This window comes from Pinus tabuliformis, chromosome 1_2 (genome assembly GCF_031772625.1).
Source record: "Pinus tabuliformis cultivar Carrire ecotype Pingquan chromosome 1_2, CPIR1, whole genome shotgun sequence".
NCBI lineage: Eukaryota > Viridiplantae > Streptophyta > Pinopsida > Pinales > Pinaceae > Pinus > Pinus tabuliformis.
Genome location: NC_142298.1, coordinates 951,221,979 through 951,366,157, shown reverse-complemented (window position 1 = coordinate 951,366,157; position 144,179 = coordinate 951,221,979).

Here is a 144,179-nt window from a genome sequence, read left to right as displayed (position 1 = left end):
GTAGGACAACTACAATCGGGATAAGTATGAGGCTCCTAGAAAATTGACGAGTAATAGGGAACAAAGCTCTCAACTGTTCATAGGTGACCTTTTATGTTGGTTTAGTATTATCATGGGATACTTCTCCTGTAGGTGGTTCCTGAACAGGAGGGGTAGGGGAATGGGAACGATATTGATTACTGGCTTATTGAGAATGCTTAGGGAAAGAATGAGGATTTGTACTAGCCATACAACAAAGACCCTCCTTCTAGCACCAAAAATATGTTGATGGAACGAAATGTAAAAGCAATAGCAAGGGGATTTCCCTGGTGTAGAATCCCAAATAGGCTCTACACCATTTGGTTTGGGAGTCCCATTTGGTATGTAGGCCCAGCAACCATCATGTTTCTTAAAGTTTTCTTTGGAGGAAACAAACAACAATCATTAGAGAATGATAAACCCTTCAACAAATGCAAATGAGAAACTTATGGAAATTAAACAGGTAGAATGTTATGCATATAACAATGACTAAGTAACATGACATGAATATTAAGAGAAGCAATGTTAGAAAAACTTCAAATAAAACCCATGTATTCAGTAAAGATTAGTTTGTCTATCATAAGCAATTTCATAATCAACAACATCATGAAAGCATATAGAAGCATACAATCCTACAGATATATGCTTAGATCAATAAAATAATTCATTAACATAAGCATAAAATAAGAACAACATATACCAATTGATCACCATAGGAGAAATCTCATAATGATTGATGACACATGAAATAATCACACACTTAGGCTCAAAGAGCTTTAAACAATATTGTTGGGTAGCACAAGCCCCGCAGAATGAGTATGGGGTGCGAAGCCCAGAATTTTGGGTAATAATAGGGTAAAAGACTCCATGGAAAGCGCAGAGCGTGAACTATAGTAGGTTGAGTCAAAGGGTAGTCCACCCAAAAATAATGTAAAGAAATAGTAATAGAGTCAGCTTGCGGAGGGATCGCAGGCTAAGGGAAAGTATAAATAGAGTAGGGATCTATGAGGGAAAGTAGCTCTTTTGGAAGATGGAATGTAATGGGTTCTGAAAGGAAATAGCTAGAAAGCGTCTGTAAGTTTGAGTCGAGGGAGTAGGGTATAAGGTAGAGGCTTTGCAGCTGTGTAAGAAGAGGCCTAGAAAGTCTGCAGCTATGTGTGCGGACCCCTACAACTGAGTGCGCAGGGTGGATCTGGATGTATTGTTGAACATTGATAATAAAGATAAGTTTCTTCTGAATTCTGTGTTGATTGCGACTTTACTCTTTTATGATAAATGAACTACTATGGTTTCTGCAATTGCTACAGTTGAATACATGTGAACTTGGTTAATCTTGATGTGAAAAGTAATCAAAAGTAATAAATGTTTGCTTAAAGACCGTTTTAACTAGATCAAACTAGTAATAAGTGATTCCATCTGTAATAAGCGTGATAAGGGTATTCCAATCTGCGCAGATCTGGCGTAGCGCGAGGTTGCAGAATAGTGCGCAAGCCCCAAACCACATCCAAGACATCCCTAGGGTGTAGAAACCTGGTTCCAGCACCCTCCCCTACTACCTCGGGTGAGACCTCAGTCCGCGCTTCGCAGGCTGTTGCCAAAAGGGCCAGTAGCTGCAGGATTTGTTTGGCTAAATAATTCTTCCAAACCTGGGTCAAGCCCATATAAGACAACAAATGGTTCCGTTGCCGGGACCGGGATTTGCCTAAGGGGTGTCTAGTGTGAAAGGTGGGGATGCTAGAGGAAAAAGTGATGAAGGATAGGGACGGTAGTAATGGCGAGCGCCATCTAGTTACCAATATTAAAGGGAGCAGGAAGTGAAGATCCAGAAAAGTTTTGGTTTGTATTGAATTCAGTATGGAACGCGCAGCAGATCACGAATGATGATATCAAGAAAGTCGTCTTAGTCAGCACACTGCAGGACTGAGCGCTAACATGGTATATGAAGTATTTGGGCATCAACCCAACAGCGGGGATAGCAAACATCTACAAGGAGTTAAAAAAGGAGTTCAGCCGGCCAAAATCGAAGTCGCAGTCAGTCATATGATTCAAAGAAATCACGATGATGCCTGGTGAGACCTTGTGGGATCTGGATTAGAGGTTAAAAAGCACTATTCACAAAGCCAACATGACCCTAACGGATGCACAGCACCACGCTTGGTTTATCGCATCATTAACACCATATCTGAAATCGTCTTTGTCACAACAAAAGGTCTCAACCCAAGCAAAAGCGCTGGAGGCAACAATGTGGCTACACGAAACCCTGGTATAGGACCCAGGGTTGGGAGTTCAACAAATCCAAGTTTTTAAAGAGAGATTTAAACAATATGTTGAAATATCCATTGCATCATCACATGAAAAGTCCATGAAATCCATCAGTGGAAATGAAAAGTTACCACTTGTATTCCCAAAAGATCTATTAGCTCTCAAACAATATGCACCAATTCAATCCAAATCTAAAAGTCCCTTACATTAAGCCATGAGGGTATATTTAAAGAAGGTAAGGTGACCTTTCACCTTCCATGATCATTAATCTACCCTGAATGACTCTTCATATTCCGCATAACTTTTACTATTCTATGGTCTAATGTATTCTCAACAAAAATACAATTTATATTGATATTAATAAAATAAATAATGTTCATCAACTAATCTATTATTAGAGAGGTTTGGAACATTGATTTGGAACTCTCAAACCAAATATGACTGTCATAGCTCGTACTCTCATGCAACAGTTAGAATCTGGTGTTGTATCTTGTCCCCATGCCTTTGTAGGCACTCTAGTGCATTTGGTATTAGGGTGGGCTTCACGCCTTGTATCTAGTTTGATAGGGTCATAATCTTAGTGTATAGCCTTACAGGCTCAACCACATACTGAGTAATCGCCTCCTTTGTAACTTCCAAGTCATCCTTTTTCATTGCTCGTTTGATAGGCCCTAAGAATTCTTGAATCTCTTGTTTGACTTCCTCTTTTGTTCTTGTTTTCCTAATGTTCCAATAGAAGGAACCTTGTGTAATTCGACAAGAGACTCTAGTGGGCCATGCAAGTGTCTATATGATTCCATGACCTTGTCCATATCTCTGGCCAATTTTTCATGTGACTACATTTTGACACACACGAACACTTTATCATTTTCTGTTGTGATCCAATTTTCCTTGGAAGTTCCTCAGGGGTATTAGGATATTGACCATATGATTCGTGTATATGCTCAACTTCTATAATGGCTACTTTGATAATCAATCCCCAATATTTTGAATCTGTGTGCATCTTCGAGAATGAACCCATGACTTGATGTAAGGTCATCATTTCATCATAAACCAAGTCCATTTCATCTCCTAGTATTTATGATTCATTTGAAATAGATCATGCATATAACTCTTACCTTGACAGCAAGAGGCAAGCAAGGCTTGGCTCTCACCTTGTACTTGTACAATATTTTTTTTCGAGGAAACAAGCTTTTCTTTTAGATCACAAATATGCTTGTTCAATTGATTTATATTTAGCTTTGATGTTATCACAAAATTCCAACCAATGTTATCATCTCAGGGTTCATAGTGGTGTTTACAACAATTTCCTTCTTTGTAACCACTGATATAGGCTTCGTTGGGTTTTTAGCATAACACTTGCTCCCTTTTTGCATAATTTTGCATTGGACTTGATCAAAGGTGAGCCTAGAAATTTCCAATATGTATTCTTCTTCTTCCTCTAGAAAGTACAATTCCTGTAGTGAAAAATGTCCACTGGTGATAGGAGTGGATGGCTGAATGTTCAAGGTAGTAAATTACGGTTGTATCTTTGAAACCTATAGTTGTTGATCATTTGTTGCTTTGTTCTCCTATTCTCTTAGTGGATCCTCCTCAATTTGTTTGGCTAGAGATTATTGTTGTTGTTTGGCTTCTTCTTCCTCTTTTTGTCTTCTTTCCTCCTCTTCTCTCTTTCTTAGTTCTTCTTCAACTTTTCTTTTGATTTCTTCCTCTTCCAGCTTCTTCCTTATTTCCTCCTCTTTTTTCTTCTTTGCTACCTCCTTTCTCTTATTTTTCTCTTCCTCTTTCCTTGGGTTATCCTCTTCCTCTTGCTTCCTTTTCAATTCCGCTTCTTGTTTCTATCAAGCTTCTTCTTCTTCCCTCTTTTTTTTCCTCCTCTACTTGATCGGCCTTTTGTTCCTTTGTATTTTCCTTATTTCGTACCTACCTCTTATTCCTCTTAAGAATGGATTCCCTAGCTTCAAGACTCATTCTCTCTTGGTTATCATTATTTGATTGTTCTCCCACTTTTTCTTATTTCACATTTGGTCCTACTACCCTAGAAGCATTATAAAATTTCTTGATATTTTCTTCTTCATCATCAATGAAGTGTGCATATGCCCAACCAAATCCAATTGCTTTACAATGTGTGCATGCAATACCTTTTGGGTCATATTTTCGGAACCTTAAATCAATGAAATGGAAACAACTTTAATCTTCGGCTTCCACTTTGACCTCCTTAAATTTTTGGATTGTATATGTTTCAATTTTCAAAGGTAACACAGGCCATGGTCCCTTTTTACCTTTTTCTAATGTCTTGGATAATCATGTAGTTAATTGATAGGCAACCTCCTGTAAAACCACTTTTTATGTCACTAGCATGGGGAGAGCATGAGGAGGTTTGTATTCACTGAAAATCCTAATATAGGTTTCTTCTCTAATTGGGAACCAATCTACAAGATCAGGGAGGGAGTTCATGGCCCTTTCAGACATGTATGGAGGGTATTCTCCAAAGAATGTGCTAGAAAAAGGAGCAATGAAATATTTTGCAATTGTTTTGTACATGCCTTTGTAACCTATGATCCAAAATATTTTATAATGAATATGCATAGGCTCTTGCACTTCTGGATTCCATTTTAAACTCAATACTTCAAAGTCACATTTTGTGAAAATTGCATCAAGGAGATAGGAAGTCGTATACAACTCTGATTGTTGACCTTTTGTGGAGTTCTTGGTTGCTTGAATATTTGACTTGAGAGAGAATGCAAGAATGCTTTCCCAATTGAATATCTTTTCTTTTGTGGCAACCATGTGCATCATAGGGACCCATTATCCTAGAAAATTATCAATGTTCACCTTCCCATACATCCTACTCATCATGGCAACCATTAAGTAATATACCTTCCTGAGGCATTTTGTTTTATAGACCCCATCCGCCTTGATTCTGAATTTGGTTGGATCCTACCACAATGATTTCAATATGTACTTGATAAATTCATTAAAGGTTTATAACCATTTAGTGTTAAAGGCTTATTCATGTTTGTCAGGCCAGGGAGGTAACTCCTCAAATTTAATTGTATTATTCATTCAGGTTGTTCATTATTATATACAAGAGGGAGTGACTGTCCAGTTCATCTCCCGATGGCTCTCTATTTTCTCTATTACTTATTTACACTAATTACAGTTGTTCACCCAATCCCTATGATTAGGTGTCAACATTCCCCCCCTTAATCTGAAGGGATGTTGGTGAGTCCAAGCATCATTCTAAATCTTTCAAGCTTTTCTCTTCCAAGCGCTTTGGTGAAGATGTCTGCAATTTTCTCATTAGTTGAACAATTTGCTCATTAGTGGAACAATGGCGAAGATGGATTGTTTTGCCCTCAACATGATGTCGAATCAGATGATATTTTGTATTGATGTGCTTCGTTCGATCATGGAACTTTGGGTTCTTGGCCAACTTTATTGCCAAGGTATTGTCAATCATGAGTGGAGTCGATTGTACTTGTTTTACTTGCAAATCTTCAAGAATTTTCCTGAGCCACACAATTTCTTTTGTTGCCTCAGCTGTTGCCACATATTCTACCTCTGTTGTGGAATCTACTGGAACTGATTGTTTGCGTGATCTCTAGGAGATAGCTCCTGATCCAAGACTCATAGCATAACCTGAAGTAGATACCTCAGTTTCTTTATCTCCATCAAAGTCTGAATCAGAGTATCCAATCAAGTTGAATTCGCCCACCTATGTATACTTGATTCCAAAGTCTTGAGTTCCCTTCAAGTACTTTAGAACCCTTTTTGCAGCAAACCAATGTCCCTCACAAGGCTTTTGCATAAACTTGGAGAGGATTTCAACAGCAAACAAAATGTCTGGTCTGGTAGTATTTAAGTAGTTGAGACTTCCTACAAGTTGTCTATACTTTGTTGCATCGTCAAATTCTTTTCCTTCAATGGATGTAAGATTTAAGTTTTGTTCCATTGGAGTAGTCAGAGGATTGCACTCAGTCATGCCAAACTTGTTCAACAAATCTCCAATGTACTTCTTTTGAGAAATGAATATGGACTTCGGATGTTTAGTTACTTCAATACCAAGATAGTAATGAACGTAGCCCAAATCAGTCATTTCAAAACCTTTCCTCAATTCCTTCTTTATGGATGCAATGTAGCTCTCATTGTTCCCTATCATCAAAAGATCATCTACATATCCCACAAGATATACAAATCTTTTTCCAACCTTCTTGATAAACAAAGTTGCATCATCAAGATCATAACGTTTGAAATTGAGTTTCAAAAGATGCTCAGTTAGTTTTCCATACCAGGCTCGCGGTGCTTGTTTAAGGCCATACAAGGATTTCACAAGTTTGCATACTTTATGTTCATGTCCTTTCACAGCAAATCCTTCAGGTTGGGACATAAAAACATTCTCTTTTATATCTCCATTCAAGAAAGTAGTTTTTACATCCATTTGATGGACTTTCCAACCATTCTGAGCTGCTAGGGAAAAGAGTGTCTGGATGGTAGCCCATTTTGCTGTGGGGCCAAAAGTCTCCTCATAATCGACCCCTTTCTTCTGTGCAAAACCTTTTGCCACAAGCCTGCCTTTGTGCTTTTCAAGTGAGCCATCAGCTTTATACTTGTTCTTGTAGACCCACTTGCAGCCAATTGGTTTGGTTCCCAATGGAGGATCAACTAGCTTCCAAGTGCCATTCTTTATTAAGGCATCATACTCCTTTTGCATTGCTTCTTTCCATTCATCATGAGAAGAAGCTTCTTTGAAGGAATTTGGTTCTGTAGACAAATTCAATTCACAATCATAAGAAACATCCATATCAATAGGTGAATCGGAGTCATCTACATCACCTCCATTTTGCCCGTTTGAATTTCTAGTTTATGTCTTTCCAACCTCATGAGGATGAACACTTTCAAGTGTCTTTGTCAGCCACTTTGGGGGACCTTTCTCAGATGATCCAGGCTGCTCCGTTGATTGATTTGGGACTGAATCAAGATTGAGTCTCCCAATTCTGTCAATCACATCACTCAAAGTATCATTCGTTGTTGGAGTTTCATGCGGGGGAGAGAGTGCTTTAGAAGAAGATTCCACAGGTTGATCTAGTATAGGAATCCCCCCTTCAAGATGTGGAATCTGATTATCAAATTCTTGAAATGATTTTGCATTTGCGAATCTATCCAAGCGATCAAGTTGCCGCTCAACAACATTGTCAGTTTTGGATGATTCAAGAAAGATTACATCTCTAGATACAAAAAACTTTTTATTGACTTCATCATAGAGACGGTATTCTTTGGAGGTGTTTGAATACCCCAGGAAGATACACTTATGACTTCTTGCACCAAGTTTGTTTCTATGTACCTTTGGTATCAAGGCATAACATGTGGAACCAAAGACCCTAAGATGCTTTACCGAAGGAATGTGCCCATACCACATTTCATAAGGAGTCTTGTTTCTAATAGCATTAGATGGACATATATTCTTTACATATACAACACATAGAACTGCATCAGCCCAAAACATCAATTTTACATTTTTGAAAAACATCATGGAGCGCACCATATTTAAGATTGTCCTATTCATTATTTTAGCTACTCCGTTCTGTTGGGGATTATAAGGCACAGTTGTTTAATTTTTGATCCCATGTTGGCGAAGATAGTTTTCAAATTCATTTGAAGCGTATTCTTTTCCATTATCGGTGAGAATAGAGCCAATATGAGATTGTGCATCATTTTCAATCCATGTATGAAAGTTCTTGAATGTTTGAAAAACATCAGATTTGTTCTTCAATAAATAAACCCAACACATTCTAGTGTAGTCATCAATAAATGTCATCATATATTTATTTCCACTTGTAGAAGGAACAGGCATTGGACCACATAAATCTGAATGAATGAGTTCAAGAATTCTATGTGCTCTGGAATGTGAATCATGAAAACACTATTTGCTATGCTTTCCTAGAATGCAAGCATCACATTGCTTAATTTTCCTAGGAATTGTAGGCAAACCAGTAACACTATTTTTCTTCAACAAGCAGAGGCTATCATAGTTCAAGTGTCCAAATCTAGCATGCCATAATAAACTTGATGGAAATGTACCTTCTTCATAATGAGAATTGTATGAGAGCTTTTGTGCACGAGCAGAGGTACCCTGCAGCTTGAGAAGCCTTCCTTCTTCTATCCCCGTCATGACAAGTGAGTGGTCTGATGATTTTCTCACGTCAATCTTGCCATCAAACATATGAATGGAGTTTCCTTGCTGGCAGATGTGGACCAAGGACAACAAGTTTCTCCTCATCTGTGGGAGATATAGAACATGATGCAGAAGAAAGTCTGGAAGACCAGGCAATTTAAGCTTGATTGTGCCAAGCACTAATGGCTTGAGTTTTGATTTGTCTGCAAAGTATACTGCTCCATCAACATTGTTAGTAAATTCTTCAAAAAAATCTCTTCTAAAGGTCATGTGGCAATTTTCTCCTAAATCAAGCAACCAATCATTTTTCCAAGAAGCAAGTGAAGCATTAAATAAGCCTTCATTTACTCCAATATTACAGTGTGCCACAACATAGTGAGCGGATTCAGGTGCTTTACCTTTCTCTTTGTCATTAGTTTTACTTTTGGGTTGGTTTCTTTCTTGCTCAATTCTATCCCAAGGAAACTTGCATGTGGATGCATCATGTGATCCATCTCTTTTGCAGCGTATGCAATGCAAATCTGACTTTTCTCCTTGAGAGTGTCTGCCCCCCTGCCTCTGAAATTTCTTCCTCTTCCTCTTCGACCACCTCTTCCTCTGGAAGAATCTTGAGCAATATTCTTTTCTCTATGAGCAAGGCACACAACCTCTTCAGAAGACTGAGGAGCTGTCTTCTTCCCAAAAGCTTTCTCTCTTTCAACAATTTTTTTCACAAGGGAGTCAAAGGTAATATCTTTGAGGTTTCCATTTGCTTGCAATGACTCAAGATAATTTGAGTAAGTGGGATAAAGTGCCTTGAGAAAAGCTATCAGAGGAATATCCAGTTCAACATTAGTGACTTTGATATCATGCATAATAGATTTTACTTCTGATGCAAGAGCAAGAGGATCATCATTTTGTAATTCAAGGGTGAACAGTTTAATCATGAGTTGAACAACTTCAAGTGCAGAGTGTGAGTCATAGAGTTCCTTCAGTTTTTGTAAGGCTTCGAAAGCATTTGAAAATGGTGAAATATGGCGACTCACCTCTTCATTTACTGATGTTGCAATCAATGCATAAGCCTTGTTGTTCTTATTTTCCCAAATGGTGAATTCCTTGTCTGAGGTAGGTTGTTTTGGCTCTTTGTCTCCGTTTCCAACACACACTCCTTTCCACAACTCATTAAAAATGAGAGTGTGTTTGATTTTTTGTGACCATTTTGGATAGTTTTCCTTGCCGGTGAGAACCACTCCCACAATAGATATCAATGAATGCATTTTAAAAACTGTGTACTGTAAAAAAATATACTTCTGTTGCCAATACTCTATAAGAAATTGCACTTCTAGTTTTAAAAAAAAATTAATATATATAACAGAGGTATATATATAAGAGGGAGGGGTTATGTGGTGGAGGCGCAATGCGATATTAAAAAAAATTGTGATATTGGGCATTCACTAGACGCTGGAGCAGTATGGAGGAAAATGAGGTTGCAGATTTTTTTTATTTTTGTTTTTAACATGACAGCCAACTATTCCTTGATATTCTCCCTACCGATTACCAATGCTCTACTTGTAAACAATTCGGTGGCCCTGACTTAAGATACAGATGTTGTCTCGATGAATGTAACTTCAATCTCGAAGACTACTGCGCAAGGGCTCTAGCTGTGGTTAATGCACTTCGCGTACTGGAGCAGCTCTTTCAACTAGCGTATTGATGTAAGGGACCAGGTCTTTCAACCAGCGTATTGATGTGAGGGAGAAGAATTTTTTATTTTTTTTTAACCAGCATATTGATGCAAGGGAGCAGCTCTTTCAAGCAGCGCATTGATGTGAGGGACCATCTCTTTCAACCAGCATATTGGAGGCAGCGTGGAGAGGTATGGAGAGCAGCTTTTATAGGCAGCAGCGTTTCAAATCTGGATGTTCTACAGTGTTGGGTCACAAGATATTAGTGATGCAACAAGACATTTTTAGGGCAACGGGACTGCCCAACAAAGGCCGCACGGTGGGTTATTGGTTTGAAAACATCAACAGAATTGGAAAGGAGGCTTGGAACTCAAAGCATGAGATGAGATTGAAACAATTGTGTGGAGTTGAGACGAATTTCAAGCGTTACACCAAATTATTATGCAGAGGGCAGAGAACTGAAGAATATGGCAAACTACAAATTTCTGAAAAATGGAAGAAGGGAGTTACAATGGCAGACTGCAATGCCAAAAATAGAGTTGGCTCTGATACCATGTCAGGCCAGGAGGTAACTCCTCAAATGTAATTGTATTATTCATTTAAGTTGTTCATTATTATATACAAGAGGGAGTGACTGTTCAGTTCATCTCCCGATGACTCTCTATTTTCTCTATTATTTATTTACACTAATTACAGTTGTTCACCCAATCCCTATGATTAGGTGTCAACAATGTTCAAGTAGTTAATAATAGCTAGCAATATCAGTAGCGGTGAAGGATGTTATAAGTTATCCATCGTGTCCCCTTATTACCCAATGATCTTCATTTGTGTGGTACAATATACGTTCTATTGTTTCAGCACATGGGAAAACTAGTGGGTGAGCTACCACTTTATGCAACCAGGATTTCTTGATGTTGATATACACTTTGAAATCTTCTTGATTCTGTGGGATGTCCTTGTTTGGAAATTCTGAGTAGATGTCCCACTAAGCGAGTTTTTTTGTTTTCCAAGTGATATCTCCATATATGGGAAACTTTGGTGGATTGCCTATAACCCCTTATATGTTTCTCTTAACTCTACTAGAACTCTTTCCATTACCTCGGTTCATAGGTGGAACAATCTATATACAATACGATGGTATACTGATGCATTCCAGGTTGATGGTACCTTAGATTTCAAAAATATTGTTCAGCCACATAAATGTTAGTATAAATGATGATAATTATCAATGATATGAGAATAAGAGTGTCAGTCTGTGGCTTCAGGGTGTTAGGGTAAATGCAATTAGCAGGAAGAAATTCTTTGGCTAGGTCACAAGTTTAATTTATAGGACAGGTCACATTCTTGAGAAATAGGACAAGTCACAGATTTTATAGTCGAGGAAGGTTGCATAGTGTTAATGTATTTCTAAGGTTCATAATTGTGATTTGCAACCTGTTGAAGCCCCGAAAATCGGGTCTACAACAAGGGGGATACCCATCCGGTCCGGACCTTGGTTGGCAGCTCCTTTTCCGTTTGGTATAGCGGGTCTAACTGGGGATATGGGACCAGTGTCCCAATTTAAGTGTGTGTGTGAGATTGATTGATATTTCTGGTCTAACAGTTCCTAATTAAGATGCTCTAATTCTAACTTTTAATCTAATGACATGCAATTGTATTCTAATAAAATAGAAACATCTAAATCTACACTAACCTGGGGTGTAATCTTTCTGTTTATGCGATCTAAAATGATTTCATATAAAAATTGTTAATAAAGATCATTCAACTATTATAAGAGAAGAATTCAATAAAGATGAACCACTTCGTATAAAAAGTTAGACGAAACAGTTGTGAAAGACATATCGCATAATGAGCTACTCATACATTAAGCATAAATAAATAGCTATCACCGTACAAAAGTGCCAAATGATAACTCAGGCATTCACACATTAATATATAAACAACTGAACTTGAATATCACTTTAACACAAAAGATAGAAATAGTTAAGAGATAGAAGTACCATTTATAACTAGTCCTACTCATGAGCTTCAAGCGATAATGATTTATCTCTTCTTGATCTAACATCCACTAAGAGTACAGAAGTGCAACATCAGTAGCAGATATTAAATGCAAATATCAATAAATCCTGTTCCATTCATTCATCAAAACCTCCTCAGAGGGTACAAAAGTTCATGTTCTAGGGATAAGTTTTTGATAAATTTCTGGACCCTTCTCTAAATGCATGAGAAGGGTTTAAATACTACTAACTAAATCTAAAAATAACTTATTACAAAAATGTAGGATACAGTTTAAATGACCATCCTCATTTCAGGCAAAAATAAAACAAAATTAAAACTAAAATTGAATCTAAAATTAACAACTAACTATTTATGTATCTGCTCCTTGAAATCGCAAGCATTCAACATTTGCTTGAGTAGAGTCAGCTGACCAACTTCCGATTTTCGCTGAGCTGAGAAAACAGAATCGGCAAGAGTTGGCGCCATCTTCTCGGCAGAATTGATGATACACTTGAGAGTCATCCACTACTATGTGGCTTTACCAAGTATGCCCAGTAATGATCCCAGTTCAACTTGGTTAATCCTTGGATTGCTTCTGGCTTTTCTTGAACTTTCTGTTTCCAGTTTGTTTCTATCGTTGCTTTCTTGGAATTTTCGGGGCTTACAGGTGACTGAGCAATTAGAAGCTTTCCTTTTTGAGAAGTTTTTCCCACCGATGCGCGATTAGCGCTAGGAAATAATCACGCATCAGAAACTGGCTCGTTTCTTGATCCGGGCTTCCTTGATGCGTTTTTTTCCTTTTGTGCTTCTTTCTTTTATCGGGTATAAAGCTCAAAATTTGTAAAAATAACGATTTCGTGAGCTCTTGACCCTGAGCCTTAAACTATCTGTTTCTGATATCAACATCATCCAGTACCCGTTTAACCATGGCTATGTATGGGAAACTTTTGAGCCTTGCGACTATCTGGTGTAAGAATGAACAAGCTAGCTCTGTGATGGATGCCTCAAAAGAAATCTGTGAGCCTGCAGTAGCCGTAAACTCCATTACCTTGGGATTCTTTTCCTCAAGTAGATTATGCATGCTTTCCCAAGTGGAAATACCCGCGTCTCTGTTGCATGAGGTGTCTGTATGAGGGCGCCATTTCTTTATCTTCAGACATCGGAGCCTTGCCTTTCTTCCCCATATTTTCCTGTATACTGCTTTGTATAACTTTTTGTTCTTCATTCCTATAGTTTACAAGTGAGGTGAGAGTAATGATAAGGAACAGTGACGGGAAAGCTTTAAATGCCAAAGACGCATAAGATGTACCACCTTACGTGAAATGGCTCTTCGATAAACACAAAACCATATTTCATTAACAACTGGAAACTACCTCATTAATTAGCATTAAATCACATAACCAGGTCTCGTTTTATGGAAAAAGCTTTTCTTAAATAATGAGCCCGAAAAATCTGCGATGGCGCGATTTTGTGATTTACTTTGCAATATCGCAGATCGCTGCATCCCATTATCGTTCTGCTATTGTATTGCAATATCGCTTTGCTGCTCTATCGCAATATCGCGATATCGCAATATCGCATGGTCGCAATATCGCATAATCATAGTATATGCCCATTTGTATTAATGTGTTTCCTGCAAGGTGTGATTTTGCGATATGTGTCATCGCATATCGACGTTTTCTGCGGTTTTCTAGTGTAAGTGTGTTTTAAGGCATGCGATGCGATATTTGTTTATTCTTATGCAATTTCGCATCGCAATCTCGCAATCTTAGAGTTTAGCTTGTAAGGAGGTATCCTATCTTTTTGCGATGCGATATTTCCGAAGGAACTTCTACTTTATCATAAAACTTAGGCTTTTTTAGATTTTTCAAGAGATTTCCCTAAGTTTACGATGGTAAATTTTATCAAAAAGGAAATATAAGCACTAATTGATTTTTTAAAATTTTTGACTAAGGGTCCCCACCTATTTAGTATCAGTAATAACACTAAATAGGAAGGGGGGTTGTTGGTGGCCACAACAATTGGCGATTCACTTGGAAGAACCAGTTATCTCTGTGTTTCTTTTAAATTTTCTAAACTTCCGAAACAGAAAATTTTCCAGAAAGTTAAACTTTATTATAGAAAGATAAAGTACATTATGCTTTAACCTGTCAATGATATTTTGTTTCATCTATTTTCAACTTTGATTATTTACTCCCTCAAGCTAGTCCTTGTATTTACATCAGTCATTACATGGTTTATAAAGATAAAACAAAACCTTCTCTGTAAATCAGTTTTAAATATGCTCATTTGTCGTAGGTAGAGCCTCTATTGCCAGCAAGCGTTTATAGCTTCGACATGGTTGCCATGTTACCCAACAATGATCATGTATCCTACTTAGAGAAACATACAATTTTCAAAGAGGAATCCATATCCACACTTATTGCTTTCATTTTCTTTTTTACCCTTTAAGAACAATGTCTTGGTTTGATAGCAAATTTATGACACAGTCATTCACTTGATTTATAACTTTGCTGAACAAGCTGGCTCGTGATGAGACCCCTTGCCTTTTGATTGCAACAATCTTGAGTCATTGCCCTGTTGTGGTATGTAGTATTGGCAAAGTTAGCAAGCTATAATATCTATGATCATGATAAGTCGGCTCGTGATGAGACCTCTCACTCTTTAAGATAAAGTGTATCCTTGGATTATTTCTCTGAAAGTTGTAATTTCCTAAGTAGGTAGGAAGCCATTGTTTCCTTAAGATAGCTCTGGACGACAATAGTAGAGCTTTTGGAAAGGGCTGTTCTACAGAGAATCTTTGTTTTGTTATTGATACCTTTCATTGCACTGATATAAAACAATTTCTCACTAAAGGTCGTTTTCATCAAATTTTACAAAGTTGAGACTAGTATCATTTCTAGGCTAGAGTCTTTAACTGTATCTTTCAATAATAAAGATCAATTTTCTAAAAGATTTTCTATTTATACAAGTGAAAACAAAATCTGAAAGAGAATTGGTGTCTTTTTCATAAATCTCTTGCGTATCCAACCACAACTGGTTTTATTATAAAAATAAAAATCTAATCTACAAAATGGGAGAATGATCTCCTATGGAAAATATTTCTTGAGAATTTGTCCATTAACAGGCAAAGAGTCTCTTTTACCTATTAAATCCTGTAACATGAAAGTAGACGGACCTATAACTTCTATGATTTGAAAAGGACCTAGCCACATTCTTTGAAATTTTATATGTTTTCCCTTTTCCTCATGAGCTTTGTCCCATTTTAAAACTAGATCTCCCATCTGAAAATCTTTTTTGGTCATTATGTTTGAATCAAAAGAGGATTTTACTAATGCTTGATGATGAGCGTGAGTTCTTTTAGCCTGTTCTCGATGTTCTTCTAACTTAATTAATTCCAACTGCCTTAGTTGTAAGGAAGAAGTTGGTGCTTCATCTATATATTGAATCAAGGCTAAAGAGGGAATTGCTAAATGAGTCGGAAGAACCACTTCTTTTCCATAGACTAAATTGAATGGAGAAGTGCCGATGGAGGCTTTTTGCGTTATTCGATCTGCCCATAAAGCATATATTAAAGACTTATACCAATTTTTATGATTTTGGTCAACTATTTGTTTGATAATCTTGATTAGGTTTTTATTTGTAGATTCAGCTAACCCATTCCCTTGTGGGTAATAATTGGCAGAGTATTTAAGTTTGAATCCTCTTTTAAGTGAAAATTCAGTCACTGCATTTCCAGAAAAGTATGATGCATTATCAAACATTAAAGCGGAAGGCAACCCAAACCTGGTGACTATGAACTGGTCTATGAACTCAATGATATTTTCAGCATTAGCCGTTTTGAGTGGAACTGCTTCTACCCATTTAGTAAAATAATCTGTTGCTATAACGATATATCTATGTTGCTTAGAAGAGTGAGGAACGATCTCACCTATTACGTCCAATCCCCATTGATCGAAAGGCTGCTCAATGTTAATTGGCTGTAGTGGCAAGGACGGTTTCTTTTGTCTCCCAGCAGCGATTTGACAGATTTGACATTTCCTCACGTAGTTGTGCGAGTCTTTGAATAATGTGGGCCAGTAATAGCCTGTGCATAAGATTTTGTGTGCAGTAGCATCTCCAGCATAGTTTCCGCCTGCTGGCCCATCGTGGAGTTCCTGCAAAACCTTTTCAGGTTCAGATTTCTCAAGACATCTAAGGAGAACAGAGTCATAATTTATTCTAAAAAGAACATTATTCACGAGCTGATATTGTTTGGCTTTCAACCTTAGAGCTCTTTTCTTGGTATGATCGAGGTGTGAAGGAGCATATCCATTCTTTAGATAATAAATAATATCAGCGTATAATGACTCAACATCGTTTAGGCTTACCTCGTACACTTGTACCTCTGCAGATGGACTTTCAAATATTAGCGATGCTCCGGCCAGCATTTTGCAAAAGCCTTGACCTTTTACAATGCTTGCTGGTTTGATTTCTACGTCATATTCCTGTAAGGCAGTAACCCAATTGGCTCTTTTCTCACCCACCTCTTTTTGTACTAAAATATTTCTTACCACTAGAAACGATACAATGATTTTTGTATGGGTTTTGAGTAGAAAGGGTCTGAAATATTTGATTGCTTTGAAAACGGCGTAAGCCTGTTTCTCCACATCTGAATAATTTAACTCAGCACCCTGTAAATTGGAACTGAAAAAAGCAATTGGGGCTTCCACCTTTTCTTGATTAGCTTGAGTGAGAATCGCAGCATATGATCTATCTGAGGCAAATGTATACAAAATAAAAGGGTCGGAAAAATTTGGAGTTGCTAAAGATGGAGCATTAATAACTGCTTGTTTGATCAGATTGAATGCTTCATGTTCGTCTTGTCCCCATTTAAGATTTGAGTTCTTTTTTATCATTGCTTGTAAAGGAGACACAATTCTTGAAAAATATGGAACGAACCTCTTTACAAAGTTGATCTGGCCAAGAAAATATTGCATGGCTTTCTTGTTGTGAGGTAGGGGTACTGTGGAAATTTCTTTGATTCTGTCTGGATCAATGTGAATACCAAATTTTGACACTATGAATCCAAGAAGTTTTCCTTCACTTAATGCGAAAAAGGATTTTTTCGGGTTAAGTGAAATCTCGTACTTCAGACAACGTTGGAAGATTTGTTTTAGATCCCTGAGATGATTGTTTCGTTTCTTGGAATAGACCGTTATATCATCCAAATAGATTACTACAGATTTATTAACTAAAACTTTGAATGTGATGTCCATGGCTCTTTGAAATGTGGCACCCGCGTTAATCAAACCAAATGGCATCTTTTGATATGCGTATGTGCCCCATTTGGTTCTGAATGTAGTTTTTAATTGATCATAGGGATGTACCAACACTTGATTTTATCCTGAGAATCCATCTAAGAATGACATTAATTCTGAGCTCGCAACTGCCTGCAGTATTTGTTCCATAGGGGGTAAAGGAAAATTATCCTTTTGGCAGGCCTTATTAAGATTTCGAAAGTCAATGCAGATTCTAATATCTTCGTTTTTCTTTCTAACAGGTACCATATTGGAGACCCATTTAGAATGTCTAACGGGAAAAATTATTTTGGCTTTCAATAGCTTGTTGAGTTCAGATTTGATCTGGTTTTCTAAATTGGGATGGATCTTTCTCAACTTTTGTTGGACAGGTTTTTCATTATCGATCATTGGAATAGTATGTTGGATGATGGAAGTGTCATAGGTTTTGAGTTCATCGTAATTCCAAGCAAAGACATTTTTATATTGTCTCAAGAGACGAATGTACGCTAATTTTTCTTCAGGGGCTAGGCCAAGGCCTAGATTGATGTTCTGCGGTTTGGTATCAGTTCCTAGATTTACTAATTCGTAGTTCAAAGTTGAACTTTGGAGTTTCGAATTGGTAGATCTTTTAAACCGATCTTTCAAATCATAAAGGTCTTCTAACTTGAATACCGACTTAGGTATAGCATTGTTAGTGCTATCTTGTTGCAATTGTCGGTCATGTTGGTCTTCATCAATTATTTGATTGGTGTAGGATCCTTCAGATGTGAGAAAAATCACGATGTCAGGATCATCGTTAAAAATTATCCAATTTTTATGTTATTAGGAATAGATGGTCTAAAAATTAACTCAATTGAAAATCGGTCAAGGCTAAAATCTTCTGAAGGGATAAGTTTGGAAGCTACGTTAGCTAAAAGGTCTGCACTTGCATTCTGGAGTTTGGGAATTGATGAAATATTAAATGCTATAAAGTGTTCAGTCAGATCTTGCACTAAATATTGGTAATGTTTTAAATGACCTGATAAACAATGTATAGTATTACGTACCTGTCTGATTACAATTTCAGAATCTCCGAAAACTTGAAGGTATTTGATGTCTAATCCAATTGCTTTGTATAACCCTTGGACTGCAGCCTCGTATTCGGTAGTATTGTTGGTGCAATTGAATTCGAGTCTGCAAGTTAACATAATTTTATCTCCTTCTGGACTAACTAGCACGCATCCTGCTCCTGCTCCTTCGTTAGATTTAGAACCATCAAAAAATAATTTCCAAAATAAAGATTTATTTACAGGACTATCTAAAAAATTAATACATTTAGAACTATCCATTTGTGAAAAAATTTCGACTTGGGATAAAACAGAATGTTCTAAATAAGGTGACGTGTGAGCATTAAAATTTCCTAGGAAAGAATCTACCGAGTAATTGCCAATGATGCTAGAATTATATGCTACTGGTTCATTTTCTCCCTCTAGTTCTGTTACTATGTACTTCTGATGTCGTTCGCGCTCAACTTTTATTTTGTTTGGTTTACCATTGTAAGGGAGCCACATGTGGGACCAATCAGTTGCGAAGTATCCTTGAATTTTTTCTGACCAATCTCTGCTAAGAATTAAGCCATAAAATTCTGGAATATCAGCAACTAAAATGTCGATAACTTGACATACCTTTGGGTTGGATGACAACCTTATGGTAACCTGATTTAATTCGCCAATCACTTCAACTTGCGATCGATCTAGTTGAACTATGCGCACAGTAGATTTCTTCGGTTGAACGTTCAATTTTGTGCATATTGACTTTGGTAAAATATTCGATGAAGCTCCAGAATCTACTAAGCAATTATGCACGTTTTTATTGAAAATTTCATAAGTAAGGAGAAATGGGGGAATATGAGATCTCGATCTTCCTCCAATCAAGGCGATATCGTTTGGATCAACCTTATTCATTGTACTAGTTGGAGGTCTTCCCATGTCATGGGAAGCTTTAGAGATTACAGCAGCAGGCAAAGGTGCAACTGGGACAGCATGTAATTCTTTCAAAAGTACTTTTTGTTGGTGTTTTAACTTGCTCAATTCGTAAAAAGTGATATTGCCCCTAGTCTTTTTCATGTCTTCTATGATATTATACTCCATTTCATCCGAAACAATCAGCGTTTTAGATGGATTTGATGAATCGGTTTGGATTGGGCTGGTTTGAGTCGCTTTAGGTGTTGTCTTCTTAGCTGCGACTTTATCCTTAGTCATCGGGCTTGCGCTCTTTGGCTTAGGTGTAGTTTGAGGAGGATAAATCTGATTTCTACTTCGTGTACTAACCGGGGATGCTTCTTGATCCTCTTCTTGTGGGAGGATGAAATCCCACATTCCTTGTAACTCTACTACTTTTTCTTCATCAGTTTTCTCTTCAGTAGCGATTTCCTCTTCTTCTTCTTCGAATTCAGCGCTTGTGGCAGCATTAGGGGGCTTTGAATCAGTCGAAGGGTTTCTTTTAAAAGGCTTGTATGACTTTTTTGAAGAAGTTTCTGCCACTTGTTTCTTGATGTCGACCATCTCATTAGACATGGTCTTCAAAACTTTTTGCAATCCTTCTAAATCGAATGGATCTTTCGATTGTTTTTTCTTGGGATCTTCCTTGAAAGAGACCTTCTTAGATTTTCGTTCTTCTATCGCATTTTTCTTTTCTAGGGCCATAATACGTTTCTCTACTGCTATTGCTTCTTTCATATTTTCAACTAAGGTTGTTTTGTTAGCCCTATCAACAAATATTGCTATGTTTGATGGTAAAGCAGTGATGTACCATTCACTTCGCACTTCTTCGCTAGGCTGGGAAGCAGTAGGAATTTTGTTTAAGATTTTATTGAAACGTAAATTGAAATCTTTGATAGGTTCTCTTGACTCAGCCCTAAGGTTAGACAAGTCATTGATCAGTGTCGCTGTAGACTTGTCATCACTGAACTTGGTCAGGAATTGTTCTTGGAAGATGTCCCAACTAGTGATAGATCCAGATGGTAATGAGAAATACCATGATCCGGTTGTTCCTTGCAGAGTATAAGGAAACAGTCGAACAACGGCATCCTCATTGGTAACTCCATTGAGATTTATGGATAGCATAAAGTTATTTATATGCTCTTCCACTAGCATGCTTGCCTCAGGATTAAACTTAGGCAGCCATTTTTCAGGATGGGCTGGTAGCTGACTCAAGGGTGCAGGCATTAATACTGCCCCTGGGTTGTTCCATGGAGATTGGGCCATTGCTGAACTACTAACAGAGGGAAGTGTAGAAGATGATCCCTGTGGTTGGGAAGATGAGGATATTATGACTCCAGATGGTTGAGAAGGATTTGAGGAAGTTGCAGTAGGCTGATGGACAATGATCTGAAGTGGAGGGGTGGATGGTTGACTTCGCGGTGAAGAGGTTGAGATGGATGATGATGATGAAAGAGTCTCGCTATCGAATTCTTTAGGAGACTTCCTTGCTTTCTTCCTTGTAGGTAGAGGTAATTCGGTTGGATGAACACCAAACCTTTCGCTCTTTAATCTGGTAAGAGGATGAGCAGGGTTATATTGCGAAGTCTCGCTGCCTTCAGATTTATCAGATTTTTGAGGAGATATAGAAAATCACTGAAGTTTGTGAATCAAAGATTCGACTTCATGAGGTTCAATATTAGATTGTTCTGAAATGTCAGGGTTTGTAGTAGCGACTGTTGATCCAGCGACTTCTGGCTCTAGATTTAAAGATTCTAAATGCAATGGAGAAGTCAGGGGAGATGGTGAGGGCGATTTACTCTCAAAATGGTATTTAGATTTAGATTTTCTTGCCATTCACAGTTCAGGCCCTCCTTCTAGCGCCAAATATGTTGAAGCCCTGAAAATCGGGTCTACAACAAGGGGGATACCCGCCCGGTCCGGACCTTGGTTGGCAGCTCCTTTTCCATTTGGTATAGCGGGTCCGACTGGGGATATGGGACCGGTTTCCCAATTTAAGTATGTGTGTGTGAGATTGATTGATATTTCTGGTCTAACAGTTCCTAATTAAGATGCTCTAATTCTAACTTTTAATCTAATGACATGCAATTGTATTCTAATAAAACAGAAACATCTAAATCTACACTAACCCGGGGTGTAATCTTTCTGTTTATGCAATCTAAAATGATTTCAAATAACAATCGGTAATAAAGATCATTCAACTGTTATAAGAGAAGAATTCAATAAAGATGAACCACTTCGTATAAAAAGTTAGACGAAACAGTTCTGAAAGACATATCGCATAATGAGCTACTCATACATTAAGCATAAATAAATAGCTATCACTGTACAAAAGTGCCAAATGATAACTCAGGCATTCACGCATTAATATATAAACAACTGAACTTGAATACCACTTTAACACAAAAGATAGAAATAGTTAAGAGATAGAAGTACCATTTATAACCAGTCCTACTCATGAGCTTCAAGCGATAATGATTTATCTCTTCTTGATCTAACATCCACTAAGAGTACAGAAGTGCAACATCAGTAGCAGATATTAAATGCAAATATCAATAAATCTTGTTCCATTCATTCATCAAAACCTCCTCAGAGGGTACAAAAGTGCATGTTCTGGGGATAAGTTTTTGATAAATTTCTGGACCCTTCTCTAAATGCATGAGAAGGGTTTAAATACTACTAACTAAATCTAAAAATAACTTATTACAAAAATGTAGGATACGGTTTAAATGACCGCCCTCATTTCAGGCAAAAATAAAACAAAATTAAAACTAAAATTGAATCTAAAATTAACAACTAACTATTTTTGTATCTGCTCCTTGAAATCGCAAGCATTCAGCATTTGCTTGAGTAGAGTCGGCTGACCGACTTCCGATTTTAGCTGAGCTGAGAAAACAGAATCGGCAAGAGCTGGTGCCATCTTCTCAGCAGAATTGATGATACACTTGAGAGTCATCCACTGACTATGTGGCTTTACCAAGTATGCCTAGTAATGATCCTAGTTAAACTTGGTTAATCCTTGGATTGCTTCTGCCTTTTATTGAACTTTCTGTTTCCAGTTTGTTTCTATCATTGCTTTCTTGGAGTTTTCGGGGCTTACAGGTGACTGAGCAATTAGAAGCTTTCCTTTTTGAGAAGTTTTTCCCAGCGATGCACGTTTAGCGCTAGGTGCTAATCGCGCATCGGAAACTGCCTCGTTTCTTGATCCGGGCTTCCTTGATGCGTTTTTTGCCTTTTGTGCTTCTTTCTTTTATCGGGTATAAAGCTCAAAATTTGTAAAAATAACGATTTCGTGAGCTCTTAACCCCGAGCCTTAAACTGTCTGTTTCTGATATTAGCATCGTCCAGTACCCATTTAACCATGGCTGTGTATGGCAAAATTTTGAGCCTTGCAACTATCTGGTGTAAGAATGAACAAGCTAGCTCTGTGATGGATGCCTCAGAAGAACTCTGTGAGCCTGCAGTAGCCGTAAACTCCATTACCTTGGGATTCTTTTCCTCAAGTAGATTATGCATGCTTTCCCAAGTGGAAATACCCGCATCTCTGTTGCGTGAGGTGTCTGTGTATGAGGGCGCCATTTATATATCTTCAGACATCGGAGCCCTGCCTTTCTTCCCCATATTTTCCTGTATACTACTTTGTATAACTTTTTGTTCTTCGTTCCTGCAGTTTACAAGTGAGGTGAGAGTAATGATAAGGAACAGTGACGGGAAAGCTTTAAATGCCGAAGACGCATAAAATGTACCACCTTACGTGAAATGGCTCTTCGATAAACACAAAACCATATTTCATTAACAACTGGCAACTACCTCATTAATTAGCATTAAAGCGCATAACCAGGTCTCGTTTTATGGAAAAAGCTTTTCTTGAATAATGAGCCCGAAAAATCTGCGATGGTGCGATTTTGCGATTTACTTTGCAATATCACAGATCGCTGCATCGCATTATCGTTCTGTTATTGTATCGCAATATCGCTTTGCCGCTCTATCGCAATATTGCATGGTCGCAATATCACATAATCGTAGTATGTGCCCATTTGCATTAATGTGTTTCCTACGAGGTGCAATTTTACAATATGAATCATCGCGTATCGGCGTTTTCTGCGGTTTTCCAATGTAAGTGTGTTTTAAGGCATGCGATGTGATATTTGTTTATTCTTATGCAATTTCGCATTGCAATCTCGTAATCTTAGAGTTTAGCTTGTAAGGAGGTATCCTATCTTTTTGCGATGCGATATTTCCGAAGGAACTTCTACTTTATCATAAAACTTAGGCTTTTTTAGATTTTTCAAGAGATTTCCCTAAGTTTACGATGGTAAATTTTATCAAAAAAGAAATATAAGCACTAATTGATTTTTTTAAATTTTTGACTAAGGGTCCCCACCTATTTAGTATTAGTAATAACACTAAATAGGAAGGGGGGTTGTTGGTGGCCACAACACAACCTAAAGTGTTAGTGTGATGGTCCAGTCACAAAACGAGATCACAGATAGGGTTGCACTTCTTCAGATAAAAGCAAGTCATACTAAGAAAGGTCATAGAATTGACTTATCAAGGAGGTCACATATAATACAAGGCTAATTACATCTTCCATTGTGATTTGCAACCTAGTCGCAAGTCATGTGGAGTTGTGACCAAGTGAGTTTGCAACCTCGCACAAGTCGTGATTTGCAACTGCAACTAAGTCGTAACCCTGGATGGGGTTTAGAGAAGGGAGGAGTAACTCAAAGGCACGAATTGTGTGCTATTTTATTATTGGGTGAGGCCTTTGGATCTTGTAGCACTTATAGTCAAGCGATGGGGTTTCATGTAGTTGTGAATACAGTGAGAGGTTATAGTTATGAGTCTGGGTAATGGAACTATGCCCCCCGCACACATAAAACCCATTTTAATCAACTTCAAATGGTTTGAATACAACTCCTTTTTATTATTGAATGATGTAGCTTGGGTTTCATCCCTTAGACTAGGTGTAGCATTATGGTCTTTGAACCGAAAACCCACAAAATCCTATCAATGAATGAATGCAATTAAGTAGGGATTAACCAACAACTCGATGTTTGCAATTCCATTTGATATCCATGAACAAATTCATGAGATTGAACACAAGCTTATGATAAGATCGTTCGATATCAATAGACTTGAGTTCGAAGCAAATAAAAAATCACGATCCAATGGGTGAGTGCAAGAGTAATGGGTTAGGAAGGGTCAAATCTAGGATTATTAGTGTGTGGGGGAAAGAGGGATGAACACTTGAGATGAGGAATATGTAGGGTTATTTCGTTGGAGTATCAACACCTATCAACAAGAACAATAAGTAATGATTATAGCTCAAGGCATGCATAAATTTCAGGAGGGTCACACTCGTCGATGGCTATCAGAAGAGGTCACTTGTTTGCTCAATTTCTGGGAAGCAGGGGTGAGAAGTTATGAGGGAGTGAAGGATTTTTATATGAGATGAATGTGTGTGCGAAGGAGGTCACAAATTGAGTCAGCGTGATGATTTTATCACATGCAACTAGCCTAGGAGGGAGTTCACATATGGAGGTTGCGCGGTAATATTATTAGATGTGGCAAAAGAAATGGATGTAGGTTGCAAACTTAGTATCCAAACAAAGGTCACAAATGAGAGTGGTGAGGTATTCCTATCACATGCCACCGGCACAAGGAGGTCACAAATAACACATTCAGATCGCAGTGAGACATGACTAAGGGACAATAATGTGACTTTACAACTTGGAGAAAGAGTATTTAAATAAGTTCACAAGTGATAATTCTTACTCCCAGTATGATTTCCTCTACAAGTTATGGGTGAGACTAGTGACTAAGAGAAATGATCACAAGTTTCAACTTTAATGGTTAGTGAAACTACCAATATAAACCATAGTCGCAACTTGTGACTTGGTGAGGAAGAATTTAAGTATCACGTCTTTAGGTTTTAGGTTGCTAGGTTTAGGGTTTTCTAGGTTTTAGGGAAAACCTTATATAGGTCGTAGAGAAATGAAACCCTAGGAGACCATAGGAAAAGGATGATAGAAAGTTCACTATGGGAGTGCGCCAAAATTTGAAAGAGTAGAATTTTTGGGGTTTTTGTAGCGGCTACAATAATATGGTATTGCTACCCCTTTTCCCTTGGAAAATCACTATTTCTTCATTCCAAACACTCATTTCCTATATTCATTTTCCAATTGTTTCTATGACAACCATCAAGAAGCATACATGTTTTGGTCATTATTATACAACAATTATACCATAATCAAGGGTTCTTAGTTTCACAATAATTATATTATTGACATGACTTCCCAACTCCACACTATAAATATGTATTTAAAGCAAAGTATGCAATCTCAATTCAATATCTATCTATGTGATCATTCTCTTCTCCATCGATTAACCAAGGGAAATAATTATCTCATTAAAGTTTTAGACAAGCCCTTTTTATTTTTAACTATCTTACCACATATATTTTTTGCAACAATTCTCTTTTATGTGAGTTGTCTCTTCCTTGCATCAGTCACCCTTTCAAGCTTAAGCATCCCCTTCACTGCTAAAAAATCCCTTGGGTGATCCATCTTTCCAAGTTTTTAACATGTAAGGAAAGTGCCAACTTATTACTTTCCAACATATTCCTTGCCAAACTTACTAGTAGATACCTCATATATTCCTTTGTCAAATGTTTTCTGAATATTGTTTTTCTGCAAATTATGGTTTCGAATTCCATTCCTTTAAATCAATGAGTGTTATTTTTCATTTATTGCAAGTAGCATAGATGTGTGTGCCATTCAACAAGTGTGCTTTTTCATTGCAAGTAGAATAGATGTGTGTGTCATTTCCTTTTCTACAGATCATGTATGCAAGCCGATTTTCTTGTAGCATTTCTTAGTTAGCTTGGTCTTTGAGCATCTAAACCTTCATTTATATACTTCCCACATGCATAGAAATCAATAAGAGAAGAAGATAGTTCCTACTACACATATATTGTTGACCCATCTAAATTTTGTACAAAGCCTAGGTTGATAACTAAAGTTGAGACCCTTAGGAGTTGCAACTTTGTTGTTGTAATACTAAGGGCCATCAGTCTTATCTATCTCTAGATCTTATGAAGTTTCCACTTCTTGGTCTTCCTAGTTTTTGTAGAATAATTTCTTCTCACTGGATTTATGCCCCTTACTATACTCACTGTAACAATTGAAACATGGTATCCTTGCTCTTTTCTCATCCATTTTCTAAGGACTAGTCAACCTTGTTGGTTTGGGATATGGAGCATGATTTTCTCCATAGTTATTATTGACCAATTTTCTAGTGGCCATATTTTTACTTTCAACTTTCCTTGTTGACTGAAAGCATGAACTAGATATTTAGGTTCAAAGAATCACACCTTATGTTGGATGTTTTCCTTTAAAGTTCCCATAAATAGGTCTAATAAATTTTCCTTTGAAATATTCTTTAATCTGAGAATCACTTTTGGAATTATTGAATTTTTGTGGAAGATTTATCAATTGACTAAAGAATAAATTGCTCTTAATATCCCCATAATGTGTTATCAATTCCTTTATAAAAATGGACCAAGATATAACATAACCATTTTTCCTTTCAAAAATTCATTGATACCATACATGTTGGTCTTGTTCTAAAAACATTGATGCAACACTTACCTTTTATACAAATTTCACGTATTGTAGATCAAAGTATTTCTCCATCTAAAATATTCATGTTATAGGATCATTACAATCAAACTTACTCATATTGATCTTTGGAATATACTAGGTTCCTTAGTGTTGACTTGAAGTAATGATAATGTGGATCTTGGATTGAAGATTCATGATTATGGTTTTGTGGTTCAATTTTTGTGCTCTCCAATTGTACTAACATACTCCCAATATGAGTTATTTTTAACACCATGCTTCTCTGTATGTTCAAGTTTTCCTTGTATCTCCACATCACTTTTGGGAAGATCTTTTAATAGAATGTTTTGTAATTTTTTTTATTTCTTCCCTAATTGATTTTTGCATTTCTTCTTTGTTTTCTTTCATCTTCTTTTCTACTTCTCCTTTATTTTCATTCATCTTCTTTTATATTTCTTCTTTATTTTCATTCATTTTATAAATTGTGTTCCTTCCTTATTTTCATTCATCTTATTTTCCATTTATCTTTTAATTTTCTCTTGAGAACCTAATAATTCCACCTTTCATCATACTACCATTCATTCATCAACTTTCTTATCTAAATTAGATATCTAAATTCTAAGTCTTCACTTTATTAATGAGTCCACGATGAACATTATTTATATTTAATTGTAGTGGCTTTCTATGGAGGCATGTTGGAAAATAATAATAGTACTCCTCTTTATCACAAATTGTAATCACCAAAAAAATGGGTCTTCTGGTTAACAATGTCACTTGTAAGTTATGTACTTAATTTAGAGAATATTTGAATGACTGGAGTTTTTCTTGATATATCTTTTAGATTTGAATCCTTATGGCTCCAAAAATTTGGGTTGTAATACTTTGATATGTCTTTTCTGCAATTCCACACATGTGAAAAATATTTGATGTTCAAGTGAACGTTACTGTAACTTTCCAAAAACTTGTTGATTTTTGGCCTCTTCCCACGAGAAAACTTGTGTAGTGTGAGACTTATCCAATTCTTCAAATATTATTATGAAATTTTCATCTGAGGTACTTCTATATGTATCTTGGAATCGTTGAAGATTTCATAAGACATAACAAAAACACCAAGCTGATTTGTTTAAAATTTATTTTGGGATTGTTCAAAAACCCTAACTTTCGAGAGTTATAAATTTGGAATTATATTGAACCACATATTAAAATTTGAACCAAATGTTCACCAATATTTTTCCTTCATATGATCCAAGTTTCACTATCTGAAACCTCCTAGGAAAAAATTTATTGGGAAAATGCCAAACTAACCTATTTGAAATTGATTCCAGGAACCCGAAATTCCTTAGAGCATATATATGAAATTATGGGGAACCAAGATCTGAAATATGAATAAAATTTTCACCAAGATTTCAACTCAATGTGCTCCAAGTTTCACAATCTGAAACCTCATAAAAATAAGTTATAGTGAAAATTCTAAATTGACCGATTTGACACTGATTTCAAGAGCATTCAAGAACCCTAACTTCCTTGGAGCATATCTCTGAAAATATAACGAACTAAGATGTAAAATTTGAACTAAATATTATGCATGATTTCTCCTCAATATTCTCTAAGGTTCACTGTATGAATGCTCTCAGAAAAAAATTATAGTGTAAATGTCATAATGACTTGTTTGAAGTAGCAAAACCCTTCTAAGATCATGTGCTTTGATAACAAATGTTATGAAATTTGCGTCTTAAAATGATAAGAAACCAATCATTATAATTTTCTTCTCCCTCTTTTTATAATTAACACAATGTATAAAACAATATTTGATGATTCCAAGACTAGGTCTCCTTAGTGTATATATAGGAGACAAATGGTACAATTATAATAAATTGAGACTGTGACAATATAACAATATAACAACAAAAAAGTAATCATAAAAATATAAAAATATAAAAATATAAATGTAATCATAAGTAATTAGAGATTAATAAGGGGTTTTAGGGATAATATGGAGCTTATATATGGCTTAACAAAACTTCATGCTTAGTTAGAAAAATATTAGATCTCTGTGATAAAGCATGATGTTTGTGTCCACCCTTATGCAAAGGAAAAAAAATTGTCGATTTCGACAATGTCAAAGATAGAGATTTGATCATGAACTTTAGTCATGGTTTTCAGGCAATGCATGCTTGTTCTTGAAGCCCTAGTCTCCCTCTTTCAATCCTTTGATGGAGTTTTTGACCATAACTCTTGTTTGGGTGCAACACCAAAATTTATCGCTACATCTTTAGGGTTTGTCCTCTCTTCAGGCCATTAGGTATACTCTCGCCATTTTGTTTCTTGTAAAACTAAAATGTGAAGTATTGTGACAGATGTTAGAATCTGTGTGGAAATCGACTTCAACTTAGTGTTCCCAATTGAAATTGTTTTGACTGGAAAAGGCTCTTCTGAGGCTCATAAATTAGACTATGAGTGAGTCTCCTTGCAATGTAAAGCTTGTTTTGAAATAGGTCGTATAGATTCTCAATGTCCAAATGGGTTTAAGAAAAATAAGAACTAGTAGCAAAAATAAACTTGGTGGATTAGTTCTTTAGAGGATCACTAGCTAGTCCTTTGGGATAAATCTCCATCAGTCACTTCTCCACCTCAAGATACTACAATTTACCAAGAGAAACAACAATAATAGGTTTCCCAAAGCCCAAAAATAGAAAATCTTATCCCACGTTACTCAAGACAATAATTCCATGGAAAGTTTGGCCCTCTTCTATTAGCAAGCTAGGCAAATGAAGCTAATGAATTTGAATCTTTAGCTCAAGAAGAATCCCCAATCCAAGATCTTCTAGGCTTGGAAGAATTTGCAATACTGCATCTACATCAAAATAATTTTGGATAAAGGTAGGGAAGAATAAGAAGACATATCTTATTGAATCCCAATCAATGGTTAATTTCAAGTTGGGCAAATGAAGCTAATGAATTTGAGTCTTTAGCTCAAGAAGAATTCCCAATCCAAGATCCTCTAGCCTATTTGGAAGAACTTGCAAGTACTACATCTACATCAAAATAAGTTTGGATAAAAGTAGGGAAGAATAAGAATACATATCTTATTGAATCCCAAACAATGGTGACAAGAAATCAGCCCCAAAAACCAGTTTAATTATGTATTGCTTTGTCTATTGTTGTATAATGAATTCATGAGAATCTACTCATGTAAGAAATATGTAGCTCTTTTGAGCATTTGGAAAAATAAGTCAATCAAGATTTTCTTGGGTGTTTTGGAAGAGTTTGAATTAGAATTTCCTATCTTAGAACTTTAGCAAATTAATAATTTTTAATGTAATCAATTGTGTGTCTCTAAACTACATATGTTGTTTAATATAAATTTCCTAGTTACATACATACATATATAATCAAAGACATAAAAGTATTATAACATTTTTTTGGAAGAGAACTATTTTTTCTAATTTAGTTTGTCCAACGTTTCAGGTGGACACTCCATCCATCATCACTGACATAAAAGCTTTGAGATGATGTGAATAAATACTCCTAAAAGAATAAATAAAATGGGGATGAAATTAGCCATTACTAAAAAAATTGAATAAATTATTAAAAATATTAAACATGAATCAAATTTATTGAGAATAAAGAGACAAATTCAAAGCCGAAAAAAAATTCGTGAAAAGTTATAAGTGAAAAAAATATTAAAAAACCTTAAAATTCTAATATTAAAAAATAAACTTTTTAATTTAATTTAAAAAAAAAATATACAAATTAAAATTTTAAATTAATTTAAAAATATATATATATAATAATAATAAATTAAAAATATATTTAAATAAAATTACAATTCATAATTATAAATTAATTATTAAAAGTATTAAAAATAATTAATTTTTTTAAAATATCCATATTATTGAAATATGTAAGCTATAAATCTTATATTTATAAATTATTGAATATAATTTGAAACATTTTTTATTTTTTAATTAAGTTTTCACGATTTATTCAAACCTTTTTATAAATAAGAATGAAACAAAACTTATTTTTTAATTGTAATTTATTTACATCTTAAACGAAATATGGATCGCTAGTTCTTGCTTCTGCAATTAGGCAGAAGCTAGTCATTTTTCATGTCAAATCCAACTTACAAGTCACTGAAAGTAAAATGCATTGTGCGTTGCACAATAAATGACATGGGTTGGGAACCTCTTTGTATAAATAGGTTGAATTTATTTTGTAGTTTAAGGTGATAATGTAAAGAAGATTTGGTCTTCTTTAGATAGGTCTTGTATGTAAATAAATAGGAGTAAAAATGATTTAATTCTATGTAAATTAATTAAAAATGTGAATATCATTATTTTTTATGAATTTGGTTAAAATTATTTCATATTTTTTATTATATCATATGTATAACACATACTCAAAAGGATTAAATAATTTTTATTTTTTTTCAAATAAATTTAAATTAAAGAATAATTTAATTTTAGTACATTAATCATAAATTTAGTATATTTATATAGTTTTTATAATTATAATAATAATTTGTTTTTAAAGCAACAATCAAATCAAAAATCAAATTGGTGTATGAGATTTTTTTATTTAAGACTTGTATTTAGTTAATGATTTGACTATTAAAGTTATAAAAGTGTACATACTCTATCTCTTTTTAAAATTGAACTTGTAACTTCTTCCACATGTTCTTAATCATTATGCCTACTCAAATTGTACCTTTTGTCTACCAATTTGTCAGGACAACAAAAAATAACTCGAATTTGGCAATTATTATTATTATTATTATTATTATTAATCTGGAAGTAGGAGTGTTTTAATCTTATTTTTGATGGTGGAAATGGATTCAACGCCATCCAAAACCCCTAGGGCACACAAAATCTTGAAATTTGAGAGTTGTAACTTGGATTTACAAAACATTTTGCCAAATTTTTATTAAACTCTTACCTAAATTTCCTGATTTTCCTGGCAAATTTAAACGTTGATTAGATTACCACCTAATCATAAAATAAAATACAATTCACATTTTTAACTTTTATGCTTTTATCTAAAACTAATTCATCACATAACATACAAAAGCACTATGTGTTCTATTAGTTGTTTTTTTTCTCTTTAACAATAAGATTAGGCAAAATTCCTCAATAACATAAAAAACACTTTGTGTTTTATAGTTAATTTTTCTTTCTCTTTAACAATAAAGTTAGTCATAAGTTCGTTTATCAAAAAAATTAGAAACATGGTGAAAGTTGGAAAGAGCTAAAGGAAGTAAACATTATGTTCTTCATGAGTAGGTGGGTAAATAGTAAATGAAGAATATTCTGATGTTAAATAAAGATATAAAAATCGTGAAAAATTAGAAACATGGTGAAAGTTGGAAAAAGCTAAAGGAGGTAAACATTATGTTCTTCATGAATAGATAGGTAAATAGTACATGAAGAGCCTTTTGATATTAAATAAAGATATAAAAATGGTGAAAAGTTAAAAACATGGTGAAAGTTGAAAAGATCTAAAGAAGATAAACATTATATTTTCATGAGTAAGTAGGTAAATAGTACATGAAGAGCATTTTGTTGTTAAATAAAGATATAAAAATCGTGAAACTACAACCGCACCGGAATTTTAGCTTTTAACCATGAGAGAGTTAAAAAAAATTCCATGCACATTAAAAGCGAGATTTTAAATAATTAAAAGCGTAGGAAGCAGCATCTTGCAAGAAATGATGTGGAAAATAAATTAATAAAAGCGTAATAACTCGAATTCTCGGGAAAATTGAAGTGGAAAATAATTAAAATATTAGCAAGCGGAATGGTCGGAGGAAATGAGGTGGAAACCATGAGGAATGTCGGAGGAAATTAGAAGCTTTGTAAGCGGAATGGTCGGAGAAAATAATGAAAAGCGGGATGGTTGGAAGGATAATTAAAAGCGTGGGAAGCGGGATGGTCCCAGGAAATTCACCTCTGACATTATAATTTATCTTCGTTTATTCATTTATAACGTAATCTTTACCTGACTTACAGCTAGTGTGTTCTTGAATTAATATTTATGCTTCATTTTCCTTACACCTTATGTTTCATTTTCCTTACACCTTGGTATTAGGTTTTAATCCTTGTTTCACAGCTCTATGTTTTAATTTTTGTTTCATAATTTTTTACAAATATTTTTTATTTATTTACCATGGTGAATTATTAATTTGTTGGAGTAATTTTTCCCACTTTCAAGATCAAACTTAGCATTTGCCACTATAACACAAAGAGTATATTCAACATCTTATAAGCTAAATATTTTATGAGAGGGAGCCTAATTTTTAAAAGGAGGGCATGGTGGTGGAATTTTATCACAACTTCTTACAAATAATAATAATAACTTTTATTTGACCCTTGGCCTCATCTTTCACATTGAATCACTTATTCCCTTAGTTTGGATCACCATAGCCTTGTCATAGTCCAAGTCGGATTGCAAATCAAACTTAAATCACATCACCTAAGACATTATTGTAGCCCCTAGAGTACTATGGAAAAAGGCCCTCAGTCAAAGTGTAGGTGAGAGAACCAGGTCATGTTTCATCTTCACTGTAATAATTTAACTCTTCATCAAAATCATTGGGCTCAATGTTATTATATTTTCGCATACCGAAGCCTTAAGTCACCTTTTATCACTTTGAATACCTTTCAAAGTCAAAATTCATGAATTTCACATTTTATCATGTTGTTGGCCTTTTATATCTCACACTTAATAAAAATTAGGGCTTGGTGCATTTATCTCCATATTTACACACATATGACCTTCCCCTGCCAACCCCATTGGGCTAGGCCGAATGATGCACATCCTCCACTAGAACGCGTTTGTCAACCAGCTCTGGTTCAAAACTTGATTTCCCTGTCTAGCAAGGCTTGTGGGTAGTTTCGCCAAGCTCAAGAGTGTACTGGCAGTCCCACTAACTCGATCCCATGTCTCCTCAATGACAAGTGACATGTCTACTAATTCCCCTGATTAAAAAAGGAAAAGGAAACTCTTCACCAAAACCTTCACCATCATAATTTAACTCTTCATCAAAATCTTAAGGCTCTACATTATTATAATTTCACATACCCAAGCCCTATGTCACCTTTTATCACTTTGAATATCTTTCAAAGTAAAAATTAATGAATTTTACATTTTATCATGTTGTTGGCCTTTTATATCTCACACTTAATAAAATTAGGGATTGGTGCATTTATCTCCATATTTACACACATATAATGTTACCCTACCAAGCCTATTGGCTAGGTTGAACGTTGGAAATCCCACATCGGAAGGAGATTGTCAACCAATATAGGGGCTCTACCCAGGTTTGAAACTTGGTTTACCTATCTAGTGAGGCTTGTGGGCAGTTGCAGTAGGCTCATGAGTATAGTGGTAGTCCCACTAACTTGATCCCATATCTCCTCAGTGACAGGTGGTAGATCTACTAATTCTCTTGATTAACAACTAAAAAAGAACTTACCCTACCACATCATCAACTATGTCGCAATCTCAAATGAAGCCACAAATGTGAATGTACAAGCCAAGCCCATTTGGAGGAACCAAGCGCAAGCAACAAGTTCATTATGCATTGAAATGCATGGGGGCCAATCTCCTATATTAACACTTCCTAGTAAATATATTTGATGAATGTGAGGCATGGGCTTGTGGAGAAATCAAAGGGTGTTAAATTCCATGAAAAACTTGTTAGAACCTCCATTTGAGGAGTGAGATGGAAGGATTGAGTGCATGTCATTAATGATAGATTAGTAGATCATCTCAATAAACAATCCCTTAGGAACATTGTTGATTTGCTCACCAATTTAGTGCATGAAGTGTTGGTCACAAATGTTAACTAATAAAGAGACATTATGGAGATCATCATGAGAGTGTCATTATTAATCATATCGTGGTAAAATCGATTTAAGAATCAAAACCACATGATTTGTGTTCAATAATGAAATGACCTCCAGTTAACATTAATTCAAGTTGGAGTAAGTTCATACACTTGAAAGTGATAGAAAATGTGGTTTGAGTGCATATCTTAAACTTTGTAATTGTAATAGTATTGACAAAAGATTCATAATAAGGGATCTCAACATTACCTTTGGTATTAGAGAATAACTTCAATGATAAGTGTGAATTTTCATCCTCGCTTGAACCAATCCAAAGAATTGTACATGATGGATCTATAGAATTAACAAATGGAAATCACATAACCTACTATTCGAGAGGATTTAGTGCAATATATCATGTCCAAGTCCCTTTTCCCTAGAGAGGTTCGATAAAGAAGCACATAAGCAACAACATCACATCAAATTATAGGAAAACTAGAGGTTGAAGATACACCTAAAGGAACCATAGATTAGGGTTTTATGCCTTGCAAGAAACTAGACTCAAGCATATTCTAGGAACAATTCCTATCCTTTTCTTATTTTGTTCCATATTTTTAATAACCCAATTTTCAAACAAAGGATTGCTAGAAACCAAGTAATCTAGTAGCTTGGTGTATCAATAGAACTTTGGGGAACTATATTCTTCCAAGGAAGAGATAATTTTCTTCTTTGAAGACTTGAATTGTTTTAATTAAAGGGAAACTATTCTACTTGAGTTTCTTGGGATATTTATCAATCAAACTCTTCATAGCCTTGTTATATTATGAATATTAAGGTCCACACCTATTAAAACTCTATTTGATGTAGCATGTGACTGAATCCCCCTTAAAATAGAATGATGTAAGAGATGAGGATTTTAAATAAGTAGCTAGAGAATACCTTCAATGAGGATCAAACTCCTTATATGCTCAAAATCTCTTGGCTATACTTTTGGATCTATGATGATCTGAGTTTGAAACTACTTGTAAATTGTTTGCAAGGTATTCAATTCAGAAATATACATGTTTAAAAGATTTCCATGTCTTGCAGAAAGAAAACAAATGAAAATTTCAGTTGTTCATGACCCATTTAAGCATAGAAGATTTCTTTCCTTTTACTGTTTAACACACTAAAATGAATTTGTTCTGCAAAATAAATCAACCACAGATGCAAAAGAAGTTGATAAAGCAGTTCACCCCTCCTGGGCTGCGTCTGCTGGGTCCAAAGCTCCCAAATGGGCTTGTCGTTGTTTTCATTAAATGCTCAAATTGAATATACATCCTAATTGAAGCATCTACAGGTGAAATAGATGGTAAAAATGGATTCAGGACACTTGAATCCTTCAGGATTGACTATTGGGTCACCTCCAATGGATACCTGCAACCCTATACAGTCTTCACAATACTGGGCCCTGGTGGCTCCTAGAACTTTCACGGCTCCAAAACCTCTGTAAATGACCTCATATGGCTGTAAGACCTGCACCAATGGCTTCATAAGGTTGAAAATACCGAAAATCAAAAAAAAATTCGTCCAAAACCGCCTTTCCTAGCCAAAGTTATGGCCATTTAATGATCCCCTCCAGTTTAGCCTAAAAGAACTCCAGCTAACTTTAGTTAATGTCCAGTTAGCTCCGCCAATTTTGGGCGTCCACCAAATTTGGTGCCACCACCAAAAAATCTGCCAGTCTAACTATTACTTAACTGCCCACAAATTCCACATGTGACCACGTTGCAGTTATTCTTGGATTGCGCGCTGGTGGTTGGGTTTGGCCCACGGTTCTCGGCCCAAGGTCATATGGTATGGGAGGGGCTGGCCCCTTTCCTTTCTAGCCAACGAAAATTTAAAGTTTTTAAACACATAAATCCGCCACATGACAAACACCGCCTCCATAGCCTAACGGTAAGGCGGAGGGCTTGTGGCAGGCAGGTCATGAGTTCGAACCTTGCCCATGCCAACCAAAATTTTTTACAACGCGCCCATATGTCTGCTGATGTCATCTGAGGGCCATGTGGCGGCCTCCGGGCCTGCCACGTGGCAGATTTATATTGGCTGTGCGAAGGGAATATTCCTTGGAATATTCCTTTTTAAAAATTTTTTGAAAAATTTCAAAATTCCAATGTTATTGACAAATTCTTCTTTTTGCCATAACTTCCTCATACGGCGACCGTTTTTTGAACCATTTTTGGAGACGGAATCAGGAAGACGAGCACTTTCCATTCATTCAACTTTGAACCAGTTCTGAGCATTTTAAATTTTGAGCATTTTACGACACTTAGGACATGAGCACCTGATCATATGATGTCTCAAGGTATCTTAAAGGCCCGGCCCTTACCTTAGCTTGGGAAATATATCATAGTTAATATTATGAAATAAGATCCATAGGGTCTTTGTTTTTAGGTTTAATTTTAAAGCCTCTAATAATGTTTCTTAGTATGAAGCCCTAGTCCTCAATCTTTCACTCCCCTCAACCTTGGCATTTTTTAATGAAGGCATTCTTCAACTTAAAATAACATCACAACTCTTCAAATTTCTTTATGAAGACTACACCAATCATGTATAGCTAAATTGCACATATCAACAAACAAGAATACAATGATGTTCTCATTCCTTAATTTATAGTTCACATGTACTATTTCATTAAATTTCTTAGATTTTCTTAATTAGTAGAGTAATATGAATTAATGTAGAGTTAGATAGGGTTCAGGTTAGGGTTTTCTAAAAACCACCTATTAGTTCCATAATTGAATTGGCCTTCTCCCAGGTGCCTTTAACTACCATCCTACACAACAAAACAAAAGAGGAAATAGAGAGAAGGTAGAGAGAGAGGTACACTAAGAGCTTCATTCATTTCTTTAATTTCCATTTAATTTATTTCTCTATGACTTAACAACAATTTTTGATAGCAAGATGTCTTCCAAGGGTGTAATAAATGTGAGGGATTGGGCCTTCCTTTTGATTTGAAGGTATAAATTGTTTTTTTTATAGTTATTTGTTAACAATTAGTTATTTGGGTTTTACTAAGCACTAACAAGTAAAAAAATTATGGAGGTGATGCAACTTTTAGATCAAATGTATCAATCCACTTGAAGTCAAGAGTTTGGTGTTCCTAGTATTTCTTTCTATACCATCCATAGCATGTTCTTTTATGGTCCCTAAAAACATCAGGACAATTTAAAAAAATTATATTTCAACCATTTGTAGGGCGCTAAAAGATACATGTTATGATATAGAATGTATTGTGTGGCATATCTATTTAGATGTTGATATTTTGGTCATGTTTTTCTTTGTTCTATTTTTCCACATTCAATCATCTTGCTTTCATTTTCTTTGTTCTTTAAAAAAATGTTTTCATGCAACAATTAAAAAAGAAAAATATTAGTATTTCTTTATTTTATTTTTAAGGTTTAAGTTGTCATTTTGCTTTAGTTTTAGATTTGCTTCTAGGATCTCTAGTTTTATTTATTTCTTAGTTAAATTTGATTATTGTTCTTCTCTCTCTTATGTTTTACATGTTACCATAAAGATAAGATTCATAGCTCTTTTTTTTTAGTTTAGTATTTTGTTTACTTTTAAGTACACATATAAAATAAAGAAAATCCTTACTAAAGAGCCCAATATTAATAAGGTTGGATGCACATTTTTTTTTCTATTTCACTAGTTTCTAATTTTATTTAGGTTGCACATTAGTTGATCCAAAATGGATCCAAAATAACCTCCACCCAAACTTTGTAATATAAATTAATTTTGACATGGTTTGAATAAACAATTAGATTGAACACAAAAGGAAAAAGGCTTCATGATAGTGAAATGAGTCATCTTTGATGGTTAATCTTTTAAGAAAGCATGTTAGTAAGTACGAATATATTAAAATCTCATTCGAAAATGCATAACTCACCCTTTATATTAATTTCCTTAGCAAGAATCACATCACATTGAATATTGGTTTTCCCATTTGAGTTCCAAGGTAGAAATATCTATCTTTGTGTGTGATTGAGTACTTTACATGCTTAATTTGTTTTAGTGGAAATTCCTTTAAACACCTCCCAAAATTAGATCAATTTCTTCTTAGCAGTTTCTTGTAATACCACACTTGTAGAATGTTATGTAACAACCTCTAGCGTTAACATATGTCCATTCTCTGCAACATTTGAATTAATTGCTTATTGGATCATTGTTTTTATACTTCACAATGTATTACCTTTAATGAATTTGCTAGGGAGTTGTAACATTTGGTATATGACATTTGTCAGCTTTGTTTTTTGTCATGCCACATTTGTATAATGCTATGTAACAACCTCCAACATTAACATATGTCCATTTTCTACAACACTATTACTGATTGCTTATTGCATCATCGATCTTGTACTCTTCAATGTATTACCTTTAATTATTTTGCTAGAGAGTTGTTGGGGAAGGCATTTACCATCAACAATAATGGTTGAAAAAAGGAGAAAATCATGATAGATAAGTTTCCCTCCCATTAATGTCAAAATTCACTCCAAAAATAATAAATTTACTTAAGTAACTTAGGGAATTCCATCTATCCACAAAATGTTCTCAACCTTGGAGGCAAGGATCACCTAAGTGTTGTGAGAAATTCAAGGGTTGTGAAACATAATGATGATATAATGTTACACTTTTAAAAAAGAAAACAACATGAAATCTTTGTTTTGCTTTTAGTAGATGTCATTAATAAAAGCTAAAATCCAAAGGTGAGATCAAAAGTGCCCATTCAAGGCCAATGCAAATTGGTTAATATAATAGGATAATTGTAATTGGTTTAATGGTGAGTAGAAAGATGGGAAGGGAAGCATGCATCCAAAGCCTCCTCCTTCCACTCATTTAAGAAGTATACAGAAATAATAGTTAGATGTTATATTCGAAAGGTAATATAATAAGAATAATTATATTAAGCATAGTAAAATAATAATTAGATATGATATTAGAAAAGTAATATAATATACATAATTGTATTTTGGTTGACTAATCTAAGTTGATAAGGCCTTCACCATAAAGAATAAGTCTTTGTTGCTAAATAAATAGTGTAGCAACAACTAATGAAATAAGGATATGCTTAACCAATGAGTATTAATGTGTATGAAATTAATGGTTATACACTCCATCACGTCAATAACAATGGAAATGTGGGAGGAAATGAAATGAAAAATTAAATGTAGTTTAGCACTTTTATCAAGAAGGTGGAAAATAAGTTTCAACGTCACAATAAGTAAGTATTCCACTCCATTTTTCCAAACTTTATTGGATGCTAAATTTGGTGATATGATGTTTTATTTACCAATTTTCCCAACTTCCTTGGATAGTAAGAATTTGGATGTTAAATAATTGATAAAACAAGAAGGTGCCACACTCCACATTTTAGCAATTGGATGAGGAAAACACCTTCTCCCACAATGTTCGATATATAATTAAAAGCGTAGAAATGCTACTAGGCTTCTATGCTCTAACTTGTACAATGATATTTGTTTTCTCTATTCTTTCTTCTAATGGATGTAAGTTCTTTGTTTTCATTGTATCCCAAACACAATAATTGACTAGCAATGATAATATCAATATGGTAAATAACCAACAAGGCTCAACAAATACCATGAATCCACTAACCTTCATAAATTTCCAAATAAATATTGCAAATATTGGGTCACTAATTCAATGGAAGTGTTGGTAGAAAATTTTAACCAATGAAGGGACATGATGGAGATCAAGATGTGAGTGCCACTATTAATGACACTATAATAAATTTAATTCAATAAATAAAGAGATTTGGTTCTATTCAACATTGTGATGATCTCCAATTAACATTAATTTGATTTGGAGTGAGTTCACGAACTCAAAGGTGATGTGAAAGGTGATGCTTAAGTATGTATAATCCTAAACTTGAAATTGTAATAATATCGACACAATATTCAGAAGAGGAGATCTTTATGGTACCTTCAATACTAGAGAATAGCTTTTATGATAAATGTGGTTCATTATCCTTAGATGAATCAACCCAAATCATTATACATTGTGGCTTTGTAAGCTCCATGAATGGAAATCACATGACTTACTATTAAAGAGGATTTAGTGCAATTTGTCATGTCGAAGTCCCTTTCCCCTTACTGTAGTTCAATTAAGGTATTCAGAAGTGACAAGATTTCCATAAATAGCAACATATCAATTTCCAAGAAAACCAGAGGTTAAAGATACAACCAAAGGAATCAAATATTGGGTGTAGTTTTCCTTGCAAAAAAACCAAACCTAGGCTCAATATAGAAATAATTTCAATCGCTTTCCTATTGTTTTTTTCTGTTCTTAATAGTCTTGTCTTCACACAGAGGATTGCTATTAGCCAACGATTACAATAACTTTCTCTAGACATAGAATTTTTGGGGACTATAACCTTGTTTGGGATAGTTGATTTTCTTCTCTACACACTTGAATGGGTTGAGCAAGAACTGAAGATTCTACTTGAATTATCTAGGATATTTATAAATCAAAATTTTCCTAGTTTTGGTATCTTGTATAGATGAAGGCACACACTTCTTAAAAATCTTAAATCAATCCCCAAAGAATACATTCAATGAGTGTCAAGTTCCTTGTATTCTCAAAATGTCTTAGTTATACTTTCTAATATGAAATGAATAATGATTTTAGTTATACTTCAACTTAAAATAGTGTCACATCTCTTCAAATTTATTCATGAAGAATTCATCCATTGATGCAAAATGTAGTTGTACATATAGACAAAAAGGAAAGAATAATGATGTGCTCGGGCCTTAGTTTATAATTTACAAGTCGTATTTCATTAAAGTTATTATATCTTTTTAAGTTGGTGGAGCAACTTGAGTTGATCTAGAATTAGTTAGGGTTGGGATTAAGGTTTTCTAGAAACCATCTATAAAATTCATAACTAAATTAACCTTTTCCCAAGTGGATTTAATTACTAATTAATAGAAAAAATAAAAAATGACAAAGAAAATAAGGAAGCCAGCAAAAAAAAAAAGTATATCAAAAATTAGAAATTAGTTTAGTCACTACTTTTATTTTTATGATTTTTATAAATATTATAAACTTCAATGTATTATATCATCTAAATTTCAATATAATTTATGAAAAACATATTATCATCACATAATAAAACTTTTAAAACAAAAATTTTCAAAAATTTCATAAATAATACCAACCCAAAGAAACATCCCATGTTTAATTCTTAAAGATTCCATTAATAAGGACCTAAACGTGAGATGGAAAAAAGTCACTAAAGGTATACACAAACCGGACAATTGTACTTATCCAACTCACTGCACCTCCAAATAGGTTAAACACATACCCACTTGTAGATATTTTATGATTCACATCTCCAGCCCAATATGCATCAACAAAGCCATGGATGTCCAAAAATCTATCCAATCCTGGTCTTCCTTGGTAGCACATACCATAATCACTAGTGCCATGCAAATACCTAAAAACCCGCTTTAGTGTTGTCCAATGCTCCTTCCCTGGTTTTGAAATAAACATGCTCAATAGTCCCACTGCATGTGCAATGTCTAGTCTAGTAGAGACCATTGCATACATCATGCTATCAACTTCACTTGCGTATGGAATACGAGACATGTCCTATTCCTCTTCTTGTGTCTTAGGATGTTGTTCAACAAATAACTTTACACCTACATGAATAGGAAACTTCACCGATTTACTATCCTGCATATTAAACTTATATAGTATTGTCTCAACAGATTCCTCTGGTTTAACCAGAGCTTCCTCTTTGCCTGATCTCGTTTAATTTCCATTCCAAAAAAATATAGTTTGCAACACCAAGATCTTTCATGTCAAATTTGGAGGACAATTGGGTCTTCAAATCTTGGATAATTGCTTTGTTATTTCCAATCAACAACATATCATCCACATACAAGACTAAATAAATAACATGGTTACCAGTTAATTTAAAATACACATAGTGATCTGTTTTATTTCTAATGAAGGCAAGTCCCAGTATAAATGTATAAAATTTTTGATACCACATCCTTTGTGACTGTTTTAACTCATACAAATACTTTTTTAACCTACAAACAAGTTCTTTCTTTCCCTTGACCGCAAAGCCTTTAGGTTTTTCATGTATATCTCTTCTTCCAGATCCTCATGAAGAAATTTTGTCTTCACATCCATCTATTCTACCTCAAAATCAAAAGCAGCAGCAATAGATAAAAATCTAATAGAAGCTACCTTAGCAATAGAAGAAAAAATATCACCAAAACCAATTCCCGAAACCTGGAAATAACCTTTTGCTACCAACCGAGATTTATATTTCTCCACCTTACCTTCTGCATTTACCTTCTTCTTAAAAACCCATTTTCTTCCAATGGGTTTCCTTCCAGCCGGAAAATCCACCAGATCCCAAGCCTCATTTTTCTCCAAAGTTGCCATTTCATCAACCATGGCCTCTTTCCAGAGTTTACCATCCTCTGAATATATTTTCTCAGTGATAGTTATGGCATCATCATCAGTAGCCGATAAAGTAAAATTTGAACAAAAAGTAGATGGACTATACCTTTCTGGCTTCCTTTTTTCTCAAGCTGGTCTTCTCACAACTGGAGTTTGTGGCTCTTCATCTTCTAATTCCTCTTCTGTTGTAGAGTCTGATTCTTCCTCCTTTAGCTTAAAATCTATCTTCTCAGGTTCCTTTGGTAAGAATTCATGTTTAATAACATCTTTCACCTCTCTAAATACCACATCTCGGCTGTACACAACCTTCCTTATTTATGGGTTCCAAATATTATAACCTTTTAAACCATCCTTATACCTAATAAAGATGCACCTTTCATATTTACTATCCAACTTGGTTATTTTCTCCTTTGGAACATGTACATATGCATCACAGTCAAATACCCTCGGATGTGAAAGAGAGGGTTTCTTATCAATCCATACCTCACATGGAGACTTATCCTCCAACTTTGATGAAGGCGATCTATTAACCAGGTAACATGCTGTCTCTATTGGGTTGTGTTATATTCTTTCAACAACTAGTCCGCCTACTTAACCGGGGGGTTAGAGTGGGGGTGGAGCCCCTCCTTCGTTGTGCTCAGGCCTGGAATTTCAAATCCTTTTTTCCCGTCAAACAAAAATTTCATGATGTTTTTACATTTTCGATGCCCTTCATTTTACATTCTAAGTAAATTTAGAAATGTCAACCTCCCTAACTAGACAACCACTTTCCAAACTGTTTCATAGAGTGTAGGATGCCAACTAAAAATTGCAACTTCTAACCTTTACTCAGTTAAGAGAAATACCTAGTTTTCACAAATGTTGAGTGCATTGAATATTCCCCCTGCACACACATTGGAGAAATTAAATAAATGGATACAAACGAGTTATCAATTTCTATTGCTTTGAAACTCCAATATAAGTCTATTTGAGTTTTAGGGTAAGGAAAGCCTCGAGTTTTGGAGTAAGGAAAGCCTTGTTCGAAAACCATTGGAACTCAACCCAATGACTACATAATTATCAATTGCCAAATGTTTATTTCAGTTCTGAAGTATCATCAATATAAAACTTTACGAGAATGAGAAATAATAATGAGAGAAATCAAACATTCAGTGTAGGGAAATACACATTAATAGTCTAGCAAATAAAAGGGAAGTCAAACATTCCAAAGAATTATGTAGAATAGAAATCTAATAGTTAGGGAAAATACTCATCAAACACACATGGGATTGGTGAATTCTTATAACTTCCATGTTGAGGAGAAAATTAGAAGTCCCACTTTAGCATCACAAGCACCGAGAGCTCATAAGCTTTCTTCAGCAGCCCATTCCTGTGCAAGGAGGCAAGGATGCATAGAAGGATGGAACTGTGAACTTACTATTTCCGTGCACATTCCAAATCTAATGGAAACCCAATATTTGTTGATGATAACTAAACAAGCTCGTGAACCCCAAAAGTTCAAAATGAGAATCTGATAACAAAAAGGGAAAAATAATACTAATTACAAACTTATACCAACCATCTTCCGTTCATAGGGGTTTGGTATCCTAATAAATAGGAGCATAAATACAGTGTTAAAATTCTCACCAATCTATTGACATAAAGTTAATGTAATGTACTATAATTTGTACATATAGTTGAATGAGGTATTATAATATTCATAATATTCTACTATAGGCTATCTTTACTTGCGCTTAAGGTATTAGAGATTTTGACGGTTTAACTTTAAAATTGGAAGTCATTTTGACAGTTTACTTATTATAACACACGTCAAATTTGACGGTGAAAAATTTTCAACAACTGTCAAATACGTTTTGAAATCCAAAATACGTCCTGTGGGACATCAAATTCCAGGACTGGTTGCATTGATTGCACAGCGGGGGGGTCACAGGGGGTTTGAGGGGGGCGGGTAGCCCCCCTCTACGGGGTCTGGAGCAGCGCCTCGAGGAAATTATTTTTGGACCCTATATTACGTCGAGCGAACCTACTTATGGTTTTGTGCATGGTTTTTGCACATGGTTTTGAGCGTGATGGTTTTCAGTCCATGGTATTGGATGTTTCGGCATGTATATATATGTATTGTAACGTTAAAAGGAACACAATGAAAAATCAAGCTAGTAGTCCCGGTTTTTGGATCTAGGGGAAAATCTTTGTGTATATGTGTTTTATGTGTTATGTTCTTACATTGTTTATTTTCTGTGTTTTAGAATTTGTATGCAGGTAATTTCTGTATGGGGTTAAAACCTACATTTGGTATCAGAGTTGTTTTGGCTTCAAGAGGATGCCTTTATTGCTGAGGGGTTTCGTTCGGGCCTATGGTAGACCCTGTTCAGTGGGAGATCTGTGGGATCGATTCTGGTGGTGAAAGATGATGGCGAGCAGTGGAAATATATAGATTGAGAAATTTAATGGTCAGAGTTTTGAGTTGTAAAAACTCAAGATGGAGGATCTACTAATGGAAAAATATCTGAGTGGATCGCGGTAGATCTAGGTACTAAACCAACGGGAGTGTCCGATGAAGAATGGAAGAAGTTGGATCAGAAGGCAAAGAGCACAATATGATTGTGTGTCTCAGATTCAATATTGTTGAACGTATCGGGGGAAGCTACAACAAAGGTTTTGTGGGACAAGTTAGGGACTTTGTACCAATCTAAGTCTCTGGTGAATAAATTGTTCCTACGGAAAAATTTGTATAACCTAAGGATGAAAGATGGAGACTCGGTGACAAAGCATCTAAATGCATTTAATATTGTGGTAATTTAGTTATTGTATGTTGATATTAAATTTTTAGATGAAGATAATTACATTAGCTTTTTGTGTTCTCTACCAAATTCGTGGGATAATCTGGTTATTGCAATAGGTAGCAATGCAACTGCCTTGCAGTTTGATGAAATAGTCTCATCCTTGTTGACGTAAGAGATGAGATGGAAAAATATGGAGAGCCAGAATGGTGATGCCTTGTCTGTACAAGGACGGTCCCAGAATAGAAATAAAAAAAATTCATCGAGTGGGAGATCTAAATCTAGAGGGAGATCTAAACCTCCAGGAAAAATTGTAAAGGTGGTGTGCTGGAAATGTGGAAAGGAAGGACACTACCAAAGGGACTTTAAATATAAAGCTCCTGACAAAGGAAATGGATCTGATGATGCTCCTTCTACAAAGTTGAAAACCACCTCAGATGAAGGTGGGGATGTGTACTTGGCTTGTTCAAGTACACATGTAGATCATGAGGTATGGTTGATTGACTCAGGTGCATACTTTCACATCACTCCCCATAGAGAGTGGTTCTTCAAGTATGAGAAATATGATGGTGGTAATGTCTTCTTGGGAGATGACAGGAAGGCTAGAATCGCTGGTCATGGAAAAATCAACTTGAAGTTGCAAGGTGGAAGGATTAGAACACTTCCGGGTGTTTTTCATATTCCTGCATTAGCCAGAAATCAGATTTTTGTAAGCAAGTTGGATGATGCAGGTGTAAAAACAATGTTCGAGAAAGATACTTGCAAGATGGTTCAGGTAACACTAGTATTGATGCAGGGAGTTCAGATTTGAACTATGTACAAGCTGCAAGGTAGCACTGTTATTAATGGGTGCAACAGTTCTGTGGTTCCTGAAAGTGGAGCAGAAAATTTAGTGGTCTCTGGAGAAATTACCATGCTATGGCATCAAAGGCTTGGACATATTGGAGAGAAGGGCCTTTGAATACTTCATGGTAAGGGTATGGTAGAAGGTATGACTAATAGCTCTGTGGATTTTGATTTTTGTGAAAATTGTGTATATGGGAAGCAGAATTGGGTGAGTTTCCCGTCTGGTGGTAAGAGGGTGAAAGAGATATTAGAGATTGTGCATAGTGATGTGTGTGGACCTGTGAAGGTTACATCACTAGGTAAGTCTGTGTACTATGTATCATTTATAGATGACTTCTCAAGGAATACATGGATATATTTCCTCAAGAAGAAATCTAAAGCCTTTGATAGGTTTAAAGAATTTAAGGCTCTGGTGGAAAACCAAAGAGAGAAGAAGATAAAGGTGCTAAGGACAGATAACGGTGGAGAGTTTTGCAGCAAGGAATTTGAAGAATTTTGTAAGAAGTGTGGTATAGCACGACAGAAGACTACTCCATACACACCTGAGAAAAATGGAGTTGCAGAAAGAATGAACAAGATGTTGATGGAAAGGGCAAGAAGCATGCTCAGTGGTGCCGAGTTAGGACAAGAATTTTGGGCAGAGGCAGTGGAGACAACATGTTACCTGGTCAATAGATCACCTTCATCAACATTGGAGGATAAGACTCCACAAGAGGTATAGACTCATAAGAAACCCTCTCTTTCACATCTGAGGGTATTTGGATGTGACGCATATGTAAATGTTCCAAAGGAGAAAAGAACAAAGTTGGATAGTAAATCTGAAAAGTGCATCTTTATTGGGTATAAGGATGGTTTAAAGGGTTATAAGCTTTGGACCTATTAACAAGGAAGGTTGTGTATAGCCGAGATGTGGTGTTCAGAGAGGTGAAAAATGTTATTAAACATGAAGTCCCATCAATGGAACCTGAGAAGATAGAGTTTGAGCTAAAGGAGGAAGAATCAGAATCTACAGTAGAAGATGGATCAGAATATGAAGAGCCACAAACTCCGGTTGTGAGAAGATCAATTCGAGAAAGAAGGTAGCCAGAAAGGTATAGTCCATCTGCTTTCTATTCAAATTTTGCTTTATCTATTACTAATGATGATCCCAGAACTGTGAAGGAAGCAGTAGATTTAGAGGATGGAAAACTATGGAAAGAGGCCATGGTTTATGAAATGGCATCTTTGCACAAAAATGAAGCTTGGGATCTGGTGGAGTTGCCGGTTGGAAGGAAACCCATTGGCAACAAATGGGTGTTCAAGAAGAAGACAAATGCAGAAGGAAAGGTGGAGAAATACAAAACTCGGTTGGTAGCAAAAGATTATTCCCAGGTGCTGGGAATTGATTTTGGTGATATTTTTTCTCCTCATGCCAAGGTAGCTTCTATTAGATTACTTTTATCTGTTGCTATTGCTTTTTATTTTGAGGTAGAATAGATGGATGTGAAGACAACATTTCTTCCTGGGGATCTAGAAGAGGAGATCTACATGAAGCAAACTGAAGGCTTTACCGTGAAGGGTAAGAAAGAACTGGTATGCAAGTTAAAGAAGTCTCTATATGGGCTAAAATAGTCACCAAGGATGTGGTATCATAAATTTGATACATTTATATGGGGACTTGGCTTCACCAGAAGAAAAGCAGATCACTGTGTGTATTTTAAATTAATTGGTGACCGTTTTATTTTTCTGGTCTTGTATGTGGATGATATGTTATTGGTTGGAAATGACAAAGAAATTATCCAGGATTTGAAGACCCAATTGTCCTCCAAATTCAACATGAAAGATCTTGGTGCTGCAAACTATATTTTGGTCATGGAAATTAAGAGAGATCAGACAAATATGAAGCTCTGGTTAAACTAGAGGAAGTATGTTGAGATAATATTGTAGAGGTTTAATATGCATCATAGTAAACCGATGAAGGTTCTTATTCATGTAGGTGTGAAGTTATCTGTTGAACAGTGTCCCAAGACACAAGAAGAGGAAGAGGACATGTCCCGTGTTCCATATGCAAGTGCAGTCAGTAACATGATGTATGCAATGGTTTGTATTAGACCAGACATTGCACGTGCAGTGGGAGTATTGAGCAAGTTTATATCAAAAGCAGGGAAGAAGCACTAGACAACAGTGAAGAGGGTTTTCATGTATTTGCGTGGCATTATTGATTATGGTTTGTGCTACCAAGGAAGACAAGGATTGGACAGAGTGTTGGATATTCGTGGCTTTGTTGATACAGATTGGGCTAGAGATCTGGATCAGAGAAGATCTACAAGTGGGTATGTGTTTAACCTATTTGGAGGTGTTGTCAGTTGGATGAGTAAGAAACAATCTATAGTGGCACTATCAACTATAGAGGCAAAATACATGGCAGCCACTCATGCAAGCAAGGAAGCAGTTTGGTTGCAGAGATTGTGTTGAAGTATGGGGTTAGTACAGGGAGCTATAAGGATAAACTGTGACAGCCAAAGTGCAATTTTCTTAGCAAAGAACCCTGCTTACCATTTGATGAGCCTAGGTATTTCAGCAAGAATGATGCAACTCCCAGGGCTACCAGCTTTACTTATCAACCCAGGGTTCATACAAACTTGGAGGTGACTATGCTATATACACAAGTAGAAGTGAAAGTACTTCTTGTTGTCACTGCTCATTTGGAAAGAGACCCCAGGGGTTCCAAGCCAGACTTCTATAGGGTCAAAAGAAGCTTGATTTTGATGGAAGGAGAGCAAACGTATTCTAGGGGAGAGCTAGTCTACTATAGAAATGAAGAAAGAAATCATGTAATGCTAATTTCCTAAGTTGCAGAAGTAAAAACATCAAAACTTAGACTAAGGGTTAAACAATGGAAACTAGGCTAGGTATGTGTCTAAGCGGAAGAATGGTCGGAGATCAAAATGGTGGAAAGGGGACATAATGAGCAACAGTGCATAAGAACTGTTGGATCAGGTGGGTGGAAAGTGAATGAACGGCTGAGATTGGATCACAGGAGGGTACATAGGCAGATGGCTAAACATGGTCAGCTAACGAGATGGATGGTTGAGATTATATCAGGTAATCAATCGGCAGATGGACGGTGGAAATCGTGGGCAAAAGGAACGTGCGAAAATGGGAGGGCGGGTTTAGAGGGCAGTGTTGTGCTAAAAACACAACCCCCCCATTTTTGACTTGTTCACTTCAAATAATGGGGACCCTTTCTATAAAATTTTGGCTAAACACCTTTTAGGATTTTTATTTTTATCCTTATTTTTATTTAGCGATTGTTAATTTTTCTTTTTCTTTGGATTCTTTTTTTATTGCCTTGTTAAGATCAATTTTTTATAAGCTTCTTATTGATGCTTGTTTCATCTCATTTCATCAACTGGTTTGAAAATGGTACTCCTTTGAAGTCTCATCATTTATCTGGCCTGGGTTAAAAATGCATAAAATGTACAATATTGCATTTTGTAAATAAATTAGCTCAATAATTGGCTGTAGTTTATTTTATTTTCTATTTTCACAGTGGCTGTAGTTTATTTTAGTGGCTGTAGTTTAAATAATAACATAACTAAATAAAAAAACCTCATAAAAATAAAATAAAACTTATTTCGCGATCGGAGGATCGCATCGGGACTTTCATAAGGAAGCATCTCTTAAATCCCCGATACCCCTCCCAACACCGATTGCGAAAAAGCATACATGGAAAACAGAGGACGCAGACAGCCATTAGAGCAACAGAGGAGTAGACAGAGCATCAGAGGAAGCAGATTACGCAATCGGGAGCTATCGGAGGCAAAACCCATCTATATATGTATTAACAGCTATTAGAGCAACAATCCAAAGGAAGACCGATCAAAGGAGCATAGAGGAAGAGCAGAGGACGCAGACAGCCGATAGAGCAAACATAGGAGCAAACAGAGCCATGGGACGCAGCAGACACAGCTATTGGGAGCCTATCGGGAGCCATATATCCACGAGTACTCTATCGGAGGCAGAAATGTTAACGCTATCGGGCCGTAGAACCCATATAGCATCGCCTCTGTGTATTTACTTGTTTATCACCGAATGCTTTTTACACAGAGAAATCACGCTAAACACTTAGCTGATTCGGAAAGCGGACTTGAAAATATATGCACGGGAGATTTGGGATCCTATCAGGTCCAGCACACAATGTCGCATCGGAACTTCGGGATCGAAGTCATACAGTGGTAAGTGGCCCCTTTGCGATCGCCGATAGCGATGAACGTTGCGGACCCGATGCACATTATGAAACAGTTTATATAATATCGCGTCCGTAGGAGGATCGGCCATCGGCCATCGGCGATGCCATGGGCTCGATGTTTAAACAACCCCGACACTTCCCCGATACCGATTGCCGATTTCCCCATCATAAAAGTCAAAGGGCGTAAGGCATAAGTTTTAAATTTTAATGGTTTGTTTTGTTTATATTAATGAGGTTGGATTGATTCTAATGGATTTCGTTTTGATTGATTCCAATGGTTTGTGAATTAATTTTGTATATATATTTCTTATTATAATAATTATATTATAATTATAATATTCATTATAATTTTAATATAATTTGAATTATAATAATAATTATATTTAAATTAATTTTTTTTAAATCATTTGTAGATTAGTTTAATTTTATAACTTAATTAATTTCTAATTAGATGATAATAATTAGAATTAATTGTATATATTAGTTAGTTAATAATTAATAATTAGAATTCTAACTTAAGATTAAAATTTTAAATAAAAATTTTGAATTTTAGCCCAGCAACAGAATTTCCAGATTTATGCTAGATTTGACTTATCAACTTTGGAAGCTCATAGAATGAGTTTTACTTGGCCAAATGAGGCCCAGGATAGCTCATTGGAAAGATAAAATCAAGGAGAACATTTCTAAGAAGGTTTCATCAATAGATTCGGTCACTAATTGGGTCAAAAATCATGTAGAAGATCAAGCTTTGATTTTCTAAAATAAAATCAATTTTTTGAGTTATTTTCTGCATTTTCATTTGTCCAAGCCTCTTCAAATTGCAGATCCATTCGTCAATAATATCCTTGGCCAATTAAAGTATCCCAGGCATCAATAGAGAGCTTATATTTTATTTTCAATTATTTATTTAATTATATTTGATTGGATTTGTTTTAAATGCCAGAAATGATATTTTGATTTTATTGTTGCATCTTAATTCATTTTTGATTTCTTTTTATAGGAAAACAGTAGAAGAGATATGGAAAAAAGGATCTCAATCAATGAGAATGCTCCTACAATTAAAGATTGGAATTTTGAACAAATAAAATTGGATTTGGCAGATTTCTCTTCACCAAACTTTCCTCTCAAGAATTCCTTTGCAAATATTATAAATAGCAGATTGTAGAATGTAATGAAGGGATACTCTCCTCTGAAATTTTAGACTTCTAAAAGCACTACTGTAATATGAATTTAGAGTTGTAGGAGGGAGGAGAGAAAATCTCAGATCTGGGGATTATTGAGGATTTTCCCTTTGTATCTTGAATCATGCATGAAGGGCAAAGTTTGCACTATTGTGGCTTTAGCTTTGAAAGTAGAAGTTCAAGCAATGTAAAGCATTGTTGGAGACCAAGGATAGAGAAATGAATGCAATAAATTGGTATTTCTAATACCACTGTTTCAAATATCAGTTTCATTTTTATGGTAACAGGAATGTCTCATTTTATTCATGTTTGTACACTATTGCCAATATGGGTAATTTGTCTCAATGTTGTTATTATGTATCTCTATTCTTATGGATTAAATTCTGATTTCTGAATAACTACTTACTCAGAAATATGTCTTATAAAACTAATTTATTAAATAGTAATGTGTTGTGAACTATTTCCACATATTATTGTTTAATTATTAGATTTACTGATTTGATAATCAATATCATTTTAGTGAACTACTTCCTGAGTGATTGTTGGTTTATTATTTCAGTTAAGAGGTCTCAATAGGATGTGTTTTGGTATCCATAATGTAAGCTAATTGAACTACTTCATTAACTGGATATTCATTATAAACAAGACATATTTAAAATCCCAATATTTTAAAATATCTTGTTCTTGGTTGGGTTAGATCTATATCTGCCTAATTAAGATAGGATTAAGATTAGTTTCTTTTTCTTGCATCTTAGAATAAGTTTTCATTTAGAGTAATTTCTACATTCTTTTAAGTCCTCTTCTCAAAGAGGCAAAATTTTAGTTGTGGCTTGGCTGAACCCAAATCAGCTTAAGGGTCATTCTCTTGCCTGATCAGCAAGAAGAAGTGATCTGATATCCCTGTCTATTGGTAGTTAAAGATACATCATAAACCAATAGCGATAGGGAGAAGGTAACTGGACCTAGTTAAACCAGTCGGAGCCACCACACCAAATGGAAAAGGAGTTGCTTTAAGGTCCAGACTGGGTGGTTTTCCCCGATGTTGATGCAACAATTTTCGAGGCATCAACATTTTTGGCACTAGAAGGAGGGCCTGAGATTTTTTGTCTATTGGAGTCTTTTCAATTTAACACTTTATTTAATTACGATGACTCCTCTTAAACTTCCAATTTGGAGTTGTATCCATGGACGTGCATCTTCTAATACTCCACCCGAAGTGGTAAGACTCTTGTCTCAGGTAAAGTTCAATGGTAAGAGAAATTCTTCTGCTTTTAATCATGTCTTTCAATTTATTCAAAATGTTTCAAATTATGATTTTCAAGGAATTGATGAAGGCATCTTATGCAGAATTTTTACTCTCACATTTGCGGCAAAAGCCAGAAACTGGTGTAGAATTCTTCCGGTTGCTTCAATTCATAGCTGGGATCAATTTGTTACAATTTTCATTTCCAAATTTGACGGTTACGATTATGAATAGGTATGTGATGAAATTGAATATCTACGAAGATTTGAAAATGAGTCTGTTAGAGATTTTAATATTCGATTTCATTTGAATTGCTTAAGATTTAAAGTCGAAGATAAACCTACAGAAGAAGAATCATTAGATTGGTTTGAATATATCTGTTCTCTTCCTCCCATTCCCAATCCATATGAAATTAGTTCAAGCTTTGTCCCATCCCCTTCTAACATAAATGAGAATTCTAATATGGATGTGCAAATAAATTGTGACGAAGTGGTTTCACAAGGCTTGGAAAACATTTCTAATCAAATGCAAGAAGACAATATCAGCAATTTTGGAGAAAGAACTGCCACCAAATCTGAAAGTTACTCTGCATTAAATTCAGAAAATTAGATCGCAAATCAACAAGTACAAGCAACAATCAAGGTAAATAATAAAAGGCAAACTGCTGTACAAATTTCTGAATTTTTCCATGATGAGCAAATGCTGAATCAAAGCAGCAAAGCAGCCTCCTTCAAGAAAGCATGAGTACGCAAAGGAATGATCTGCAATCTGAAATTTACAATGAGCATAATGCACAAGAGTTCTCAAACAGAGACAGTTTTAAATGCATTGTTTCAGGTTCACATTTTTCCCTTTATCCTGATATTTTTAATGATGGTAATTTTCCCCCTCTTGGTATTAATGATATTTCAGAAATTAAAGAGGATGATTTAAATGAATTACCAATAAATTTTTATCAAAATAGAGAAATAATATTTGATCATTCTTTTGCCATTAATAAACATGAAATTCTTATTCCTCCTTGTTTGGATATATTGGATGAGATTGAAGGGAATTCTAGAGAATCTTGTGAAGTCATTTATGATAATTACTCTGACATTGAGGATGTTGATTTCTATTCCTCTCAAGAGAATCCTCATGAGAAAATTCAAATAACATCTGTGAATGAGGAACGTTTCAATTTAGAAATTATCCCAACCAATCCTCATTTTAGAGCAGCAAATTATCTTCATGATTTCACTATTCGAAAAAACATTCCAATTTATGATTCATATCATGATGAAACTCTCATTCCTACTCATAATCATAATTCGTTTTCTAGTTCACAAGTTGGAATTCGAAATTACTCAAATTCCATAATTCTGGCCAATCCTTGTGAAAAAGAAATCATTTCAAAACAATCCCAATTGTGTTGTAACATTAGTTGTAAAAATAGTGATTTCATTTTATTTTTGTTTCCTCACTTATTTTGTTTAAATTTAGATTTATTTTTTGATTTTATTTTTCAGAATTTTAACACTTTATGCTGCCATATTGAGCACTTTATTATCAAACACTCAATTGATGAATTGTCTTATTGGGAAATTGAAGTTTCTTGTTATAACCATGAACATCAAAAGCTGTTAACATGTCAATGTCAATCGATGTTCATTTCTCATCAAAAGCTTCTATCTTTTCAAAGGAAATATCAACAAGAGAATGTATTTTTACAAATTTACCAGCAAACTAATTTATTTAATAATTTTCCATTTCATTTGAAAGATTTCCATCCATTTTTCATTAATTCATTTGAAAAATATTGGGAAAATTTTCCTTCATGGAAGATTGTTAATAGCCAAACATTTACACATAACACTAACAATTTCTTCCAGGCCTTTGAATCTAAAAGCTCATATCCACAATCTGACCTGTTATCTCTTCCTTTGAATATTTCCCAATCTTTAGTAGAAATCCATCCAGATTTCTATGATCCAATTGGTATTCAATTGGAAAGGAAATTTCAAGAGAAAGAAATTAAGTTACTAACAATAACTGTACATTCTGATTTTAGATTTATTTTCCTCAGTTTAGTTAGGTTTCTATTTTTATTACTAACATTTGAACTGTACATACATGCAGGAATTAAAATGAGAGAATGGTTACACTGGAAATATGACTATACCTAGTCATTTTCATATATATGGTTAGAATAGGAGTAGAATTAATTTAGTTAGTTTGTTTTATGTAGTGAATTTATTTTCAACAGTTCTGCAGATATAAATAAAGCAAGCAATCAACCCTTTTCATATCATATACATTTTCAGTGAAACATTTTCTTCCTATCAGAAAGTTTTAATTCTTGTTTTCCTTTTTAAAATTTCTTGCAGCAATACCTCTACCCATGAATACATCTCTACCTATTTCGAATAATGTATTGACAGAATTTAATTGAGTATGCACCTGGCACACATTCAAATCTGTGTTGATATTCTTCCACAAATTAGTGGCTTAATCTCATTCTAATCTTTAGTTTATTATCTGATGCTGCAAAACGCATCATATTTATTTACTGAAGGCATTATTGAACAGTCACTATAACAATACAGATTTTTCTCAAGATTAATTCGGAATGAGCAGAGGTAATAAATTGTTGTTGCAATTCAAAAGGGAAGCATAGTTTCATATTTATTTCTGGAAAATTTTATATTTCCTGAACATGAATAAGCAGATTTTTTTTAGGCTGATTGCACACTCCGATTTAAAATAAATAATGATTTTGGGTTACAGGATTTTGGTTAGTTTGACTTCTTCATGTTTTTAATGTTAATTAAAATAAGGAGTCAGCTAGTTTGGAGAAATTGATACCTTTCAGGTAAGATCAAATGCAATTATCCAATGGTAAGATCCATATTCCCACTTTCATTAATTTCCATTTCATTACTTTAGTTTGTTTTTAAATTACGCTAATATAAAACTTTGTTTTGCAGCGCTTCATAAAAGCTTCCAATCCTCTGCCAGATCATATTTTCGAAGTCCTATACTTTTCTCCTGGCTTTATTTCAATAAGCAGCGATAATATTCATCGAAACAGCTACACTAGGAAGTTTCTGAACCTTTAGTTTGTTTCTTTAAGTGTTCCTTTTATTAGAAAATGATTAAGATGATGCTTTGAAACAAGAAGAATGATATCAGACAGAAAGTTTTCATTGTGGCTAAATTTTATCGTCACTGATATCCAAAAAGCCTAAAACACTTACAACCCTGCAAGGTATGATTTTTCTAAATCTCGACATAAGAAGAAATGATTATACAATTATTTTCTTTTTCTTCATATTTGGTATAAACATTCTTGTTTGAGTTTATCTTTTGAAACTTGGATTTTCCTTTCATTTTTCGAATCTCTTCATTTTTATTTTTGTTTGTTGATTTCTTTCTCATTTTAGCATAAGAATTTATTTTTTTTAGTTTTCAATTTTGATTTTGGTGACTTTGCCATGATTTATATGGAAGGCCTACTTGTTACCTAACAATGGTCAACATACATGGAGAAAAATAGTTAATAGTCACCTATTAGCTTTTTCTTAAATCTCTTGGTAAAGTTTGATTTTCTTATTATAAAGGTAGACATACTTAAGGAAGAGATTACCAATTTAGAAAAGTTGACAAAGTATCATGAAATCTGAAAAATTCTTTTTCATCAAAATTGTAATCATTTTGAGATTTCAATATTTTATTAAGATCTTTCAAAGTTCTATTATCAGTCAAGAAAAGTTATTTTTAACCAAGTAAAGACACTTTACAGCAAAGCACCTTTAACTCTGAAATTGTCATTCTTAACTCTTAAGGAGTCAATGATTCTCCCCGTCTCGAAGAGTCTTTTTTTTCTAGAGTGTGATCCAGAAATATATTAAACTTAAAAGATAAGAGGTCTCATCATGAGCCTACTTACCATGATCATAGGGGAAAAATACACTGACATTACCAACACTGCTAAACAAACCAGGGTAATGGCTTATGATTGCAAATAATTATAAGACAATGGGTCTCATCACGAGCTAGCTTATTCAGTCCAATTATAACCAGTGAATGCAATTGTCAACTATCTGGCCACCAAACCAGGACAATGGCTTTTAAGAACTAAAAAATAAAAATAATAAATATATATAATGGATTTATCTCTAGATCAATAATTCTTAAATAGGTGGGATTCTGAATCATTTATGATTAAAAGGTAACCCTGTCGAGACTATAGATGTTTGCTGGCAGCAGTGGCTCTATCTGTGACAAATGAGTATATTTTAAAAGCTAAGCTGTAAAGTGACCCCTACTTTATCTATACAACTAATTAAGGACTGATATAGAGTTTTGAAATATTTTAATTTATGAGGAATTTTAAGAAAAATTATAGTTAGATGATTCTTGCTTTTATTCAGACTAATGAACCTAGTCAAGCATTTGAAGCATAATTTTCTCTTCTTTAATTATTTTTACTTTGATTTTAGGAAAATCCTGTTCATATTAAACAGAGATAACTGATTCTTCTCCCGTGTGTCACCATTGTTGTGGTAAAAACACAACCCCCCCATTTTTGACTTGTTCACTTCAAATAATGGGAACCCTTTCTAAAAAAATTTAGCTAAACACCTTTTAGGATTTTTATTTTTATCCTTATTTTTATTTAGCGATTGTTAATTTTTCTTTTTCTTTGGATTCTTGTTTTATTGCCTTGTTAAGATCAATTTTTTATAAGCTTTTTATTGATGCTTGTTTCGTCTCATTTCGTCAACTGGTTTGAAAATGGTACTCCTTTGAAGTCTCATCATTTATCTGGCCTGGGTTAAAAATGCATAAAATGTACAATATTGCATTTTGTAAATAAATTAGCTCAGTAATTGGCTGTAGTTTATTTGATTTTCTATTTTCACAGTGGCCGTAGTTTATTTTAGTGGCTGTAGTTTAAATAATAACATAACTAAATCAAAAAACTTCATAAAAATAAAATAAAACTTATTTCGCGATCGGAGGATCGCATCGGGACTTTCATAAGGAAGCATCTCTTAAATCCCTGATACCCTTCCCAACACCGATTGCGAAAAAGCATACATGGTAAACAGAGGACGTAGACAACCATTAGAGCAACAGAGGAGTAGACAGAGCATCACAGGAAGAAGATTACGCAATCGAGAGCTATCGGAGGAAAAACCCATCTATATATGTATTAACAGCTATCAGAGCAACAATCTAAAGGAAGACCGATGAAAGGAGCATAGAGGAAGAGCAGAGGACGAAAACAGCCGATAGAGTAAACAGAGGAGCAAACAGAGCCATGGGATGCAGCAGACATAGCTATCAAGAGCCTATCGAGAGCCATCTATCCATGAGTACTCTATTGGAGGAAGAAATGTTAACGCTATCGGGTCGTACAATCCATATAGCGTCGCCTCTGTGTATTTACTTGTTTATCACTGAATGCTTTTTACATAGAGAAATCATGCTAAACACTTAGCTGATTCGGAAAGCGGACTTGAAAATATATGCATGGGATATTTGAGATCCTATCGGGTCCGACACACAATGTCGCATCGGAACTTCGGGATCGAAGTCATACAGTGGTAAGCGGCCCCTTTGCGATCGCCGATAGCGATGAACGTTGCGGACCCTGTTAACACCCAGGTTGTTCCCTTTGACTCCTGAGGGAATACGGCCGGGGTAACCACTAACCAAGCTTTGGATTGCAGGTTCTAGCCCACCTGCAATTAGAGAGGGCTCTCTCTTTCAGTTTTAGCTTTATTTTTGTGATCTTAGGCTAGTTATGAGGTGAGGATTTTGTTTGCAATTTTGGTTGAATGATGTCTTCCAGTAGCTGAGATGAGGTCTTCAGAGGGTTTTCAGTCCATTGGGCAATGGAGTCTGTGATTATGGGTTGTTTGAGATATTGAGTAGGATTTGCTGAAACTGCAGGGCCTTATAGATATATCATGAAACAAACTTAAAATTGTGAAGATGAAATATGTCTAGCCAGTGAAAGGCAACTAAGAGTTTTTCACTAAGCTGGTGATGTGAGAAAGAGATATATCACTCAGGAGTAGATTTGAATTCCTGAATAATACTCACTGGGAAGTTTTAGTCTGAAGGTGAAGCAATTAAGAATTACACTTTCATAACTAATACTAGAGGAAAACATTCATAACAGCATAGATTGAGTTCAGGGTATTCAGTGAACAAATCCTAAAACTATTCTTTTTCTATGCTATTAAACTATGAAATATAGAGCATGAGTGGATTACGAAAGTATGAAATACATAACAAGAAAGTTCGAGAAACTTATTGTGCCATGAAATATGTAGGAATCCTGCAGCAGTAAGCAATCACACCAGAACAAAACAACTCAGAACTTCTAGAAATTCCATCAGCTCCCTGTATTAAAAGTCTGAAATTTACAGCATAAGTTCTCTAGAAGAGAAAATCAACAACCCCAGCAAGCTTATGTGAGGGGATATATATACAATCTGTTTTTACAAAAACATCTGAACGCTGAGTCATTTGCTCAATAACTGCATTCACCAACTTTCAGAAATAGCAGATAAGAAAGTTATTGCTATTCTAAATATACAATGAATACCCTTCGGTTCTGTCAGAAGCCTTTTTTGACTTTTGGAGGCCACTGAGTCGGTTGAGCGCTCTGCATTTATTCTGCATGATATGCCTTTAATGTTTTGTCGCACTGTAGCTTTCTCGGCCCTGTCAGTGTTGCTTTGGTGGCCAAATTGCTTTGCTGAGTTGGCTCAGCCCACTCTTTTACAATCATAGTGGATGTATCACTTGTCTGAACATGATGATCTGTATTTTGATGTAAAAATTTGATGAAAACCTGTTTGTTCACAGCAATGTCTGTATCATGCTGGTCCACCATTCCTGTGTAGGCAACTGATGTCTCAAATTTGTGCCTAGTGTTTCATCTGCCTCAGTATATTTGTAGTAATTAGGAGGCACTTCAAACAGATGTCTGATTTCATTCATGATAAAAAATAAATTTTCTATTTTCTCATAGAGGCTCTGCCCAGATGCAGGCCCTGTTTCCTCTGGGATACTTGATTCTGCAGTGATCTAATTTGTGGCAAATGTATTCACCCTTTTAGCATAATTTTCATGGGACAGCAATCTGCCTACACTGTTTAGTAGGCTGGGAAGGCCTCTGTTGTGCAATGCTGTGAATTTCTCAGTGAACTTGTTCACCTCTGTTTGCATTTCCTGGCACCTTCTATCCAATGTTTCTACCAGACTCCTCAATGTGAGGACCCTCTTTATCAGTAAGATGGTGTCAGTTCTATTGGTGATTCCTATTGCTGCCAACTGAGGGCCTGTGCGGTTGTTCAGGACATTGATCATCCTATTGGCTATCTCAGGCATAGTGCCTAGAGATGCCCTTGCTCTCTGACTTTCCTTGTGTGCCCTGCCTATGAGGTCCATGTGCTCATGAATGGTTTCTATGTATTGCCATTGGTCTGTTATGGATTGACCAATATTGGCCCACAAGACCTTCTTGATCTCAGCCACCACTTTTTCAAGAGAGAGCTCTTTCTCCAACTCTTTTATCTTCTTCTCCAGGGCTCTTACTTCCCTTGTTCTTTCAGCTACAGTTTGCTTAGATTTATCATATTTTTCATTAACTGTGGCCAATTTTTCCTTGGCCTCATTTAGCTTTGCCATCTGGGCCTCTAGAACTTGAATCTCCTTCATCATCTTCTGCATATCAAGGCTTGGAGCTTGTTCTGATGTTGTTGCTGGTGCTGATGTTGGTGGACCTGTTTCAGCTGTCTGTCCTGTGGGAGGAGTGATAATTTGAGGGGGCTCCTCAAGGTTGATCACTGGCTGAGGGGGCTGAGATGTCTGGCCTCCCTCTTTCTGCTGCAGGGCTGCCTGTAGTGCAACCTTTGTTTCTACCAATTTCCCTTCTGTTTGCACCAACTGTTTGTGTAGTGTTAGCAGCATGGTTGCTACATCTTGGTCCTTCCTCTGCTGAGAAACCTCTTCTGTTTGAGGGTGAAGGGTTGCTGGAATTTTTACCATTTTCCTCAAAGCCGCTATATCTGCATCTCTTTCCTTTAGTAGTGCCTGTACAGCTTTGGGATCCTTTGGGTCATGCCCAAGCTCTATAATAATATCTTCCAAAGACCTGATCCTGTTGTCTTTGGCCTGAGAGGATGCCTTCTCTAACTCAAGTTGGGCAGTTGTATTATGCAGACTGTTTTGCAATTTGTGTGCAAGGAAGGTCTTGTCTGCAAGAGTTGAATAAACTATCTCACATGTTTGCTTGTGAAGCTCTATCTGGTCCATTGGGTGGATGTCCTTTGCAAGTACCTCAAGGTTGGTCCTTATATAATCTGCAGTTGACTGTGGCTACAGCATAGTAGGCATGAAATGACTCATAGTCATTTTCCCCTCTGTTATGTCATATGCTGACATAAGCCTCTTCTGGTTTGTGGGAGCCATTTTAAGCAAGTGATTGTACAGCTGGAGCCTGACTGGCTCATTTCTCTTCTTGATGTCAATAAATTGCTGCTTTATCCCTGATTCAGCTCTCCTTTGCTAGCTTGAGGAGCTGACCTCTCCTCCAATTGTTCTTTCTTGTTCCTGCTGGAAGGAACTGGCAGATGCCTCCATACTAGGGGGGCCCATACCCAAGGATTGCCCAATAGGCATCTCTTCATCAGAAAGGGGATTTAATCTTTGCCTTTTCTCCCCTTGTTGATTTGTTGATGTGGTGAGGGGAGTTTCCTGCTCTCTATCCCTCTTCCTGGTTCTCTCTTCATTTAGTGGAGTTTGGAGCACCGAGGCCTCCACTACTGTTTCTTGCCTTGGAGGCACACTTTCTTGAGCCTGCTGCTCTGTAGATATGGGAGCTTCAGCCATTTCTTCTTGCTGTTTGGGCTGCTCCTTCTGTTGTTCTGCTGTAGAGGGCGGCTGCTCTTGTTCCATCTCTTTTTCTTTACCTTTGCTGGCAGCCTGAGGAGTAGTTTGAGCTGCATGCTGGGGGGTTGTAGAGGATGAGGCAGCTGCTCCCAGTTGCACTTGATAAGAAGAGGAAACCTGCCCACAAGTTTCCAAGTCAGCTTCTTTCTCAAGATTCTTTGCTTCTTTATGTAGTATTTCCTCTCTAGGACTTGCTTCCTCTAATGTGCCCTCTTTCCATCTTAACAAATTGGCATATTTTTTAATGTGGGGCAGCCTGACATGATCATAGCTAGCAAATTTATACTTGACCCTTCTAAGGCTAATGAAGTGATTTGGGTCATAGGGTATCCAGAGGAAACTAGTTTGCAGTCCAAGGCGTTGCAGGATCTTGTCTGCTTCTTGCCATGCCTCTTCTCTTTTGTTATAAATAAATGGGCCTAGCTGATTTCTGACTTTCAGTTGCACCTTCTTGTTTTTTCTGTGGAAATGGACCATGTCTGCATTTCCAAACTACCTGAAATACTCTAAGGCAAAGAGTCTCATAGGGACATATCTTGGCAGCCTATATGGGGCTAATTCACAGCCATATATTCTGATCACTGTATGGTTTTGGTAAAAGTACCAATCCCCAATGATGTAGGCCTTTGAGAGCTGGAGGATCCTTTGCATCTCGTCTGTTAATCTTGGAGGAGGGGCACTCAGCAGCAAGGACATGGCTGGATGGATAAACAGGTCTATGAATTCACAGTAGTTGTATGGTGAATAAGATATATGATGGAAAACTGAAGACCAAAACACTGCAGACCTTTGGTTCCCTTGGGCATCAAGCCTATTGAGAGTAATAGGGAAGCTATCAGGCTGATAGAATAGGAATAAGTGATAGATGTAAGATGTATATCTAAATATCCTTTCCCTCTCTAGATTCATCAATTGCTCATGAATCTTATCGGCAATGTAGGCAGTATAATCATAGTGAACATCAGGGGGCTTCCCAGGGGAGAAGATGGACAGCATGGCCAGGATGGTTTCATCGACATCCTCAGATGACCTATAACCTAGGACATAACTAATCAGATCCACAAGCATTTTCCCATTTCATTTAGATACACATTTCCAATAGGGGGAGTCCTCACAGTTTCAGAGCCTGATTGAATGAATAATTGATTGATTTTTACAATTTGGGTGCTGGACAGCTTGCCTCCTTTCTTTAGTAAATCCATCATGGAGAGAGGAGTCAATGGCCTTGAAGTTTGAAAGTGTAGCATTTCATTTATGGCCTCAGGGGTGACATGGAACAAAACTGAGCCTGAGGAATTGAGGACAGCTCTCTGACAGGGGTCATAGTTGGCACTGCATCTGTGTATCAAGTCTGGGAGGATATTGACTTGAGGGAGATTGAAAATGGGCAAATTGGAGTCCCAAATCCCTAGGATATCATTACCACAGAGATGTTTGGCTTTAAGGTCATTGAGTACATGGATGTTATATTTGGTGTCCATTGAGAGTACTTCTGCCATCTGGTAATCTCTGTCAGCCAGGGCCTGCCACTCTAGCTCTCTTTGTGGGGCATTTAGAGGTGTCACATTCAACGCAACTGGTGTCTCCATGGTTTTTTGCTACTTTGAATTGTATTTGAACTTGTTTTTCTGGGCTTAGCAACACAGAGCAATTAATCTTGCAGGAACAGGGCAATTTGCAGGGAAAACAGGGTGAATTATGGTGAAAACAAGTTGGAATACTCCCGAGAAGGTCCAATGAGCAAATCTTGGGACTTAACAGTTGTTTTCTCGGTGGAGCTGTGTAGCAGAGCTTTTAGTTTGCGACTGCGCAAACAGACTGTATATTCCTGGAAATTGGACACAATGGGGAGTTTTGCAGGTGAAATTGGGCTTACAGTGTGGAGGAAAAGCACTGGTTCATGAGAATTTCTGGAATTTACTGTGTTTTTCTCCTCGTCCTAGTTTGTTTTGGTGAATTATGCACAAAACCAGGTGCGGAGGGGAGATTTTGGTAAATACCTGGTAAACTCTGGCAATGGCGGCAATGCAGGCAAATTGAGGGCGCCCACGGTCTTTAAGTCAATTTGTTGCAGGTTGGCGGCGAGGACGTCGTAAAATACATGCAGAGAGCACAGTAGACTTTTGGTGCGAAATGAGAAAAAACGTGAATTTTGGCGAAAATATGGACATTTTGGGCCTTTGGCGCGTTTTTTTGGATGACGTCAGCATGACGTCATTGGGTGGGGTCAGGTACGGAAGGGTGACGTGGCGGCCTGTGAGTGGTCTGCGTGGATGGGGGACGTGGCGGACAGGTCAGAGCGATGGCGGGCCGGGCGCTGATGCGACGCTGACTTGGCATGATGTGGGCGTGGCGTGGGCATGATGTGGTGAGCGGAATTGGCAGAGCGGTAAACGGTAATTTCGGACCGCTTATTGTACGGGGGCGGTATTGGCAGGTGGCCTCCCGATATAATTTGGGAGCGATGCATGGCACTGCCCTGACGTCACCCTCTGACATTTTTCGGGTGCTATCGTCTAGACATCGGGGGCGGCCCGATATTGATATGGGCCGTCGGATGGGAAAGCCCAGATCCGACGGTTGACGGGTTGCAAACATGGTAGGAGAATACGATGGCATTATTTTAATAATTTCTCTTGTTTTTTGTGAAATGCGCATTGTAACCAAAACGTTTGGATAGGCGGCATAAGTGGGTTTTACAATGTTTCTGCTGGTGGAAATGGGTTTTTGATATTTTTTGCAAACGAGGGGTTAGGGTTATAAACCAAGCGGATCTTGATTTAATCCCAAGACACTATATTAGCGCAGTCTTGCCTTAGCGCTTTGATTTCTTTGTATTTCAACCCTTTAGGACTATTAGGCTATATTGCCTAGGGGAAGGGAATATACTTATTTTTGGGGGTTTTTATGCACAATAGTGATATAGCAATAGGGAAAGGGGAACATAGGGAGTTAAGTATAGATAGAGTTAGTAGTTAGTATTGGAGGGGAATAGGAATAGGAGGAGGCAAAGACTAAGTTGTTAGGGAACAAACTTAGTTAGGAGAGTAGATCAAAATGAAAATATTTTTACACAGGAAATGTGGCTCTTTATGCAACAAGGATCAATCAATAAGTTTGATTTCTCTTATGACTAAAGGTGGTATTGGGATGCTAGCAAGGAATGTGATGGGGGATGATTGGGAAGTTAGACATGCTTCATCTTGCTGCCACAAAACTGCTGAATAGGAGGATCTGCACTGGCCATGTATTAGCTTTGCTTAGGGCAGTGATATGAAAGAAATCATGCTTCTGCAACCCCATCTACCTACCCATTCTATTGCCTAGCATTTTTTGTTACTTCAAGGAGGGTGCACTTAGACTAGCAAACCCTCATGTGCCTTTTCTTTTCCTTTGGCTTTTCCTTTTGATTTTCTATCTAAGGCTAGCCTTATTACTTCCAAGGCCCCAGATTAAGCAGTTGGGAACCTTCATTCTCTACCTAACTACTTTATCTGCTAAGATTGAACAGTTTGGACAGATTTCTTTCTCTAATCTACAACAAAAAATTGAAACATGGCATGACCCAGCTTAGACTGTTGGATCACCCATTCAGAAGTAGGACAGCATCAACCAACTGTAGATATATGTCTTCCACAAGAATATGAGATCTTTGCATCACCAAAGTAGATCATATTGGCACTTCCTCTGCCAATCATGAAAAATGAAACCTATTGGTATAGGTAGCTAACAGTGGCTCCACTTGGGGATGGTTTTTCTACTTGAAAGACCAAGAACAGCAGGTCAGAATGCCTTGGCTTTTGACTTCTTCTCAAAACTTGCAAGCTTTCTCTTTGGACCTCAAAACTGGAATCTGTTACCATTGTGGAACTTCTGAAATAAAAGCCTTTTCTGCTCATTTACAAAATTTCTTAGACTAAAGTAGTTATATGCTAGAAGAAAAAACTATATACAACTGATTATGTACAGGGGGAAAGCCATGCTATATACATGGGAAGTAATCAAAATAGTGCTTTAACATCCGGCCATTTACAGGGCCCTCTTCAGCTTCAGTGCCATCCAAATTTTTCAAGAAATATGTGTTATTTCCTTGTACTGCTTGAATAACAAAATGCCCCCTCCAAAGGGAGTCAAATTTGCCATGCTTACCCTTGTCTTCTCTTCTTGAATCCCATTTAAGCACTTTATCCCCAATGAAGAAATCTTCAGCCTTGGTTCTTCTATCAAAGGCTTTCTTTAGTTTCTCTTGTAGGACTTGGACTCTACTATACACTTGATCTCTGGTTTGCTGCAAACAGATAATCTGATTGATTCTTCTTAACATGTCATTTGGTTCAGCTTGACTTTCTTGAAGTAGCTTCATGACAGGGACCCCCAATGATGAAGGGAATTTGGCTTCCATTCCATAAACCAACTCATATGGGCTGACCCCAATAGATCTTTTGGTTGTTAGCCTGTCTGCCCACAAGGCATTTACAAGCTTCTTGTGCCAATTTTTCTTATTCTCTTCTAGTACCTTCTTAATGATGTTGATAAGACTTTTGTTAGATGATTCAGCTAACCCATTTCCTTGAGGATAGTATGCAGTAGAATGGCCCAAAGTAATGTGGAATTTGTGACAAAAGTTCACCATCTTCTTGGATCTAAAAGCAGCAGCATTGTCTGTTATAATCTTGTCAGGACAACCAAATCTAGAAAGGATATTAGTCTCAAGGAACTGAATGATAGTAGAATCATTTGCTTGTCTACATGGAACAGCCTCAATCCATTTAGTAAAGTAATCTGTGGCTGTTAGAATCCATCTATGTTGGCCTGAGGATGAAGGATGAATTTCCCCAATGAAGTCCAAGCCCCATTGCTGAAAGGGCCTTTCTGTTGCAATAGGCTTTAAGGGAAGTGGTAGTAACTTTCTTTTTCCCTCAAACACTTGACATTTGTGACATGAAGTGGTAAATTTTTTAACATCAGAGAAGACAGTGGGCCAATAGTATCCTGCCCTTAATATCTTGTCCACAGTGGACTTCTAGTACAAATGTCCACCACAATCACCTGCATGAAATTCTTTTATAACATTGTTAGTCTCATCCATATTCAAACAGTTCAGCAGTATACCTTCATGATTTTTCCATAGTAAATTACCATTTATAACACAAAATATTGAAGCTTTCATTTTTAAAAATCTAGATTTGGTTCTGGACAATCCTAGGGGAGCACACAGGTTTTGCAATATATAACAGATATCAGAATACCACAAGGATTGTTCAAAGGCTGCATTGATCTTTGGAGTCGCCAGCTCCGATTCATTGTCCAGTTGGTTAATATCCAAGGCTTGGAAGTTTTCTTCTGACATCAATTTAGCCAAACCTTGCCCTTTTATCAGTTTTGTAAGTCTTATTTCAATGTCAAATTCCAATATGTTAGCTATCCATTTTCTTCTTCTGCCTTCTAAGTTTTCTTGAGTTAGTATGTCTTTCACAATGGGATTTGGTACATAAGTAATAACATGGGAGTATAGGATGTAGATCCTAAAGTCTTTGATGGCTTTGACCAAAGCATAAGCTTGCTTTTCCATGATCTGATATTTTAGAGGTGCATCTCTAAGGGCTCTACTAAAGAAAGCAATAGGTTTTTCATTCCCTTGATCATCTTTCTGCAATAAGACAGCAGCAATGGTATGCTGGGAGGCAAAAGAGAAAATGATAAATTCTCTGTCAAATTGAGGATTTGTTAAGACTGGGGTTTGGGTAAGGGCTAATTTAATACCTTCAAAAGCTTGATTTGCTTCTACTGTCCACTTCACTTTTGAATCGTTCTTTAGCATGTTGTTTAGTAATCTGATCAATTCTGTTAAGTTTGGGATAAATCTCCTTTAAAAGTTGATCTTTCCTAAGAAGGCTTGTAATTCTTTGATGTTTCTTGGATGGGGCATTTGCAAGATGGCCTATATTCTGTCTGGGTCAATTCTAATGCCATCCTTTGAAATGATGTGACCTAATAGCTTACCCTCTTCCAAACCAAATAGAGATTTCTTGGGATTTAAGGAAATTCCATATTTCCTACATGTTATGAATATTTGTCTCAAGTGTTTTAGATGTTCTTGGTCAGATTTTGAGAAAGGTGTGAGGTCATCTAAGTAAATAACAAGGAACTCATGAATCACCTTAGCAAAAGCAATATCCATTGCTCTCTGAAATGTAGCTCCTGCATTTTTCAATCCAAAAGGCATTTTAACATATTTGAAAGTTCCCCATGGGGTTGTGAAAGCTGTTTTATCTTGATCATCCGGGTGGACTAGGATCTGATTAAAGCCTGAGAACCCATCAAGTAATGAGATTCTTGAAGCCCCCACCACTCTTTGGAGAATGTGATCCATTTTTGGTAAGGGATAATTGTCTTTAAGGGATACTTGATTTAAATTCCTTAGATCAACACAAAGCCTAATCTCCCCAGTTTTCTTTCTTGTGGGGACCAAGTTTGAAATCCAGTCTGAAAACCTGAATGGTGCTATGATACCAGCTTTAAACATTTTTTGTACCTCTTTCTCAATTGAAGGGAGAAGCATAGGATTGATTCTTCTCAATTTTTTCTTGAATGGCTTTTGATTGGGCTTGAGAGGGATAGTGTGTTGAATAACAGAGGTGTCATAGGATTTCAAATCCTCATAACTCCATGCAAACACATCTTGGAACTGTTTAAAGAGGTCAATGTATTTAGGCTTCTGGTCAGGAGATAAAGAGGCAGACAATTTTATTACCTTGGATTTTTCAATAGTTCCAATGTTGCATTCTTCAATGGCAGCATTAAGGGGTTGTATTTTTCGTTTTCTAGGAACATCATTTGAGTCAAAAATGTCCTCCAATGGAGTTAGGCCTGTTGGTAGAAAGTTGTCTTTTAGCTCTATGATTTCAGCCTCTATACTAGCTACTTCATCAAAATGCAATTGTTCAAGTTCTTGTATTTTTTCCTTGTCAAAGTTTGTTGGACAGTGTATTTGATTTGCTGCTTTGAGTGATATTGCTGTTTGGTCCTGTTCACTCAATGGCTGTGTGTCTTTCACAGAATCAACATCAATGTTCAAGCCTGAAAATTCATGCTGCAAGGTTAAGAAACTGTTTATTTGTGTGTCATCCTCAAACACTTGCCAATCTTTGACATTGTTTGGGAAAGAAGGTCTGTGTTTTATCTCAGCTGTAAAATAATGGTTGGGTTCAAAAGGCAATTTGCATGTACTGGCAAATGTAGCCAAACTGTGTGCATGAAGATTGTGGGTCCTCGGTATTTTGGTCATCTGAAATTCGGTGAAATCCTTGAGTATTTCAATAGTAGCAGACCTGTATGATCTTAGTCTTTTGTCATTTGTGACAAAATTGCCTTTCACTTGTTGGATAATAAGGTCTGAATCTCCCATGATTGAAACTTTTGTGGCCTGAAATGATTTTACCAGTTTGAGGCCTAGCAGAAGAGCCTCATATTCTGCCATATTATTAGTACATCTAAAATTAAGCCTATAGGCTCGACCTTCTGCATGATTGCTTTGTTTGTTATGAATCCACACTCCAGCTCCTGCCCCTAATTTGTTGACTGATCCATCAAACTCAAGAAACCATAGGATCTCTTGATTTAGGGGAGTTTCAACATTTTCTCCATGACTTGGGATTATAAGTTGGAGTTCTTGTCTTTCACCTGGTTTGCCTTCTAGAACAGTTTCATCACTTGATTGCACAACCTTGATTTCTTGGGAACTTGATTCCTCACTCATATGCAGATCTTGTTCAAGTATGACAGATTTGTTATCACTCATTGGACTTATATCATCATTGAATAGAATGAAGGAATCCATATCAGAATGGACAGCATATATAGGGAAATTTTGAGGTTTTTCTTCACTGCTCACCATGTATTTCATGAGTGACTCCCTGTATAGCCTCTTTGGCTGCCCAAAAACAGAGATAGTGGCATATGACATATCCAATTGCAGGGAACCTTGGAGTTTGGCTCCCCATGATCTTGATAACAGCATTCCATATTTGGGTGGGATATCAGCAACTACCACATCCATTAAGATTGTTTTATTTGGGTACTGGACAAGGGACACACATAGATCTTTTATCAAGCCTAAACACTTAACTTGGCTGGAGTCAAATGAAAATAGGTCCTTATATGGTCTTGTGATGTCTAGATTCAATCTTTCCATTACTGACTTAGGCATCAGGTTATGAGAGGCGCCTGAGTCAAACATTGCATTGTGTAATATCTTATCATGAACATGCAAGCTGACATAAAAAGGTAGTATTCCTGTAACTGCTGTCTTTCCATCAACCTCTGGACCGAAAAGTAGTTCTGGGGTGTCATCCAACACATTGACATCATCTTTATTATGAGTCAGTTGAAGGGACTTCTTGATTTGTTGTTTGTAAATGTTATGCTTGGCTAGCTCTGAAAGAGGAATGGCTATTTTCAATTTACCAATTTCAGCTTCTAAGTCAAAAAGTTTTTCAGATTGGATCTTAGTGTTCTGGTTAACAACCTTTTCTCTCTCAATTGAGTTCTTGGAGTTTTCTTCTTGACTCTCATTTTGATCTTGAGGCTTGTCCTTTTTGCTTATCTTTTGGAAAGTGCTGCTTGGATTGTGTTGTAAAGGAGGTGTAACCCTTGGTTCTTGATTTGAGGGAAATGGTTCTGTTACCTCTTCAACTATTACTTCATTTGTAATTGAATCAGTTTTGTTAGTAGGCTCTGTGACAATAGCTTTCCTAGGCTGTAGGCTATCCTTTGTTTTCTCAGGCTGTGGCACATTTACAGTTCTGCTTCTTAATTTGTATTGTTTATGAACTTCAAAAATAGCTGTGTCATAGCCTTGTTTGAAATCAAATGATTCACCTGATCTAGTTTGGAACTGGCTTATGTCTTCCTCTTCATGATCTTCTTGACTCAGAAAAACTTGCTGATCCTCGTTCAGGCCCATCAAATTGATGTGGGTATCATCTATCTGCTCACTAGAAGTGGATGCTTCAGCATAGTTTTCTTGGAACGGAGGCCTTATCTCTGGTTCAGGGCTGGCCTTGCCAACATTGGGATTTTGATTTCTTCTAAAATTGGGATTCCTGATTGGATTATTCTGTGGTGCTTCCCATGATGACTTCCTCTCAACTGATTCTACTCTGTCACCTAATCTATGCATACCAGTGATTATTGCATCTAATTTTTTATCCCAGCCTGAAGGCTCTTCTTTGAAGGTAGTCTTTCTTTCAGTTCTGGTCCTATTTCTCCTAGCTATCAGGTTTGCTTCTACACTCACTGCTATGTCTTGCATTTCAGCTAAAGTTCGGGGAGCTCTTTCTCTTAATTGGTATGCCATATCTGAATCAAACCCATCAGGAAAGGTGTATAGAGCTAGATCAGGTGGGGGTCTGAGATTTTGGGGAATAGCATTGTAGACATTGTTAAACCGAGCACAATAGTCCAAGACAGTTTCTTGGGGACCTCTTTTGATAGTATTGTATTCAGATAAAATGTGAAGTGGATCCTTTTTCTTCTCCCATCTGTTGATAAAGGTTTGATACAGGGCTTCAGGGTCAACTATGGAGTTTGCTGGGAGTGACCTAAACCATGATCTTACATCTCCTGTTAGGCTTTGCACAAAAATTTTCATTCTAACCCCATCATCATCTATCTCATAATTTTCAAAGTAGTCCTGCATTTTCTTAGTATGTTGAAGGGCTGGATAAGAGCCAGTACCATCAAAATATGAAATCTTGCTTTGGTAATCTTGAGGCATAGGCCCTGGATTGGCAAGTAACTGCAGTGGAGCATATCTATTAGCCATGTTTGGTGGGACAATAGGGATAACAGGAATGAATGGGACAAGTGGGGGAAAGGGGATGAGAGGGGTATGTGTAGTTGATGGAGTGGCTGAAAGGATACCTTGTGAAGTAGATGAAGAACTAGGAGGTTGTGGCACAGTGGTGTGAGGATGTAGGGAAACCTTAGCAGGGGTTGGAATGTCAGTTTGAAGACCTGCTTCAGAATTTGAATCTGATAGAGTCCCTTCTGATTTGTGTCTCTTAAGGATTTTTGAAATCAAGTTTGGATTTTGGAACTCGGGTGATGGATCAGGATCTGGGTTTGACCTTGTATAGCGAGTTTTCTTCTTCGGAGCTAGTTTCTGTGATTTTCTTTAGGGGAATTTTCTAAGAGATAGTGATATTTGAGAAGGACTGATCAGGCATAGCACAACTGTATGGAACTTTAATACTAAATAAAGATTGACTGAGGCAACTTTTATATACTCCTGCAAATGCAAAGCAGAGGCAGTTTCTAAAGCTATCTGGTTGTCACTCAGACTTTATCTACAGTATTAAGAATCAGACAGGGGGTTACAAAGTTCATTCAGGTCCCCAGCGGAGTCGCCATTTATGTTAACACCTAGGTTGTTCCCTTTGACTCCTGAGGGAATACGGCCGGGGTAACCACTAACCAAGCTTTGGATTGCAGGTTCTAGCCCACCTGCAATCAGAGAGGGCTCTCTCTTTCAGTTTTAGCTTTATTTTTGTGATCTTAGGCTAGTTATGAGGTGAGGATTTTGTTTGCAATTTTGGTTGAATGATGTCTTCCAGTAGCTGAGATGAGGTCTTCAGAGGGTTTTCAGTCCATTGGGCAATGGAGTCTGTGATTATGGGCTGTTTGAGATATTGAGTAGGATTTGCTGAAACTGCAGGGCCTTATAGATATATCATGAAACAAACTTAAAATTGTGAAGATGAAATATGTCTAGCTAGTGAAAGGCAACTAAGAGTTTTTCACTAAGCTAGTGATGTGAGAAAGAGATATATCACTCAGGAGCAGATTTGAATTCCTGAATAATACTCACTGGGAAGTTTTAGTCTGAAGGTGAAGCAATTAAGAATTACACTTTCATAACTAATACTAGAGGAAAACATTCATAACAGCATAGATTGAGTTCAGGGTATTCAATGAACAAATCCTAAAACTATTCTTTTTCTATGCTATTAAACTGTGAAATATAGAGCATGAGTGGATTACGAAAGTATGAAATACATAACAAGAAAGTTCGAGAAACTTATTGTGCCATGAAATATGTAGGAATCCTGCAGCAGTAAGAAATCACACTAGAACGAAACAACTCAGAACTTCTAGAAATTCCATCAGCTCCCTGTATTAAAAGTTTGAAATTTACAGCATAAGTTCTCTAGAAGAGAAAATCAAAAACCCCAGCAAGCTTATGTGAGGGGATATATATAAAATTGGTTTTTACAAAAATATCTGAACGCTGAGTCATTTGCTCAATAACTGCGTTCATCAACTTTCAGAAATAGCAGATAAGAAAGTTATTGCTATTCTAAATATACAATGAATACCCTTCGGTTCTGTCAGAAGCCTTTTTTGACTTTTGGAGGCCACTGAGTCGATTGAGCGCTCTGCGTTTATTCTGCATGATATGCCTTTAATGTTCTGTCGCGCTGTAGCTTTCTCGGCCCTGTCATCTGTACCTGTCAGTGTTGCTTTGGTGGCCAAATTGCTTTGCTGAGTTGGCTCAGCCCACTCTTTTACAATCATAGTGGATGTATCACTTGTCTGAACATGATGATCTGTATTTTGATGTAAAAATTTGATGAAAACCTGTTTGTTCACAGCAATGTCTGTATCATGCTGGTCCACCATTCGTGTGTAGGCAACTGATGTCTCAAAATTGTGCCTAGTGTTTCATCTACCTCAGTATATTTGTAGTAATTAGGAGGCACTTCAAACAGATGTCTGATTTCATTCATGATAAAAAATAAATTTTCTATTTTCTCATAGAGGCTCTGCCCAGATGCAGGCCCTGTTTCCTCTGGGATACTTGATCCTGCAGTGATCTGATTTGTGGCAAATGTATTCACCCTTTTAGCATAATTTTCATGGGACAGCAATCTGCCTGCACTGTTTAGTAGGCTGGGAAGGCCTCTGTTGTGCAATGCTGTGAATTTCTCAGTGAACTTGTTCACCTCTGTTTGCATTTCCTGGCACCTTCTATCCAATGTTTGTACCAGACTCCTCAATGTGAGGACCCTCTTTATTAGTAAGATGGTGTCAGTTCTATTGGTGATTCCTATTGCTGCCAGCTGAGGGCCTGTTTGGTTGTTCAGGACATTGATCATCCTATTGGCTATCTCAGGCATAGTGCCTAGAGATGCCCTTGCTCTCTGACTTTCCTTGGGTGCCATGCCTATGAGGTCCATGTGCTCATGAATGGTTTCTATGTATTGCCATTGGTCTGTTATGGATTGACCAATATTGGCCCACAAGACCTTCTTGATCTCAGCCACCACTTTTTCAAGAGAGAGCTCTTTCTCCAGCTCTTTTATCTTCTTCTCAAGGGCTCTTACTTCCATTGTTCTTTCAGCTACAGTTTGCTTAGATTTATCGTATTTTTCATTAACTGTGGCCAATTTTTCCTTGGCCTCATTTAGCTCTGCCATCTGGGCCTCTAGAACTTGAATCTCCTTCATCATCTTCTGCATATCAAGGCTTGGAGCTTGTTCTGATGTTGTTGTTGGTGCTGATGTTGATGGACCTGTTTCAGCTGTCTGTCCTGTGGGAGGAGTGATCATTTGAGGGGGCTCCTCAAGGTTGATCACTGGCTGAGGGGGCTGAGATGTCTGGCCTCCCTCTTTCTGCTGCAGGGCTGCCTGTAGTGCAGCCTCTGTTTCTACCAATTTCTCTTCTGTTTGCACCAACTGTTTGTGTAGTGTTAGCAGCATGGCTGCTACATCTTGGTCCTTCCTCTGCTGAGCAACCTCTTCTGTTTGAGGGTGAAGGGTTGCTGGAATTTTTACCATTTTCCTCAAAGCCGCTATATCTACATCTCTTTCCTTTAGTAGTGCCTGTACATCTTTGGGATCCTTTGGGTCATGCCCAATCTCTATAATAATATCTTCCAAAGACCTGATCCTGTTGTCTTTGGCCTGAGAGGATGCCTTCTCTAACTTAAGTTGGGCAGTTGTATTATGCAGACTGTTTTGCAATTTTTGTGCAAGGAAGGTCTTGTCTGCAAGAGTTGAATAAACCATCTCACCCGTTTGCTTGTGAAGCTCTATCTGGTCCATTGGGTGGATGTCCTTTGCAAATACCTCAAGGTTGGTCCTTATATAATCTGCAGCTAACTGTGGCTGCAGCATAGTAGGCATGAAATGACTCATAGTCATTTTCCCCTCTGTTATGTCATATGCTGACATAAGCCTCCGCTGGTTTGTGGGAGCCATTTTAAGCAAGTGATTGTACAGCTGGAGCCTGACTAGCTCATTTCTCTTCTTGATGTCAATAAATTGTTGCTTTATGCCTGATTCAGCTCTCCTTTGCTGGCTTGAGGAGCTAACCTCTCCTCCAATTGTTCTTTCTTGTTCCTGATGGAAGGAACTGGCAGATGCCTCCATACTAGGGGGGCCCATACCCAAGGATTGCCCAATAGGCATCTCTTCTTCAGAAAGGGGATTTAATCTTTGCCTTTTCTCCCCTTGTTGATTTGTTGATGTGGTGAGGGGAGTTTCCTGCTCTCTATCCCTCTTCCTGGTTCTCTCTTCATTTAGTGGAGTTTGGAGCACCGAGGCCTCCACTACTGTTTCTTGCCTTGGAGGCACACTTTCTTGAGCCTGCTGCTCTGTAGATATGGGAGCTTCAGCCTTTTCTTCTTGCTGTTTGGGCTGCTCCTTCTGCTGTTCTACTGTAGGGGGTGGCTGCTCTTGTTCCATCTCTTTTTCTTTACCTTTGATGGCAGCCTGAGGAGTAGTTTGAGCTGCCTGCAGGGGGGCTGTAGAGGATGAGGCAGCTGCTCCCAGTTGCACTTGATAAGAAGAGGAAACCTGCCCACAAGTTTCCAAGTCAGCTTCTTTCTCAAGATTCTTTGCTTCTTTATGTAGTATTTCCTCTCTAGGACTTGCTTCCTCTAATGTGCCCTCTTTCCATCTTAACAAATTGGCATATTTTTCAATGTGGGGCAACCTGACATGATCATAGCTAGCCAATTTATACTTGACCCTTCTAAGGCTAATGAAGTGATTTGGGTCATAGGGTATCCAGAGGAAACTAGTTTGCAGTCCAAGGCGTTGTAGGATCTTGTCTGCTTCTTGCCATGCCTCTTCTCTTTTGTTATAAATAAATGGGCCTAGCTGATTTCTGACTTTCAGTTGCACCTTCTTGTTTTTGCTGTGGAAATGGACCATGTCTGCATTTCCAAACTGCCTGAAATACTCTAAGGCAAAGAGTCTCATAGGGACATATCTTGGTAGCCTATATGGGGCTAATTCACAGCCATATATTCTGATCACTGTATGGTTTTGGTAAAAGTACCAATCCCCAATGATGTAGGCCTTTGAGAGCTGGAGGATCCTTTGCATCTCGTCTGTTAATCTTGGAGGAGGGGCACTCAGCAGCAAGGACATGGCTGGATGGATAAACAGGTCTATGAATTCACAGTAGTTGTATGGTGAATAAGATATATGATGGAAAACTGAAGACCAAAACACTGCAGACCTTTGGTTCCCTTGGGCATCAAGCCTATTGAGAGTAATAGGGAAGCTATCAGGCTGATAGAATAGGAATAAGTGATAGATGTAAGATGTATATCTAAATATCCTTTCCCTCTCTAGATTCATCAATTGCTCATGAATCTTATTGGCAATGTAGGCAGTATAATCATAGTGAACAGCAGGGGGCTTCCCAGGGGAGAAGATGGACAACATGGCCAGGATGGTTTCATCGACATCCTCAGATGACCTATAACCCAGGACATAACTGATCAGATCCACAAGCATTTTTCCCAGTTCATTTAGATACACATTTCCAATAGGGGGAGTCCTCACAGTTTCAAAGCCTGATTGAATGAATAATTGATTGATTTTTACAATTTGGGCGCTGGACAGCTTGCCTCCTTTCTTTAGTAAATCCATCATGGAGAGAGGTGTCAATGGCCTTGAAGTTTGAAAGTGTAGCATGTCATTTATGGCCTCAGGGGTGACATGGAACAAAACTGAGCCTGAGGAATTGAGGACAGCTCTCTGACAGGGGTCATAGTTGGCACTACATCTGTGTATCAAGTCTGGGAGGATATTGACTTGAGGGAGATTGAAAATGGGCAAATTGGAGTCCCAAATCCCTAGGATAGCATTACCACAGAGATGTTTGGCTTTAAGGTCATTGAGTACATGGATGTTATATTTGGTGTCCATTGAGAGTACTTCTGCCATCTGGTAATCTCTGTCAGCCAGGGCCTGCCACTCTAGCTCTCTTTGTGGGGCATTTAGAGGTGTCACATTCAACGCAACTGGTGTCTCCATGGTTTTTTTCTACTTTGAATTGTATTTGGACTTGTTTTTCTGGGCTTAGCAACACAGAGCAATTAATCTTGCAGGAACATGGCAATTTGCAGGGAAAACAGGGTGAATTATGGTGAAAACAAGTTGGAATACTCCCGAGAAGGTCTAATGAGCAAATGTTGGGACTTAACAGTTGTTTTCCCGGTCGAGTTGTGTAGCAGAGCTTTTAGTTTTCGACTGCACAAACAGACTGTATATTCCTGGAAATTGGACACAATGGGGAGTTTTGCAGGTGAAATTGGGCTTACAGTGTGGAGGAAAAGCACTGGTTCATGAGAATTTCTGGAATTTACTATGTTTTTCTCCTCTTCCTAGTTTGTTTTGGTGAATTATGCACAAAACCAGGTGCGGAGGGGAGATTTTGGTAAATACCTGGTAAACTCTGGCAATGGCGACAATGCAGGCGAATTGAGGGCGCCCACGGTCCTTAAGTCAATTTGTTGCAGGTTGGCAGCGAGGACGTCGTAAAATACATGCAGAGAGCACAGTAGACTTTTGGTGCAAAATGAGAAAAAACGCGAATTTTGGCGAAAATATGGACATTTTGGGCCTTTGGCGCGTTTTTTTGGATGACGTCAGCATGACGTCATTGGGTGGGGTCGGGTACGGAAGGGTGACGTGGCGGCTTGTGAGTGGTTCACATGGATGGGGGACGTGGCGGGCCGGGCGCTGACGCGACGCTGACTTGGCATGACGTGGGCGTGGCGTGGGCATGACGTGGTGAGCGGAATTGGGAAAGCGATAAACGGTAATTTCGGATCGCTTATTGTACGGGGGCGGTATTGGCAAGCGGCCTCCCGATATAATTTGGGAGCGACGCATGGCACTGCCCTGACGTCACCCTCTGACATTTTTCGGGTGCTATCGTCCGGACATCGGGGGCGGCCCGATATTGATATGGGCCGTCGAATGGGAAAGCCCAGATCCGACGGTTGACGGGTTGCAAACATGGTAGGAGAATACGGCAGCATTATTTTAATAATTTCTCTTGTTTTTTGTTAAATGCGTATTGTAACCAAAACCTTTGGATAGGCGGCATAAGTGGGTTTTACAATGTTTCTCCTAGCGGAAATGGGTTTTTGATATTTTTTGCAAAAGAGGGGTTAGGGTTATAAACCAAGCATATCTTGATTTAATCACAAGACACTATATTAGCGCAGTCTTGCCTTAGCACTTTGATTTCTTTGTATTTCAACCCTTTAGGACTATTAGGCTATATTGCCTAGGGGAAGGAAATATACTTATTTTTTGGGGTTTTTATGCACAATAGTGATATAGCAATAGGGAAAGGGGAACATAGGGAGTTAAGTATAGATAGAGTTAGTAGTTAGTATTGGAGGGGAATAAAAATAGGAGGAGGCAAAGACTAAGTTGTTAGGGAACAAACTTAGTTAGGAGAGTAGATCAAAATGAAAAGATTTTTACACAGGAAATGTGGCTCTTTATGCAACAAGGATCAATCAATAAGTTTGATTTCTCTTATGACTAAAGGTGGTATTGGGATGTTAGCAAGGAATGTGATGGGGGATGATTGGGAAGTTAGACATGCTTCATCTTGCTGCCACAAAACTGTTGAATAGGAGGATCTGCACTGGCCATGTATTACCTTTGCTTAGGGCAGTGATATAAAAGAAATCATGCTTCTGCAACCCCATCTACCTACCCATTCTATTGCCTAGCATTTTTTGTTACTTCAAGGAGGGTGCACTTAGACTGGCAAACCCTCATGTGCCTTTTCTTTTCCTTTGGCTTTTCCTTTTGATTTTCTATCTAAGGCTAGCCTTATTACTTCCAAGGCCCCAGATTAAGTAGTTGGGAACCTTCATTCTCTACCTAACTATTTTATCTGCCAAGATTGAACAGTTTGGACAGATTTCTTTCTCTAATCTACAACAAAAAATTGAAACATGGCATGACCCAGCTTAGACTGTTGGATCACCCATTCAGAAGTAGGACAGCATCAACCAACTGTAGATATATGTCTTCCACAAGAATATGAGATCTTTGCATCACCAAAGTAGATCATATTGGCACTTCCTCTGCCAATCATGAAAAATGAAACCTATTGGTATAGGTAGCTAACAAACCCGATGCACATTATGAAACAGTTTATATAATATCACGTTCGCAGGAGGATCGGCGATCAACCATCGGCGATGCCATGGGCTTGATGTTTAAACAACCCCGACACTTCCTCGATACCGATTGCCGATTTCCCCATCATAAAAGTCAAAGGGCATAAGGCATAATTTTTAAATTTTAATGGTTTGTTTTATGGATTTCGTTTTGATTGATTCCAATGGTTTGTAAATTAATTTTGTATATATATTTCTTATTATAATAATTATATTATAATTATAATATTCGTTATAATTTTAATATAATTTGAATTATAATATTAATTATATTTAAATTAATTTTTTTTAAATCATTTGTATATTAGTTTAATTTTATAACTTAATTAATTTCTAATTAGATGATAATTAATTAGAATTAATTGTATATATTAGTTAATTAATAATTAATTTAGAATTAATAATTAGAATTCTAATTAAAAATTTTGATTTTTAGCCCAGCAACAAAATTTCCAGATTTATGCCAGATTTGACTCATCAACTTTGGAAGCTCATAGAATGAGTTTTACTTGGCCAAATGAGGCCCAGGATAGCTCATTGGAAAGATAAAATCAAGGAGAACATTTCTGAGGAGGTTTCTCAACAGATTTGGTCATTAATTGGGTCAAAAATCCTGCAGAAAATCAAGCTCCGAATTTCTAAAACAAAATCAATTTTTTGAATTATTTTCTGCATTTTCATTTGTCCAAGCCTCTTCAAATTGCAGATCCATTCGTCAATAATATCCTTGGCTAATTAAACTATCCCAGGTATCAATAGAGAGCTTATATTTTATTTTCAATTATTTATTTAATTATATTTGATTGGATTTGTTTTAAATGCAAGAAATGTTATTTTGATTTTATTGTTGCATCTTAATTCATTTTTTTATTTTTTTTTATAGGAAAGCAGTAGAAGAGATATGGAAAAAATGATCTCAATCAATGAGAATGCTCCAGCAATTAAAGATTGGAATTTTGAACAAATAAAATTGGATTTGGCAGATTTCTTTTCACCAAACTTTCCTCTCAAGAATTCCTTTGCAAATATTATAAATAGCAGATTGCAGAATGTAATGAAGGGTTGCTCTCCTCTGCAATTTTAGACTTCTAAAAGCACTACTGTAATAGGAATTTAGAGTCGTAGGAGGGAGGAGAGAAAATCTCAGATGTGGAGATTATTGAGGATTTTCCCTTTGTATCTTGAATTATGCATGAAGGGAAAAGTTTGCACTATTGTGGCTTTAGCTTTGAAAGTAGAAGTTCAAGCAATGTAAAGAGCTGTTGGAGACCAAGGACAGAGAAATTGATGCAATAAATTGGTATTTCTAATACCACTGTTTCAAATATCAGTTTCATTTTTATGGTAATAGGAATGTCTCATTTTATTCATGTTTGTGCACTATTGTCAATATGGGTAATTTGTCTCAATGTTGTTATTATGTATCTCTGTTCTTATGGATTAAATTCTGATTTCTGAGTAACTACTTACTCAGAAATCTGTCTTATAAAACTAATTTATTAAATAGTAATGTGTTGTGAACTATTTCCACATATTATTGTTTAATTATTGGATTTACTGATTTGATAATCAATATCATTTTAGTGAACTACTTCCTGAGTGATTGTTGGTTTATTATTTCAGTTAAGAGGTCTCAATAGGATGTGTTATGGTATCCATAATGTCAGTTAATTGAACTACTTCATTAACTCGATATTCATTATAAACAAGACATATTTAAAATCCCAATATTTTAAAATATCTTGCTCTTGGTTGGGTTAGATCTATATCTGCCTAATTAAGATAGGATTAAGATTAGTTTATTTTTCTTGCATCTTAGAATAAGTTTGCATTTAGAGTAATTTCTACATTCTTTTAAGTCCTCTTTTCAAAGAGGAAAAATTTTAGTTGTGGCTTGGCTGAACCCAAATCAGCTTAAGGGTCATTCTCTTGCCTGGTCAGCAAGAAGAAATGATCTGATATCCCTGTCTATTGGTAGTTAAAGATACATCATAAACCAATAGCAATAGGGAGAAGGTAACTGGACCTAGCTAAACCAGTCGGAGCCACCACACCAAACGGAAAAGGAGTTGCTTTAAGGTTCGGATCGGGTGGTTTTCCCCGATGTTGATGCAGCGATTTTCGAGGCGTCAACAGGCGGTAAGCGGAATATCGTGCGCCCTCAAAGCTGTAAACATTTTTGTAGAATTTCACGCGATTAACCTCCTCGTCCGACACGTAGCACGGGGAAACCACTCATTTCGTGTGCCCTCGGCCGGATAATGGTCGAACAGGAGGTCCATGTGATATCGCTTGAAGGCCGTCAGATCTTGCAAGGCATATCTATGGTGGGGAATGGATCAAGCAGATTGGTGAGCGGGTGTGCGATAGCTGTCAGATCAACTGAGGCAGATCGACGGCAGGGATTTAAAGGGTGAAAAGTCAAACGCAAAAAGGAATTTGAGTGATGATTGGTCAGTTTTGCTATGTAAAGCTATTTACTGGCAAAATCCCTTTAAACATGAATTTAACAGCTTTTGCTCAGGTGTTTTGTGCTGAAGGGGAATGACATGGGAATGTGAGTGAGTTTTGAATGACAGAAAGAGAGCGAATCAAGTTGATGACTATTAAAGGGACAGAGTGACAACGAACTCAGTGACTATGTTTAAACAAGAAACCGTTTTTGAAAACCAAAACCCTGTGTTTTTGGGGTTGTTGCAGGGTTTCTTCCTCACATCATTGTCCCAAAGGGAGGAGGTGAGGGCGAGACACCTGTGAGCAACCTTATGGATATTTTCTTTGCTACCAAGCTAATTGAAAGAATGAATGAAGCAAACTAAATCTCAACTAATCTGTTCTGCACTACTGTAATGAGACTGCAACTATTCAATCAAATGAAAAGAAAACAGGAATATGCTTAAGTGCATGAAAAGGAAAGCCATAAATCTGTGTTGGACCACTGTAATGAAGATGCCTCTATTTAACCAAATAAACAATCAAACCATGCATCTATGCTATTGATGCAATGGAAATGAATTGCTTAAGTAAATGAACAGAAAACAGGAGTCTAAGCTAGGATAACAATACAATAAAGAGGAGCTTTGGCTACTAGGGTTGGGCCCTAACCCAAGAGCTTCAGCCCTCTGAGTTAACTCAGTGCTGTCTCAAATCAAAACTCATCTTCACTATAAAATAATTGTATTACATCAAACTACTACAAAGCAGAGTTCCACAGTAAAAGTTTGAATCCTGACTAGCTGACTGACTATTGGCTAACTCACTAAAAAAACCCGAGGTCCTAAGCCTCTCTATTTATACATCTGAAGTCTCAACGACTTCCCTCAAAATAAGGGAGGTACATCTCCCAACTTAATGGTAAATTTTCCTTTCACTTTCACTAGCTCGGCTGCCTTCTAGTAGGGAGGCTTCTTGTACTTCCACTTGCTTGGTTGTCTTATGGTACTCCTGATTTGGTTGTTTGTACTTTTAGCTGATGGAGGGATATTCAAATGGATGGGCAATAAATGAAGCAAAATATCCAACTCTAACTCATCTCATAAGAAAAATATAATCAAAAGTATGCAATAAGTTGTGAGAATATTTGGTTTGACTAAGCTAGGAGGTGAATTAAGGTCAATTAAGGCCCATATAATTACTCAATGACGAGACTCATCATCACCCCCCTAATAAAAGTGTTGCTCATCCTCTGAGAAACTTAGTGGCTTTGGTAGCCTCTCTGACATCTCATGCTTCTGCTGTGGTCTTTTCTTCTGGTTTATAACAACCTGCTTTCCTTTCCCCTTCTACCCACTGATATTCTTTGATCTTCAAGCTATGTGGCAGTGTTTTCCATCTTTTTTAGCAGGCATGTATATTATCATTTCTTAGCAGCCTAAACATATCCTCAAAATGTGTACTTTCTTGCCCTTGGGCAACAAGATATCTAAGTGTCAGCTGAGGATCATTTGCAATGAGATTATGGGTGCTGATTAGGCTCATGGGATTTGATTGTTCAGCTACTTCTCTGTCCTTGAAGCCACTTAGCTCTTTTGTTTCTTGCTACTCTTTTTTTTTTTCACTGCCTTATTTCTCTTCTGTTTCAGCATCATGTTCCTTTGTGTTCTTCTTCATCATGTCCCTCTGTATTAGTTTCTTCTTTATCCATCTCATACCCATCTAGATCTATATCTGCTTTTCCTTGTTTTGTCTCCTCCTCACTGACAGAAGGACTAACACCATAGATGAAGGTTTTGATGTCATCCTCTATTGGTAAGTCATTGAAGACTGCCCATGTTATAGGGATCCTGAGGTTTTGGAGGGCATAGCATTTTTTTTTAAAGGAAACTGGCCACCTTTTTACTTACAAACTAACTACCTCTTAACCTTTACAACCTTTGATCAAATGATGCAGATAAGTGAGTGAGTAGGATACTTACATGTGGCCTTGATGCCATGTTACAAGCATTAAATATCATAGGTGCTACTGATGGTCATTCTTCTTCCTTCTCTACTATTTGCCGATGGCATGTGTGAGGATGCTGCAATGAATGGACAGAGGGAGTAGGAGTGTTTAGATGCATAGATGATGGTCATGGATAAAGTGGTTCTGTAGAAAACACAATCTTCACCTGAATTGAAGCAATGAAGTGAAAAACAATGGAACTGATGGAGGGGTGCATGCTAATGAGTGGAGGTGATGAGTACATGTGAGGCAGGGTTCCCTTTTGATCTTCTCTTTGCTCCGTAATTCATCCACCTGCAAAACAATTACCTTTTTCTTCCTTTTTTTTATTATGATATTTTTTCAAAAACACCTAGGCTACCTCAGAGAGATTTTCACCCTAGGTATCTACCCTGGGCACCTCAAGGAAGGTTTTCACCCAGGGATCTTCTTTTTATTTCCACTTTTTTCATCCTTGGGATGCCTCATGGAGGTTTTAAACCCAAAGATGGGAATCAGGCACCTCATGGAAGTTTTCACCTGAATCCTTACTTTTTTTTATTTTTTATTTTTATTTTTATTTTATTTTATTTTTATTTTTATTTATTTATTTATTTATTTTTATTTTTATTTTATTTTATTTTTATTTTTATTTATTTTTTTTTTATTTTTTTCAGTGACCTGATGAGGGAGGAGCTAAAACTTGCTCCACCATCATCACTGTCTTATTGATGTTGTCAGTGAACTCTTGTTTAGATGAAGGCCTCTTGTACATTTTCAGTCTGTGTCCATTAACTAGTAATGGAATGGCTTCTTCATCTATAGTTCTGATCTGCATTGAACCATTGTCATGGCATCTTTCCACCACATATGATCCGAGCCATCTTGTGTTGGCATTATGATTCAAGTGTTGTCCTTGATGGCAACTCACTCAGAGGATGGTACAGGTGCTCAGAGGTTGGTACAGGTGATGGCAACTTAATCAGAAGACAGATCTCAGTACAGCATGCCAAGGAAGCTCATACACGCCGTTTCGTTAAGCCCAAGTCGCGTGTACACGCTAGTTCGTTTCAGAAAAAGCGCGTGTATGTGGAAAGGTTCCTTTGGTTCATGGTGGTTAGTCCTTGGAAGTTGTGCCTATGATTTCGGACCATTATGTCTCGACAGGCGTGTCGATCCCTAGTTTTAAAGTTGATGGTATTGTGTTACTATGGTTTTGGCTCTTGGTATTGAGAAAGGCCTAAGGCTATATAAGGAGAAGAAGATCATTAGGCAACATCATCTTTCGACAAGGGCTTGAATATCTAAGAGTGAAAGAGATCTGATTTGCAGGTGCTGGGTTGCTTGATCTAAGCCAAGGAGAGATCACATCGGTTGATGGAAGACTAGATCTAAGGATAGATCGGGATCTAATGGTTTGAAATGCACTATCATCATATGGTTGATTATGCGTATTTCTAGATCTGCATATTGTCGCAATGTTACGTTTTGAATCTAACTAATGTCTGGTACAGCTGCAAATTGAGAAAGTTTATTTTTAGATCTGTACGCAGGTTGGCTTCGGTAAAAGAGCGTGTATACGCGGGTTTTGCTCCTTGAAGTAGCGTATATCTTTTGAAGCTTGTTTTTGGGTTTACAGTGGGGTCTGACAGTTATTGCAGAGTTCTGTTGTCTGCTCTGTGTTCTGGTAACTGGTGATTGACAGGGTTCAGTGGTTCAGTGATTCAGAGTTTGGTTGTTTTATGCTTCAATGATCTGTTGTGGAAATTGAATGAATTGTGGTCTTCAGATTGTAATGTTGTGCTTCAGGAATATTCAAGTCTGAAAATGTATGAAAGGTGATACCTGAAGAAAAGAAGATTGTAGGTCAGCACCTACGTACTAGTATCTTGGCTAGTACAAGAACAAAGGGGGTTGGAGCTCCCTTCCAAGGAAGTTTGGAGAAAGAGAGAAGGTTGTAGCCTTCTGCAGGTTGTAGCCTGCGTACTGGTATAAGGCTGCACCAGTACAAAAGATTGTAAACTGAAGTTTCTTAAAGAAAGATAGAGATAACTTGCAGCAGGTGGTTTTCACCCACATTGGGTTTCCACCTTATATCTTGGTGTTCATGTGTGTGGCTTTTGATCCGTTCTGTTATACTGCATCTGCTTACTGTTAGTGTGCTGAATAATGTCTTGATGAACTTAACTGAAGAATAAGCTAACTAAGTTATGAGTTTTCTGCTTATACGCTATTTTATTTAGTCACAGTAGCGTGTACACGCTGTTTTACTTAACTGAAGTAGCGTATATGTTTCTGAGCATTGAAAAGGTTTGATTGATCTGATAATACTGATTCACCCCCCCTTCTCAGTATTATTTCCAACAATTGGTATCAGAGCAGGTCCTTCAGGGAAGCTTGATCGCTTGAAGGTAGATCATTCATCATGAGCAACTACGAGAAAGAAGCATCAATCAGGCCATCGGTTTTTGATGGAACAAATTTCAATTATTGGAAGGTAAGAGTTACTGCATATCTTCAATCTCTTGGTACAGAAGTTTGGAACATTGTAGAAACAGGCTATGCTTTTCCTTCAGCTACTCCTACAGATCCAGCTGAGAAAAAGACATATGAAACAAATGCAAAAGCAGTCAGTACTCTATTAGGAAGTATATCCCAAACAGAATTCATGAAGGTCATGCACTTCAAATCAGCAAAAGAGATATGGGACAAAATGATCACTAGCTATGAAGGAGATGAACAGGTAAAGGAAGCTAAACTTCAAACTCTCAGGATTCAATATGAGACTCTCAAGATGTATAATGATGAAAGTGTGGCAAATTATTTTCTTCGGGTAGACGAGATTGTTAATTGTATGAAAAATTTGGGTGAAGAAATAAAAGAGACTATAGTAGTTTCAAAGATTCTAAGATCATTATCCCCCAAGTTTGAATCTAAAGTATCTGCAATAGAAGAAAAGGAAAATCTCAAAGTTCTCACTATGTCTCAGCTACATGGAATTCTAACTGCTTATGAAATGAGAAAGGGAGGTCCATCAGACAGAAGGGAAGCTGCTTTTAAGGCATCAGGAAAAGAAGATTACTATGAGGCAAGCCATGTTCCAGAAGAAGAGGAAGAAGAATCAAATTTTGTCAGAAATCTTCAAAGGGGTGCTGGAAGGTTCAGAGGTAAGCTACCTTTCAAATGCTTTGCTTGTGGAAGAGTAGGTCATTATGCTGCAAAATGTCCTAATAAAGATAAAGGAAAAGAACCTGCTAGATGGAATAAGAAACAAAGTGCAAATAAGAAAAGCTACTACACCCATGAAGATAGTGATGGCTTATCAAACAGTGATGAAGATGAACAAGGTAATAAATATAAGCTATTAATGGCATTTGAAGATGATGATTATGAGGATGCTGTAGATGTGGATAATCTCTATAATGAAATTACTAGACTCAAGAGATGCATAGAAGAAAAGAGTGTGATCATTGATACTTTGCAATTTCAAATTGATGAAAAGGAAAAACATCTTGAAAAACTAGAAGGTGAAATTGTTGGTCTCAGAAAAGAAATTGAGAAAACAAAAGCTATTAATCTTAAGTTTGTCAAAGGATCTGAAACTTTGGATGAGATTATCAATGTGCAGCGGTCTCCTCTAAACAAGACAGGTTTGGGCTATAATGGAGAAACCTCTCAAGCATCCACCTCAAGAAGTTATCTTGATGCAGCAAGAAGAAATGAGCAGAAGAACAATGAAGATAATCAGGTAAAGCAGGGACGAATTACAAACAGAAACTATCAAGGACAATCCTTCTTAAGGGTGAACAAAAGCTACAACCAACCACAGGTAAAAACTTCTCAGTTTGGCACAAGAATAGATGAAAATAGAAATTACAATCAGTTGGCTGGTAGATTCAATAACCGCAGAAGCTTCTTCAATGGACAATGCTTTTCTTGCCATAACTTTGGTCACAAAGCAGCTCAATGTGTTGCATATAAAACAATCATGACTAGGGAAGCTCAAAAACAAAGAAGTATGACAGGGATTACAAAGAGGACCTATAACAACTTTTCGGTTCTTGAAAATGAAGTTGAATGTTCTATTTGCAATAATTTTGGTCATAAAGAATCTGAATGCAGGAGCAGGTTTCAGGAGAAAAAGGAACAAGCCATGAGCACCAAAAAATGGAGAATAAAGGAACCTCAGACAGAAAGATGTGGGATAGCTTTTTATGCAGAAGGACAGGAAAATCTATGGTACATTGACAGTGGATGTTCGAAACATATGACAGGTGATAAAGAAAAACTTGAATCTTATTCTACTTTAGAAAAAGGAAAGAAAGTTTCTTTTGGAAATGATACTCCTGCAACTATAAAAGGAAAAGGTATTGCTCCTTTGAAAGAAAAGGTCAAGGCTGGAAATGTTTTGTATGTTGATGGATTGAAGCATAATCTACTAAGTGTCAGCCAGATGTGTGATCAAAAAACCGAGGTTATTTTCAGATCGAATGGATGTCTTGTTCGTGATCTTGATACAGGTAAAACAGTTCTCAAAGGCAAAAGAACTCCAAATAATCTGTACATATTTGAAGAAGGACAACAACAATGCTATCTTAGCAAGGATGAAGAGCACTGGTTATGGCATCGAAGGTTGGGACATCTAAGCTTCTCACAAATAAGGAAAGCATGCAAATATCAGGCAGTTCGCGATCTTCCAGATATCAAAATTCCAGACAACACCATATGCAAATCTTGTCAGTTTGGAAAGCAAACCAGAACTAACTTTCCAGAGAAGGAAGGATCAGCTAGCTTGCCTCTTGAGCTAGTCCATACAGATGTATGTGGTCCATTTAGGAAAAGGACACCTCGAGGAGAAGAATATCTGATATTATTCATTGATGATTTCTCAAGGTTTGTTTGGTTAGGGCTTATGAAGCACAAAGATGAAGCATTCGAAAAATTCAAATCCTTCAAAGCATTGGCTGAAAATGAATCAGGACACAAAATTAAGTGCCTCAGATCTGACAGAGGTGGGGAGTTCACATCAAATGAATTTTTCGATTTCTGCGATGAACATGGGATAAGAAGAGAATTCTCTACAGCTAGAACTCCTCAGCAAAATGGGGTTGTGGAAAGAATGAACAGAACTATCCAACAAATGGCTCGTGCTATGCTCGATGAATCAGGTACTCCTGCAACCTTCTGGGGTGAAGCTGCACATGCTGCTGTTATCATTCTTAACAAAACAAATGTCCGAGTAAACAGCACTCAAACACCTCATGAGCTTTGGAGTGGTAAAACTCCTTCCGTGAAGCATTTCAAAATCTTTGGGAGCAAATGTTATATTAAGAATACTGATGAGCAACTTGGCAAACTTGAACCTAGAGCAGATGAGGGCATTCTTCTTGGTTATTCTCCACATAGCAAAGCATACAAGTGCTACAATAAAAGACTTGGCAGAATTGTTGACAGTATTGATATAGTGGTTGATGAGAAGGGATATATTCCTAGGCAAGTTCATCATGAAGAAGATGAAGGGTACTCTCAAAGGCGAAATGATGAAGAAGAAGAACCTCAAGAAGAAGAAGAATCTCAAGAAGAACCAGAGGAGCAGACAAGAATAGAAGAGAAGACTCCATCCAGATATGTCCAAAAGAATCATCCAGAAACTCAGATTGTGGGGCAGAAAGAAGCAGGAGTACAAACAAGAAGGACACTTGCAGAAGCTTCAAGCTACTTGGCTCTACTCTCCTCCATTGAACCACAAAATGTGAAAGAAGCATGCAAAGATGAATGTTGGGTCAAAGCAATGGATGAAGAACTTGAGCAAATCGAAAGGAACAACACTTGGGAATTAGTTCCTAGACCAAAAGATAAGAATGTAATAGGAACAAAATGGGTCTTCAAGAATAAGTTAAATGAAAATGGAGAAGTAATTAGAAACAAGGCCAGACTTGTTTGTAAAGGGTATGCACAGCAAGAAGGAATAGATTTTGAAGAGACCTTTGCTCCTGTGGCAAGACTAGAGGCCATCCGAATGTTCCTTGCTCTCTCAAGCTTTCAAAACTTCAAGGTATTTCAAATGGACGTGAAATCAGCCTTCCTGAATGGAGACTTAGAAGAAGAAGTATATATTGAGCAGCCAGATGGGTTCATTCTTGGAAATGATCCAAACCTTGTATGCAGATTGAAAAAGGCACTCTATGGGCTCAAACAAGCTCCAAGGGCTTGGTACTATCGGTTGGACAAATATCTTCACCAACAAGGCTTTTCAAAAGGATCAGCAGATAGCAATCTCTATATAAAAGTTGAAAATAACAAATTGCTAATTCTTGTTGTTTATGTAGATGATATTATTTTTGGCAGCAATGAAGAGATCATGAGTCAAAACTTTGCCTCGGTTATGCAGAAAGAATTCGAAATGTCACTTCTTGGAGAATTGACATATTTTCTTGGATTGCAAATCCAACAAAATGAAGGAGGTATCTTCTTGTCTCAAACCAAATACCTCAAGCAGATCTTGAAGAAGTATGGCATGGAAGAGTCAAAGCCAGTATGTACACCCATGGTTACAGGATGCAGCCTCAGTGCAAATGATGAATCAGCAGCAGTTCACCAAACCACTTATAGATCCATGATTGGGAGTTTGCTTTATTTGACAGGTACTCGACCAGATATTACACATGCAGTAGGAATGGTTGGAAGATTTCAAGCCAACCCAAAGGAAACTCATCTTCAGGCAGTCAAAAGAATCTTCAAATATCTTCAAGGGACCCAAAACTATGGCTTATGGTATCCTAGAAATACTAATCTCACTCTTCATGCTTACACAGATGCAGATTGGGCTGGAAGTGTGGATGATAGGAAAAGCACAAGTGGAGGTGCTTTCTTCATGGGTTCCAGATTAGTATCTTGGTTCAGCAAGAAACAAAGTTCGATTGCCTTATCTACAGCTGAAGCAGAATATGTGGCTGCAGCATCTTGTTGCACACAACTTCTTTGGATGATGCAGACCTTGCAGGACTTTCAAATCACTTGCACTCCACCTGTCTCTATCTTATGTGATAATACAAGTGCAATCAGCATTTCAAAGAATCCAGTCATGCACTCAAAGACCAAGCACATACCAATCAAGTACCATTTTCTTCGGGAACAAGTGCTTGAGCAGAAGGTCAAGATGGAGTATGTTCCTTCTAAGGAGCAAGTTGCCGATATTCTCACAAAGCCACTGCCCAGGGAAACTTTTGAATATCTCAGACAAAAGCTGGGAGTAGTTGATGCTTCATCCTGTTGTTGAAGTTTGTTTGTTCTACAAAAGGTTGGTATACGCAGGTTACGGAAGGGATATACGCGTATATACGCGGATTCATGCTGGGAAAGTCGCGTATATGCTAGACGCTTGTTGCAGAAAGAATATCCGCGTACATACGCTGTTTTATACAGGATAAACCGCGTATATGAAGTTCTGAACAGCAAGGGAAAACTCTGAAGTTCTGAACAGCAATGGGAATGTCAGAATTCTTCAGGCACAGTTTCAGGGAGTGCAACAGGCACAGGTTCAGGGGGAGCAGCTTAAAAGTCTCATAAAGCATTGTTGGCATTCAGATGTTTTGGTTGTTGGTTTCAGGAGAAGGAGCTCAGAAAGAAATTCTGGTTGCTGATCTAACAAGATGTTTATCAGATGCTGTTGGTGCCTTTCCTAAGTCTTGGTCTAGATCTGTTGTCTCTATGTCATGTATCTCTCTTGTCATATCTCTTTTATGGTATCAAGGTCATGTAACGGCCTTTGTTGGTTTCCCCACTATGCCTGGAATGAATGCTGTACTATAATTGGTTGTTTCTGTTATGTCCCCTCTTGGTAGGGAGTATGGATGTATGTATTGAGTCTTTTGGTGATAGGAAGGTCCCTTATGGTGTATAAGTCTTGGTTCTTGTTGAAGAACATCTTTTGCAGATCTGGCCTTCGGTCAGGGGGAGCACAAGTCAGCACAGCCAAACAGAGATATCAGCATGTCCTCAGGGGGAGCACAGCCCTTTGCCCTTGATGTCAAAGGGGGAGAATGACTTGGTGTGATGGTTGCCATCAAGTCCAAAGGGGGAGATTGTTGGCATTATGATTCAAGTGTTGTCCTTGATGGCAACTCACTCAGAGGATGGTACAGGTGCTCAGAGGTTGGTACAGGTGATGGCAACTTAATCAGAAGACAGATCTCAGTACAGCATGCCAAGGAAGCTCATACACGCCGTTTCGTTAAGCCCAAGTCGCGTGTACACGCTAGTTCGTTTCAGAAAAAGCGCGTGTATGTGGAAAGGTTCCTTTGGTTCATGGTGGTTAGTCCTTGGAAGTTGTGCCTATGATTTCGGACCATTATGTCTCGACGGGCGTGTCGATCCCTAGTTTTAAAGTTGATGGTATTGTGTTACTATGGTTTTGGCTCTTGGTATTGAGAAAGGCCTAAGGCTATATAAGGAGAAGAAGATCATTAGGCAACATCATCTTTCGACAAGGGCTTGAATATCTAAGAGTGAAAGAGATCTGATTTGCAGGTGTTGGGTTGCTTGATCTAAGCCAAGGAGAGATCACATCGGTTGATGGAAGACTAGATCTAAGGATAGATCGGGATCTAATGGTTTGAAATGCACTATCATCATATGGTTGATTATGCGTATTTCTAGATCTGCATATTGTCGCAATGTTACGTTTTGAATCTAACTAATGTCTGGTACAGCTGCAAATTGAGAAAGTTTATTTTTAGATCTGTACGCAGGTTGGCTTCGGTAAAAGAGCGTGTATACGCGGGTTTTTCTCCTTGAAGTAGCGTATATCTTTTGAAGCTTGTTTTTGGGTTTACAGTGGGGTCTGACAGTTATTGCAGAGTTCTGTTGTCTGCTCTGTGTTCTGGTAACTGGTGATTGACAGGGTTCAGTGGTTCAGTGATTCAGAGTTTGGTTGTTTTATGCTTCAATGATCTGTTGTGGAAATTGAATGAATTGTGGTCTTCAGATTGTAATGTTGTGCTTCAGGAATATTCAAGTCTGAAAATGTATGAAAGGTGATACCTGAAGAAAAGAAGATTGTAGGTCAGCACCTACGTACTAGTATCTTGGCTAGTACAAGAACAAAGGGGGTTGGAGCTCCCTTCCAAGGAAGTTTGGAGAAAGAGAGAAGGTTGTAGCCTTCTGCAGGTTGTAGCCTGCGTACTGGTATAAGGCTGCACCAGTACAAAAGATTGTAAACTGAAGTTTCTTAAAGAAAGATAGAGATAACTTGCAGCAGGTGGTTTTCACCCACATTGGGTTTCCACCTTATATCTTGGTGTTCATGTGTGTGGCTTTTGATCCGTTCTGTTATACTGCATCTGCTTACTGTTAGTGTGCTGAATAATGTCTTGATGAACTTAACTGAAGAATAAGCTAACTAAGTTATGAGTTTTCTGCTTATACGCTGTTTTATTTAGTCACAGTAGCGTGTACACGCTGTTTTACTTAACTGAAGTAGCGTATATGTTTCTGAGCATTGAAAAGGTTTGATTGATCTGATAATACTGATTCACCCCCCCCTCTCAGTATTATTTCCAACATCTTGTTCTTAGCTTGCCCTTGAAGTCTTTGTACCTTAAATCATATAATAATGCCCAGTCTCCTTCATGAAATAACTTCTCCTTGATATTCCTGTCATGCCAGATCTTTCTCTGAAGCTAAATTATCTCTGTATGGAGGAGGGCCTGCATTCTGAATTCATCTAGGCCATTCAAATAGAAAAAAAAATTCTTTTTGTGCATGACTGAGAGCTAAATCTAGTTGGGCTGCCATCCTCAATGTGTTATATTCAAATTCAATGGACAACAAAGCCTTTTTTCCATAGACCAGCTCATAGGGTGTAAATCTAGTGGTGATCTTCCATGCTGTATTATAGGCCCAGGTGGCCTCAACTAGTCTCTCAGTGCAGTCCTTTCTGTTGTTGTTCACTACCCTGGTCAGGATGTTCTCCAGTGCTCTGTTGGTCACCTCCACTTGTCCATTAGCTTGTGGATGATAAGGAGTGGAGGTCCTATGTTTGATCTTGTGGTGCTTAGGTTGTTCTTGAATCATGCTGGAGGTGAACTGGCTACCTTGGGATGTGACTAGTTCTCTAGGGTACCCAAATTTGTAGAATATATTTTCCCTTAGGAACTTAGCCACCTTTTCTTCTGTTGTTGCCTTGATTTCTTTGGTTTCTGCCCACTTAGTCAGATAATCAGTGCACACAATGATGTGTTGTTTTTTCTTTGAAGGAGGGTTGATAGGCCCAATGAATTCCATGCCCCACTTGTCAAATGGCTCAAAAGTCACTTGAGGTTGTAGGGGAATTTCATCTCTTGGAGTCGGCTTTCCCATCCTCTGGCACTGATCACACTAACTAACATACTTCTTCACATCCTGATGAAGAGTAGGCCAATAATAGCCTGCTTGCAACACCTTGAATGTGGTCCTTTTTGCTACAAAGTGACCTCCACAAGGCCCATCATGACAGGTCAGAAGGATGTCAAAGAATTCCTCTTCCCTTACACATCTTCTCAAGAGTTGATCTAGGCCAAGTTGAAGCAGATTGCCCCCAATCCAGTTGAAGGCAACACTTTTCCTAATTATCTTGAGTTTTTCTCTGAAAGGCAGGTTTGGTGGGAATTGTGCTGACACCAGATAGTTTGCTATATCAACAAACCATCGGGAGAGCACTAAAATAGAATACAAATGCTCATATGGGAACTGATCATCCACCATTCCTTCTTCACCTGCAGGCATATTCATTCTAGACAAAAAGTCAACAATAACATTTTCCTTACCAGGCTTATCAACAATAGTTAGATCAAACTGATGTAATAAAAGTAACCATCTTATTATTCTAGCATTTACATCTGGTTTGTTCATCAAATATTTAATGGTAGCATGATTAGTATGCACAAATGTCTGATAGCCTATAATGTAATGCCTAAACCTTTTCAATGAATGCACAACATATAGGAGTTCTTTTTCTGTCACAATATAGTTTAGTTCAGCCTTTGATAGGTTTTTACTGGTAAAGTAGATGGCATAAAGAAATTTCTCTTCTACCTGTCCTAAGGTTGCTCCTATGGCTTTATGTGAGGCATCAACATGAATGTGAAAAGGGAGGGCCCAATTTGGGCCTCTAAGGATTGGTGCAGTGGTTACCTTACCCTTTAGAATGTCTAGGGCCTCTTGACAACTCTTTGACCATATAAATTCAGAATCTTTGGCCAATAATCCAAACAAAGGAGAGGCTAACTTGCTGAAGTCTTTTATGAATCTTCTGTAATATCCAACTAGCCCTAAGAAACTCCTAACATCTCTCTGCTTTTGTGGAGGTGGGACCCTTTGAATGATTGCTACTTTGTTTGGGTCCACCTGCAGTCCTTGCTGAGATATTGAGTGACCTAGCATAGTCCCTTCAATCATTAAGAATTCACATTTTTCTGGACTGAGAGATAGGTTCATCTCAATGCATTTGCGTAATACTTTTCCCAAGTTAGTCAGGGCCTCTTGGAAATCACAACCATAAGGTGTAAAATCATCCATGTAGATTTCCACAACGTCATGCACTAACTCAGCAAAAATGCTCAAGACTGCTCTCTGGAAAGTGGCAGGAGCATTGCATAAGCCAAAAGGAAGGACCCTATAGGCAAAAGTACCCCAAGGACAAGTGAATGTGGTTTTATCCTGGCCTTCTAGGCAGATTTGGATCCGGCTGTACCCACTGCCATCTAGGAAAGAAAAGAACTTCTTCCCTGCCAGGCCATCTAGCACTTGGTCAATGAAGGGTAAGGGAAAATGGTCCTTCTTTGTGGCTTTGTTTAGCTCCCTATAATCGACAAAAATCCTCAACTTCCCATTTTTCTTGGGACCTACCACTAAAGGAGAGACCCACTCACTGTTAGAGATAGGGTAAATGAACCCTGCATCTAATAGCTTTTGCAGTGCTTCTTTGACTATGTATTTAAGGGTTGGATTCATCCTCCTTTGTGGTTTCCTGACTGGCTTGCAACCTTCCTTGATGTATATGTGGTGAGTACACACTGAGGGGTGTACTCCCTTCATTTCCTTGTAGCTCCAAGCAAAGGCTTCTAGGTTCTCTTTCAACAAGTTGCATAGTTGTTCCTCCTCTAAAGTAGAAAGAGATGGATTAATCTTCAAGGTTCTTTCTGGGCCAAATTCTATGGTTTTGACTTGGATTGGGTTGGAATTGGCCAAGCATAAGTCAATTGGATGATTGTTCAGTGTTTCTTTTACTTCTTCTTCTAGGGGTAATGAACTAGGAGTTGGACTTTGGAGCAGGTGTTCAATTAAATCATCCTCATCTTGTTGTCCTCCTCCTATGATGGCTTCCAAAGTATACAGTTCGACAGAATAAAGCTCATCTTCTTCCTCCTCCTCCAACCATAAAGGTAAGTCATGTTCTAGGGAGGGTTGAGCAGGAGGGTATAGAACTAATTGTTAGGACATATTCCCATTCTTGATGTTCATATTCCCAGCTCTACAGCTAATGTAGGCATCAGTTTTGGCCAACCATGGCCTCCCAAGGATGAGAGGGTAACTAGTTAGCTTAGCCTTAGGCTAGAGAACTAGGAAATCTGTTGGGTACTCCCAGGAATCAATGGAGACCATCACATCCTCCACCATTCCCTCAGGGGTGGCTATGGAATGGTCTGCAAGATGTCGTATTGTTGTGGTCTTCCTTAATGACCCTTGGAGGTTAAGCTTGATCATGGTGTCCTTGGTCATCACATTAATGGCAGCCCCAAGATCAATCAGCGTGTGTGGGACAATGGTGCTATTGATGTTGATATCGACTACAGGGCTTCCAGGGTCTAAGTATTTTGGACATATTGCCTACACCAACATTAAGTTAGATAACTGCCCAATGACATTAATGGTAGGGGCATCCATTTTTCTTCTTCCTGGATGCTTAAATCACTTCTCATTAATCAATTTATTGTAAATAGGCACATCTTTGATTGCCTGGATAAGGGGAATATTTACACATAGGTTTTCCAATTCTCCCAGAAGTTTAGTTTCTTCTAGGGTAGGCTGGTGTGGTTGGGCTAATCTTTCAGGAAAGGGTGGATTTTCTTTAAGATTGCTTTCCTCTCTTTTTTCCTCAACATCCTTATGTGGAGAGGGAGGTTGGTTATCTCAGAGAATTCTCCCAGATCTCAGGTTTATCTTCTAAATTTCAACAACATAAGTTGGGTATGATGTCTCTCCACCATATGTTTTTTGGGCCTGCCTATTGTTTTGGTTTGGATTTGGCTGAGCAGGCATCTAGGGTTTCCTAGGTGTAGCAGAGTGCAAGATTTGCGGTTGGGTAGGTGATGGAGGCAATAGAGCTAGAACATTATTGAATTGGGGCCTCCATCCCTGGGGTGGGGTATTCCGCTAATGTTATGGATGATTGTAAGGTTGAAATGACTGGTTGGGTGGCTGGGAATGATATTGAGATGCATAGGACCAAGGAGAGGGTGTAAACCAGGAAGGATGAGCAGGGGGTCCCCAAGAAGGTGTATCTGTGGTTTGATTGGGTCTGTAATATGCATGGGATGATCCTTGCATACCCTGCTAGTATGGTATAGGCCCAGGAGGTCTCCTTTGGTTAATGTAGCAAAGCTTCTCAATGACTCCTTCAGCTCCTTGATATACAACTTTGAGTCCAGGTAAGGAAGGGAACTGGTCCGTGGAGTGGAATTTCTTCATAGACTGAGCAAATCTCAATATAGTTTAATGGGCATTCATTCCTAGGATGCCTCCTAGTGCACCTAGGACAAAAGATGGCCAAGGCTCTCTCTTCTTCCTCTTACTTCATTCTAATATTCATAGTATCCAATTGCAAGGCAAGGGTTTGCAGCGTCTCACTTTTGAATTACTCCAACATATTTCCAATTTCACCCTTAATGGATGAGTTAGAAGATAGGGTATTGGCCATAGGTTGACTACTTCTACCCTTGTTTCTGGTTGCCCTAGAATGGTTTCTCAAGACAATCTTGATGTCCTCATAGGGTAGTTGGTAGATATATCCTCCTGCTAACATATGTAAGGTGTCTAGGATATCCTCCCTTACTCCTCTAAGCAGGACCAGCTTCAGTGACTCAAGGTCAACTGTGCACCTGGCCGTTTTGTAACTGAGCTGGAATCTCTCTTCATAGTCTTATAGGGATTCATCCTAGCCTATGGTCATCCTGAAAATCTCATCTTTAGTGTCCTTTGACCTACAATAGTCCCTATATTTGTTGTTAAAGGCCTGCTGCATCTGAGCCCAAGTTGTTATGCTATCTCTAGGTAAACCCATGAACCAGCACAATGCTGCATCCTTGAGGGTAGATGGAAACAGTTTCAACTTTTTCTCATCATTTGTGTAGTCATAGGTTCGGCAGACAACAACAAACTCAAATAGGAAAGTGTCAGGGTCCTCTGTGGTCAAGCCATGGAAATGAGGTAGAGCAAAGGGGCTTATATTCTTCATTTTAGTGTCCCCATTGGTTTCCCTAATGGGGAAGGCACTCACAATTCTCCCTCTATCTCCTCTGTCATTTAAGTGTTCAACCATTGATTCAGTAGGAATGGGTTCTTCCTCTTCTTCTTCCCCTATAGGTTCCTCAAATATGTCAGGTTTCTCACCCAAAGGGGCTTCCAATTCACCATCAGTGAAGAAGAAAGAAGGTTGACTGTTGGATGAGGTGGGGTATTTGGAAAGAATTTTCCTGAATTATCCCTAATCCTATGAGGCATGAAAGGAAATGTTTTTGGGTTTTTTGTGAGACTTTCTTTAAAGATGGAAAGTACTCTATAGGAAGGAAATTGCTAATTAAATGAAAAACTACTAACAGGATGGAAACTACTTGCTGAATTGAATCAAAAACACTAACAAAAGGAAACTACTTGCAAAATGGAAAGGAAACTAGATTAACTTGTAGAATGGAAAGGAAATCAGATAAATGACAAAATTAAAGAAAGAAACTAGATTACTTTTGTAGAAATAAACTAATGGAAGAAAGTTGGAAACTAGAAAATAAAAGAAAAGAACAATAATCACTACTACTCTGACACCTCCTTCGAAACGATGCCAAAAAGTGATGAGCCTAGGTATTGTAGCAAGAATGTTGCAACTCCCAGGGCTATTAGCTTTACTTATCAACCTAGGTTTCATACAAACTTGGAGGTGATTGTGCTATATACACAAGTAGAAGTGAAGGTACTGCCTGTTGTCACTACTCATCTGGTAAGAGACCCCAAGGGTTCCAAGCCAGACTTCTATAGGGTCAGAAGAAGCTTGATTTTGATGGAAGGAGAGAAAACATAGTCTAGGGGAGAGCTATTCTACTGCAGAAATGAAGAAAGCAATCATGTAATGCTAATTTCCTAAGTTGCAGAAGTAAAAACATCAAAATGTAGACTAAGGGTTAAACAATGGAAACTAGGCTAGGTCTGTGTCTAAGTAGAAGAATGGTCGGAGATCAAAATGGTGGAAAGGGGACGTAATGAGAAACAATGCATAAGAACTGTTGGATCAGGTGGGTGGAAAGCGAATGAATGGTTGAGATCGGATCGTAGGAGGGTACATAGGCAGATGGCCAAACATGGTCAACTAATGGGATGGACAACTGAGATTATATTGCAGAATCAATCGAAAAATGGAAGACGGAGATCTTGGGAAAAAGGAATGTGCGAAAATAGGAGAGCAGGTTTAGAGGGAAGTAAGCGAAATATCATGCGCCCTCAAAGCTTTAAGCAGTTTTGTAGAATTTCACGCGATTAGCCACTCCAACCGACATGTAGCACAAGGAAACTGCTCATATCGCATGCCCTCGGCCGGATAATGGTCGGACATGAGATCCACGTGATATCGCGAAGGCCGTTGGATATGGCAAGGCAGATCTACGGTGGGGAATGGACTGAGAAGGTTGGTGAGTGTTGGGCTGCATTTGTTCAGAGTGATCTGGAAGTCCTGTGTTTTTTGAAATAAACCACCTTACTAATGAAAAATAAGAGTTGAGTTGCTCGTCGAAGAAAGAAGCGTGAATCACCTTAAGAGCCCTCTATCCGAGGCAAGAGCTCAACCATACCATGTGTGCAATAGCCGTTGGATGAGCTGAGGCAGATTGGCGGTGGGGATTTAAAGGGCAAAAAGTCAAATGCAAAAAGGAATTTGAGCGGTGATTGGTCAGTTTTGCTGTGTAAAGTGATTTACCGGCAAAATCTGTTTAAACATGAATCTAATAGCTTTTGCTTAAGCGTTTCGTGTTGACGGGGAATGACATGGGAATGTGAGTGAGGTCTGAATGATAGAAAGAGAGAAAATTGATTTGATGACTATTAAAGGGGTAGAGTGACAATGAACTCAATGACTGTATTTAAACGACAAACCCTTTGTGAAAACCAAAACCCTATGTTTTTGGAATTGTTGCAGGGTTTCTTCCTCACATCATGGTCCCAGAGGGAGGAGGTGAGGCCAAGACACCTGTGAGAAACCTTATGGATCTTTTCTTTAATACCAAGCTAATTGAAAGCATGAATGAAACAAATTAAATCACAAATAATATGTTCTGCACTACTGTAATGAGACTGCAACTATTCAAGAAAATGAACAGAAAACAGGAAATTGCTTAAGTACATGAACAAGAAAGCCATAAATCTATGTTGAGCCACTGTAATGAAGATGCATCTATTTAACCAAATGAACAATCAAACCATGCATCTATTTTATTGTTGCAATGGAAATGAATTGCTGAAGAAAATGAACAGAAAACAGGAATCTAAGCTAGGATAACAATACAATAAAGAGGAGCTTTGGCTGCTAGGGTTGGGCCCTAACCAAAGAGCTTTAGCCCTCTGAGTTAACTTAGCATTGGCTCAAATCAAAACTCATATTCATTATAAAAGAATTGTATTACATAAAACTGTTACAAAGCAGAGTTCCATAGTAAAAGTTCAAATCCTGACTAGCTGACTGACTACTAGCTAACTCACTAAAAAAACCCGAGGTCCTAAGCCTCTCTATTTATATATCTGAAGTCTCAACCACTTCCCTCAAAATAAGGGAGGTATAGCTCTAAACTTAATGGTAACTTGTCCTTTCACTTTCACTAACTCGGCTGCCTTCTATTAGGGAGGTTGCTTGTACTTCCACTTGCTTGGCTGTGTTTTAGTACTCCTGATTTGGCTGTTTTTACTTTTAGCTAATGGAGGGATATTCAAATGGATGGGTAGTAAATGAGGAGGATTTACCTCTTGTAATTCCTCTCCCTTGTCCCGTCTGAGTTTTTACAAAGGTATTTTACCATAGTTCCTTGCTTTTAACTTTTATCCCTACATTTCCCTCGCTTTTATCCTTATTCCTACATTACATGCACATTAGACCACGAAACAAAATATCCAACTCTAACTCATCTAATAAGCAAAATATAATCAAAAGTATGCAATAAGTTGTGAGAATAGTTGGTTTGACTAAGCTAGGAGGTGAATTAAGGCCAATTAAGGCCCATATAATTACTCAATGATGAGACTCATCACCATTCAAACACAAAGCACATTGATGTTCAGTATCACTTTGTGAGGGATATGATAGAAGACAAAAATGTGTTGCTGGTAAAGGTGGACACTTTGAAGAATACTGTAGATGCATTGACAAAATTTGTGAGCTCTAAGAAGTTCTCTTGGTGTAGAGAAAAAATGGGCATTGTAGGGATGGATAAATGACTAAGCTCTCTTGTGGCCCCCTATGGAAAGAAAACAACAAGTGGGAGAATGTTGGGTTGTGTTACATTCTTTCCACGACTAGCCCACCTAGTTAACCGAGGTTAGAGGGGGGTCGGAGCCCCCCCTTCGTTGTGGCGATTGCATAGTGGGGGGATCACAAGGGGTTTGAGGGGGGCGGGTAACCCCCCTTTACGGGGTCTAGGGCAATGCCACGGGGAAATTTTTTTTGGACCCTATATTAGGTGGGGCGAACCTACCTATGGTTTTGTGCATGGTTTTTGCACATGGTTTTGGGCGTGATGGTTTTCGGTCCATGGTATTGGATGGTTCGACATGTATATATATGTATTGTAACATTGAAAGGAACATAATGAAAAATCAAGCTGGTAGTCCCGGTTTTGGGATCTAGGGAAAAATATCTGTGCATATTTGTTTTATGTGTTATGCTCTCACATTACTTATTTTCTGGGTTTTAGAATTCATATGCAGGTAATTTTTGTACGAGGTTAAAACCTACAATCTCCTTTGCCTCTGCCCAAAATTCCTGTCCTAACCCAACACTGCTGAGCATGCTTCTTTCATTTTCCATCAATGTCCTGTTCATTCATTACGTAAATCCATTTTGTTGAGGTGTGTATAGAGTAGTCTTCTCCCATGCTATACCACACTTCTTACAGAACTCTTCAAATTCCTTCTTGCAGAACTATCCACCATTATCTATCCTCAACACTTTTATCTTATTCTCTATCTAGTTTTCCACTAAAGCCTTAAATTCCTTAAACCTGTCAAAGACTTTAGATTTCTTCCAGACGAAATATATCCATGTATTCCTTGAGAATTCATCTATAAATTATACATAGTACACAAACTTACCCAATGATGGAACTGACACAAGTCCAAACACATCACTGTGCACAAGCTCTAATATCCCTTTCGACCTCTTAGCACTAGAGGGGAAACACACCCAATTCTACTTCCCATATATACAATGTTTGCAAAAATCGAAATCCAACAAGAAATTAGACATACCTTCTACCATACAATTAGCACAAAGTATTCGAAAGCCCTTCTCGAAACATGTCCAAGTATTTGATGCTATAACATGGTCTTTTCTCCAGAGACCACTATATTTTCTGCTCCACTTTCAGGAACCACAGAACTATTGCACCCATCAATAACATTGCTACCTATAAGTTTGTACAAAGTTCCAATATGAACTCCCCACATCAATACCATTGCTCCCTGAACCATATTACAGGTATCTCTCTCGAACATTGTTTTTACACCTGCATCATCCATCTTGGTTACAAAAATCAGATTTTTGGCTAATGAAGGAATATGAAGAACACCCGGAATTATTCTAATCCTTCCACCTTGCAACTTCATCTTGACTTTTCCACATCCGATGATTCCAGTCTTCCTGTCATCCCCTAAGAAAACATCACCACTGTCATATTTCTCATACTCGCAGAACCACTCCCTCTTGGGAGTGAAGTGAAAGGCTGCACCTGAGTGAATCAACCATGCCTCATGATGTACATTTGTAGTTCAATAAGAATCCAAGTACACATCCCCACCTTCATCCGAGGTGGTTTTCACCTCTGTAGAAGGAGCATCATCAGATTCCTTTCCTTTCTCAGGAGCTTTAGATCTATGGTCCTTTTTGAAGTGCCCTTCCTTTTCACATTTTCGGCACACCTTTACAGGTTTTCCTAGACATTTAAATCTCCCACTCGAGGACTTATTTTTGTTTCTATTCTGGGACCGCCCTCATACATACAAGGCATCACCATTCTGGCCATCCATATTTTTTCATCTCATCTCCTCCGACAGAAAGGATGAGACTATTTCATCAAACTGCAAGGTAGTTGTATTGCTACCTATTTCAACAACCATACTATCCCACGAATATGGTAGAGAACACAACAAATTGATGCACTTACCTTCATCTAAAATTTTAATATCAACAAATAACAACTGACTTACCACAGTATAAAAGGAATTTAGATGCTCTGTCACTGAGTCTCCTTCATCCTCAGGTTATACAACTTTTTCCATAGGAAAAGTTTATTCACTAGAGACTTAGATTGGTACAAAGCCCCTAACTTGTCCCACAAATCCTTCATCGAAGCTTCCCTTGATACATTCAACAATATTGAATCTGAGATACACAACCATATTGTGCTTTTTGCTTTTCGATCCAACTTCTTCTAGTCTTCATCATACATTTTTGTTGGTTTAGTACCATGATCCACTATGATCCACTGATCTTTATCCACCATAAACTCCTCGATCTTGAGTTTCCACAACTCAAAACTCTAACCATTAAATTTCTCGATCTCTATCTTTCCACTTCTCACCATCTTGTTTCACTGCAAGAAACGATCCTGTAGTTCTTCCACTAAACATGGTTTACCACAAGCCCAAGTAGAACCCCTCAACAGAAAAGGAATCCCCTTGAAGATGGAACAACTCTGATACCAAATGTAGGTTTTAACCCTATATAGAAATAACCTGCAAACGAATTATTAAAAACAGAAAATATACAATGGCAAGAAATACAAAACAAATACACAGATATTTTCCCCTGGATCCCAAAATTGGGACTACCATATTGATTTTTCATTATATTCCTTTCAATGTTACAATACACATATATACATGCTGAAACAGCCATAGACCCGAATCCATTAACCTTGGATTAGAACATAATCGTAGTTCCCTTTATCGGATCTACAAAATATCATGGGCAGAAAACCATCATGCCCAAAGCCATGTGCGAAACCCATGCACACAACCATAAGCGCTAGTCATGGAAAAAAGATAACACACACCCAACATTTCTCTTCCTTGCTTGCTCCTTCCTTCCACTTTCCTTCTTTTCCTTTCTTGATCCAATGCCAAAGTGCTCCAAGAAAAATCTAAGTTTCCAAGAGTGAGAGAGAAAGAGAGAATAATGAGAGAGCTCCAAAACTGAATTGACAAAAGGTAACAATAACAAAAGGTACCAACTGATTCTCAGAAGCCTTTTTATCAATTAGGCCTCTATTTTCTTCATTTTCCATTATTTTCCTTCATTTTCCTCATCACATGCAACATGTGACCTTTCACCTACCTTTTCTCCTAATTTCCATTATTTTTATAAATAAAATGCCAATTACTGCTACTTTGCCTTTCCAAATGGCTTAGCCATTGACTTTGCCAATTTTCTTAGCCATAATAAACCAAATGGACACCCACACTAGGATGTCTTGCCAAACATTCATCTTGGAATAAGTGTCCCATCAACCATGGTTATTATTTTTCCTTTGTTAACTTATATTACATGAAATTTTCACCATGACTATTACAGTATTGTAAGTGGCATCTACCCATGGTATTCATTCACCCATGGTATTTATCCACCCATGGAATTTACCCGTGGTATTGTAACTAAAAAAGGCTATAAGTAATAAGTCAAATTTTGTAAAAGGACATATTGTCCACCATAATGTAGATTTTACAGTTATTCTTTGTCTTAATAAAAAGTTTCTTTGTGGTTTTTTTTACTGTGTATTCTCCTCTTTTCTTCTGGCATTTCAATTCTTTAGATCTTGGGGGACTCCTCCCAATATCCAGATCAAGAGTTGCAACTTTAGTGTTGAACACTATATGGAGATCAACCTGAGATGTTGGAGATCAAATTCAGGTTGACATCAATGCCAAAGGGGGAGCTTGTTGGCATTGATGTCAACAAGGTCATGGTACTACTTGTCATATGCCTTATGTCAATCTGATGATGTTAGTAGTCCAATTTATTTGTGATGAGTGTTTGGCTTCTTGGTCTTGTTGGTTGGCATTGATGTCAACTTGATTGTGGCATGACTTAGTGCAAGAATGGGAGGCTGAGTAAAGATGGATTCAGGACATGTTGTGTTGGTTGAAGATGTTACTTTTGTAGGTTGTTGGATTGCTTCTAAAAGTGTTGCATATGCTTCTACATGTGTTGGAGGTGCCTCTACCAGTGTTCGAGACATTTGGATGATTGGAGGCAATTGGATGACTTGATGCTATTATTGCAGGTGTTGGAGATGCTGCTACAGGTGCTAGAGATGTTGCTATAGGTGCTAGAGGTGTTTGGACAAGTTTTCATTGTTTCTTGAGGAGTTAGAGGCTTTGGCCTTGATGAGGAGTTTGGAAGATTAGGGACTACATATCACTTACATGTTGCAAAGGTTCTTGGCCTACATCATTAGTATTAGACTTATCACAGAGACTCAGAGGTGTGTTTAGGAGTTGATGAAGGTGTCAAAGAAGTTTCGAAGACTTCTGAGTTGAGTTGAGTAAATTTTCCTTATGATTTTCCCTAGTTGATCCCATGCAGGTTTGTGCATGCGACTAAGAGGCTCCAATTTCTGGGAAGCAGGCTTATGCATGAGTCTAGTCGAAATCAATTAGTGTTGTGCCTGTGGCTAAAGCTTAAAATAGGTTTTTCTCCAGGTTCCTCACACACTTCAACTAATTTTTTTATTATGGTAATGTTCTTGATCAAAACTTTTCATTATATGGTTCAAAATGGTAATGGAGCTTCTAGAACTTGGTTAAAATTGACATTTTCCATCATCAAGTGGAGTGAGTGGTTTGATCAAGTCAATGAGTTGAATCTGAATCAAATCAAGTGTATGAACAGAGCTTATGGAGCTCAGTATTTATTGGTAATTATTGAGTTGAGCACCTCAGTTCATCTATATATTGGAAAGAGCTCAATGATAGTTTGGTTGAATTATTTATGTGTTGAGAGAGTGTGAGCTTGGAGGATTGTGTGAGTTGCATGATGTAGAATTTATGCAGCAGTTTGCAGGTGTTGCATCAGATAACTAGAGTACATTTCAACCAACATATTATGCAAAAACAAAGGAGTTCAAAAAATGATTGGTTGCAGTTCCATTGGAGATTGGTAGCAGCTAGTATTTGTTGATTATATGCAACAATTATTTGTGAGAAGACTGGTTATTGCAAAGAGGGTTTTGCTGATGAGATTTATATATTATTTTATGCAGTGTTTTCTAAGATTGTGATGTTTTGATTTTGTGCTTTGAAGAGATTGTTGTTGTGATGTTCATGTTGAGTAGATTGGGAGCTCAGCTTGAAACATTTTGAAATGTATTTCGCATGGAGGAAGTGAAGGTGTGTTGGCTTCAAAGTAGATAATGATTCAACGTATTCAGTAGAAGGAACAAATTTCTCCATCCAATCAGTGTTGGATAGTCCAATGGGTGTTGGGATATATCGTTGGTCGTGGGTGCTTCCAATAGATAGATTTTTGTAGATCAGTGAGAGAAATAAAATTCCTTATTGATAGGTTCCAACATACTATAATGCAAGCCAAGTCTTATGGCTTATGGATGTAAGCTAATCCATGTATAATTTGTTCAGAAAATTAATAAAATATATTGAGCAACACAACAACAAGAAGGGTGGTTTTTGACCTAGGAGGAGGGTTTTCCAAAAGAAATATTTATGTCTCTTGTGTTGAATGCATGCATTGTTTTACTTATGTTTGATGCTCTAATCCTTGCTTACGTGTTTCAGTTTATGCTTGGTTTAAAGAATAATAATTTGGAGAAAATTTTATAAGTGCCTTCACTACTGATTCACCCCCCCTTCTTAGTAGTGATATAGTTTCCATCAACTCAGAATATTTACTTCGGAACTGTGTGAACGAGACCAAACCACTTCATTATACAATGACCATAATCATACACTGGGCCCCTGATCAAGATTATATTCGAATCATAATAATGTGTTCGTTCGATTTCATTCATAGCTACAAATTGTATATATATATATATATATATATATATATATATATAGTTTGCGAAGGTCCCATGAATCAAGGGCCAACCAAGGGCCTCTCCATATAACCCGAAGTTGACCTATCCATGTGACCATTCAAAGTTTCCAAAAACCATAAGACCCAGAGCCATATGCCCTTACCACATGATTAAGCTGATGTGACCTAGAACCAAGGGTCAATGGGCATCCATATGTTGATGTCACTATGGCCATGTGACACGCCTTGAGTGGGTCATGTGTCATCAAATTTTATGCCTATTGGACAACTCAAAATGCCATATTTTCCTGCCATGTGGTAGCTTCCGAAGGTGCCATGTCAGTGTGATGACATCATCATAATCCATGTCGTTACCTAATGAAATTCTTCCACATGTCATCATTTTTTTGGGCAGTTAACCTTCGTGTATTTTCACCTTCATTTGGTTGTTAATTTATAAGAGATTCCGTAGATCAAACGGTAACATGCATGTTGTTTAGCTAGGTTAAGTATTATCCATCTTTGTGTTCCGAAAACCACCCACCTACCTAACTAATGGTGGATCTACTCCAAACTTGCATGACATTTAAAAAATTAATGTTTTTGGGTTTGGCCCTATAGTTTGGCCTTTTAATTTTTTCCACAACTAATACTAATATTCAATAGGCTACAACTTCGCATTTGGGAGGAGTTTTTCTGAGATGAATATATCGTTGGAAATGTGTCGACGAGCAATATGCAACCATATTATTTGTAAGATCTTTTGAGCTTCTTAACTTTGTCAAAAAATCAAATAACTTCAAACACCCATATCCTCATGTAATGATGGCTTACACAAGGTCAAGCTGTTATACTACTTCACTAAAAGGCCTATTTCTTCTTTGATCATCAAGGATGGTCCTACTAGTGTTGTCCACACATCCCCTTTGACACTAATGAAATATTGTTGTAATCAGTGACAACACTATGAGCAATGCAATAATGGTTGAAAAAAGGGAAAAATCATGATAGATAAGTTACCCTTCAATCAATGTTGAAATTCACTCTAGAAATAACAAATTTACTTAGATAAGTTAGGGAATTCCATCTACCCACAAAACATTCAACCTTGGAGAAAAGGACCACCTAAGTGTTGTAACAAATTCAAGGGTTGTGATGATACAATGCGACACTTTTAAAAATGAAAAAAACAAGAAACCTTTGTTGGGCTTCTAGTGGATGTCATTAATAAACACCTAAAAGCCTAGGGTGAGATGAAAAGAGGTCACTCAAGGCCAATGCAAATTAGCTAATATAATAGGATAATTGTAATTGGTTTAATGGTGAGTTGAAAGATGGGAAGGGAAGCATGCATGCCCAAGCCTCCTTCTCCCACATATTTAAGAAGTGTATGAAAAATAATAATTAGATGTTATATTCGAAAAGTAATATAATACAAATAATTATATTAAGAATCATATTAAAATAATAATTAGATATGATATTAGAAAAGTAACATAATAAATATAATTATATTTAGGTTGACATAATATAAGTTGATAATGCCTTCACCATAAAGAATACATATTTGTTGTTAAATAAAAAATGCTAAATAATTAATGAAGCGAAAAATGATGAAATAAAGATATGCTTAACCAACAAGTACCAATGAGTATGAAATTAATGGTCATACACTCCATCAAATCAATAACAATGGGAATGTGGGAGGAAATGGAATGGAAAATAACTAAAAGCATTGTTTACCACTTTTATTGATAAGGTGGAAAATAAGTTTTAATGTCATAGTAAATAAGTATTCCACCCCACTTTTCTCGACATTCTTGGATTCTAAATAGTTGGTGAAATGATGTTTTGTTTGCCACATTTCTTGACTTTCTTAGATATGAAGCATTTGGGTGCTAAATAATTAGTGAAATGAAAACGTGTTGCACCCCATGTTTTAGCAATCACCTATGGAAAGCACCTTCTCTCACAATGTTCAATAAATAATTAAAAGCGTAGATAGGATACTAGGAATCTATACTCTGCCTTGTACATGGATCTTTGTTTTTCTCTATTCTTTCCTTTAATAGTTGTAAGCTATTTGTTTTCATTGTATATTAAACACAATAATCGACTAGCAATGAAATATCTATCTGATCAATAACCAATTAGGCTCAACAAATACCATGAATCTATGTTCTTAGTGTAGCCCACACATGATAGTTAGTTGTCAATGCAACAATAAACTGAACCTTGACTGACAAAGATAAACAAACTTAGGATTGGTCTACAAAATTTATATATTTGGTGACTAGATACCAATGGCATGTGAGTTCTTTATTCTCACTATAGCTTGTATATTATACTCCTTGAAATATGATTTTCATGGGAATAAAGGTATTGTAACTACTACAAGGTACATCCAAGAATTGACATGCTCACCTTTCAATTATGCAACCTAGCAATGACACATGAATACATAAATTTAAATAAGGCCAACAAGTATCAAATAATTATATCGATTGTTAAATACACACCATATTTAGCCCCAAGGGTTAGCTCAATTGGTCGAGTACCTATTGCATAAGCACCTCACTATGAGAGATCACGGGGTCAATTCTCCTTGACACCCTCTCGGGTTAGGCTCCGATATGAGTCAGTGGGACTGATCCCTTCAGGGATCTACCCAGGACCCTTTCCATGGATGTCATGGTCACCAATCTCTAAGATTCATGAACCACATTTAAAAAAAATAAACCACACACTATGTTCATGTATCTTAAAGGTTCAATTCAACACTGATTGTTTTTGGCCCAACAATGATTGTAGTGTAAGGAATGAAATAATAAATATGGTTGTCTAATACACACTTTGAACTAGAAACATGAAGTCATGTTGAACCAACAACAAACTTTATCCATCACCCAATTAAAGGTCAATTTTATAAAACCTTTACAAAAGCAACTTTCACACTCATTTGCATGTTAGGTGTAGGCTTATGCAAAGAGGACAAACTAGGCTTGTGATTATAAATATGCCACTTATTATGCCTTCATGATATCATTTATCATCCTAATTGCATTTATGGGGTATGTTTTTACTCATTTTCTATTGTGTCTTCTTTAGTGTCTCAAATTTTAATCTTCAATATTACTTCCTTGTTCATAGCTTATCCTACATATAGACACCTCCATCAAAAACTTCTTAGGTTCTCTTTCTTGTTTTTTTTCCTCGTGCATTCCACCTTTTATAAAACCCCTCCAACGACAAAAAAACGTACCAAATATTTCATAGTGAAAATATGGGTACCACCTAGCACCCTTAAACATTTGTATATGAAGGCTGCATAGTCAACATCTTGAATTATAGGACTTGGCTCATACAAGCTAAAGGGAAGTTGACTAGGTTGAGTGGAGGTAGACCAAATGGTATATCTATAGTTTAGACAAGTGGAATCTGTTGCCATTATGACACAAGTTTGGCGCTATGGCACAGGTGTTGTCCTTGATGGCAACTCACTCTAATGACAGATCACAGTTTAGGTTCTCAGAATGCAAGAAAAAGATATATACGCAGGTTCCCTTTGATGAAGCCGCATATACACGTGGGTTAGATGATCAAAAGATGCGTATGCGTATACACGCACTTTCACGCAAGGAAAAGCGCGTACATGTGGGAGAACTTATTTTTGGTCCATGGTATTTAGTCCTTGGTATTTGAACCTATGGTTTTGGACCATGGTATCTCGTCCTAAGTGTTGATGCCAAGTATTCGGTCCATGGTATTGATTTGTTATGGTTTTGGACTGTGGTATTGTGAAAGGCCTCAGACTATAAAAGAGGAAGGAGATCATTAGGCAAGGGATCATATGAATTATTGAATATCTAATAAAGAGCTAGATCTGGAATACTGGTGATTGGGTTATGGTGCATAGCTGGATCTGAAGCGCAAGGAGAAGGATAAGTTCTATTGTTGGGTCAAAATCTTAAGGCTTGAATAATAGTATCTTTATGTGATTTTGATCTGTTAAATTTGGTGCATGACTTGATCTATAAATCTGATAATCTAGGTATAACTGATGTCTGAATATTTGAAAGGATGAATTATCTTTTATAGATCTGTACGTAGGTTCAGTGAAGCGAAGGCGCGTATACACGCTGTTTCTGTAACTCAAAAGTGCGTATACGCAGGTTGGCCTTAATTCAGAAGCGTATGCACGCAAGTTGTATACATTGAAGTAGCGTACGTCTCTTGAAATATGTTTTAGCTACTTCTGTTTATTGCTACAGTTGTCTGGGTTCAGAATTGGTGTCTGGTTACTATTATTGTGTTCTGGGTACAGCTGTCAGAGAAGTGACTATTTGATTCAGTTTTGTTTGGTGCAAAGGAGATTTGTTGATGCAGAGATTCTTGATGTTTGATTGATGTTATTCATGGATCCAGTCTAAAAATCCATGAAACGTGGTCCGTGGAAGAAAGAGAAGGTTGTAGCCTTCTATAGGTCAGCACCTACATAGTAGTACCTCAGCTAGTACAAGAGCTAAGGGGGTTGTAGCTCCCTTCCAAGAGAGGCTGGAAAACCAAAGAAGGTTGTAGCCTTCTGCAGGTAGAAGCCTGCGTACTGGTATAAGTCTGGACCAGTACAGAACATTGTAAAAAGAAGTTTCTAATTAAAAGAAGATAGAGACAAATTGTAGCAGGTGGTTTTCACCCACATTGGGTTTCCACCTTATAGCTTGTGTTCTTGTGTGTGATTGTCTTCTGCTCTGTTTACTGTTCCTGGTTACTGTTTATATGGTTCTGATGCACAGATTAATGATCAACATCTGTAGAATAAATTAAATCACAAGTCTGCATGGTATACGCTGGTTTCCTTATCTGTAGTTGTGTATATACACGGTTTTCACTAACTGAAGTAGCGTATATGATCTGGGTGTGAAATGAAAAATAATTGACTTGATAAATATTGATTCACCCCCCCCCCCCCTCTCAGTATTATTTCCAACAATTGGAATCAGAGCAAGTCCTTCAGAAGAAGCTTGATCGCTTGAAGGAAGATCTATCATCATGAGCAACTACGAGAGAGAAGCATCGATCAAGCCACCAATTTTTGATGGGACCAATTTCGTCTATTCGAAGGTAAGAATCACAGCCTATCTTCAATCTCTTGGTACAGAAGTCTGGGATATTATAGAAACAGGGTACACATTTCCATCAGCAACACCTACAGATCCGGCTGGTAAGAGGCAGTATAAAACAAATGCAAAAGCTGTCAATACTCTATTAGGGAGTCTACCTCAAACAGAATTCGTCAAGGTTATGCAGCTCAAAACTGCAAAAGAAATATCAGACAAGATCGTTCTGAGCTATGAAGGAGATGATCAGGTAAAACGAGAAAAACTTCAAACCCTCAAAATTCAGTATGAAAATCTCAGAATGCATAATGATGAAAGCGTGGCTAACTATTTCCTACGTATATATGAGATTGTTAATTGTATGAAAAACTTGGGTGAAGAAATAAAAGAGGTTGTTTTGGTTGAAAAGGTTCTAAGATCTTTGTCTTCTAAGTTTGAATCAAAAGTTTCTGCCATAGAAGAAAAACAAAATCTACAGAGCCTTACCATGTCGCAGCTACACGAAATTCTAACTGCTTACGAAATGAGGAAAGGGGGACCATCAGACAGGAGAGAAGCCGCATTCAAAGCCTCAGGAAAAGGAGATTCCAATGACTCAAGACATATGTCAGAAGAAGAGGAAGAATCAAATTTTTTCAAGAACCTTCAACAGGGTTCTGGAAGATTCAGAGATAAGCTACCTTTCAAATGTTTTTCTTGTGGAAGAGTAGGTCACTATGCTGCCAAATGTCCTCATAAAGATAAGATTGACAAAGGTAAGGAACCAGTTAGATGGAACAGAAAACAGAATGAAAGTAAGAAGAGCTATTACACTCATGAAGAGAGTGATGGACTTTCAAGTAGTGATGAAGATGAACAAGGTAATGATTATAAACTTTTGATGGCTTTTGAAGATGATGATTTCTTGGATGCTATAGATGAAGAAGGTCTTTATGAAGAAATTTTTAAACTCAAAATTTGTGTAGAAGAAAAGAATATGATTATAGATACACTGAAATTCCAACTTGATGAAAGGGAAAAACATCATGAAAAGTTAGAATGTGAAATTGTGGGACTTAGAAAAGAGATTGAGAAAACAAAAGCTCTTAATCTTAGATTTGCTAAAGGATCTGAAACTTTAGATGAGATTATCAAAGTGCAACGTTCTCCACTAATCAAGACAGGTCTTGGATATAATGAAGAAGCATCTCAAGTGCAGAAGCCATCCACCTCCAAAAGTTATCTTGATGCAGCAAGGAGAAGTGAACATGTTGACAATCGACAGCAAAGGCACAATGAAGATCACCGGGTACATCAGGGATATTTTTCTTCAAGAATGAACAGAGATTACCAAGATTATCGGGGACAATCTACTTCAAGGATAAACAGAAGCTACAACCAACCGCAGGTAAATCATTCTCAATTTGCCTCAAGAATGGATGTCAATGAAAACTACAATCATTTGGTCCGCAGGTTTGATAATCGCAGGAATTTCTTCAATGGCCAATGTTTCTCTTGTCATAACTTTGGACACAAAGCTGCTCAATGTGTTGCCTACAAGACCATCATGACTAGAGAAGCTCAAAAACAAAGGATTATGACGGGGCTCATGAAAAGGACCTACAATAACTTTTCTGATCTTGAAAATGAAATAGAATGTTCTATTTGTAACAACTTCGGTCATGAAGATTCTGAATGCAGGGGCAGGTTTGGGCAAACAACTCAGAAGGAGCAAGCTTCAAGTACCAAAACATGGAAAAAGAAAGAACCACAACCAGAAATACGTGGTATAGCCTTATATGCAGAAGGGCAGGAAAATCAATGGTACATGGACAGTGGATCCTCGAAACATATGACAGGTGATAAAGAAAAACTTTAGTCATATAGTGCCTTAGAAAAGGAGAAGAAGGTCTCATTTGGAAATGACACCCCTGCACTCATAAAAGGTAAAGGTTCTGTTCTTTTAAAAGAAAAGGTCAAAGCAGGAAATGTTATGTATGTTGATGGCTTAAAGCATAATCTATTGAGTGTCAGTCAAATGTGTGATCAAGGAAATGAGGTGATATTTCGATCAAATGGATGTATTGTTCGTGAGCTTGATATAGGAGAAACGGTGATCAAAGGCATAAGAACTCCAAATAATCTATACATTCTCAAGGGAGGACAACAACAATGCTATCTGAGCAAGAATGATGAACACTGGCTATGGCACAGAAGATTGGGGCATCTAAGCTTCTCTCACATAAGGAAAGCATGCAAATACCAGGCAGTTCGTGATCTTCCAAGCGTCAGAATTCCAGACAATACAATATGCAAATCATGTCAGTTTGGTAAGCAAACCAGAACTAACTTCCCTGAGAAGGAAGGATCAGCTAGCAGGCCACTTGAACTTGTCCATACTGATGTATGTGGTCCATCTAGGAAAAGGTCACCTCGAGGAGAAGAATACTTTATATTATTCATTGACGATTTTTCTAGGATGTGTTGGATAGGACTTATGAAGCACAAAGACGAAGCCTTCGAAAAGTTCAAATCTTTCAAAGCCTTGGTTGAAAACGAATCAGATCACAAAATCAAATGCCTCAGGTCTGATAGAGGTGGGGAGTTTACCTCAAATGAATTTTTCGATTTTTGTGAAGAACATGGAATAAGAAGGGAATTCTCTACTGCAAGGACTCCTCAGCAAAATGGAGTAGTGGAAAGGATGAACAGAACGGTTCAACAAATGGCTCGTGCTATGATGGATGAGTCTGGAACTCCCGCAACTTTCTGGGGTGAAGCTGCATTTGTTGCAGTTACTATTCTCAACAAGACAAACGTCCAGGTGAACAGCACTCAAACTCCTCATGAGCTCTGGTATGGTAAGACTCCTACGGTAAAATACTTCAAAATTTTTGGAAGCAAATGCTATATCAAAAAGACTGATGAAAATCTTGGCAAGTTTGAACCTAGAGCAGATGAAGGCATTCTCCTTGGGTACTCTCCCCATAGCAAAGCATATAAGTGTTACAATAAAAGACTTGGAAGAATTGTTGACAGCATTGATGTAGTGGTTGATGAAGAAGGAAACATTCCTAGGCAAGTAAATTCCGAAAATTTCGAAGATGATGAGGACTATCCTTCAACATCAAATCAGACTTATGATGAAGAAGAAACCCAAGAGGCACCAGAAGAACAGATAAGGATAGAAGAGAAGACTCCATCCAGGTATGTTCAAAAGAATCATCCAAAAACTCAAATTCTGGGGCAGAAAGAGGCAGGTATACAAACAAGAAGAACAATTTCAGAAGCTTCAAGCTATTTGGAATTGCTCTCCTCCACTGAACCACAAAATGTAAGAGAGGCATGCAAAGATGAATGCTAGGTCAAGGCAATGGATGAAGAACTTGAGCAGATTGAAAAGAATAACACTTGGGAGTTGGTTCCTAGACCAAAAGATAAGAATGTCATAGGGACAAAATGGATATTCAAAAACAAGTTGAATGAAAATGGGGAAGTTATTAGAAACAAGGCCAGACTTGTTTGTAAAGGGTATGCTCAAAAAGAAGGAATAGACTTTGAAGAAACTTTTTCTCCCGTTGCTAAACTTGAGGCCATCAGAATGTTCCTTTCTCTTTCTAGCTTTCAGAAGTTCAAAGTATTTCAAATGGATGTGAAATCTGCCTTTCTAAATGGAGACTTAAAAGAAGAAGTGTATATTGAGCAACCAGATGGATTCATCCTTGGAAATGATCCAAAACTTGTATGCAGACTGAAGAAGGCTCTCTATGGTCTTAAACAGGCTCCAAGGGCTTGGTATTATCGCCTGGACAAATACCTCCATCAACAAGGTTTCTCAAAAGGATCAGCAGATAGCAATCTATATATAAAAATTGATAATGATAAATTGCTAATACTTGTTGTGTATGTTGATGATATCATCTTTGGCAGCAATGAAGAAGCCATGAGTCAAAACTTTGCTTTGGTGATGCAGAAAGAATTTGAAATGTCCTTGCTTGGTGAGCTGACATATTTTCTTGGTTTACAAATCCAACAAAATAAAGACGGTATCTTTTTATCTCAAACCAAGTACCTCAAGCAGATCTTGAAGAAATATGGCATGGAAGATTCGAAACCAGTATGTACCCCTATGGTAACAGGATGTAGCCTCAGTACAAATGATGAATCAACAGTAGTGCATCAACCAACCTATAGATCCATGATTGGAAGTCTGCTCTATTTAACACGTACCCGACCAGACATCATGCATGCAGTGGGAATAGTTGGAAGATTTCAGGCAAATCCAAAGGAAACTCATCTTCAGGCAGTGAAGAAAATTTTCAAGTATCTTCAAGGAACTCAAAACTATGGCTTATGGTATCCTAGAGATACAGATCTCACACTTCATGCTTATACAGATGCAGATTGGGCTGGAAGCGTGGATGACAGAAAAAGCACTAGTGGTGGTGCATTCTTTATGGGTTCCAGATTAGTATCTTGGTTCAGCAAGAAACAAAGTTCAATTGCATTATCTACAGCTGAAGCAGAATATGTGGCTGCTACATCTTGTTGCACACAACTCCTTTGGATGATGCAAACTTTGCAGGATTTTCAAATCACTTGTACTCCACCTATCTCCATCTTATGTGATAATACAAGTGCAATCAGCATTTCAAAGAATCCAGTCATGCATTCAAAGACCAAGCACATACCTATCAAATATCATTTTCTCCGAGAACAAGTGCTTGAACAAAAGGTCAAGTTGGAGTATGTTCCCTCTAAGGAACAAGTTGTTGATATACTCACCAAACCACTGCCCAGGGAAACATTTGAATACCTCAGACAGAAGCTGGGAGTAGTTGATGCATCATCTTGCTGTTGAAACCTGTCTGTTTCAGAGAAAAGTGGTTGTACGCGAGTTTCATGAGGAGGATCCATGTACATACGCCGGTTTATGTGGATACAGTCGCGTATATGTTGGTTTGAAGGAAATCAGTGGGGACAGACTCTGGTTGAAAAGAGTCTGATATGGGTCTGACAGAGACCATCTAGCACAGGTTTAGGGGGAGTAGATAAACTTCTAATAATGCATTGTTGGCATTACCTTAGAAGCTCTTGGTTCGAGTACACAAGCTGTTTTTGGTTTCAGGTGGATCAGGTGCAGAAGGAGAACAGAAGGAGAACATGGTTGCTGATCTGAATAGTGATTGACAAATGCTGCTGATATTAGTGACTTTCATAATCTTGCTCTAGATATTTCGTCTCTATGTCATGTATATCTTTTATTATCAAGGTCATGTAACGACCTATTTTGGTTTCCCCACTATGCCTGGGATGAATGATGTATTGTACTTGGTTGTCATATGTAAACTTCTGGTGTATCCCCACTTGGTTGGGTGGATGATCCCCACTTAGTTGGGTGATGGATGTATGTATAGAGTCTTTTGGTGATAGGAAGGTCATTTATGATGTATAGTCATGGTTCCTCTTCAAGAACATCTTTTTGCAGATCCTGCCTACAGTCAGGGGGAGCATGGTCAGCACAGCAGAGCAGAGATTTCAGCATGTACTCAGGGGGAGCATAACCCTTTGCCCTTGATGACAAAGGGGGAGAATGACTTTGATGATCTTGGGGTTGCCATCAAGTCCAAAGGGGGAGATTGTTGGCATTATGACACAGGTTTGGCGCTACGGCACAGGTGTTATCCTTGATGGCAACTCACTCTAATGACAGATCACAGTTCAGGTTCTCACAATGCAAGAAAAAGATATATATGCAGGTTCCCTTTGACCAAGCCGCGTATACACGCAGGTTAGATGATCAAAATACGCGTATGTGTATACACGCACTTTCGCGCAAGGAAAAGCGCGTACATGTGGGAGAACTTATTTTTGGTCCGTGGTATTTAGTCCTTGGTATTTGAACCTATGGTTTTGGACCATGGTATCTTGTCCGAAGTGTTGGTCCCAAGTATTGGGTCCATGGTATTGATTTGTTATGGTTTTCGACCGTGGTATTGTGAAAGGCCTAAGACTATAAAAGAGGAAGGAGATCATTAGGCAAGGGATCATCTGAATTATTGAATATCTAATAAAGAGATAGATCTGGAATACTGGTGATTGGGTTATGGTGCATAGCTAGATTTGAAGCGCAAGGAGAAGGATAAGTTCTATTGTTGGGTCAAAATCTTAAGGCTTGAATAATAGTATCTTTGTGTGATTTTGATCTGTTAAATTTGGCGCATGACTTGATCTATAAATCTGATAATCTGGGTATAACTGATGTCTGAATATTTGAAAGGATGAATTATCTTTTATAGATCTGTATGAAGGTTCAGTGAAGCGAAGGTGCGTATACATGCTGTTTCTGTAACTCAAAAGTGTGTATACGCAGGTTGGCCTTAATTCAGAAGCGTATGCACGCAGGTTGTATACATTGAAGTAGCATACGTCTCTTGAAATATGTTTTAGCTTCTTCTGTTTATTGCTGCAGTTGTCTGGGTTCAGAATTGGTGTCTGGTTACTATTATTGTGTTCTGGGTACAGCTGTCAGAGAAGTGGCTATTTGATTCAGTTTTGTTTGGTGCAAAAGAGATTTGTTGATGAAGAGATTCTTGATGTTTGATTGATGTTATTCATGGATCCAGTCTGAAAATTTATGAAACGTGGTCCCTGGAAGAAAGAGAAGGTTGTAGCCTTCTGTAGGTCAGCACCTACGTACTAGTACCTCAGCTAGTACAAGAGCTAAGGGGGTTGTAGCTCCCTTCCAAGAGAGGCTGGAAAACGAGAGAAGGTTGTAGCCTTCTGCAGGTAGAAGCCTACGTACTGGTATAAGTCTACACCAGTACAGAAACATTGTAAAAAGAAGTTTCTAATTAAAAGAAGATAAAGACGAATTGCAGCAGGTGGTTTTCACCCACATTGGGTTTCCACCTTATATCTTGTGTTCTTGTGTGTGATTGTCTTCTGCTCTGTTTTATTGTTCCTGGTTACTGTTTATATGGTTTTGATGCACAGATTAATGATCAACATCTGTAGAATAAATTAAATTATAAGTCTGCATGGTATACGCTGGTTTCCTTATCTATAGTTGCGTATATACGCGGTTTTCACTAACTGAAGTGGCGTATATGACCTGGGTGTGAAATGAAAAATAATTGACTTGATAAATACTGATTCCCCCCCCCCCCCCCCCTCTCATTATTATTTCCAACAGAATCAAGCCAGCTATGGGATGAGTCAGCCAAGCAAGAGAGAATTGACCTAGGGAGATGAAAATTCATACAACAAATTTGCGTACAAAGTTGTGGGAATGCTCGCTAGTCTAAAAATAAGTGGATTAATTACTAAATCATAGAAAACAAATTGAGCAAGCTAGGTAGGAAAGGAAACCATGTCAATGGTCTTATGATCACAACAATATACCTTTAGTTTCAATTTGAATCCAATGGTGGACAATATAGAGTTGTTGGTCTTTTTCACTTGCACATAGAGAGTGAATTCCCACACTGTAAAATAACCAAGAACTAATTCAATAATAGGCAATATTAGAAAACACATGGGGAATCGATACATTATTTCAGAAGTGAAGCAAGCAACAAAACACAATGAATTCACTCGCAACTTTTGTTTTTGACAAACACACAAAAATGTCCAAACCATTCATGACAAAATGGACATGATGTTTATCCTAGAAATGCAAATAGGAAAACCAATATTCAATGGTTGCTTGGTGTTCATGTTGTCAAATCTCTAGTTACAATGTTGTTTCTCCTTTTAATATTGGCCCTCCTTTGGCTAAAAGACCCATTGAGAATGAAAGTGAAGGATAAAATAGGGGGAGATGGGGGTAAGGGGAAGGAAAATAACCATGATGCTTCATTTACCATTCCTTAGCCTTCTCTCCTTTTTAAAACTATTTTAATTAATCCACTTTTCCTTCTCATTTTCATTTTGTTTTATTAAACTTTTACATTTACATTGATTTGAAATGTTTGCTAACCTTCATAAATTTCCAAATAGATCTTGTTAGTAATTGTTAGACAACATTTTTTCAATGTCCATGTACTCCTCGTTAGATAATCCCGGAGGACCTCTACAGTGACCCTCATGTGTTTTCCCATAATGAAGAAACTCTCATTATGTCCCTCTTCATGAGCAGAACATTTCCCTTTTGCATCATTTCCCAAGAATCTTCCTTTTACCCCAGTTTACAAGATCGACACTAATGACCAGTTCATCCCCTATGCCGATCTGCAGAGTTTAACACTGGGACTAACACCAATCAGTGCTATTGAGCCTTGTCTCATTCACGCCGATCCTCTTTTGGCAAGTTTTTTAAATATGGAGTCGAAGTTTCCAGTTATAGAAGCTTTGTAACGGAAGTCCAGTAAATGGTTGGGCTGGATGGAGCCGAGGAAGTCAGTTTGGGTTCCTTTCCCCTATTAGGATGGAACAAACCCAAGAGATAAGGCCTCTCCCATGATAAGAGGAACCATCTCCCAGCTATATAAGCTCCTCCTTTCCCAAGCTGAAGGAGTTTTTGGATGTAGTTTCCAGTATTAGTATTTTTGGAGCTTGAATAATCAGCAAGACATCTATAGCTTGTAGCTTTCTAGTTTATGTTTGATGGAGAATAGTGTGTTTGGTTTTCTTTCAGACTAAAGGGAAGAGGCCTTAAAACTTCCATTGTTGGGGCTATCCATGAGATGTTAGCAGAAGTGTGGGAACCCAGATATGTCGGAGGAGACCAACAACGTCAAGGTATTGGTTGTAATCTCTTTTTGAACTTATATGAATACAACTATTGATTGATTTCTTACATTGAAGTGTTATCTTACATTTGATGGCTTAATGTTGCTTGACCTGTTAAGTAGGCTGAATGCAATATTGTATGTTATCACGTTTGTTGTTGTTGTTTGTTTGCTTGTTTTAGGTATTCGAAGGAAGGAAATGGAAAGTAGTTGGAGTAAGGAAGCAGGATCATCACCAAACATAATAGCGTTATAAGAGGTAGGCCCTCTTATTTGATTCTGGCCTAAGAAAGTTTTCCATAGATTGTTTGTTTGTGGCTAGACCCGCTCTCTTGGGCTAGATGAATTGTTTGTATCCGCACTAAGAATTTACCTGCACCACAAATTAACGACTCCACTAGGGAGCCAGTCCTTCTGTTTGATTGATTTTTATTTTATGGTTTTGTGTGAACATTTATAGTATCACCATTTCCCTTTAGTGTTCTCTGCTTTTCCTGGTTTACTGCTCTGAGCCTGAAATTTACAGTGGCAAGTCTGGTTTTAGCCTTTGAAAATTTTTATTTTTTTCCTTGAATCCTCAGTCAACGTGTTTATTTTTCTGACAGTCGTGCTGATTAGCACGAGTTTCTCAAAAACAGTTGCATCGACCCCCTTCTAGCGCTTGTTGTCAGTTAGGAAGTCACACCGATTCCTATAGGTGAAGATCAGGGTTTCCCCTAGATCATAACCAATGCGTCCTGCCCTTCTAATTTCTATCTCTTAGCTTGTTTTGATTGTGTTCTCCTTGACTGGAAAGCTTCATTCGCTTGGTTTGTGTGCTTGTTTGGTTTTCTTTATTTTACTTTATTTTTTTAGTCTTTTGATGGTTTGTGGCCCTAGGGCATCTAGGTCATCAAGGATAATTTTAGGGGCGAATGTTCGCCCTTTGGCGAAATTAAGGGGTTTTAAATTTTTAGTGGGCGAATATTTTGTATCATAGTACATTTTTACAAATCACCTCAAATAGCCCACCTTATTTTAAGGGAGAGGGTAAAAAAGGTAAATTTAGCCCTTGAAATTAGGACTTACAACCTTCCATTCGCCCATTTTCAAGAATAGGTTTTATTTAAGTGAATCCTATGGGCCAAATACCATATTTATAAAAGAGGTATGGTAAATTAATAAAAATATAAATAAATGAGAGGTATGGTAAATAAATAAAACATTTTTTATATTTACTCCATAAGTCACCTTATATACATGTAAGGGTGTAAACAAATAAAAATATAAGTAAAGTGGAGGTATGGTAAATAAATAAAACGTCTTTTTATACTTACTCAAAAGGTATGGTAAATAAATAAAAATATAAATAAACTAGACGTATCGTAAATAAATAAAATCTCTTTTTATATTTAGTCCATAACCCTCGTTCTATTTATGAAGGCTCAAGAAAGAGGTTTTATTTAAGTGAATCCTATGGGCCAAATACCATATTTGTAAAAGAGGTATGGTAAATTAATAAAAATATAAATAAACAAGAGGTATGGTAAACAAATAAAACATTTTTTTACATTTACTCCATAAGTCACCTTATATTTACGAACACTCAAAAAATGGGTTATATTTAGGTGAAACCTATGGCCAAAATACTATGGGACAAATACCATGGACTAGATTGTTATTAATACCATGCAAAAAACCATTATTAACCCTAATATTAGAATTAATAAAAATAAAAATGGCACATGGTATTGACCCATGGTATTCACCAAAATGGCACATGGTATTGACCCATGGTATTCACCTGGAATGTAGCCTATTTAAATGGGGGAATTAAACCAGCATGTAGCCTATGCTAAGATTCACTAGGACTTTACAAAGTTTTATTATTTAGTGAAAGACTCGCCAAGATCTTACAAGATTTTATAATTGAGTAAAATATTCGCCATGCCTGGTGAGAGATTCGCCAAAAAATTATATATACATATTATATTATTGATAAAATCGCCTTCCATTTTTCCTATATACCATGGAGATTCGCCCATTTATTATATTTATAAATTTAGGGGGGGTTCTTAAAATTTTCCCTGTAGATCATCATCCATTCAGATGTTTGTGTGCTCAGCAAGTCAAGTTATTGGTTAGCTGCTCCATGCATTTTCGTTTTTTAGTCCTTTTATCGCTTCGATTTCAATTAAACAAGTTTGAAAAGTTTCATTTGTTATTCTCTAGATTAAGTGTCTCTTTTCGGGCATAGATTACATTTCTCGTCTTGTTCTTGATTGAATCATTGCATCATGGGTTTGGAAGGAATTCTCTTTTCGTGCTTTCCATTTAATTGATGTTGACTGTTTTGAAATTTTTTCATTGAAGTGTTTGTGAAAGATTCATGTTATAATTCCATTGAAAAATACATAATTCTAGTTTGTTGAATCAATATGTTACATTAACTAGCACCATTGAAGACTAGAGTCACATCATCATTTGTATTCAAAAAGAAATGAATTCTGTTTACTGTTAAAAGGACTAGTTGAAGTGCATTCGATAGGAAGATTCAGTGCATTTAGGAGATTTATTAGTGAAATATTCCATTCTTCAATTGTTGCATTAATTTTTTGTTCTCTATATATCAATTAATGTTAAATTTCATCAAAGACAAAAATTTATTTTCTCATAGAGCTGCATATAGGAGTTTTCAGATGACAACGGTAGGGCCTTGGAATTGAAACCTAATTCAAGATAAACCATTCAAATTTATTGAATTAACCTAAGGAAGCATTGAAACTTAATGCTCACATTTAGCGGTCTAGGCTAGAGACGTGTTCTAGTGTCTTTAAACCTAGTAGTTGTCGTTCTCTTTGGCGTTAGACAGTGATAGTACGGACTTGTACTCCCCATACCGTCGTGTATATAAAGGGAGACCCCATTAGGTTTGTAATCCTTTATCCGCAGGGAACTGAGTTTGTCACCTTGTAAGCGTGATACACCAAACACAACATTCGAGGAGATTGCTTGCTCGTACTTTTCGGTTTGCCGGGAGGTATTCTGAAATTCACAGTTACCTGGTAATCATTTTTCCTAGATCATCCAGAGCAGTCATTTTGATCTTTTTCACTCTTTAAATTTAAAATATCATTGAGCACTTGTCATTTCAATCTCGTTAAATCTAAAAGCAACTAGAGTCACCTTTCATCCTTTTATCGACTCTTAAAACATGAAAAGGCAAAGTTTTGTTTCAGTGTCTTAAAATTAACTACCCACAAAATATTCCTGGTTAAATTTATCTTCCTTAGTGATTCTTTAGGGTCGATTCCAATGGAAACATTTCCAGAGTCTACCAATCAAGGATTCCCCTCGATGGGAATCATGGTCCTTTTCCTTCTATTGGAAACACTAGTGCTCCTTATATGGCAACGTTGTCCCTCCTTGGATTAACTATTAGTTTACCTGTCTGGTTATTTTCGACCTCGGTGGTCCCGAGTGTCCCAACTCCTACCCTGCCATCTCCTTCATTTGAATCACATCATGTTGATTCTAAGGTTGACCTCTCCCCTTCTTCCCCTATTTCTTCATCTTCCTCTTCTACTTCGCCTAGTGAAAGTTTGAAATCCAGTAACCAAGAGGCTAAGAAGAAGATGAAAAAGACAAAAAAGAAGAAGTTAGACAAGCGAGAGGTCAACCGTGCAGCTGTTACTCCAAATGCACCTCCTGTAGACAAACCTTCTGAGCCTCCATGGAAGGTCAGATTCCCTTGCAAGATGTGTAATGGTGACCATCTCCTTTGAGACTATCCTAGCATTCCCAGAGTCTTAGAGGTATGGTCTCAAAATATGGATCGACCATCCCCATCGACCTCTGGAGATCATGTCGATGTTGCACCCTCGGTTAGCGATGGTAAGAAGAAAGGGAAGATTATATTCCCCTGTAAGTTATGTGAAGGAGAGCATCTTCTTCACCTTTGTCCTCTTATGGATAAAGCTTCCAAAGTTTTGGAAAACCTTGCAGCTCCTCAACCCCAACTTCCTGTTGGTTATCAGAGGCTTTCTTCTGACCCTCTCCCAGTTGGTAAAGAGATTGAATTGGATTCATCTCTTGCCCGTCCTACTCTTCCTGAGCAAGACTCTCTTGTGTCTGTTCCCAACCAACCATTGGTCAAAAAGAGTGTTGACTTAGCTCCAACTTCAGTTGTTCACTCCGTTTTGAAGAGAGTAGTGATCATACTACTCATGTTCTTCTCATCTCCTTAGATTCTCATGAGTCGAAGGGTGACCCTCCCATCCCCGTTGTTTAGGAGAGTCCTTCTCCTTCTCTTGCAGGGCATGGGGGAAATCATATGATACCCCCACCAAGTAGATTTGTCGTTTCTTTTGATTGGAGTCAATTGATTGCTTTCCACCTCCCATCTTATGTGCCTTTCCAGATCATAGTACAAGCTTATAATATGGTAGTACATGGCACTATATTAGATGAAGGCGTGTTTGTTAGCATCATGTCTTCTACTACTTGGCAAGCTTTGGGTTCCCCACAGCTTGTGCCTATCACCCAGAATCTGTTGGCTTTCAACAAAGGAACCAGTTATCCCTTAGGGATCCTTTTGAAGTTCCTGATTAATTTGGGAGGAAAGACCATCTATATAGATGTGATGGTAGTCCAATATCCCTTAGATTTCAATCTTCTCCTTGGACGTGATTATGTTTATATCATGTGAGCTCTTGTTTCTTCGCTTTTTCGTGTGGTTTATTTTCCACATGAAGGGAGAATAGTGACCATTGATCAATTGTCATTCATTGGTCACCAAGTGCCTCTTGTGCAACCATAATCCCTTATTGGTTCTTGTTTGCAAGCAGTACCCTCCCCACCACAGGTTAATTATGTGGCTACCTATTCTGTCTCCGCATCTACTGATGATCACACAGATGATATTGTACATTAAGTACTGGGGCATTGGAACCCGATCTATCTTTGGTACCAAATGACATGTATTCCTCCCAGAGCATGGTTCTTTCGTCTAGTGAAGACCTCTTGGGAGCCATGTTCTCTTATGGGTCATGAACAGACGTCATGAGGATAGTTCCTAGTCTTGTGTCAACCTTGTTAAAAAATGAAACAAGGAGTCATGAGGATGGTTCCTTGTCTTGTGACAACCTCGTTAAAAAATGAATCAAGGAGTGCGAACATAGTTCCTTGTCTTGTGTCAAGCTCGTTAAAAAATGAAACAAGGGTCTCGAGGATAGTTCTTTTACTGTGTCAACCTCATTAAAAAATGAAGCACCTCCCTTTTCCAAATCGAGTCTTTGATTAAGATCTCGTAAAATCCCAGTCGAGTCTTTCCTGGATCTTGAAAGTGAACCTTCATTCCATTCACCTAGTTGAATGAAATGAAGCTTGGGGGGCATGTACCTCGAATTGAGTCATTATGTCGGGGGCATGCAAACTTATCTCAAGCATAGTTTTTCGTTTCAAGCTTGCATAAAAATGAAACTAAATCCAAGCAGAGTTCTTTGTGGTTCAAGCTTGAGTACAAATGAACCCATGCTTTCCGTTTTAATCAGCTAATTTCTACTAGATGAGTCTTGGTTGTTTTATTCCATCGCCACCATCCCTTTTTCCAATCATATGCTTTCACTTGGTTGCTTTTTCCTTTCCTGAGGAACCACAACAATGAGTGGTTTTATTAGCCAGTCTCTTGACCATTACATGTTTTGAGCAGTTCCTCCATTGCTGAAACCAGTTGCTACCCTTTATACCACTCGTTCCTCCAGGACGAGTCACCTTTAAGCTCTTTTCTGACTCGTAAAAGATGAAAATATTGCCGAGTATTTTTTCCCTTTTTTGACTCGTTAAAGAGAATAAAAACGAGGGGTCTGCTTTCAGCTCTTTTTCAACTCTTAAAACATGAAAATATTGTCGAGCTCTTGTCATTTTTGAACTCATTAAAGGCTGTGAAACATCGTTTACCCAGTATACATTTACCCCTTTTTTCGGGCTAGGATAAACTATTTACGAAAAAGGTACTCCTTCACTGAAATGGTCAAGCGGTTCTCTCAAGTATTGTTTTCTACCTTTTCGGGCTCGAGAGACACAAATGTATGAAAAGGGACCATGCAGAGTTTTATTTTCCGTGTCTTTTTCAAACTCTTTAAAAATGAAAAAAGTACCAAGTTACACCTTTGTCGGACTCGTTAAAACATTAAACGACATCAGATTCGTCACCATGACGAACATGAGATTCTCCTTCCTAGGGCTCATTAATCTTACTAGGTTGGATTCATCCAAAGGATGGACTTATATTACAAGCATATGCTATCCCCATCAAGCTTGTGTAAAAATAACTAGGGTACTTGCCAGAAATGGTGAGGGAAAATTGGAAGTATTTCATTAGTTGTATTCACTTGAGGCAGCCTGTCGCTCTTGAACATTAACACTCATCTGTTGTTCGTGTCAGGTTTTGGGACATCCTCACTCTGTCACTTGCCTCCATGGGTTTTGGGTTATCCATTTTAAACCTCTCATATGATCTTTGCCACATCACCATGACCTTTGATTATATGATGTCAAATGCTGCCAAACTCTGGAGTCGTGTCATCCATATGTTCAAGAGAAGTCTTCCTACCTGTACATTGTTTGATCATCTTGGATTACTCCCATTCGTTTTGTTCCCATTTCGTGTTGATAATGAATGATTCATTATGACCTTCTTTCAGCGGATCGCTTCCTGTCAAGTTCAGCTCATTATCCAGGAAGTTGATCTAGAAACTCCTTTCTAGTACCTTAGAGCTTGCATGCCTCAATGGCAAGTTCTTCACACTCGACGACAGGTTCTCATCATTGGCCTTCGATCGAATGATTTCATGGGTGTTCGACTTCAGTTCCTTATTCACACCCCGTGAATTGTGCTGCTGGTACCTTGAGAGCCATTGTCATTATTGGTGGTTTCTCTCACGCTTGTTAACAGTTCACATCATTGAATGGTAATCAAGTGACTTGTTCGACTTCAACACATTTATTCACATGTTAGAATTTGTACTTTGACCGGGTTGTGTTGGAGCACAAGACCCTGGGCTTAGATTACAAAAGTCTAGGTTGTGAGGAGTAATGAGTCATTCATGATTATATACATGATTCTTTAGACGGATGGTTGTGCCCATGTCATGGATCTATTTCATATGATCCCTCCAGTCGAATGGTTGTGTCCATGTCGAGGATCCATGCGCATGATCTTTTTCTTGATGGATAGCTACACCTATACCATGGGTTCATGTATTTTTATATGCCTTTCATGTTTATTAGGCATGACTATCAGATTTCAGATATGTACATGTATGCTTGCTTGCAGGTTTTCCGACAGCGGACTCCGGTTCCCTGCATATACTTGTAAAGCATTTCACCCCTCACTCTAGTTCATCCTTCATGCTTTAAGGGGCATTTGTTACACAACATTTGGTCACTGTTCCTGTACTCCCTGTTCCATGATCTCGAAGGACCTCTATAGTGACCCTCATGTGTTTTCCCATCATGAAGAAACTCCCATTATGTCCCTCTTCATGAGCAGAACATTTCCCTTTTGCATCATTTCCCAAGAATCTTCCTTTTACCCTAGTTTACAAGACTGACGCTAATGACCAGTTCATCCCCCACGCCGATCTATAGAGTTTAACACTGGAACTAGCGCCGACCAACGATACTGAGCCTTGTATCAGTCGTGCTGATCCTCTTTTGCAAGTTTTTTAAATATGGACTCAAAGCTTCCAGGTATAGAAGCTTCGTAACAAAAGTCTGATAAATGGTTGGTCTGGATGGAGCTGAGGAAGTCAGTTTGGGTTCCTTTCCCCTATTAGGATGGAACAAACCCAAGATATAAGGCATCTCACATGATAAGAGGAACCATCTCCCCTCCATCAAAGCTGTATAAGCTCCTCCTTTTCCAAGTTGAAGGAGTTTTTCGATGTAGTTTTTAGTATTGGTATTTTTGGAGCTTGAATAATCAACAAGACATCTATAGCTTGTAGCTTTCTAGTTTATGTTTGAGGGAGAATAATGTGTTTGGTTTGGTTTGAGACTAAAGGGAAGAGGCCTTAAAACTTCCATTGTTGGGGCTATCCATGAGATGCTAATAGAAGTGTGGGAACCCAGATACGTCGAAGGAGACCAAAAACGTCAAGGCATTGGTTGTATTCTCTTTCTGAACTTATATGAATACAATTATTGATTGATTTCCTACATTGAAGTATTATCTTACATTTGATGGCTTAATGTTCCTTGACCTGCTAAGTAGTCTGAATGCAATGTTGTATGCTATCACATTTGTTGTTGTTGTTTGTTTGCTTGTTTCATGTATTCGAAGGAAGGAAACAAAAAGTAGCTGGAGTAAGGAAGCCGGATCATCACCAAACAGAATAGTGTTCTAAGAGGTAGGCCCTCTTATTTGATTCTAGCCTAAGGAAGTTTTCCATAAATTGTTTGTTTGTGGCTAGACCCGCTCTCTCGGGCTAGAGGAATTGTTTGTGTTCGCACTGAGAATTTACCCGCACCACAATACTGCGTCACTGATTTAATAAGTGTCAGTTACAAAGTTCAAGTAATGAAGGGACTTGATGGAGATCAAGATGAGAGTGGCATTATTAATGATACTATGGCAAAGTTCATTCAAGAATTAAAGAGCCTTGATTCTATTCAACATTGCAATGATCTCCAATTAACATTAATTTGATTTGGAGTGAGTTCAAGAACTTAAAAGTGATGTGAAAGGTGACCTAAGTATGTATAATCCTAAACTTGTAATTGTAATAATATTGACACAATATTCACAAGAGGAGATCTTAATGGTACCTTCAATACTAGAGAATAGCTTTGATGATAGTTGTGGTTCATTATCCTCACATGAATCAACCTAAATCATTCTACATGATGGTATTTAAGCTTCATGAATGGAAATCACATGACCTATTATTCAAGAGGATTTAGTGCAATTTGTGATGTCCAAGTCCCTTCCCCATATTGTAGCTCAGTTAAGAGATTCACAAGAAGAAAGATATCCATGGAGAGCAATGCATCAATTTCCAAGAAAACTAGAGGTTAAAGATACAACCAAAGGAATCAAATATTAGGTGGAGTTTTGCTTGCAAGAAACCAAACCTAGGCTAAATCTAGAAATAATGTTGATCATTTTCTATTGTGTTTCATCTTCTCAATAGTATAGTCTTCACACAAGGTATTGCTAATGGTCAACTATTACAATAGTTTTCCTTATGCATAGAATTTCTGGGGGCTATATATTTCCTAGGGATAACTGATTTTCTTCTCTACACACTTGAATTGGTTGAACAAGAAGTGACCATTCTACTTGAATTCTCTAGGATACTTATCATTCAAATTCTTCATATCTTTGGTATCTTGCATAGATGAGGGCACACACTTCTTAAATCTCTTAAATCATTACAAGGAGAATACCTTTAATGAGTCTCAAGTTCCTTGCATTCTCAAAACCTCTTGGTTATACTTACTGATATGAAATGAATGGGGGTTTTAGGCCTTCTTCAACTAAAAATAGTGTCACATCTCTTGAAATTTCTTCTAGAAGACTTGTCCATTGATGCAAAACTAGGTTGTACATATAGACAAAAAGTAAAGAATAATGATGTGCTCGGGCATTAATTTATAATTTACAAGCCCTATTTCACTAAAGTTATTATATTTTCTTAAGTTAGCGGAGTAGCTTGAATTGATATAAAACCAGCAGAGATCCATCTTAAATACGGATCTAACATGAGCAAAGAGGGATCGAGTTTCTTCACGTGCAAATTTTTTTATGAACGGGCATTATTTAAATATTTTGTATAGTTATTTTTTTTTTAATTTTTATTTGGGCCCACATGAGCAAAATTTCAACTTTGATGACAGAAGGACAAGGTTACACATCATATTGGGCTATAAAATGAACCTATCGGCTCAATTAGTTAGGGTTGGGGTTAAGGTTTTCTAGAAACTATTTATAAAATTCATAACTAAATTAACATTGATATAAAATTAGTTATAATTGAGATTAAGGTTTTCTAGAAACCATTTATAAAATTCATAACTAAATTAACCTTCCCCAAATAACTTTAATTACTAATTTATATATATATATATATATTAGTTTAGTTACTATTTCTAATTTTATTCAATATTTTTATAAATATTGTAAACTTCAACATTTTATATCATTTGAAAAAAATATATAATCATCGCATAATAAATTATTTAAAACAAAATTTCAAACCTATAATAATAATAATTAGCTATTATATTGGAAAGATAACATACGTTGGTAAGACGTTCACCATGTGAAATAAAGAATACATTCTTCTATTCTTAAATAAGGAATGCTAAATAATTGGTGAAGAGAAAAATAATGAAAGAAATGACGACATCCTTGACGAAAACTTTGGCGCTTGGTGAAGGATGCTAAATAATCGGTGAAGAGCGTAAAAATAATTGGTGAAGAGAAAAATAATGAAAGAAATGACGACATCCTTAACGAAAACTTTGGCGGTTGGTGAAGGATGCTAAATAATCTGTGAAGAGCGTAAAAATAATGAACCAAAACTTTGGGACCGCTCAAACTTATTATCATCTCCCAGCGAATATTAAATGAAAATGACGTGGAAATTAGAGAATCATTTGTATCCTGATAGAGATGATAACAATGATGAAGATTTGTGTGAATTGAGGTTGAAAACACGATTAGACATTGCCATAGATGTGGCCCATGCCATGGAATATCTTCACCATGATTCTTTTGTGCAAGTAGTTCATTGTGATATAAAACCCAGCAATGTACTTTTGGATGAAGACATGTCAGGGCATGTCACAGATTTTGGTATTGCAAGGCTAATTGGTGCAACCTCAAATGATTCACTTACATCGTCACTTGCTTTGAAAGGATCAATGGGTTACATTGCCCCAGGTATGACTTTTAAAACAATACTTTCACTTGTCTTTTCTCAGTAATAATTTTGTATTATATGGATTGGTTAGGTAAATTTTGATGATTTTTTTTTAATATTAATGCAGAGTATGGATTGGCTGCGACAATTTCCACAAAAGGAGATGTTTATAGCTTTGGTATTTTGTTACTAGAAATGCTTACTAGAAAGCGACCAACTAGTGACATGTTTGTTGGAGAGCTAAATTTGCACAAGTGGGTGAGCCTTGCATTTCCAAATAGAGTGAAGGAGGTAATTGATGAATTGTTTTTTGAAGAGGTGGATGAATATGAATTTGAAGAAAATAATATATACAATTGCCTCCTTTCTTTGCTACATGTTGGCTTGAGTTGTTCAAAAGATTCACCTGAAGAAAGACCAACCATGAGAGAAGTGGCAATGGTATTGGAGAGTATCAGAAAGGATTTGATGGCAGCTTCAGTGCCTTCTCAAAGATTGAGACGAAGCATATCTAATTTGCTTAGCAATACAAATGAAGCAAGCAATGTTGCAATTGCCTCAAATGATCAAAGTTCTTCTACAATATAGTTTGTGCAAAGCACAATAAGCAATGATTTGAGTCTTGTTAGTCTGCTTACAATAACAATTTTTTTTTGTTTGTAATTATGTACTATCTATTTGTAATTATTCTTGACATGAAAATTATATGGCTTTACAATAGTACATTATGGAGATTGTAGATCTACATTTTGTTTCACTTGTTATCCATCTATAAGTCCAATATTATATCCATGAAGTAATCTCTCCAATAATAGTTAATACCAAGAAATTCTTGCATGTTTTTTACACCGGTAAGTGAAAATATTGTTATATAAATTTAAGATAACATATAAAAATGATTTCTAACCTAATGAAATGTTTGTGTGTATTGTTTTAGATCCTAACTTCTTGTTTTACATTGTTTACTAAATGTTATAAGTTGAATGGTTAGTTTAGTTGTGAATTTGAATTGGTTGTACTCTTCAAGTATACCATACTGATATACAACTAATGAAACATAAAGATAAATGTTGTGAACCTATAACCTACTAAGCAATTTCTAGTCATATTTAACATCTTGCATATTTTAAGATGTCCCTATCCTTTTGACCTTTTTATGTCCTTAATGAATGCTTGTAGGCCATATAGATACTTTCTAGAGCTCTCTACATTTTTGAATAATCGCTCTAGCATATATCATAGATCCTTCAATGGGGAACCACTAACTACAAGGCCCTCTGGTTCCCCTTCTGTGACGGTCGAATTTTTTGTAATTCCATAATCCTGTAGAGTGTAATTGTCTTGTAGGCAGTGTCCTGAGTGTATCAGATTTTGGTTTCTTGCTGGTATCCCAGGGTGAGCCTGTATTTCTTGCTTTAAGTCCTGTATCCTCATCCCTTTCCGGAGCGTCCAGCAGAGATGGCTGCCTTCCAGCGTTTTAATGAAGATTACTATCGAATCTGTCTCGATAGCATGCCTCTCATTGCCTTTTATCTGATGCCTGTGTGCGTATTCTATGAGACCTCCCAAGTGGGACTCTGCCCTAAGTAGCGTTCTGTCTGTGCAGTTCATGTGTTTGTTTTGGTTCTGCTCACAGCTTGACACCCTGATTGGCTCTCTTTGGCTCAGAAGGGGAACCACAGGGCCCATTGTAGTTAGTTCTGTAGACAGAGCATCCAGGCGAAAATCCCCAACCTTCTTCTGTTGTGCCCAGTCCACCATATAGAGAGTGTTTGTTGAAGATCCGTCAAGCCGATTGCTTACAAGGATGGAACATTGGCAGTTGTCCGGATCTGGCCAGTACTTGGCCCGATATATTGTTAGGCTGTCCATTTTTGAGGGCCCCCTTCCAGATTTGTAAGAAATGTCGTATTTCGGAAATGGTTAGGCCTTCCAAGTCCCCTGGAGGCCACGCGTTCCCATCAAATTATCCCCATCAGTGAGCTGTAGGGATCCTTGGATCTGAGGGATTTGATTGATCTCTAACCTTAACAGGGATCCTGCTGCTGCAGAGCTACCTGAATGAGCGTAATTTATCCTTGTAGAAACCCGTACAATTACGTGGTATATCAGATCTGGGGTGCTTTGTCGAATCCCTCTGGAATCATTCAGATCCAGCGTCCTGGGGTCGCTCCCCTGACAGTCCCTACTCTTAGAGACGTCAATAGTCCGCGCTGCGACGACAAAAACAAGATCTTCCTCATAAGCGGACACGAGATCTTCCTTAGAAGCAGAGAGGTTGTATGCGTCGCCCAATCCAGATCCGAGCTTGACCATCAGCAAGGGCTTGATATCGTTGCACAGGATCGAGTAGTGTGAAAGGGCATAAATCGCTCCAGATTCGATGGCGAGACGAGCTTCAGGGGAGGAGATGGGCGCCGAGGACTCAGCTTGAAGTTTTGGTAACCAGGCGCTGCGGCCCTGTTCTGCAGCGGCTGCGCTTACTGTTGCCTTTGTTTCCTGCCGAGAGCTAGGGTTCCCGTCTAAGTGCACCTTTGAGAATACCATGTAGTCCGGAATTTTTATTACTATTATTGCTAAAGGGAGGCATTTTATAAAAAATGAAGGTTTTAGGGTAAGTGGTCCTACTAGCATCAAATAGGCACAAGTTTTTCTCATATTGTATAAAGGTATGATTATTTCAAAATAAGAAGTCACATTGAAGCTATTTTCTATTCCTCATATTTCTTAATGGCATGCTTGTTTTCCATGTTAGTGATATTTTTATTTTAATTTGACACACATACATGGATACTTCATATCTTAAGATTGCTATGTCAAATATAATTTTACAAAGATATTTGTTCTTAACATGGATTTGGTTGTCATCTTTCCTTTTTCCAAAGAAAATTTAAAGGACAAAATTTCCCCATGAGTGCAATTTTAAATGTTTAAAACATAACTTAGTATGACATTTATATTTGTAATTTACATGTTAAAATATAATGATTTTTCATACGAATAGTACTTCGCCAATACATTTATAATGAAGGGAAAAATGCATGCAATATTTTATACCCAATGTCTACAATTGCAATAGCCATTTACCTTGAAAATTTTGACCATGTATGATTCTTAAATCTGCATAGTAGTTTTAGAAGATTCATTTCTCCTAAATATTTCTAGATACCTTATAACTACAACTTATAATGTGTTCATGGATGGCTACACTTTTATTTTCATAGCTAGTGTAGAGTACTTAATAATATTGGGTGCCTATTCCTTAGGGTATATGTTACTATTGGGTTTGGCTCTTTGATGGTTATAAGAGGATTCTTAATGATATGGAGTGATACTCCATGCAAGGCTAATGTCCTCTCACCTTGGGAGGATATGAAAAATATAAATCCACATCTTTCATTTCCACTACAATTATTTAGTTTATAACTAGCAGTGTAATTTGTTGTGAACAAATGACTCTTGAATTTTCCCATGATCCCTTTTAGTGAATGATGTCCACACACTATTTTGTAATGCAGTTATGCTTTTGGACTATTAAGACATGATGCGTTGACCTCAACAATTTTCATTCTTGGTTTGCACAATGGGGAGGAAATCTCTACACTCATGTCACTAGCTCCACTCGAAGGATTGACATCCTTAATTATGGCATTGGAATGCCACTCTTAGATGATAGCATTTTTTGGTAGCCAGTGGATCTCTTTGTTGTTCCTTTTTCTTGCTGTCAAAGAGGTTGATGTATTGTTAAACACTAAGTGATTTGGTCTATTGTCAATTTGAATAGAATATGTCTCTTATTTGTCATCACCATTACTCCCAACATCCTTATCACTATTTTCCTTTTTTAAACCCCTATATCTACTAGATTGTTCATCCACATGGCTAGAAATTTGAGTAACTCCAAATCATCTTCTCGTTGTCTAAAGTCCTTATGTTGGAGCAGAGGACATTCTAACAAGGGAACCTAATTATGATATACTTGTGCTATATTGATATATTTCATGGTCATATAATCCCATGGTTAAATATTTAGGAGTTTTCGTAGTCATTAATTTGTTCATGCTATCACCTTTTAAAACATAATTTTTTTGTCCTTAACAAGCTTTCCTAGTTGTTGACAAGATTAAACCATTACAGAAAGAGAAGAAATTTTCATGATAAGTAATTGATTTTTATCAAGAATGAGGTGGTTTATTTCCTTATTGATCATCCTAGGGTCACACTACAATTCCTTACTAGATGTTCCTTCCTTCACCTTGGGCATAAAATCAATATCATAGAATGGTTTTTTACCTTTCTTTGTTAAAAGGTCATATTAAGCACCAAACACCAACTCTCTATTATTATCAATTGAGATGTCATATGCTAAATCTTAGGGGTCTACATAATCTTAACATGGGAACATATAATTTCATTTTTGAGAAAGGGATATAAACTTACCATATGCATCTCTATGGTGAACACATTCCTACTAGTATGAACATTTTTGCACAAATATAACATGACCGAGTTTTATTATGTATGTGACTTTTTCATTTCTCCCTTTTATCACTGTGGCACAAGTGGGAGGCTTACTTTAAATTATTTCCTCTGGTTAATCTAGAAACAAAATATGACCACCCATGTCTTCTATTGCAAAACCAACAACATAATCCTAAGGAAAAGCCATACTTGATTCTTGTTGTAACTAAATGAGCTACACATCTATGGTTGTTAACCACTCTCTATTGAGAAAGGAAGATAAAATTATAAATAGTAAGACTTAAGCTTAACCCACTTAAAAATATTGAAAAGGGACACAATTCACATAATGTTGTGGCACTTATTGCCTTGGAAAATACATAATTTTATGTATTTGTTACTTCTATTCCACTTGACTATCTAATTAAGATGCAATTTATAATGGACTAGTTTGTGATATAATGCCAAATGACAAATATATATTTGGATGAGAGAATGCATATTATCTTTTTGATAGAGCATTATTATCACTAAAATGGATAGATATTTACTTTTTAGCATTAATATAACATAACATAGATTTGTAACACACCCAACCCCTAAAGTCACCTTGAGGAGGTGTGGTTATAAATTTTTTGCTTCCTTCACTAAATTCAAACCCCATTTCTAAGGCAACCATTGCATTATACTCATCAAGATATTTCATTGATGTAAATTATATCTCATTCTAACCTTAGAGCAATGGAATATGGCCCCTGGAATATTTTGTACTAGTGTCATGTCAACATGATTGCATCACTAACATGTGGCAGATGACATGGCACCCTAAGTCCACTTGTCACTTTAGGGTGGTTCCTTATTAGTACCAGGACCACCTGGCCCTAGTGTATCATCCATTGACTCTAGTTAACTTACTTTATTCATACTTGAATGAATAAAATTATGAATTAATTTATTTAACTATTAATAATATATACATATTATCATGACATTATGAATATACAATAATCATAACATTATAAATATACAATACATTATGTTTATATTTCTAACATATAAAATCATACGCGAACCCACACACATTCCTTTTTAACTATTCAACAACACATACCTTGATGCTATCTCAAATGGACTTGCCACATGGTGTGCTTTGATGTCTTTAGAAACTATTAATGGTCAAAAGCGTGTATTGGGATTTTTTTTAAGGGTGGATAGGGGTTAGTTTTGTCAAGGGTCTTGATGGAGGGTTTTGGGAAAATACTACTCACTAGGTATGTGGCACCTCTCCATTGTTGTTGAGCTTTATTTGGATTGGAAAAAATAACCTGCCCATTGATTTGATACCACCAATCAATGTCTAGTTGAATTTCCTTTGTGCTTCCACATGATTACGCCATTCCCCGTTCCCCATATTAGTGTCAAATCAACATCCATGTTGGAAGGCATGCCCTAGATCATATTCGCTTCAAACAGTCCATGTGAAAATTGGGTTTAGCTTTTGGTGCAATGGGCATACATTTGGGAAATCATTTTAGCATACCTCTAGCATACAAATTTGGCACATGCCCTTGCATAATCATCACAATTTGGCTTGTGCCCTTGCATAACCACCACATATTAGGAAACACAAGTTGCCACATATGGTGGTGCATATGTATTTCTATATAATATTTTATATAGCTTGCAAATGATTTTAAAAAGGCACATGGAAAGCCCATTGGAGCCCTTGTGTTATGAATGCAATTGGGACAATATTAGAGATGTCAACCATGCTTAAGAAATTAATTTCTAGGCACAATAAATTGAATATAGGGACATGGCAAAGGCCATAAAATCATAGCTTGACACATATTATAAATGCCTTATTAAATTTTATACTTGAGTTCATTTTATTATAATTAACTCCTTAAATTTTTTAGTGTTTTATACTTGAGTTCATTCGATTATAATTAACTCTTTAAATTGTTTAGTGTTTTCCCAAGTTGATATTTGGAAGCTTCCCCTAGCATGTACAATCTACGTTCATTTTATTATAATTAACTCTTTAAAAATTTTAGTGTTTTATACTTGAGTTCATTCGATTATAATTAACTCTTTAAATTGTTTAGTGTTTTCCCAAGTTGATATTTGGAAGCTTCCCCTAGCATGTACAATCTACAACCTATAACATGGAAAATTTCATAGCATGTAGAGTTTACATATAGAGTAAATTTAGATGTCCTCTTTTTCATAAAGTCTATTGTATTTTGGAGATATAATCACCATTTTTTTTCATTATTAAAACCTTTTGTGCATGTAAGAAAAAAATATTCAAGTTTTAATGGGCCTTTAAAGGCATGTAATTTACATAATTTAAATTTTCATATTTCATAATAATGTCTAGAGCTCATCAAGAAATTCTAATTGAGGCCATAAGGGCAGTAAACCCAAGGATATAAATGCTTTAGAGAAACCTATTACTCAACTAGATTTTGGCAATATAAGGCTTTAACCACCCATTACACATTTAGAGGAAAAGGGCTAGACTAAGGCCTATTTTTTGTTAGGAACATAATGCATATAAAATAGCTTCACATAGTAACTAATGGGTTTTCCAATGCCAACTTGTTGGGAAAAGGAAATTATGGGTTAGTGTATAAAGGAATTTTGAGTGATGGTTCATTTGTTGCTATTAAGGTTCTCCAGTTGCAAAATGAACAAGTTGAAAAGAGTTTTAAAGTAGAATGTAGTGTCTTGCAAAAGGTTTGGCATAGAAATCTGGGGAGAGTCATAACCTCATGTTCCAACCTCCAATTCAAAGCTTTGGTATTCGAGTTTATGCCTAAGGGAAGTTTAGAGAATCATTTGTATCCTGATAAAGATGATAACAATGATGAGGATTTGTGTGAATTGAGGTTGAAAACATGATTAGACATTGCCATAGATGTGGCCCATGCCATGGAATATCTTCACCATGATTCTTTTGTGCAAGTGGTTAATTGTGATATAAAACCCAGCAATGTACTTTTGGATGAAGACATGCCAGGGCATGTGACAGATTTTGGTATTGCAAGACTAATTGGTGCAACCTCAAGTGAATCACTTACATCATCACTTGCTTTGAAAGGATCAATGGGCTACATCGCCCCAAGTATGACTTTTAAAACAATAGTTTCACTTGTCTTTTCTCAGTGATAATTTTGTATTATATGGATTGGTTAAGTAAATTTTGATGATTTATTTTTAAATGTTAATGCAGAGTATGGACTGGCTGCGAAAATTTCCACAAAAGGAGATGTTTATAGCTTTGGTATTTTGTTATTATAAATGCTTACTAGAAAGCGACCAACTAGTGACATGTTTGTTGGAGAGCTAAATTTGCACAAGTAGGTGAGCCTTGCATTTCCAAATAGAGTGAAGGAGGTAATTGATGAATTTTTTTTTGAAGAGGTGGATGAATATGAATTTGAAGAAAATAATATATACAATTGCCTCCTTTCTTTGCTACATGTTGTCTTGAGTTGTTCAAAAGATTCACCTCAAGAAAGACCAACCATGAGAGAAGTGGCAATGGTATTGGAGAGTATCAGAAAGGATTTGATGGCAACTTCAGTTCCTTCTCAAATATTGAGACAAAGCATATCTAATTTGCTTAGCAATACAAATGAAGCAAGCAATGTTGTAATTGCCTCAAATGATCAAAGTTCTTCTACAATATAGTTTGTGCAAAGTACAATAGGCAATGATTTGAGTCTTGTTAGTTTGCTTACAATAGCAATATCTTTTTTGTAATTATGCACTATCTATTTGTAATTATTCTTGACATGAAAATTATATGGATTTACAATAGTACATTATGGAGATTGTAGATCTACATTTTGTTTCACTTGTTATCCATCTTTACAATAGTACATTATGGAGATTGTAGATCTACATTTTGTTTCACTTTTTATCCATCTATAAGTCCAATATTATATCCATGAAGTAATCTCTCCAATAATAGTTACTACCAAGAAATTATTGCATTTTTTTACACCTATAAGTGAAAATATTGTTATTTAAATTTAACATAACATATAAAAATGATTTCTAACCTAATGAAATGTGTGTGTGTATTGTTTTAGATCCTAACTTATTGTTTTACTCTGTTTACTAAATGTTATAAGTTGAATTTCTAGTTTAGTTGTGAATTTGAATTGGTTTTTCTCTTCAAGTATACCATATTGCTCTACAACTAATGAAACATGAAGATAAATGTTGTGAACCTATAACCTACTAAGCAATTTCTAGTCATATTTAATATCTTCCATATTTTCCCATGTTAAAGAGATGTCCCTATCCCTTCGACCTTTTTATGTCCTTAATGAATACTTGTAGATAATATAGGTACTTTTTTTCCCGGGAAAAGAGCGCGTAATTTATATTCATAAAATGAAAAAAATTACATGTTGTAGATGCTTGAAAGCATATGCAGAAAGCTATCCATGAGAAGGACGGATACAATAAAAAGAAAATAATAAATAACAAATAACCACAAGCCTATACTTTTCGACCCTTTTTCTTCTCCACCCTACGCCAACCCTGTGTGTCAGGAGAGGGAACAATGATAGCCTGCATGGACTCCAGAGTGTTCACTGGTGTTTCCTTGTCGGATTCAGAGCCTTCCGATCCATGAGATCTTTTGATGCCACTTACATCCAGCTGAGGATTTTGCTGAATTTGAATTTGGGGTGCTTCCATATGAGGGTCTGGGGAATTATCATTTTGTGTACCCTGCTGTTCCATATTTGTATCAGGTTCCTCTTGGTTAACTGCCTGTTCTGACAGTATGTCCTCTTCTTCCAGCGGATCCGTGTGCTGCCACCCATTGGGCTTTTTTTTCCTGTTCTTGTTTCCTTTAGGATTCTTTTTGACCAGGGGGCAAGAATATTGGAGGTGTCCTGTTTGCCTGCAACTGCGACATCTGAATGCGGTGTTTTCATAGTCAAGGGGCTGAAGCCACTGTGTGTTGTTGAAGTTTAGTGAGATATGTTCAGGCAGCCCCCGACTCAGATCCACTTCAACGCAAATTCTGGCGAAGGAGAAGATTCCTCTACAAACTCTGTCCTCATCCATTTTTAGGAATTTCCCTAAGGTATTCCCAATGCCAGCTAAAACTAAATGATGCCAGAAATGTAATGGGAGATTATGAAGCCTCACCCAAACAGGAATTGTTGTGATTTTCATAGTGTTTGCATCAAAATCAGCGAACCAAGGGGTAACAAAAAGACCAGCATTACCCCAAAACCAAGGCCCCTCAGTGATGATACTATCCCTTTCTTCTTTTGTATGGAAGCTAACTATGAAGAAACCTTTTGAACATAGATGTATATCGCAGTCTGGAGTCCAATTGGAGTAAATCCACTGATGTAAAGCATCGGATTTTGGCCAGAATCCATTGAATCTACATATTACAGCAGTTTTAGTGAGCACAGAGTGTAGATCTGTTACCTCTGGCATTGTAACTTGGAGCATTGGGGATTCCAGTTTTTGATCTACTATATATGGACCTGGTTGCTCTGTTGATATCACTGGTTTGTTCTGCATTTTTTCTTTTCCCTTGACTGCATCACAGAATGAAGCTGGCGTCTTTGATCCGGATCCCTTGCATCCACCGCGCAGCCTTAGGTTAAGAAATATGGTTGTATCTTGACAGATCCCATATTCCTGTAGAGTAAGATGGTCCTGTAGACTACGACCTGCACAAATCAGGTTCTGGTGATTTGATGGTATTCCAAGTTGATGTTGTATTTCTTTTTTAAGCTCTTGTATGTTTGATCCCATACTGAGTCTCATGCAACGGTGGCTGCCCCCAGTTGATTTTATAAAGATTTGAATCCTGTTTTCATCCTGGCAGTGTGGATCAGCCACTTTGTGGGGGAGCTTCTGTGGATTGGATGTGTTCTGTATAATATCCATCGCTCCCCTATTTTTATTCGACTCATTTTTGGCATTCCCTGTCTCAGCTCCCCGCTCTAAGGAAGCCTCTGTGGTCAGCCCCCTTACTATTTTACTGGGTTTCCTCTGTCCAGATGATAGCCAGGATGTCGTTGCAGAGCTCCGCTCTATTTCGGTTCCTTGACCAGCCTGGAACCTGGTGCCTTCCTCTCGCTTGTTTCCCCCAGGGCGCGCGACAATGGAAAGGGCACAAGCCACCGAGGGCCGCTCTGAGCAGATGATGGCATACAAGAGATTTTGAGACCACGCCTCCATTGCCAAACTCAATGAGCAGGTCTGTTGCTTCAAGGGAAACCTGCAAAAGAACAGTTCCGAGAAGAGACAAAGCATCACCTCCTCTGTATTTCCGAGGTCCAAAACTACCAGGAGGAAGAAAGATTCATTGCCCGTGACGTCAAGTGACCAGATCAGGTAGAGTGTCCGACCTGTGTCCACCCCCGAGCCCGAAAAACCGCCGGGAAATCCCAGCGCTACCCCCTGCTGCATACCTTGGGCAGACAAAAGCCCCTTCTCAAACCCTGGGTCACCACTGGGCGCATACCCTGCTTGTCCCACTTCCTGAGCGCAAAGCAAACTGTGGAGGGAAGCCCGCTGCAGCCGTCGAGCCCCCAAAACCGTCTGATTCAACAACCCACAAGGCGCCCATAGCATTTCAGTTGGCCTGTGAGGACATACCACCGAGAGCCCATGAGATAAAAATAAACCAGAGAGACCAAGCGTGGACGATGAAGTCGTATGGTAAAAACTCCTCCATTGTCGCCATGAATCATGGCCGCCATGACTACCCTTCAAGCCGTCTAAAGGATAGAGCAAGGCGGCCACACCCAGAAATGCATTCTTGCGCAGTAAAAACCCTAGCTCCATCTTTTTTCCCTCTTCTCATAGATAATATAGGTACTTGCTAGAGCTCTCTACATTTTTGAATAAACACTCTAGCATATATCGTAGATCCTAATGAAAACTTGGAATTGTTATTACTATTATTGTTAAAGGGAAGAATTTTAT